Here is a 144,179-nt window from a genome sequence, read left to right as displayed (position 1 = left end):
AGTATGTGGAGGTAGGAGGGTGTAGTGCCAGTGGCTGTCCTGTAAGCAAGCATCAGTGATTTGAACTTGATCCAAGCTTCAACTGGTATTGAATGCAAAAGGATGAAGAGAGGTGTTACATAGACTCTTTTTGGCTCATTGAAGACCAGACGAGCTGCAGTGTTCTGGATCATCTGTAGGGGCTTGAGAGTGCATGATGGGAGACCAGCTAGACAAGCGTTGCTGTAGTTCAGCTTTAAAATGACAAACGCTTGGAGCATATATAAAGAAAAATCTAATTTTCCGAATGTTGAAGAGTGCAAACCTGCAATGTGCTCTTTGAAGGACAACTGATCATCCAGGATAACTCCAAGATTCCTTACTGAACTAACGGTGGATGATCCCAGCTGGATTGAGAAGTCATGTTGTATGTGTGGTGCTGCAGGGAAGATGAGAAGTTCAGTTTTTGCCAAGTTAAGCAGTCAATCAGGGTTAAGAAAATAACCTAGGTGTAACTTTTTATTTACTCCACAATTAACAATGATTTTGGGTACACTAAACAATTTAACAGTCTAACCATTCTATATGTAGTAAAACTGTAACTATAAATGGTAATAAGTACACCAAAAACTTTCAAGCCAAAAACATGGCTACTTCAGACCTACTACAATTCTAGTTAATTTCCATAAGGGAACATACGAGAGTGAATTCATCAATGTTTCTTCTTTTGTACCTCACAGAAGAAACATATACTGGATCAAAATGACTTGACGGTGAAGATATAAAAACAGATTTTCATTTTCAAGTGAACAACATTCAGCCTGCACAACAAGAGTTCTGTAGGGATTTTAGTTTTTAACTTTGTCCTTGTTTATCATGTTTTTTGAGAAGTCCAAAACAACCTCTGAATGGCGAATAGCCAAGTAGAATGTACAGTATAAGCTGAATGCACACCTTTATCTGAAAAAACCTTGTACATCTATGAGGAGCTCCTGGAGATGTAACAAAATGAAGTATTGACTGCTTGTCAGAAAAAAGAACACAATCATTTGTCTCCACTGAGAGGCAGGAACCAATCTTGAAGAACGCAGGCCAAACAAATAATGGTGTGTTTGTTTGAAATAACCCAATGTCTGCCACGGCGAGCTGAATAGCGCAAGGCTGAGGTGAAAAACTGTCTGCAAACCATCTCTGGCATGAGAAACTTCTATTGAATCATCAAGAAGCAACAGAAGCATCTTCATTTTGCGCTGAATGTATTTCCCCACATCTCTATAAATAACTGTTTATTGATCCTTTGAAGGAACTGTGATTTATGAAACTGCTAGCCTAGACAAAACCCTCCATCATTGAGTCGCTATGATCAGTATTTCAGAGCAGGGTGAAAATGCTGTGCCACGCCTGGCAAGAAATGTAATCATTTTCTGTCATTTACTCCACACATGATTTAAGAGACTGCTGCAAGAAGATCCTTGACTGCTTTATGCTGGAACTCTGTTAGGGAGGAAGTCAGAACTTTAATAAAGATAGCACATATAGACATTTAAAGGGATAGCTCACGTACCTAAACTGTTGGAAGACCATTTCAGGTGACTATCTATTGAAGCTTATGAAGAGAATGCCAAGAATGTGAAAAGCAGTAATCAAAGCAAAAGGTGGCTACATTGAAGAACCTAGAATATGACATATTTTCAGTTGTTTCAAGGCAAGGCAAGTTTATTTATATAGCACATTTCATACACAGTGGCAATTCAAAGTGCTTTACATAAACAAGAATAAAAGAAACAAGTATAAGAAAAATAAAAACAAATAAGAAAAATTATTTAAAAAACTGATAAAATGTGATATGAAAGAATGAAAAAGAAGAGAAAAACATAATAGTGCAATCTGTCGGACGTAGCACAGTGCTCATTCAGGAAAGGCACAGCTAAACAGATGTGTTTTCAGTCTTGATTTGAATGTGCCTAATGTTGGAGCACATCTGATCATTTCTGAAAGCTGATTCCAGCAGCGAGGGGCGTAGTGGCTGAAAGCTGATTCCCCCTGCTTTAACTGAACACTTTTTTTTGTAATGTATATAATTCCACATGTGTTAATTCATAGTTTGGATGCCTTCAGTGTGAATCTACAAATTTCATAGTCATGAAAAAAAAGAAAACTCTTTGAATGAGAAGGTGTGTACAAACGTTTGGTCTGTTTATATATATATGATAAATACTCAGGTAAGCCGTGTTCACAATGCTCTCTTTGCCAGTTGAGTACACTTAGATGGTATTAAGTTTATCTTAACATATTCTTAATACTATCTTTTAGTACATTAAGTACAAAATTAGTGTGTGAAAAATAGAGCACTATAAGTACATTGCTGAAAAGTGTACTAAGTATACTTGTGCATTTTAGTGCACTTTTTTTTTTTTACCGGGTAGCCAGTGTCTAAGGACAAAAATATTTTGACAGCCAATAATGACATAAAATGACGTTCATATTTGGTTGATTTTAGGTTGTGTTGGAAAGTGACCAAAACCCAATGTTGAGCCAACATCTTACACCAACGCTATATTGACGTCACATACTTACAGGTACTTACTTAATTACTCCCAGGGCCATGTATATTGAAGTTGATATTTAGCCGCACAATGTTGGTGTTTCATAACATCAAATTTTTACTAGGTGGGTCGTTTGCTCAACACTCCACTCCCAACCTGGAGGACTTACAGTACGGACACTTTGGCTTACCCAATTTGCATGTCTTTGGACTTGTAGGGGAAAATGGAGCACCTGGAAGAAACCCACGAGAACATGCAAACTCCACACAGAAATGTCAATTGACCCAGCCGGAGCTTGAATCAGTGACGTTAGATTTTCATATTTTGTTTGATTTTAGGTTGGAAGTTGGACATTGATGTCGGCCTGATTCTGATGTCAACCCGATTTTAATCTCTAAACAAAATGCCATGTCCCCATGATGTTGGGGTACAATGTCAATCTAACACCATGTTGACATCTCTCTACCAACATGAAAAAATGGAGAAACTGCTTGTTTTAGCTGTGTATCTTTTATTTTGCTTGAGAAAGAGAGAGAGAAAATGCTTCTACAAGTAATTTAGATTTTATTCACTAGGGTTCAGGTGTTTTCAGAAGAGATGGGTTTTAGGTTGTTGTTTGAAGAATACCAGTGAATCCGCAGTGGGAATAGGAAGATCATTCTACAAGTGTGAGGCATTAAATGAAAAGGTTTTGGAAAGTGACTTATAGCCTCTCTGGGATGGCACCACAAGCTGGTGCTCACTCCCCAACCGGAGGCTCCAGGAAGAGATCGCTTCAGGAGCAGGTGGAGGTAAGACGGAGCAGTCCCAGTGGCCTGTAAGCAAGCATTAGGGATTTGAACATGATCCAAGCTTCAACCGGTAATCAATGTAGTGAGATAAAAAGAGGTGTTACATGGGCTCTTTTTGGCTCATTGAAGACCAGACGAGTGCATTCGGGATCATCTGTAATTGATATTTTGCTTGATTTTAGATTGGAAGTTGGACATTGATGTCAGCCTGTCGTTGGGTTCTGACGTCAACCCGATTTTCATTTACAAACAAACTGCAACGTCCCCACGATGTTGGTGTACAATGACAATCTGACATTATGTTGACAGCCTGTGCCTGCTGGGGAAGATCAAAGCATGACCAAAATGTAAAAAAAAAAGGAGGAACTGCTTATTTTAGCTGTGGATGTTTTATCCTGCTCCTACTTGCAGCACCGTGCTAACAAATTTAGCATGTCTAGTCCAATCAAAGTGACTGTTTCAAAGAATAGTAATGTCATGTGCATGTTTTGTTTGTTCAGTATTTAAGTATGTTCAAGTACTTGACAAGCAAAATAATCATAATTATATTCCAGTCCAGATGTAAAGCATTTTTGTTTTTTTAAGTGACACCACCAACTACTGACCTGGCAAGCATATTGCAAAAGTTTTAGTTGAACTTTTTCCTTTCTAATATGTTATTTCATTGTTAGTCCATTGGTTTTAGGTTTTGACTGAGATCTTCGCTGCCATTCAGACTAAACAAAGTCTTATCAAGAAAGATGTTTCATAAGGCAGAATAGTATTTGTATTGACATGACTCAAATGTGGCTAATTCAATTTTCCAGCCTTATCAGCTGTGAAAAGGAAGCAGAGATAAAGCATAAGTCAGTGATTAGAGTGGTCATGTCGACTCTGATCTGCTATAAATAAAAGAGCAAAACAGACTTTGATTATTTCTGCAGCACTGCGCAATTATTGAATGCCACATACAAAGGTTCATGTTACCTTTTAATACTAGTTGAACTTTTGAATTTGTTCAAAACCTATGAACATGTACAGCATTAATTCACAAGTAGTTTTTTTTTGTCATGAGTTGCTATTTCTCTTGTACTCAATTTAGATTTTATAAGCTTAGTGAAAGATCAAATTTATTGATTCAGCTATAAATAAAGGAGCAAACACATTTTTTCTGCATTAGTTTGTTATTCTTAATACAAGCTTATATAGACAAAAAAAACATCTTTTTTGTCTACATAAGTTCAGCATAAAAAAAGAGCTAAATGTGTAATGGTTTTAGTCATGCACTGATGTCTTTTGTTTAAGTTTCATCTGCAGCATCTGATTGGACAAAAAAATGTGTGGTGCAGGATAAGTTGGTGATATTTTTCAGTGTGTTCTTCTGAAGAGAATGTCTGAACATTTTAATATGCGCATGTCCTAAAATGTAATGCTTAGGAGTAAAATAGCAAATATAAATATATACATTTTTTTATTTTACTTTTTTTTAAATAGCCAATAGTTACAATATAAAGGTGATAGACTTTTATTTTGCAGCATCTGCTTGGATTAGGGCTTGTTGCTATATCAGATATGGTTGCAGCCGGAAGTTGACGGAAATGATTTATATCACTGGTGTCAAACTCAGTTCCAAAAGGGCCGCAGCCCTGCACAGTTTAGTTCCAACCCTAATTAAACACACCTGATCAAACTAATTGAGTCCTTCAGGCTTGTTTGAAACCTACAGGTAAGTGTGTTGGAGCAGGGTTGGAACTAAACTGTGCAGGACTTCGGCCCTCCAGGAATTGAGTTTGACACCCCTGATTTATATTATTTATTACATTTCACATTTATTGTGTTTTATTAATGTCTACTCCCACACAAACCCTAAAACTAATGATCACAGTAACATAAAACAGTCGTTGCACCGAGTATTATGTTATCTGTTAAATTTCCCAATAAATTGTATTTTTTTAATGTCTACTCCTACCCCACCCTTAACAGTACTTTAAAATGCTGCTATATTGATGTGCATATCACACTTCCGGCCGGCCATGTATCCTATCTAGACTTTACCTGGTTTAGGAGTACAGTTGCAAATATGGCTTTGTTTTGATCTGTATTTCCTTCTTTGGTTCTTAATAGTTACGGTGCGAATTGTGCGACTTGTTAGAGCATCTGACTTTACAAGAAAAAATGTGTAGGGCAAGATGAGTCATCTATATTACTTGTTGTGTTTCCTTGAGGATAATCCCTATTGAGTACACTACCTGACAAAAGCCTTGTTGTTGATCCCAGTTGTAAGAGCAACAAATAACTTGACTTCTAGTTGATCATTTGGAAAAGTGGCAGAAGGTAGATTTTCCATTGAATCATCTGTTGAACTGCATCCCAATCATTACAAATACTGCAGAAGACCTATTGGAACCCGCATGGACCCAAGATACTCACAGAAATCAGTGAAGTTTGGTGACTGAAAAATTTTGGTTTGGGGCTACTTTCAGTATGAGGGCATGTGGCAGATCTGCACAGTGGATGGCAACATCAACAGTCTGAGGTATCAAAACATTTGTGCTGCCCATTACATTATGAACCATATTAGAGGGCAAATTCTTCAGCAGGATAGCACTCCTTCTCATACTTCAGCCTCCACATCATAGTTTCTGAAATCAAAGAAGGTCAAGGTGCTCCAGGATTGGCCAGCCCAGTCACCAGACATAAACATTATTAAGCATGTCTGGGGTAAGATAAAGAAGGAGGCATTGAAGATGAATCCAAAGTATCTTGATGAACTATATAACACAATGTTAATTATTTTTCCATGCACTGCACCATGACTTTATATCCTATACTGTACATTACTTCAATTAAGTGACAAGACATTTGTTTCAGCAAAGTCAGAGCTTACCGTTCTTATCAAATAATTAAAAATCAAGACATGATCATATATATTATGGTAAAATAAGCGTAATCTAGAAGCCTTTGCCTTTTACATAAGCCACTTCTGATGGTAAATGATCAACTAGAAGTCAAGTTACTTGATATACACTACCTGACTTTTGTCAGGTAGTGTATATCCTAAAATATAATGTTTAGGAGAACACTAGCATATATGGTTTCATCTTGATTTTCTGAGCTTGGTTCTGAGAGGTTTTGATTTTTATAAACTTTGTTGTTTTATTGTTTACTCTCAAATGCATCAAATGGTGAAAAAGACCTGATACAAAGAGTATAAATTAAAATGATCCACCATGCATTTTCAGAAATAAACAAACATTGCATAAGCCACCACAGCAGAAGAAAAAAACTAAGTATTAGCCTGGGGGCAGCAAGGAAAGTGGAAACTGGCTACAGGGTCATTTGTCATCTATGAAACAAAGCAAAAGCCCACAGGACCTTCACAGTGAGACACACTCATATATAAGGACTTACTCACAGCCAGAGGATCCTGCAAGCAATACAGCAGCTCTCATTCAGACAATGCAAGAGATTGCAGCCTATTAATCATGTTAGGCCTGGACAGAGAACAACAGCCTTCATTTGAGCATGTCTCCTATCGTCAGCCTTTTTATAGGATTTGGAGGAAATGGGTCATGACTTCCTGCACTCATTTTATAGCTGAATGATCTCACCTCCAAAGGTGAGGTTTAACAAGAACTTATGAGCCTGTGTGTGGGGAACATAAAGTTTAAAGGAGAATTGGGTAGGTATACTGCCATTCAGGCCCTAAATAAGTCAGGTGTTGGGTTTTGGTGGCACCTCCAACTTTAATCTGAGCATAACAGTCAAGTTATGTTTATTCTGGAGAATATTTGCATGTTTGACTTTAAGTCATGTCTTTATTTGTTTAATGCAGGCTACATATGCGCAGAGGAAATTTCAAACCCAGTTTCACTCGCCATTAGTTTTCTCAGATATTTGAATTTGTGACCACTAATCTAAATGGAAAAAGTTAACTACATCTGTAGGATTATGGGGGCAGCACGGTGGCTCAGTGGTTAGCACTGTTGCCTCATAGCAAAAAGGTCGCTGGATCGAGTCTCGCCTGGGCCAGTGGGCATTTCTGTGTGGAGTTTGCGTGGTGCTCCGGTTTCCCTATAATGATACAGATGAATAGGGATAACTAAATCGTTGAGGTGTATGAGTGCGTGTGTGAATGTGATAGTGTATGGGTGCTTCCCAGTACTGGGCTGCAGCTGAAAGGGCATCCACTGCCTAAAACATATTCTGGAATAGTTGTTGGTTCATTCCACTGTGGTGAACCCTGATAAATAAGGGACTAAGCCGAAGGAAATGAATGAATGTAGGATTACGGTGTTGCAAAGAGGATTAGCTGGCATATTCTTGCATATTAGATGCAACTTGTGGATAGGATGAACCATCAGGAAACTAGATAAACTAAACAGAACAATTACTAGGGCTGTATCCAAAACACACCATTAATCAGGGCGCTATTGGAGGGCGCAACCATTTGTAGTGGTGTCCAAAACCATAGTAAATGTTTTGAAGTGAACTTGATCAATACCACAATGCATTGCAATAATGGGCATATAACCATAATGCACAAGATGGCATAGACAGCATTCTATTGGTATCAGTTTTTAAATAATTTATTATCTAATTGTTAAATGAGCATTTGTATACATGATTGAAATCAAAATACTTTGTTTCATTACTAATAGACAGCCCAGCAAGCATTTTTTTGTTTTTAAAGATATCTAATAGACATCTAAATATAGTCGTCTTGGCTAAAACATGGCTAAATTTGGGCTGTCAGTGAAAATCTAATAGACGTCTAACAACAGGCCAAAACTAGACTAGTCATCAAATAAACAGAAATGAATAACTACACATATATAGTCTGTCTAACCTGTCTACTTGACGACTAGTCTAGTTTTGGGAAACATTTGAAGACATGAAGAGGTGAGCTGAGCAAAGAGACAACAATACCTTCATAGACAAAAGAGCAGGTAAACATTGAATTATTATTTTCTCCTTCTTATAGTATTCTATTTATGACTTATTTGTCATGTGATCAACCTTTTGGGCTAGTTGTAGATGTGTTTGGAAGCAATTTGTTACATTTTAATAATATTTTGGCAAATTGAACCAAATGAACGAAATGACTCGAAAAAAAATTTGTTCATCTCGATGTCAGTAAAATTATCCGAACTTCCCATTGTCACCGGCTCGGTCCCAGCTATTCCCCCCACTAACCAGCAGAGGTCATCATCACCGGACTATTGACATTACGTCATCCATCTACACTGATTGCAGACACACCTGACACACATCTACTATCACCTTCCACACACACATAAGCAGCACAAACACGCTGCTTCAGTGCGAAGTCTTGTTTTGCCCTGCAGACATTTCTGAGCGTTTTCTCCTGATCCTGATTACTTCTTGTTGCCAACCCGGACTGTTTCTCGACCCTGTATTTATATCGCCGCCTGCCCTGAACCTTGCCTGCTTTAGGACTCTGAATCTCTGCCGCCAGCCCTGATCCCAGCCTGTTATCCGATGCCGATTGCTAGCCGCCTGTCTACTAACCTGTACTCTCCTGCTGTACACTTGAGTATACACTTTTTCCTGTTTAATCTCATTTGTATAATAAACGTACTGCACATGGATCCATCTGTCTGAGCATTCGTTACACCCATCACTAGTCAGTTGGACAGTCAGTCGACAGCGGCTTCTGGTGGATCTAAGTGAGAACAGCAGGTGAGAATGGCTCATTTTTTTTTGGCTCACAAATTTGAGATCTCAAAAAGCGAACACAGCGACCTCTGCCGAATTTAAAAAAAAAAAAAAAAAACGTAGCTCCTGGGATGTATTTTGATCTCTCCAGAAATGTATATAAATGTACATAATCAGAATGAGCCTGGATTGAACTAAACAGATGACCAAGGAACTCTTAAGGAATGTTTACACAACAACAATGTAATAGCTTTAAGTACAGACTATGTTGTCACACAAAAATGCTGCATTATTCTGCATATAAGGCTATTTTGAAATGGCTGTCAATAATAAAATGTTGCTTTTTTATACAGTGTTGTAGTTACATCATCGTACTAGCAAAACTGAGCAGATAAACTCTGACATCTAGATTACAATAGGCTAGATCCATATTTCATACATATTTTCCATTCAACTTCAATAGTGGCGTCTTTTAACCAAAAGATCTGATTAAATGCATTCGGAGAGTGTTGCCGAAACTCAACGAGATGCATCTGACAGCCCGAGGACTGGGAAATGATGAATGTCTGAAGTTTTCTGCTCGGCGAGAACTGCAAGCCTTGAGGCAATCTGAACAGAGCAACAACAGACAAAGAAAAGTTCCACACTGCATATCAGAGATCATCTCCTGCAATCTATTATTAATCAACATCACTGATAGCTCACTAAAGCATGCCAGTGTTTTCTCATTCACCCGTTTGTCTTGCGCTCTCCGGTTTCATCAAAGTGCAAACAAACACTGCCGAAATGAGCATAAGTTGGACTTGGTTTTGTGTTTTTCCATTTCTTTTTGATGTTTGTAAGGGAGTGCAAACTACCCATACAGTATCCCATGAGGACACTAGGGTGCAAGCGAAACCCCTAGTGAGCCAATTAAACTTTACAGAGCAACAAAAACCTAACGTAGCATGTGTAACACTCTCCACATGGAGTGTATCACTTCAGAAAACTAATAAATCTTTTATCAAACCATTTACGCTGTCCGTCTCTGTTGAGACTAGCGCTCTGCTGAACTTTGCATTGTTTTTCTGTTTACTATTCTGTCTGTGTATGCTCTGCAAATATTGCTTTGAACATCTGAGCCACTAATCTTGGAGTTGATCGTGAAGAGTATTGCGTGGTTTCTTATCTTATATATTAACTTTATAAAAGGGGAGTCAAACAGGCTTTTTCCACCTTATCCTTCAGTATACGCAAAATATGAAAGTAAGTCATAAAACCTTGGTATATGCTACATGCTAAACAAAGTCTCTCTAGACAGCCCAAATAGCCAATCAGATCACCGCACGGCCTTGTTGCTATCCTCCATTTGATGTGTCAAGCTTTGAAATTCATCATACTCAGCTGAACTGTTGCACACATACTTTTTGAAAGTGATTAAAAGGTTTAGTTAAACTCAGTAAAAGCCAAACAACTAATTAAATCACTGTACAAAGAATATTTGTTGCTATTCGCTGTTTTGTCTGTCAAATTCTTGAGTATTTTCAGATATATGCAAACCTCAGATATACAAAAGCTGCACTGAAAAAATTATTAATTGGATTTACACATTTTTTAAGGTAAGTGGTTGCAATCAATTTATATGGACTTAATTTAAACAAACAAATTAAATTTAGTTATATTACACTTGTTTGGAACCACTTACCTTAAAAAGTTTTAGTAAATTCAATGAATTCAATGAATCGTTTTTTTTCAGTGTGCTTATAAACTAGCTAAATAGCCAATCAAATTGCTTCAGTGAGAATTCAGTGAGTTGCCATTTGTCTGCCAGTGTGTGAAGGTTGCAATGCTTTACCGAATTGTCAGACATGTACACACCTTAGTTTTTGGGCAAATTCCTTTAAGAAAGTTGCTTGTTCGAGCCCCAGCAGGGTCAGTTGGCATTTCTGTGTGGAGCTTGCATGTTCTTGTGTTCGCGTGGGTTTCCTCCGGGTGCTCCGGTTTCCCCCACAGACCAAAGACATGGTCTAATGGTGAATTGAATAAGCTAAATTGGCCATAGTGTAAGTCTGGGTGTGAATGCAAGAGTGTTTGGGTATTTCCCAGTGCTGGGCTGTGGCTGGAATGGCATCTGCTGCGTAAAACACATGCTGGATAAGTTGGTGGTTCATTCCGCTGTGGCAACTTCTGATTAATAAAGGGTTTAAGTTGAAAAGAAAGTGAATGAATGAATAACATGAATGACAGCCCGAATAGCCATTTTACCATACAATCTTTGCAGCTTGACCTGATTTACTGAATGGTCAAATACTGCAAACTACCTTTTCTGGCACAAAAAAAAGACTTAACTGTGGCTAATAAACTGTGACAGTCCAAATAGCCATTATAATTGCCGCAATTTTTGCCATCTGCCAGATTCTTATATAGTTGAAAGATATTGTTGTGGCATGTATAATTTGAAGATTAAGAGCGTTTGATTTGTTCCATTACCAAAATCTGCCGGTAATCTACAAAAATACAGACACTAGATCAGGCTTGTTCTTTTATTTGATATGGTGAGTGATTTATTTATAAATTTTGTTGATTTGACTGTGTAATGCTGTCGCCACACAGCAAGAAGGTCGCTGGTTCGAGCCTCGGCTGGGTCAGTTGGCGTTTGAGTTGTCATGTTCACCAGCGAACAACCACCAGATGTCGCTGGTAAACACTCACTCATAAAACTACATATCTGCCTACTTCTGGACTACATATGCATACATGCACTTCTCCTAGACACTCACGCCTGCTCACTCATCTAGCTTGATTACATTTGCACACCTGAGGACTTTCAGAGACTGATTAACACACACTATTTAAGCCACACATTCACCCCTTCAGTTTGCAGAGTCTTGTTTATCTGTAAGGTGACATTACAACGCGTTATCCTGGTCTTGTTTCTCTGTGTTTTGAACCTAGCCTTGTTTATTTAGTTTTCCTTGTCTGCCGCCTGCCTTTCTGACTTCTAGCCTGTATTCGACTGTGATTCTGGACTGTCTCCAAATACCTGTTTGCACCTGTGTTGACCATCGCTTGCCTGACTTTGAATAAACCTGCATTTGGATCCTACCTTCTGTTGTCAGTGTCACTCCCCGGCATTACAGGAGTTTGCATGTTCCCCCTGCATTTGCGTTGGTTTCCTCTGGGTGCTCTGGTTTCCTTCACAGTCCAAATTGTCGAGACTGTATTTTTAAGGCTTGGTTGTGTTTATGGAGTGCAAAACAATGTGTGCTCATGTTTCATTTGTAGAAAATCAGGTCATTCATATCATTCACATATCTTACTTTAATTATATACAGCTATTCAGCTAACATGAAAATGACCATCATATTTCCTAGTTCTCCAAATGCAAGCCCTCAAGAGACTCTGATTGGTCAGCTTACATAATGTGCTGTGATTCGCGGATTGGCTCCATGTCACCAGGAAGCGGCTCTGCTATAACATTACAATGCATCTGGCCACACCCCTTTACTGGGTGTATGCTCGTAACATGAAGGGTTTATGACATCATTATATCAGATGTATTTTTGTAGTCCTAACACTTTGTTCGCTGTAGGCTTTGCTAAGCTAACTCTGTAAAAGCTAATGTCTCTCTTTGCATTGAACTATGAGCATCTTACATTCAGAGATGTTGTTTATGTTCACACAGCTACATTACACATCAACTAAAGTTTAAAATATGATATTGTAGTGGACCACCTCTTTAAATTCAGCCCATATTAATTGTTTGCAACCACTTACCTTTAAAAACTTGTATTTTTTTATATGGATGAATGAGTGGCTGATTTAAATGAGTTCTTACATTATGAGATTGACTTCCGGTAAGTTGGCGATGTAAGAAGTCGCAAGTTTCTGCTCCAAATATTACTTTCAATGAGTTTGATTAATCTGAGTTCTCTATACACATTACTAATAATACTAATAATAGGACTAATAATACATCATGAAAGCGTGCTTAACGTAATATGCTGAGAGTTAATACATAAAAGAATACTGAAATAACTGAGGAGCATAACGTGCAAGCAGCGGGCATGGCGGCTTCGATACACAGGAAGACGACATCCACAAGCTTCTCGGGGTCATCAGATCAGAGATGCAGTGGTGGATTTAGGCATGGGCATTATGGGCGATCACTCATCTTGCTGGGGGACAGCATAGGGAGACGGTGACAGGGAGAAAAAAAACAAGCCCCAGTAAAAGCTTTGAGATACCATTTACGCAGGTATATTGATTCAGAGTGTTAATCTCAGAGTAATAGTGTAACTTTTGTGCAGAGATGTCTGCACGCAGCAAGGTTTGCAAATCAACAAAACTAAAGTTTATATGATCATAAGCTTATTTTGACTGAGCATGGCTATGAAGCAGAAAGGAGCGATATTGAGTCAGCGAGGGTTTACATTTTAGTATTGATTTCTGTCATTTATGTAGAATAATAATTGCATTTTAAAAATAATATCGGGCTGATTTTGGCCAGTACTGGGTTGCGGCTGGATGGGCAACCGTATGGGTTGGTTCACCCAGGGTGTTATTTAAACTAGAACCGCCACTGCAGAGGTCAGAGTTTGCATTCTTTCCGAGCTAAACCTCCATTTCAGCTATGAAAACATCGCTGCAAACCCAGGGAAGAAAACTGAAAGATGTCTTTGAAGAATTATTAACTGACATAGATGCCTGCGTCACTTCTTTGTAAACTGAATGAGCAAAAACAACGAATGAAAATGAAAGTCGATGACATCAAAAATGGCTCAAGAAGGAACAACGTGAGAATAATTGGCATTCGAGCACTATTGAAGGACTTCTCACAATATGAGATTATACAATTAAATTAAAAAGCAAGCCAGAAAGGCTATCTTTAACCCCACTCCCCCCTAAAAACATCACCAGAGAGCAAGCAGATTTTACAAAATATACAAATAAGGTTATGTGGACTGAAGGCAGAGTTAAAGGGACATTTCACACAAAAATTACAATTTACTCACAAGTTACTAACCCTAGAATGGTTCCGAAGCTTTATGAGCTCTTTTCTTTCTGTTGAACACAAAAGACAAGATATTGAAAATGTTGGAAACTGGTAACTTCACATTGTGCCGGAAAATATGGCGTTTGTATTGGAAGACCAAATTTGGGCTGTTTTGTGATGACTTTTCATATTTTGCAAGTTCATCCTTACCCAGTTAAATGTCAAAGGCAAATGTAAGAAAACCTACAGCAGCAATAAAAGCCTGAGAATGTCCTTGATCTCAGGTTATGGATAATTCACATATTTCACACTGCTCATTCTTTCCATGTTTAAGATTCATAGTGAGAGAGAGAGAGAGAGAGAGAGAGAGAGAGATCTCCTCAAGTGACACCCGAAATCACATCTTTACAGTTCACACAGGCCTACATGGAAGAAAATCCTGAAATTCATTTGATCATAAAGCATAGATTCATGTCGGCCAAAAAGTGGAAACAGACATCGTTCTTTATAGGCCAAATTGTTCAGTGTGTGTGTGTTGGATGGATGAATCTGCAAAAACAGGGCTTCAGAGAAGTGTTATGTTTAATGTGAAGTTTGATGTTTCGTGAGGATTGGAGAACATTCAAAAGAATCTGTGATCAAAGGGCAAGAGAAAGAGATGTTTCAGAAGCATAAAGGCTGATCTTTGTGTCTGCTTCAGACAAGCAGGCCAGATTCTGCTTTCTTGTGTACAGTAAGTAGTGCAAGACTATATTTCTTCTAAAAACTGAAAAAGATATAATTGGATCTCTGCAGCGGAATAAAAAACAATAATTTTTACATTAGTCTGTGGTAATACAAATATTATCACAAATAATGAATGTCTTAAAGTACAATAGAATCAGCATACTGTGAAGGAGACTGTAGATCCTGCAGTGACTATGATCTTTGGCTGATTAGTATCCATGGTAACGCATGGGTATAGTTCTTCAATGTAAACTTAATCTTATTTTGAATAACTTTGTGGTAAACATTGCTGTTCTGAATACTAGTCAAATATTACGTTAAAAAAACATTTAGTACCCTCGAATCGAACATCAGACAGGAATTTATTCCATCTTTTTGCTTAACTTTGGAGAACATGCAACCTCCACACAGAAACGCCAAGGCTAGAACCTTCTTGCTGTGAGGCGACAGCACTACCTACTGCACCACTGCATCGCCTATGTCCATTTAGATTTGTATAAAAAATAGAGTTGACTATTTTTAAAAGTAATACAAGCACTTTTTGATAAGAATTTTTCATAGATTTAAATACATTAGATGTCGCCAACCCCGTTGTTCTCTATTGGAAGGAATGCATCAATAGAGCCGCCATTTTAGTACAGGGTAGTGCTCCTTTGAAATGAATGCGGTACCAAGGTGCAGTGGAGGACAGTGGCCATCCAGAGCCAGAGATATATGAGCACTATCACACGAATTGCAGTGCAATATGGCTGTATATCAGCACTGATGGGAGGCGTGCGGCCTCGTGCCTTAGCGTCCCACCAGTGCTGATATACAGCCATATTGCGTTTATACAACTGTTCAACGGCACAATCGTGTATATAAATAAGAAAATCAAACACGGAGAGTCTAAAAACCCCTTTTTATTAGGAACTACTTTCTTTCACCATTCATTCACATCTGCAGCTGGCATCAAAACAACAGAAGCCGTTACTAATTCACAACGTCACTTTAGAGCTAGTGTTTGAATGACTATGTCTAAAGTGATGACAAAACTGCTGATTTTTGCTCGCACTTTAAGATTATAAGGCTGAACATTACATGAAATGCCATCCATCTACAGATATACATTTTTACAGTGTTGCAGTCTACAGTATTTCTCTGTTGCAATCAGGATTTCACAATAATTAACCCGAAAATAAAAACCGAATTCACTACCAGCATGCTGTTGTGTTTGCGATAAGGAAAAACCCTAAACACATACGGACTTTGCTTATTTCAATCTGCCAACACAACACACATTCTTGATATGAAAGCAAATCAGCATAAATACAGCACTACAACATACGAAAGAGATAGATTGACTTATAATATCACTTACAAACATACCTACAAACATACCTGCCAACATGTCTCTGAAAATCCGGGAGACCAGGCGGGAGATGGTGTTCAGGGGTGAGGTTGAGAAACGGGATTGGATGCAGCGGGTTTTGGGCAGCCTTTTCGATCGAGTACTGTAGCATACCAAAGTTGGCAACCCCGGGGTGTTTACAGACTGTACCAAAAAGGGGGGTGGCTGAAATTACTGGAGTTTTTTAGGAAGAAATAAAACGGGATGGTTGCGAGAGACTGGTCTGAAATACGGGATACTCCAATGAAAAACGGAAGTGTTGGCAGGTGTGCTTACCAGTTTAATATTGATTTGATCTGCTGTAGTTAGAAATCAGACTGTTATATCTTCTAAGCGTAAGGGCTTATTATGCGGTTTTGTCACCACCTTGTGGATAGAAAACATCAACCGTTGCTGACGAGCTCTCTCAGAAATTGTAAATATTTCAAAATAGGCACTATTCTTGCAAATCAACTGCATAGTTGTGATCTAAACAACTACATTCTCGACTATAAAAGCCTCAAAAGTATATTTTGTTGTCTAACAACTGTAATATTTGTAAAACTGTAGTGTCTCTGCTTGTTGCTGGCTATATGTGGGTAGAGTAATACACAAAGGGTAAAGAGGCTGTACGGGTGCTGATATTACTTAAATATATCACGGCTATCAGCCAATCAGACAGAACTGTTGTATAAACACATATATGCATATATCTATGATGGGGAGTTTTTCAAGTGGTCAGTATGCACTAATAAAGTTCGTAAATTATAATTTTACATCACTTTTCTACATCGATGGATAAGTGACCACACGGTCATTGCCGGCAAAAAGCATGTGTTTATGTTCATGGAAATGTATTATTTCCCTCCCTGTTAAATTTGGGTTAATCCTTGTCCTGAAACACATTCCCTGCTTTCACTTCTAAATCTAACGGAGGGAGCGAATCATTTATAAATGAATCTCTATTATAAACGACTCCTTCCCTAAGCCAACATAATACAAGTTTCTAGCACCGCAGCCTCTTGTCAAATTTCATTTACACTGTTTGCTTATTTTATTCAACAAAACTAGCATAAGCTGAGTGATTAGTGCGAGTTGGTGCTGCTCTGCGTCATTGTAAATGCAGTAAATGACTGTATTATCATCAATACTTGACACTCAACAAACCCCACACAGACAGACTCTTCCATACCCCTCACTGCACACCATCAATATGTAGCATGTTGCACTTTAACCAATCCATACTTGAAACAATACTGCATACAACTATGTGGACACCTATTCATTGTAAATATCGCTGTCGATTTTACATTGTCCTTTTTTTTTTTTTTTTGAGGAGTATGCCATTGTATTTTGCACTGTTGTTGTTTGCACTGTCTTTATCTTGCACTCTCTGTATTTTGCACTGTCATTTTATTTGCACTGTCTGTATTTTACACTGTCGTTGTGTTTGCACTACTGTATCTGTATTTTGTACTGTCTGGAGCCAGCACCTGAGCTTTTCACACGTGCCGCTGATGTTTTGACAATAAAAGTGATTTGATTTGATTTGATAAATTCAAGTTACTGGAAATACACCTCAGAGATTTTGGTCCATATTGGCCTGTTATCTTGCATCAGAATATGGGTACACTGTAGTCACTGTGGCAATCCCAGGTGGGTCCCACATGGGCCATCCCAGGTCAGTCCCACATAGGCCATCCTAGGTGGGTTCCACATGGGCCATCCTAGATAGGTCCAACATGGGCCATCCCCTCTTGGTGAATTCAGGGCATGTACCCCAGTAAAAATCGCCAGGGCCCCAGAAAATGCTTTTAGGTATGATTTACTTTGTATGCAAGTGTATTTATTAAGAGTGGTAATCATAGAATAAATATGTTATTCTCTCTTTTTATTCTTTTCTGCTCTGCTCCCGGTGTAAAGTCCCGGTGTAAGTCAGCCACTTTAAACATAGTAAATAGTTTGAACAATAACAGACTTAAAGGTAAAAAATAAAGATAAATAAAACGTCAATATTTAAATTAAAATGTGATTTTAAAAGGTAATTTAAAATGGCTCTATTCTTAAAACGTTAAAAGAAACCTTTTGCTGTACTTAAATATAAAGTATTATCATGAAGTAGCCTATTCATCAAAACCTGCAAATGTTTCTTGGACCTTATAAATATTGGGTATATACGTATCAATTTTAAAATATATTTTGCATTTATATATGACTTATTTATATCTCTTTTAAATGTAAACATTAGCTTGTATTTTAAATATATGAATTGGATTTACATATTTAAATTAGAAACTAGATCTGCTTACTGCTCGTTAGAGTAGGCTATGTGTGCCAGAGAAGCAAGTGATTAAACTATACCTGTCAGTCTTTTGTGTAATTCTAAAAAGTATTAATGCCTTTCTGTTACTGTTCAAGCATTGTTAATAAAAAAATAAATAAAAAATAATAATAATAAAAAACTATACCTGTCAACATTGGGATAAAAATGTACAAGATATGCCCCCAACAACCATACAAGTATGGAGAGGAAAATAAGCTCAAATGATAGAATACATAACAAACATTAAAAAAAATTTAAATAAAATAAAAAGTTTAACCTATTAAAATCAAAAGTGTGTTAATTTTTTTACTTAAATTATTCCTCTGTGTACCACTAGAAGGAAGCCTGCGTACCACTTGTGCTACATGTACCACTGTTTGAGAACCACTGGTCTAGCATAGTCACATTGGCACACTGTTTTGACCAGTGCGGTTGAACATTTGTTCTGTTGTTTTGGGAGTTCTGTACAAATATTTCAGCGCTTTTGACGCATGCTCAGGGTCCGTATGCAATATCTAGTGTATATATCTATGAGAACTTTTAATTATAACATTGATAATGAACAGTTACATTCTTTTAAACAATCACAGTTCGTGTACTTACTCTTTTTAACTTGTGAAATTAACACATTTGTGAAAATGACAACAATTATAGCACTATTGGAATGTATTGCTACAAAAAAAAAAAATCAATTATACATGTTAACAAATATGAGTAAATTAACAGTCATGAAAAACAATGAGAGTTAGCTATTTACTCTACTGAGTGAAGCCTGCAGCCACTTTTTTTAAAGCTAAAAGTAGCCAAATTAATGTTAAAAAAAATGCTAGATTTGTTGTCAGGTGCTTTTAGAAAAAAAACGTTGCTAGGGTAGTATGAAAAGTTGGTAAATCTAGCAACAAAATTGCTAAGTTGGCCACACAGCAAGCGTCAATTAACAGGCGGTGTCCTCGTTTTCACTTTTCCTATTGGTGCATTCGCTTGTCAAAATGAGGATTCGTCCGCTTTTGTTAGTCCCGCCCACAATGTTAATTTACGAGGAAAGCATGGATGTGAAAACTGTCTGTGAAACGATAAAATTCAGTTGATTTTTCAAGAGGATTAACATTTAATTTCTGTTGAAAGTATTTTGTAGTGATGAATCAGGACCGTCGACAACTGAAACCAGAACATGGATACAGGTGATGGATTTGCAAGATGGAAATGTCTGAGGTGAGCAAAGGTAACGTTAGGCCACAATGTTCATCATAAGCTAAAAGCATTATCTATGAGCTAAAAGAAGCTAGAAAATAAAGCTATATAAAAGTTGCTTTGTTAGCATAAAATGTATTCGAGCATGCTCTCCGCTGGATGTGAACTTTACTGTTTGATTATGAAAATGAAACAAATTAACTTTCGTCATAACTGAATCACACAGGTGACGTTACGATAACTCATTAGGTGCGTTCGACATGAAGCTCAGCTGCAGCCGGTGATGAACGAGATTAGCCGAGCGCAGGCGGGGGCGGAGTTGAAAACCGAGCCGTCAAGACGGACAGCTGGACACTTCGGGACTCAAAGTTGCTGCAGTCATGATGACCGATTACATAGCGTCATCATATATTTTTTTATAACAACAAAACATTTACAAAAAAAAAACAGAATACAGTCTTTACAAACTGTAGTTCCCTTTTAAACAATAAGGGAGAATTATGAATAAAATATATAACAAATGCATGAGAGAAATAAGAGGAAATGAGAGGTTAATATAAACATAAAAACGAACAGGTCTATTAAATACAAAGCAATAAGCATAAATTCTAGGAGTTAAACATCAATCTTTAGGCTAATAATTCTTGTTTGAATATGCTAAAAAAGGGTTTACATATTTAATTTATACAAATTAAAAGCAGAAGGGGCTTTCATAAGGTCAAGGCAAAGGTGGCTTGAATATGGTGAACAAATGTCTTTTTTTCAAGCTTGAAAAAAATAGGTCTAAACATAACTCTATTTGTCAATTAAAAATTGGAGAGCTTGTCTCTAAAAATCCCAAAGAAATTTCCCAACATTGTTATAAGTTTTATTCCAATTTGTATAAATCAAAATTTAATCTAGCTGATCTGGATACCTTTACAACATTTCTTGATGATATCAATTCTATTAGTAATGATGAACAAACTATGTGTGACTCACCAATTACTATTAGTGAGGTTAAGGAAGCAATTTTGCATTTAAAAAATAACAAGTCACCTGGTAGTGATGGGATAACAGCCGAATTTTATAAACTATATTCTGAATTAGTATCTCTGTTCCTCCTCCAAGTGTTTATAGAAGGTTTAAACTGCTCTGAGCTCCCTGTTAGTATGAAACAAGGTGTCATTTGTTTGATACCTAAACCTAAAAAGGACACGCTTCTTTTAGATAACTGGAGACCCATCAGTTTACTTAATAACGATTATAAATTGTTTGCCCTTATTTTTTCAAAGCGTTTTAAGTTGGTTTTACACTCCATTATTGATGAAAATCAGTCAGGTTTTAGGAAAAATCGTCACATTTTAATAACATTAGACTTGTTTTTGACCTTATTGATTATTCAGATTTTATTCAAGATTTTAGTTTAATTTTGTTTTTGGATTTCTTTAAAGCTTTTGATACCATTTAGCATCCTTTCATCTCTTTTTGTTTAGAAAAATTCGGTTTTGGACCCTTCTTTTGTAATGCAATGAGTACAATGTATGCTGGGGGAAATAGCTCAGTGAAATTAGGACATGGAACTACACAGAGATTTCTATTAGAAAGAGGAATTCGGCAGGGCTGTCCAGCTTCTGTTTACTTGTTTCTTATAGTAGCCCAAACCTTCTGTCACTTTATTAAGGCAAGTAAGCTAGATGGAATTCAAATTGATGGACGTAATATTTTAATTAGTCAGTTAGCTGACGATACAGTCTTATTTTTAAAAGACTCAAACCAGGTTCATCAGGCTATCAAATCCATTCAGTTGTTCTCTAAAGCCTCGGGTTTGCACCTTAATCTTAAAAAATGTGAAATATTAGCTTTAAAAAACTCTCCCCTATTATCTGTAGAAGGTATACCAGTTAAAGAAGCTGTTAATTATTTAGCTGTTGTCATTTCAAAAAAAGAACAAGACAGAGTTTCCTTAAACTTTAACCCTGTTTTCGAAAGGATAAAAAGTAAATTCAATTTTTGGTTATTAAGGGATTTGTCCTTAAGGGGCAGAGTTCTTCTTTCAAAAGCAGAAGGAATTTCTAGATTAACCTATTTTGCTTCAACCTTATATCTAGATAATAAAACAGTCAAGTCTATTGATACGATTTTATTTAATTTCTTATGGAAGAATCGTGTACACTACATGCGCAAATCTGTTGTTTTAAATTCCCTTAAAAATGGGGTTCTTGACTTTTTGGATTTCTCTTCTCTAAATAATACTCTTAAATTAATTGGTTAAAGTTTTGTCTAAATAAACCTTCTTTCTAGAAATTTAATTCCCAATTTTATTTTTGACCAACTTGGAGGTCTTTCCTTTTTATTATTATGCGATTATAAAATTGAGAAATTACCAGTGAAGCTCTCTGCTTTTCATGCTCAAGTCTTGTTGGCGTGGAAACTGATCTACAAGCACAATTTTTCACCACAACGTTATTTTATTTGGAACAATAGATGTATTTTGTATAAATGCAAGAGTATCTTTTTGGAGAGGTGGTTTGAAAAGGGTATTGTTTTAGTTTGTCAATTGTTTAACACTCAAGGGTATCTTATGACATATGACGAGTTTCTTGTACATTTTAACTTTCCTGTAACTCGCAAGGAATTTTCTCTTGTTTTCTCTGCAGTTAATTCTAATATTGTTTCCTTATTTAGAGGTGTAACTTGGATTCATAAGCCTATAATCAATCTAGTTGATACAGTGTGTGGTAAAATTTGTTTCTCACAGTCTAAAAATAACAAATCTATTCGCTCTCTATTTGTAAATCAAGTTGTATCTAAACCTTGCTCTATTACCTATTGGAATATTTTTGTAAGAATTCCTAAAGTATTTGGTCATTGCCTCACAAATTTTTGGTTACAAATAGGATAAAAGAAATATCTTTTAAACTAATTCATAAATTCTATCCGGTTAAACATTTCCTAAGTAAATTTAAAAAGGATATTGATATAAATTGCTCTTTTTGTTCTTTGCATTTGGAAACCGTACCCACCTTTTTTGGCACTGTGGTTATGTTAAAAAGCTCTGGTATGATGCTTCTGTTTTTATAAAGAAAAGGGTGCTCTTTAACTTTAGTCTGCATTATGAAAATGTAATTTTTGGATATTTTAATTATGATAATTTGAATAATGAAGCTTTTGTTATTAACCTATTTATTTTGTTAATTAAGTTTCATATTCATAAGTGTAAATTTTCCAACAAAAAACCTTGTTTTACTGTGTTTTTTAAGGAAATGAAAAATTACTTTTGCACTATTCAGCATATATAGTGCTAATCGAAAGGCCGTTAAAACTGTCCAACTGTGCTCTAGTTTCAATATTTTTGATTAATGTAAAGGTCCTGCTTATTTATATTTGTGAGAATTTTAGTTAAGTATTTATACTCTTATTTTTGTTTGTTTTATTTTATTTTATGTATTGTTGTTATAATTTACTTTCTATCACCCTGGCATAGTTTTGTTTACTATATTGTCATGTATATGTTGTTTAAAGCATAATGAAAAATAAATTAAAAACATTTTATGCGCTATAACTTCGCTAGACATTTCATGCACAATGTTTTTCTGTGCGGTGTCACGGTGCTCAGGCTGACGCACAGAGATTAAATCGACCACTGTAACGTGGTTTTTCCCTTGTGTGTTCTGTGACTACATTAATAATTTTGTGCTTCGATGTCAACAATAATAGTGTTTACTGTGTGCCAGGCTGCTTTGAAGAATTGATTTTGATTTTTGTTAAAATATCTTCCTCATTCCTTTTAGAAATCTATTTTAGACTGATGGTAAAACAATAGTTCCTCTCAAGACCTACAGGCCACAAATGTCCTCACTGCAGTCCATTTCATCCAAGTGCCATTTACTGTAAGCAAAAAGCCTTTCGTTCTTTGTTAACAGGCTTCCATTTTGTTGGCAAGGCTTCCAAATAGTAACTATTTTATATAAAAATATTAAATTTGTAGTAGTTTTATAAAAATAAAAACATATAAACATTTTAAGTACGTAATAAGAAAGAAACTATGAAAAATTTACCGTTACAAACAAAAATACTTATAAAATAACAGCTGTAGTCTATACGTTTGTTTTTTAAATAAATACTGAAATGCAAGTATTTTTAAAGAAATAATGTAATAGAAAATAATGAAATAATAAATGTATTCATGAAATGATCAATATATGAATGCATCTAAATGTTTCAATAAATAAATGTATTTAGCAAAATTCCTTGAAAACAAAACATTTTATTAATATGCAATTAAATTTCCATTATATTTCAACATTTAATACTTCTCAATATCCCATGTAATGTCTCAATATCCCATTAACAATCTATGTCTTCTTTATGCAATATTATTTATATATTATACCATATTTATACTTATATTTACCTTTTCCGTTTGATCACGTTACTTAAAATAGCAAACACCATATGCAAAGTTTGTGTTGAGATGGTTTAGACAGTAATTCTTTGTTATACAACACAATTTTTTTTACCTGACAATTTGGTAAACATACCTTTCCTATCATCAACACTAGGCTTTTTAAATTCCTCTCCATGGAAATGACGAAACAGCGCCATACAATCTACGCGTGGCCAAAAGTATATTGCATTGGTTTTGTTAAGCACTACCATAGAGAATGAATGGGAAATGTTAAGAAAGATAAGCTTAACTAGTTGGGACTGTAAAGAGACTAAGCCGAAAAAAAAGAATTAATGATTTTAACACTGCTGTGTGGAAGACCGGGATTCAATTCCCTGGCAGGGAGAAACTTTTTTTTTTGGTCTTCAGGTGGAGATACTTTTCACTATACTAACAAGGGAGCAAATAAACATTTTGCCTCTTTGTCAAGCCATGAAAGTCTAACCTTTTTTTTTTTTAGTAAAATGTCTTCATGGTAGCACTGTAGAGTACCATGAAATTCCCATTTGGCACAATAATTATCAGTTGCTTCCTCGTTAGTATAGTGGACAGTATCTCCGCCTGTCACGCGGAAGACCGGGGTTCGATTCCCCGACGGGGAGAAACTTTTTTTTTTATCCTCAAAAAGTGTAATATATGTAAAGAAATTTATATTTTTGTTACTTCCTCTTTAGCACAGTGAACAATATCACTGTCACTTTTTTGTCTTTGGTAAATGTAATTTAGCTAAAAGAAATGTAAATGTTTTTTTTTTTGGTAACTTATTCAAACCTCAGTCTTCTACGGGGTTGTTTATGAAGTAAAAAAAAAAATTTTTTTTTTGCTCTCTTCCTCATAACTATAACTATACTAACAAGGAGGCAAAACAAACTTTCGTTTAATCTTTAATTTTCTTTTCAGCTAAGTCAAAAAAACTTTTTTTTCTCTGTTCCTGATTCTACTCATGTGCCACAAGATTTGGTGGCTACTTCCTCGTTAGTATAGTGGACAGTATCTCCGCCTGTCACGCGGAAGACCGGGGTTCGATTCCCCGACGGGGAGGAACTTTTTTTTTCTTATTTGGTCTTAAAAAAAAAAAAAAAGTGTAATGTAGCTAAAAAAGGAACCCCTCTCAAAAAATTACTAATTAAGGATTATTTATTATTAAATTACTTTTAGTTATAGTATTTTTGGTCCTCAAAAAGTGTAATATAGGTAAAGAAATGTAGTTTATATATATATATATATATATATATATATATATATATATATATATATATATATATATATATATATATATATATATATATATATATATATATATATATAAATCCTCCCAGGCAGGGATCGAACCTTAGTCTTCCACGTAACAGGTGGAGATACTTTTCACTGTACTAAATTACTTATAGCTGTAGTCTTTAAGTTTTTAAATAAATACTGAAATGCAAGTATTTTTAAATAAATAATGTAATAGAAAATAATTAAATATTAAATGTATTAATTAAATTATGAATATATGAATGCATCTAAATGTTTCAATAAATACATGTATTTAGCAAAATTCCTTGAAAACAAATCATTTTATTAATATGCAATTAAATTTCCATTATATTTCAACATTTAATACTTCTCAATATCCCATGTAATGTCTCAATATCCCATTAACAATCTATGTCTTCATTATGCAATATTATTTATATAATATACCATATTTATACTTATATATTTACCTTTTCCGTTTGATCACGTGACTTAAAACAGCAAACACCATATGCAAAGTTTGTGTTGAGATGGTTTAGAAAGTAAATATTTGTTATACAACACAAAACTTTTTTTTTTTACCTGACAATTTGGTAAACATACCTTTCCTATCATCAACACTAGGCTTTTTAAATTCCTGTCCATGGAAATGACGAAACAGCGCCATAAAATCTACGCGTGGCCAAAAGTATATTGCATCGGTAGTGTTAAAGGGTCACGAAACACCAAAACACATTTTTTGAGCGGTTGACAGTCGTATATGTGTCCCACACTGCTAAAAACACTATTAGGACACCTATATTTCACTAAAAAGTGTAAATTGGTTGTTTTTGCGTTTTTTCAAGCAAATTTGTACTTCCTGTTTGAAACGAATTTTTGAAGCTGCGTCACGGCCATGACATAATAGCGTGTATTCCAGCGTGCAGACTGGGCGTCTGTGCCTGAGTGAGTCTTATTACGTCTTACAGTGTGATGCATTAATGCATGAGTAAGGCTTGGGTCAAACCAATCAGCGCACTTTTTTGTGCAACTTCATTAATATTCATTATTGTCACCGTGTTTACACCACAAAGACGCCACGTTGTGTTGGCAAAACAAGCATGAAGTGTTGCTTTTATAGTTTGCTGCTTGTGAGGGACCGAGCCAGCACGTACAGTAAGGGGCATACAAAAAAGAAGATTTTCAAAAATAATTATTTTTTTAATAAAGTCAAAAAGGTTCACAAAAAGTTCAAAAATAAATTAATTAAATAATTAAATCAATTGAAAGAACAATAAACTAAACAAGGAAAACAAACTGAGTTCAAACCAAACAAATCATGTCTAAACCAAAAACAGAACTCCATGAAATGACAAGACAGACCACATTTATAGCACAGGGACTAGTCCACATTAAACAAGAAGGGGGAGACAAAAACATACAATTTACAAATACAATAAACTAAGCCAAACATCTAAATACAAATCTAAATATAAAGTTAAATAAACTATAAATAAGGCAAAACTAAATATAAATCTGAATAAACAAACATTGCAAATCATTATTGAACCTAAACTAAACATGAGCTCTCCCTCCAAGCCATTAAGCCAATGGTATCGGCAGGCGGAACCAAAAAACGGCATCTTGCGGCACGTCGGACCTTTAGTTGGGCGGACCACACCCGGAAACTCTGTTCCTCGTCGGCACTGCAGCACGGTAACTTAAACTCAAAAGAAAACTAAAATTAACAAAACATACAGTACAGATAACTGATTTTGTGTGCACCCAAAATAGTAATAAATGTACTGTGAATAATAAAGAAAGGTAATGAGAAACTGAAAGTGTATGAGTCTTATTTAAATCAGATATGAATGAAACGAAAATGTATAAACACAATAACTGAACTGTGACCAAAAAATAATCTTAAATGAATAAGTATAACGTGTGTGTGTGTGTGTGTGTGTGTGTGTGTGTGTGTATGTGTGCGTGCATGCCTCACTCTCAATGTGTGGCCACCACACTGGCCATCACATACTCCCTCCCTTCGGGAATGTCACTGGCACATCGGGACAAGTAGTCAGCCGTAAGGTTTTCTTTGCCAGGGACATGTCTGATAATAAACCGGAAGGGCTGCATGGCCAGGTACCAGCGGGTAATACGACTGTTGGTATCTTTCATTTCTTGAAGCCATTGTAGAGCTTTATGATCAGTCTCCAGTATAAACTCCCGGCCTAGCAGATAATACTTTAAAGAGTCCAATGCCCACTTCACAGCCAAGCATTCCTTTTCCACAATGGAATAGCGAACTTCCCTGGGGAAGAGCTTTCGACTCAAGAAGGCCACGGGGCGTCGAGTGTCAGTACAGCTCCCAGGCCTCGATCTGAAGCATCAGTTTGCAAAACAAAGGGTTGGTGGAAATCAGGGTTATGCAAGACAGAATCTTTACTCAAGGCCTTTCTGAGATCTTGGAAAGCTGCAACAGTTTCTTGGGTCCACTTCAGCTGATTGGGACTCCTTGAACCAACCATGTCAGTCAATACTGCAGCCCGCCCAGAAAAGTTGGGAATAAATCTGTGATAAAACCCAGCCATACCCAAAAAGGACCTTAACTCCTTACGAGTTTGTGGCTGTGGACACTTTTCAATGGCCCGTACCTTCTCCACCTGGGGTCGGAGCACCCCTTTACCGATAACAAACCCCAAGTACTCTGTCTCTGCCTTTGCAATGGTACACTTTTGGGGGTTAACTGTCAGGCCGGCTGCCTGAAGGCGTTGCAGAACTTCCTGGAGATGCTGCAGATGTTGCTGCCATGTGTCACTGTACACCACAATATCATCCAGATAAGCAGCTGTAAATGGTAGTCCTCGCAGTACCTGGTCCATTAGTCTTTGGAAGCTGGCCGGTGCCTCATGCAGTCCAAAGGCTAGAACCTTAAAATGGAATAGGCCCCAGGGTGTTTTAAACGCAGTGAGTTCTCTGGACTGTGGAGTCAACGGAATCTGCCAATAACCTTTTGAAAGATCAATGGTGGTTAGAAACTTTGAGGTGCCCAGTCGATCAGTGAGATCACTGATTCGTGGAGTAGGGTAAGCATCAAACTTGGTCACAGAGTTGAGGTAACGAAAGTCTATACAAAACCTTATAGACCCATCCTTTTTTGGAACAAGGACCACAGGGTGGCACCATTCGCTTTTAGAGGGTTCTATAATTCCCAGCCTCAGCATCAGATCCACCTCCTCTTTCAGCGCTTCTTGGAGACGTTCAGGGACCCTGTAACTCATTCTTCGAACTACAGCATCGGGTTTCAACTCAATATTATGTTCAATCAAGGTGGTAAAGCCAGGGTATTCTGAGAAGACTTCTGGTAAACAAATTACTCTCACCTCATGCTGTTGCTGTGGGGACAGGTGACTCAGATCCACATCTCCTAGAGCTGACTGAGGCAGAAAAACTTCAGAATCATCCTCTTCTTTGACTTGCCGGATCATCAAGCTGTGGCTAGATTCAGGAGGACGAGGAAACCATTCTTTAAGCAGATTTATATGCAGAGTACGTGTAGAATGAGAATGGTCAGATAGAGCAACTTCATAGGTGGTAGGACCTAGTTTCCTTTTAATTTCATACGGCCCCTGCCATTTTGCAAGCAGCTTACTTTCATGACTGGGCAACATCACGAGTACCTTCTGACCGGGCTTAAACTGCCGCTCCCGAGCGGATTGATCGTACCAGGTTTTCTGTCGTGTTTGAGCTTCTGCCAAATGAGACTGAGCTAGTGCAGACATCTTTTGCAAACGTTCCCTCATCTGAATCACATAGGATGCCACATTAGTTTCATCATTTCTCTGTGGGTTTCCCTCCCAAACTTCTCGGAGTAATGCTAAGGGACCTTTGACTTCATGACCATAAAGCAACTCAAACGGGGAAAATCCAGTGGAGGCTTGTGGCACTTCCCTGTAGGCAAACAGAAGATATGGGAGCCATTGATCCCAATCAGTGCCAGACTCACCAACAAACTTGCGTAGCATCTGCTTTAACGTCTGGTTAAATCTTTCGGTTAACCCATCTGTCTGGGGATGATAAGGAGTGGTTCTCAAACTCTTGATGCCCAGCAACCTATAGACCTGCTTCAGAAGATTCGACATAAAATTAGTCCCTTGATCGGTTAAAATTTCACTTGGAAAGCCAACTCTGGAGAACAGTTGCACTAGACAGGTAGCCACGTACTTGGCCTTAACTGACCTTAAGGGAAACACTTCAGGATACCTAGTGGCATAGTCAGTCACTACAAGCATAAATCGGTTACCCGAACGACTTTTCTCCACTGGTCCAACTATGTCCATTCCCAGTCTTTCGAATGGAGTGCCTATGAGTGGCAGTGGTTGGAGAGGGACCCGCCTTGGGCAGTCAGAGGACACTTTTTGACATTCAGAGCAGGTTTTACAGTACTGGGCTACTACTGAGTTCAGACCAGGCCAATAGAAGTGTTTTCTGATCCGGGCGATGGTTTTACGTTTTCCCAGGTGGCCAGCCCAAGGAATCGAGTGACCCAGAGTAAGGATAACTTCACGGACACACTGTGGTACCACCAGTTGTGTCACTTGTCCCATCTGACGATATAGTAGACCCTGGTACATACAAAATCTTTCCTTTGTCTCTCCATCAACAGTTTTTCCATCGTCCTGCTTTGCTCTCTCCAGATAAGGAACAAGACTGGCATCCTCTTGTTGCATCTGCATAATGTTGACAGGCAGCTTAAACTTGGGTGAGAATTCAGCAAACTTATCAACAGGCATTACGGAAGCATTATATTGGATTTTCTCAAACCGTTTCTGTCGTCTGGATTTCCTAGGTTTAGTTGAGCCATCGATTTCTGCATCAAAGAATGGTAGCATAGCAAGCAACTCTTTACTTTCGTCTCTCTTATGGCTCTGGGCTCGAGTAACAACCATGTTACAGGTGGATGGTGGCTGCAATAAGTCCCACAGTACTGGCAGGTCATGCCCCAAGACTACAGGGAAAGGTAGGTTGTCAGCTACACCGACCTCCAAGAAGTAAGTCTGACCTCTCACCTTCAGATAGACCTCTGCGGTGGGTAGCAGCTTTTCATCACCATGCACACAGCGGACAGCCTTCAGGTTGGTGTAGCGAAGGAGGGCTGGAGAAATGCACTTCATGTGTACCAAAGTCTGATCACTCCCGGTATCAACCAAAGCAATCATTTCCTTTCCATTAATCTCAACAGTGGTGCTTGCTGGTGAGCGTTCAGCTTTAGGGGCTGGCTTTGCAAGATGCCTGGGCACATAACACAGGTGAGTATTCTTGATTACATTTCTAGGGCACATGGGCTTGGTATGACCTTCTTGATTACATAGGTAACATATTGGCATTTTCCTATAATTCTTAGGAGCATTGACAAATGCAGGCCCTCCTCCAGGAGGCTTACCAGCACCAGGGAAGTTTCTCATAGACTGCTGGGGGGGATTTGCTCTCCGGTCATCTCGGCTGGATTTCCACCACCAGGACTGATTTCTCTGACGTGCTGCCACAAACACATCTGCCAGTGTTGCCGCTTGTGAAGCCGACTGTGGATCATGTTCTCGTACCCACACCTGTAGCTCTGGAGACAACATTCTCAAGTATTGTTCAAGAATGATCACTTCACCAACTTCTTCAATAGACTTACTTTTTGGCTGCATCCATTTCCCATACAGTTCTTTTAACCTCACATATAGTTCTTTAGGGCTTTCAAGGTGTTCTACTTCAAGAGACCGAAACCTCTGCCTGTAGGTTTCTCGACTGATGTCATATTTCCTTAATACTGCAGATTCAAGTTCATCATAATTCAAAGATTCATCAACATCCATGTGAACATAAGCAGCCCGGGCCTTACCCGTCAGAAGGGGAATCAGATGAAATACCCACTCCTCTTTTGGCCATCGGCAAACTGCTGCCATTCTCTCAAAGGTAATTAGGAAATGCTCAACATCATCACCATCAGACAACTTTTCCAATTTAGGCTCTTTGAGTGGGCACTGACCTGTATCACGGGCTTCAGCTCCCTCTCTCTGACAGGTACTTGACTGAGATAATGGCCTACTTGGACCAGCACCCTCATCTGGGTGATCCAAATCATCTTGAGGTGTTACCAAAGTATTTGGAACAGGAGTTGTGCGAGCCTGCACCTCCAGCTGCAACAGGCCAAACTGATGATGGAGAGCTTTGAATCGGCGTTCCTGCTGGGCCAGCTCTGCCATCCTTTGTGCTTCCTGAGCCTCCATTTTTACCATGTGAGCTCTCAACAAGCCTGTCAAGTCAGCTATTGTTGGTTCAGTGCATTCAGTCTCCACATCAAATTCTCTCACCTCCTGTAATTCTTCATCCCCCAGCTCTTGTGCAACTTCATCCAGTTGCTCCACTGAAACAGCCTTTGGGGCTCCTCTTCGTCCTCCTCGGTTCATGGCCCAGAAAGTTCACCAAGGAAAAAAAAACTCTGCCCCCTACTGGCAAATCCCACTTCTGACACCACTTGTGAGGGACCGAGCCAGCACGTACAGTAAGGGGCATACAAAAAAGAAGATTTTCAAAAATAATTATTTTTTTAATAAAGTCAAAAAGGTTCACAAAAAGTTCAAAAATAAATTAATTAAATAATTAAATCAATTGAAAGAACAATAAACTAAACAAGGAAAACAAACTGAGTTCAAACCAAACAAATCATGTCTAAACCAAAAACAGAACTCCATGAAATGACAAGACAGACCACATTTATAGCACAGGGACTAGTCCACATTAAACAAGAAGGGGGAGACAAAAACATACAATTTACAAATACAATAAACTAAGCCAAACATCTAAATACAAATCTAAATATAAAGTTAAATAAACTATAAATAAGGCAAAACTAAATATAAATCTGAATAAACAAACATTGCAAATCATTATTGAACCTAAACTAAACATGAGCTCTCCCTCCAAGCCATTAAGCCAATGGTATCGGCAGGCGGAACCAAAAAACGGCATCTTGCGGCACGTCGGACCTTTAGTTGGGCGGACCACACCCGGAAACTCTGTTCCTCGTCGGCACTGCAGCACGGTAACTTAAACTCAAAAGAAAACTAAAATTAACAAAACATACAGTACAGATAACTGATTTTGTGTGCACCCAAAATAGTAATAAATGTACTGTGAATAATAAAGAAAGGTAATGAGAAACTGAAAGTGTATGAGTCTTATTTAAATCAGATATGAATGAAACGAAAATGTATAAACACAATAACTGAACTGTGACCAAAAAATAATCTTAAATGAATAAGTATAACGTGTGTGTGTGTGTGTGTGTGTGTGTGTGTGTATGTGTGCGTGCATGCCTCACTCTCAATGTGTGGCCACCACACTGGCCATCACACTGCTGTTAAGTTTCGTTTTCATTTTCTCTCTGTGAGAGCTTATCTGGATCACGTGTGGATTAACAGTGTACGCGACGCGCGACAACAATAACGTGTCTAAGGAGGATTATTGTTTACCTGAGAGCTGTTCTCATCTGCAAACGCTGAAATCTGGATTTGCTTGTAGTATTCTCTTCATAAAGACGCGGCTCTAGTTGCTGGTAATTGTTCTGTCTCTACAGATTTGGTAAGTGAGCGACCAGTGCTCTTTGTTTATTCAGTTTGTTCGTATCGATTTAAGTTAACTATTGCACTGAGTGCAGAAATGTTAGCACCGCATTTTGTGACCGGAATAACACACGCTGCTTTCTGACACTACCTGCCGTGTGCATCTAAGTTTCCGGGAAATGCAGAGTTTTTTTTTCTCTCGTTCGCCGTGCGGTATCAAACATGGCATGAAAAATACACGCTTGCAGCAGTTCCTCGAATCAAATATCGCGTTTGTCGCGAGAGGCATGAATGAATTTCCTGAATGAAAGAGCCAAACTGCTGTTAAAGTCCAACATTTAATAATTTGGCAAATAATTCGACTAAAGATGTCCATGTAGGTTAAACACCATCACTTTCTCCTGTCTGTGTGGGTGTGTATTTTGACTCTGAAACTCGCGCGTGCACAAATAGACACTCCCACACCATCCCACTTTAGTTCCTCTGACACTCCCCCCTAAACAGAGCTGGACACGCCTACTTTTCTGACTTTTTCCAAAGTAGAGGTGTGAAAACACCCTGCTAAAACGAGGGGGTTTCATGGCCCTTTAAGCACTACCATAGAGAATGAATGGGAAAAGTTAAGAAAGATAAGCTTAACTATTTGGGACTGTAAAGGGACTAAGCCGACAAGAAAATGAATTAATGATTTTAACACTGCTGTGTGGAAGACCGGGGTTTAATTCCCTGACGGGGAGAAACTTTTTTTTTTTGGTCTTCAGGTGGAGATACTTTTCACTATACTAACAACGGAGCAAATAAACATTTTGACTCTTTGTCAAGCCATGAAAGTCCAACCTTTCTTTTAAGTAAACTGTCTTCATAGTAACACTGTAGAGTACCATAAAACTCCCATTTGGCACTTTATTTTGCAGTTGCTTCCTCGTTAGTATAGTGGACAGTATCTCCGCCTGTCACGCGGAAGACCGGGGTTCGATTCCCCGACGGGGAGAGACTTTTTTTTGTCTTCCACAAAAAGTGTTATAAGTTTTGTTACTTTCTCTTTAGCACAGTGAACAATATCACTGTCACTTTTTTGCCTTTGGTAAATGTAATTTAGCTAAAAGAAATGTAAATGTTTTTTTCGGTAACTTATTGTTAATGTAAGATTTTGTTGCTATGATGATAAAAAAAACATATCAACAATCTCTTTTCAGTAGAAAATTAAACCTCGCTCATCTACGTGGTTGTTTACCAAGTCAAAAAAAATGTTTTTTTTTTTGCTCTCTTCCTTATTCAACCTATGTGCCACAAGCAGTGCATGACTACATCCTCGTTAGTATAGTGGACAGTATCTCCGCCTGTCACGCGGAAGACCGGGGTTCGATTCCCCGACGGGGAGAAACACTTTTTTTTATTTAGTCAAAAAAAAAAGTGTCATATAGCTAAAAAAAAGGTACCACTCTCAAAGAATTACTAATTAAGGATTATTTATTTTTTAAACTCTTTTAAGTTATATTATTTTTTCATCCTCAAAAAGTGTAATATATGTAAAGAAATGTAATTTAGTAATTTTTTTATTAAAAAAACTCCCAGGCAGGGAATCAAACCTTGGTCTTCCATGTGACAGGTGGAGATCCTTTTCACTGTACTAACATGTATAGTGGTCAGCGTTTCTGCCTGTCACGTGGAAAATAAGGGTTCAATTCCCCAACAAGGAGAAAAATAATTTTTTGGCCTTCAAAATATAAAAATGTAATTAAGCTAAAGAAATCTATTATTATTTCATTTAAAAAAGGTACCCCTCTCAAGGAATTGTTAATTAAGAATTATTTATTATTATATTCTCTCATTCATTCACTTATATGAATAAATAATGACACAAGCACAAGATTTATTATATCTTTATACAAAATTATCATTTATTTTATGTTAATTGTACTTAAACTGTGTCTAGATGAAAAGCAAATACATATTTGTTTTCTACTATTTGTGGCCAAGACAGGATTTAAACCCATGATTTTGTGTATTTTACTTGTCCCGCCTTGCCTTCTTTCCTATTGGCTAGACAGCGCTCTACACCTACGTGATAGGCCTCCAAGTGATAGGCATAGATACTGTCCAATATACTAACGAGGAAGTACTGCAGAGCATGACTGCCAAATTAGAGTTTCATGTTACTTTGCAGCGTGATGAAGCAAATTTGATAATAAATAATTGTTAGTACCCTTTTTTTTAAGACCAAAAAAAGTTTATCTCCATCAGCGAATTGGATCCCAGTTTTCCACATGACAGGCAAAGATACTGTCCCCTATACTAACAAGGAAGTAGCCAACAGTAAAGGGCAAAATGGGACTTTTATATCACACTAGTCTACAGTGTCACCATGAAGACAGTTCACAAAAAAAGGTTGGACTTCATGGCTTGACAAAGAGGCAAAAAGTTTATTTACTCTCTTGTTAGTATAGTGAAAAGTATCTCCACCTGAAGGCCAAAAACAAAACGTTTCTCCCTGTCATGGAATTGAACCCCGGTCTCAGGCGAGCGAGCATACTCCACTATACTAACAAGGAGTGAGAATGGGTTATTTTTAGCTCTCTGAATACTGTAACTGTGCATTCCAAAAATAAAAGCTGGACAATTTTGAAATAGAAAGCGTAAATGTTTTTTTGATCTAGATCAAAAGTCTAAAATCCGTAAATATACACCATTGCGTACAAAAAAAAATGAAATCACGCAGCCTTTTTTAGCAAAAGTAATACAACAGCACCCTCTGTTGGTGGTTCTTTATGGTCATTTAAGCGCCAGCATTAAAGAGATATCAATCATTTCTAAAGTCCATTATTTTCTTAAATTTTTTATTGGTATTGTACTGTTTTTGTTAAATATTTTATTTTAAAAAATGGTAAATAATACATAATATTACAAAATAACCCCACAGCACTTAAACTTCCAAAAAAGCACTAGTAAATAAAAAACTTTTATTAAAAACTGCTTTTTTAATAAGAATGTTTATTCTCTTTTTGGCCCAAATCGACATCAAGTTGTGTCATGGGTAGGGCCAGATGGAATCTGCAAACATTTTTTGCTATTTCTGCGCAGAATTTTATTAAAAATCTCCAGATTTATGCGTAATGATTTTGGAAGTATTATAACTAATACCCCTAATACATGAACTAAAAAGTAATACATTTTAAACTTGTCTTTAATGTTTACAATGCAAATCTAATTAGATTTATTTATTTATTTGGTAAACAAAGCAAGTTTCTCATATAATATCTCTACTAAAAAACTGAAAATATTACTTTACAAACTATTGTAAATAAATCATATGAACATTTTCATATCAGTCAAAACATTATACTGAAATTAATTTAAAAGCTGAATAAATATAAATGTACACACATTTACACAAGTAAATAAACAGAATCAATGATGAGCTAAAAATCTGCACAGATTCTGTGTGGGCCTAGTCATGGGGATTAAAAACAACATAATTCAAAGAGTATTGATCATGGTCCACTTTATTTGAGCTTTTTTTTTCATTTTACAGAGAGATGGCTTTACATAAGGCCATATGTAAAACATGATGTAATGAACAACAAATAGACTCCGACTGTATGGGAATGCAGAGGATAAACCAAATATCCTAAATGCAGAGAATAGATAAAATCGTAATTTTTTTCTTCCACAAAAAGTGTAATATATGTAAAGAAATTTATAAGTTTTGTTACTTCCTCTTTAGCACAGTGAACAATATCTCTGTCACTTTTTTGTCTTTGGTAAATGTAATTTAGCTAAAAGAAATGTAAATGTTTTTTTCGGTAACTTATTGTTAATGTAAGATTTTGTTGCTATGATGATAAAAAAACATATCAACAATCTCTTTTCAGTAGAAAATCAAACCTCGGTCAACTACGTGGTCGTTTACCAAGTCAAAAAAAAAATGTTTTTTTGCTCCCTACCTCATTCGACCTATGTGCCACAAGCAGTGCATGGTTACATCGTCGTTAGTATAGTGGACAGTATCTCCGCCTGTCACGCGGAAGACCGGGGTTCGATTCCCCGACGGGGAGAAACACTTTTATTTTTATTTAGTCAAATAAAAAAGTGTAATATAGCTAAAAAAAAAGGTACCACTCTCAAAGAATTACTAATTAAGGATTATTTATTTTTAAATTTTATTAAAAATCTGCAGATTCATGCATAATGATTTTGGAAGTATAACTTCCAAAATACCCCTAATACATGAACTAAAAAGTAATACATTTTAAACTTGTCATTAATGTTTACAATGCAAATCCAATTAGATTTATTTATTTATTTATTTATTTATTTATTTATTTATTTGGTAAACAAAGCAAGTTTCTCATATAATATCTCTACTAAAAAACTGAAAATATTACTTTACAAACTATTGTAAATAAATCATATGAACATTTTCATATCAGTCAAAACATTATACTGAAATTAATTTAAAAGCTGAATAAATATAAATGTACACACATTTACACAAAAAAATAAACTGAATCAATGATGAGCTAAAAATCTGCACAGATTCTGTGTGGGCCTAGTCATGGGGATTAAAAACAACATAATTCAAAGAGTATTGATCATGGTCCACTTTATTTGAGCATTTTTTTTCATTTTACAGAGAGATGGCTTGCATTTACATAAGGCCATATGTAAAACATGAGGTAATGAACAACAAATAGACTCCGACTGTATGGGAATGCAGAGGATAAACCAAATATCCAAAATGCAGAGAATAGATAAAATCGTAATACAAAAAACAATACTCATTTACAGTACGTCATGAGAAGATCTTTTTATAGATTAAAAGCTCCTAATAATAAACATCCAGGGCTTGGTGCACGGTTCTGTACAAATAGTTTAGGTTGACGCTTAATTCGTAACGTATCGACTCAAAGCGCCTGAACATAAAGCACTTCACGTAGCATAAAAATAAAGCACACTGAAGTCCCTCATGTCTGTAGTAGTTGGAATACATTAAAATCTGAACAAAGCGTCTACTATAGGTTGAGCTGAGATCTCCAGTCTGTTGTGTAGTATCTTTTCAGACTCACTTGTAACCGTTTACATCAGCTTCCTGTCTGGATGCTCAGATCGGCCCGTCCTCTGATGCCTCACTTCCAAGTGTTTGCTCTGGACTCGGTCAAAATGCTGGAGGAGTTCGCTGTAGTCGATGTGCGGCTGGGCTAAATGTTTGTCTTTGACGGCCACCTTTTGGTCTTCCCTGAAAAAGTTTTCAGTTTTTAGTCATTTTGAAGATGTCAAACTGTTTGCAGTTTGTTTTGTAGGGCTGTCATGATTATGAAATTAACCAGATGAATTATTGTGTGAGTGTTAAGGCCCAATCCCAATTCGGTTTTTGTACCCCCACCCCTTCCCTTTGACCCTTGAAACAGAGAGTGAAGGGGAAGAGCTTCAAAATTTACCCCTAAGAAATGTGACAGCAGTACAACACCTGCACACATCATCATATGTCATCGCGATCTCTTACTATATATGAGATTAATGATGGCGACCGCTGTAGTTATTCTAGTTGGATTATTGTTTGGTATTTATCTTCAGGAAGTCACTGAAGGCAACAATATCATGTTATCATAAGGATAATGTGGCTATAAGATTGTAGCTGTACTGTACATTTACACCGTGCTCATACTTTTCTATGTAAACACACAAAAATAACAATAACATTAAAGCAGACACTGTAAAAGCCCCTCATTTTGTGCATTCACGTGAAGGGGTGTCCTAATTCTCTTTAGCTTGAAAGCGTAAGGCTCAGGGGAAGGGGTAGATACCCCTTAGAACTGATATTTTTCAGGACCACCCTCGATACTTTTTGCGGTTGGGTCTGTTTTAGTTTGGCTCATATTCTCACCACAAACGAACCGCTTCAGGGTTCGTTTGAAAGCTTACCAAGACCACCTTTTTAAGGAGGTCTCGGTACGCTTTTTTGGTCCACGTTTGGTGCGCACTCGATTACGATTGCTACATTCACACCTGCCCAAACGAACCGCACCAAGAGGGAAAACAAACTTTACTGCGATTCAACCAAACTAAACAAGGCAGGTGTGAAAGCACCCATTGTCATTTCTGTTGACCACATAAACACAGTGATCAAATGTTAGCAGAAACTGGACTTTTTTTTAAATTCCAGTACCGAACTCAATACTTTTCCAATACCGAACTCAATTCAAGAAAGAAACTCATGAAGGTTTAAAAACGAATAAGTGAGAGTAAATAATGAGCTAATTTAATTTTTTTGGGTAAACTATCCCTTTAAAATAGGTGTGCGCTAACTCAGTCCTAGAGTGCTGGGGTTCTGCAGAGTTTAGCTCCAACTTGCCTCAACACACCTACCTAAAAGCTAGTTTATGGGTGTTCAATCCTGTTCCTGGAGCGCTACTTTCCTGCAGAGTTCAGCTGCAACCTTGATCAAACGCACCTGTCTGTAAGTACTTAGTTGGTTTAGTTGTTTTTAATCAGGGTTGGAGCTAGTCTTTGCAGGAATTGGGAACCCCTGTTCTAGTATGACTAGTAAAAGATCGATTAGCTGGTTCAGGTGTGACTAATTTGGGTTGGAGCTAAACTCCGGCCCTCCAGGGTATCCTTTTAAAGTAAATTTAATAAACACAATTGAATTTTAAGAAATGGTGTTTGTGGGAATGTGCAGTTACTGTAAATTGTACCTGGTCTGTGTAAGTGGAATATCAATATTGTACGTGTTAAGTTAGGGATAAAGTACATCCAGGAGGTTGTTATTGCGGAGTAATGCTACGGTCACACAAGAGTTTGAGCATGCAAAATTCTGTAGTATGGTGCTGCCAAAAGGAGCGGGATTAAACAAGATGATTAGACATTTTAAAACGTGAGCGATTAGTCCATATTTTACATTTCTGTACAGAGAGGTCATGTTTTGATTCTCGATTGGTCAGAGTTCACCAAGCTTGAACTTTGCAACGCAGCGAACTGCGAAACTTGTCGCATGAGCTTGCGTTTCCGGTCTGACGCATTTGTATGCATATTAATTCAAGTCTATGGGGAGAAAAGTCCAGTGTGACCGCAGCTTTAAGCCTGAAAGTCTTATCAGCAGCCCAACGCAAAGCAGAAATGCACCATACACAGTTGTTTTACTCATGATCTCATCTCATGTCACTTTGCCATGTTTTGGTTTTATTTGTCAGCTTATGCCTTCAACTTTGTAGTGGTGAAACTTATAGACTGCATCTTTAATGATGTCTACAGGCCTACTTACAGCGTCCGCATGAGCTCAGGGTTTGGCACGCAGCTGAGGCGATGCGAGAGCAGCTGAAATGCCTGACTCTGAGGAAGCAGCATCAGCAGGCCGTACAGAGCCTTGATGAGGTACGGGTTATGCTCAACATCCAGCAGCTGCAGGCGAAGGTCTGCCAAGAGAACCAATGTCAGTGTGGAGAGTTGAAAACCAGAATTATTGATGTGGTGGGGGAATGCGACTCACAGGTGAAGATGGGGCTCTCTATTAGCTGGACCAGTTTATCCACCTCCATGAGGAAGTCCACAGTCACCTCTAGATCTCCACTGATCAGATCAAGTCAAGGTTTTTTTTTTCAGAACAAAGGATTTGAAATTTTAGTCCAATATACAGATAGATAGATTGACAGACAGACAGATACACAGATAGTCTTCTATGTGAGCCTGGCACAGCGCTGCACAATTACAAACTATTCTCGGCCTAAAATTCTAGGTTTACTGGTTTCCAATTTCTCCATAACAGCCTAAGTGGAAGCACACTATTTATTTATTTATTTATTTATTTATTGTTATTAACAAAGAAAATATCAGAAAAAAGATTGCCAAAACTTAAAATATCTGGGGCCTCATGTACGAAGACTTGCGTGGAAATCCTACTAAAACATTGCGTACGCACAAAGCTGTAAATGTGCGTACGCAGAAAAAAATTCAGATGTATGAAACACTGCGTACGCCGAATCTCACGCATATTTTTTTGTACATCTGAATGAACGTGAAACTGAGCGCAACATGCACGAGCACAAAACCCCTCCCTGCCTCCTCCCCCGTATGAATATGCTAATGACTATGCTAATGGCAAAACCCAAAGAAAAAGCAATGGTAAAAGCAAGCAAAAAGAGAAACTTTGAACAGAATGTGAATTGGAGGTGCTGCTTTCGGAGGTAGACCGGAGAAAAGCGGTGTTGTTTGCAAGTTTGTTCTCCGGAATTAACAACAAAAGAAAAAAATAGAGTGGGAGAGTTTAGCTGATGCGGTTAACACAGTTGGGTCTGAACATCGCACTGAGTGCATTTAAAAAAGAAATAGTGTGGTTTATAACTGAAAAATGTTGCAGTACCCTTAGCAGTCTCAGTGGCGCACCTCAGAAGACGCATGTGATCATGTACTGACATGTTCGAGCATAAACTCGGCTCGAATCCAGCGTCTAATGAATTCTTTCTTTTTTTTCCCCGCTACATATCAGATTTTGCCCACTATCACGAGAAAGACAAGTAGGAATCATCAATAAGTTTGTGCATCATATTTTATTTGCACATTTATTGAATGGAAATGTTTCTGATTCACGCATACAAATTCATCTTCAGATAGTGTCTCTATAGCAATGTGCGTGCGGTAGATAGCTCAGATTACATTGGGAAAACAGGCGACCGCTGCAAATTGTGCTTTAATGTTTAGCTGGTCAAATGTATGGTATGGAAATCTTACATACCTACTATATGAACCCGTCTCATACAGCTGCCATTGCAAGGATCAGACACTTTGTAGAGAAGAATTTAACACAACTGCCTCTAGGAGTCGCCAATGGAAATAAAACAGACACGCACAAAAAATGTGCGTACGCCTGCCAGAAAGCTGCCGTGAACCTGCGCACATTCCCACGTTCAGTTCATTGTTAGTAAATCCAAACGTGAGCGATTCTGAGCTTGAAACCTGGCGTACGCAAAGTTTTTGTGCGTACGCAGCGTTGATACATGAGGCCCCAGATCATCATTACACTTGTGCTACAGAGGCAACTACTGACACATTTATATTACATTCTAGAGAGCTTCGTTTTCCACCAGTGTGGAAAATGAAACTGTATCTTTGCTAACTAGCCCAGATCGCCACGGAGTGAAATGGTCAACAAAAAGAACCAGTCACCCAGATAGTGAAAATTAGCTATGTGCACTTTTAAAACATTAAAACATTTTAATTGGATTGAACAATTATATGATAAATTGTGCATCATGACTGCAAGGATACAATTTCTGGATGAGGTCGTAGGCATGCCGGTAGTTCTGGGTGAGGAAGCAGAGGGACACAGTGGCCACTGGATTGTGACACCAAGAGCGATAGAGACAACAGAAGAGAGCACAGCTTTCCTGAAGAGTGAAAAGAAGAAAAGATGAACAATGATCAGCAAGGACTACAATGCATTGCAATGACTTTCTGAATGAATCCCTGAATGAATCATGTTTATTCTCAATCTGTTGCATGTTAGCGTTCACACTTATCAAATCCAACCTACCAAGGAACCAGTAAGCGTGTGTTACCTGTGTGCGCAAGTCCTTGAGCTGGTTCCGCAGCTGGAAGAGTTCGGCTGAAGTAAGCAGAATAGTGTTCAGCGTCTGCACCATTGTGGAGGCAAACTTCAGATCCTCTTCCTTGAGTAAAATATCTGCCATCGAGTGAAATATATTCTCGGCGTGCAGGAGGAGACAGAGCTGCCTGTTGGAAAGCAAAGCAAACTTGCTCAAGAACATTTCACTTTAGCTTATTTTAGCTGTATAAACAGTCAGTTGTATGGCCTTGATATTGTAAACTGGTGTTGCTCATGATATTATAATCATAAACTCTAGTTTGTAGCACATGTAGTGACACTTTATTCTCTGTCATTTACTCTTAGTGTCACGCATTTGCAAAAATATCAATCATATTACAAAACATGTTGGATTGAAGTTCATGTTCCGGGAGCCTTGCTGGGTTACGCTTATCTTGAATAATATGACTATAGGCCACCAGTAGATCATTCATTCAAAAGATTCAATCATTGAATCATTCATTCAAATGATTCACTCAAAACCGCTGATTTATTTTGAAACAATGCGAGTGACCATCTTTAAGTGTGAATCATTGAACTATTGAATCATATGATTTAATAGAAACAGATTAATTATGCAAGGAAACACCAAGACAAGAGATCTATTTGGAATTATATTTAGTCTAAACAAAAAACAACATAATGTTGCGTTATTTACTAAACTTTCTCATTTGTTGAACTGTTGTATTAAGGTCAATATTACACATTTCAGCAAACGACATCCTAGCCTTCTGTTTATTTATAGGATGATTTTTACCTGATGATGAAGGCCCCTCTCATTTCTAGAAGTTTTCTCTCCAAACTGAAGCGCTTGAGCAAGTTAATCATGAACTTGTAGAAGTATGAATTCATGCTGGGAGTTGAGGGCGATAAATCTGTCATCTTAGAACCTGTCGAAAACATATAGGCGCAGTTTTACAAACAGAGCTTAGATTAAGCCAGGACTAGGCCTTAGTTAAATTAGACTATTTAAGCCAAATTTATAAAAAAATGGCCTTAGAAAAATGTATTACTGGTGTGCACCTGGAGAAAGAAAAAGACATCTCACTGCAAGGCATTTTGAGTTGAGACAGCTTAAACATGCAATTTAATCTTCACTAGCCCTAAACCTTGTTTGTGAAACCGGGGCATAGTGTTTAAAAATTACAATGTTTAATTTATTTTTCTTGTACAAGTAATTGTCATAACTAGTGAAAAAGATGTTCTTCAACCAGTGCTCAAGAGAAGTAAAAATACCTTATCAGTCACCTTTTATTTTATTCATTTTATGATATTATAATGTGTAAAATGTTTATCTAAATTGGCCGTAGAGTATGTGTGAATTATTATAATTGTGCAAGAGTATATTGGTGTTTCCTAGTGTTGGGTTGTGGCTGGAAGGGCATCCGCTACATAAAACATAAGCTGGATAAGTTGGCATTTCATTAATAAAGGGACTAAGCCCAAAAAAAGACGAATGAATGAGTCCTTATGGATTTTATTTTTACAATTTCTATGGTGTTTTTCTTATTTATTTTTGTAGTTTTTATTTATTTATTTATTTTATGTGTGCTTTTTGGTTACACTCTAGGTTTCATTGGTTAATATATTTACTAAGTGAACTAATTATGAACATTACTTGTACAGAATATATTAATCATAGTTCAACATTTACTAATGCATTATTAACATCCAAATGTATGCTTGTAAATAATAATTTAATGAATCAATTATTGACTTAATTAACATGAATAAATACTGCAATAAATGTATTGTTCATTGTTTGTTCATGTTAATAAAAGCATTAACTAATACAACCTTATTCTAAATTTTATCATTTTTGTGCTTTAAAATTGAAAACTACAATAAAAAAAGTGTTTGACTTTACATTCACAATTGTGCTTTCCTGATATTTAACAGATATAAAAAAGATCAGGAATTGATTACCCACCGACCACCACTGGCTGCCCATCTCTAACCCCACCTGGAATATGCAGCTCAGTTTTACTATCCGAGATATCGCACGACCCAGAGGTGTCCGTCTGACCAGCAGGTGATGATGCAATCTCTGCTAAAACCTCCAAGTCTTTTAAAATCACCTGTAGACATCAAATTTCTTTAATATGCTATAAAAAGCTTGATTAGTTTGACTGTAAATGATGACTTACTTCATCCGACTCATCTGATAGTGTCTTCAATAACATGGGGAACAAACTATCTGTGTGCTTGAACATCTGCCAAGAGAAAAAAATAGATTGAACAACTCCTGTTTTAGCTTAAGCTGAACGTCTGCACTTAAAATGGTATTGAAAGAAACCTTGCGAGGGGTCTTGATGTATAAATGGTAGAGCCACTTCAACACAGCGATGCGCGTCATCATTCCGGTGGATGAATCGTGTAAATGTCTGTCCAGCACTTGCACGATGCCATCCAGATCCAGAGTAACCGCAGACCTGTCAGAACTAAACATCATACGCAGTCTTACAGTGGTTTCTGATCTTTTAACAAACACACACTAAGTAAGTTGTGATCATTTATTTTGAATAGTGGATCACTTTCTTAAATGCACAGTTTGTGTTTATTGGTTTATCATTCACCTGAAAGACAAAAAAAAGTTTGTGCTTTTTGTCAGTGGCTATCAAATATTACCTTGCTGGAGTGAAGAAAGAGATGTTACTGAAGCCTACGGACTCCTGAGACTCATTTAGGGAATCTAAAAATCAAAAACAGGTATGAATTAAAAGCAGACTGTGATTTATTTAGTTTAACAGTGTGTTACATTTTACTCATTTATATATCAGCTCCTAAATAATAATTGCAATGAGAGATTACTTTAAAATATCATTGATATATTTTATATTAAATATGTAAAATCTCCTGTTTAAATGTTCTATGATGGCTAGACTTTCAACTGTTTTTCGAAATAAGAAGCATACAAAGTGTGACAGCATTTACTAGGATTTTTATATTTTGAAATATAAATTTTAATATAGTGAACACCTTTGTAGTATATTTTAAAATATAATTATTTCCTGCAATGGCATTATTATTTCTGTCTTTATAGTCAATAACCTACAGAAATCATTCTGAAAAGCTAGTTTGGTGCTCATCTTTTGTATTATTGTCAATGTTTCTGTCAATTTACTGTCACACTTTTGTCACATATCATCATTCTTTTACACAAATGTAAAAGTAAACATGTAGAAATGACAAGTATACATGAACAATTAAATGTGTACATAACACAAAAATGGCTTATTCAATCTTAAGCTGGGTGCAAAAAAGAAGAAGCGCCACAAGAGCATTAGTGACCAAAAGTATATTGCATCAGTAGGCTTTAGCACTACCATTTGAGAATGAATGGAGAATGGTCCGGGTTTGATTCTTGGCTAATGCATTCATGTCCTTTAACATGATCTTCTTTGTACTATCTAATTATGTAACTTATTTACACTGCAGTTTTTATGTCTGGTTTATCCAATCTAAGCTGGGTTCAAAAAGTCGGAAGAGCGCCACATGAGCGTTAGTGGCCGCAATTATATTGCATCCGTAGTGTTTAGCACTACCATAGAGCATAGATATATACTGTACACTAGATCAGTGGCGCCCCCAGAAATTTTTCTTAGGGGTGGCCAGAAGAGGCCGCACCAAATCTTGGGGTGGCACACAAAAAAAATAATGAATTCAGTGTAATGTTATATTTTTGTTTCTGGTAAATGAAATAATGTAGTTTTTATTCATTTAATTAATTCTTCTTGAAATATTGCAATTTATTCTTTGAAATGATTCAGCAAGTACATGTGCAAACCAAATAAAAATCTATGTTTAGTTTAAAACCCTTTTTCATATACTGTATAAATAACTTCTTTTTTTACGTGCCTTTATTGTACATCAAACGGTATATGCCATGTCTAAAATTAATTAAGATCAATAAGTTTATTATTCCCAGTGATGGGTTGCAGCTGGAAGGGCATCCGCTGTGTAAAAATGTGCTAGATAAGTTGGCGGTTCATTCTGCTGTGGTGACCCTGGATTAATAAAGGGACTAAGCCGAAAAGAAAATGAATGAAAGAATAATGAGTTTATTAATTACCCAAACAAATGAACAAACTAAACAAAAGGCATTACTATATACACACTCACTATACCTAATAATATCATTTATCCATATTGCTTTTTGAGCCATTTTATTAATGCAGCTTCTTCTATTGATATAGGCTACTGTAGCTTAAGGTAAATATTAAACAGCCATTGCTGTCTATTGAAGGTGTGTGCATGTTGTATACGACGATCGGGAAGGGTAGTGGTGGTTCTAGTTTAAATGACACCCTGGGCGAACCACCCTATACACCCCCACCTCTCTTGAATTGTTAGATTTGTTATTCAATAAATATAACAATTTATTTATATTTATTCTAAATAAATACAATTAATATTAATATACAATTATTATTCTAAATAAATAACAGAAATCAGTCCTAAACATTACTGGAAAACAACAACTGGAGTGATATGCCAACATCACTTAAGAAACCTTTTGCATGAAAATTAATTATGACAATTCTAAAGAATACAAAAAATGTATTATAGAATTATCTGTGGTCTTAAACCAGATCATGGCTGAGAGATCATGTAATAAAGTCTTACCTCCCTGACTCATTATCCCTCCTTTCTGCTTTAAAGGCATGCTTAGTGAAAGTAACATCATCATCATCATCATCATATTATATAAACTTTAGTCGACTTTCAAAACTCGCTGCGTGCCGACACCTCTGCACAAAAGACTGTTACTCCGGTTTCACAGCGCATGAGCGGTGCCTGTTTTGTCGGCATGCATGCAAACAACCAACCGGGATTCATACAGGAGTGCGTGAGACAGTTTGCTTTCACCAGCATTGAACCAGAGGGGGAGAGCTACGTCAGTAACACCAACAATAATTTAGTGACTGCATTTTATTTATTTATTTATTTATTTAAATATTGGGAATTTATAAGTACATTTAAATCAATAATGTCAACCGCAAAATTATATTGGGGTGGCCAAAGGGTTGGCCAGAGTTTACCGAGGGGTGGCCGTGGCCACCCCTGGCCACCCCTTGGGGGCGCCCCTGCACTAGATATCGCATAGGGACCCTGAGCATGCGTCAATTGCGCCGCCATATTTGTACAGTGCTCCCAGGACAAATGTCATTCAACCGCACTAGTCAAGACATTGTTATTACGTGAAGATGTTGGAGTTTACGGGTGTAGTAACGAGCAACCAAAGAAAACAAAGCACAAAGGCAGAACATTTCATAGGTAAGATTAAGATTTTTACGTTTTTGCATGTTATGAACTTTTGTGCTAATCAGATAACTTTATTGATGATAATACAGTCGCTTACTGCATTCACCATAAGGCAAAGCAGCACCAACTCACACTAAACACTCGGCTCATGCTAGTTTCCTAAATAAAATCAGCAAACAATGCAAAAGAAATATGACAACAAGATGCTGTGGTGCCAGAAACTTGTATTATTGTTGGCTAGTGAAGGAGTCGTTCATAATGGGGATTCATTCAAAAACTAATCGCTCCCTCCATCAGTATAAGAAGTGAAAGCAGGAGAGGGGTGTGTTTCAGGACATGATTAGATCAAATTTAACAGGGAGAGCGGATAGTACTTCCATACACACAAACACAATCATTTTGTCAGGAATGCCTTTGTGATCCATTATCCATCAATGTAGAAAAGTGATGTAAAATTATAAGTTTCATAATTAAAAATTGCATACTGACCTCCGGGAAACTCCCGATCATAGATATATGTGTATATGTGTAATTCTCTGGCTCTGAATGGCCACAGTCCTCCACTGCAGCTTGGTCCCGCATTCATTTTAAAGGAGCGCTACCCTGTACTAAAAAGGCGGCTCTATTGACGCATTTCTTGTAATAGACAACAACAGGGTAGGCGGCATCTAATGTATATATCTATGACCATTGAGAATGAATAGTTTAGGCCCGTTTAGCTAAATTTTTATTTAATCTATTCAACTGTTTAAATACTTAATTATTTACACCTTAATTTTTGTGCACATTATTTATTACACCTTCATCTGAACCTTGCCGTTTAATTCATAAAGTGTAACTTTAACAAAAGGATCTTGTATTTTTTACTGTTTACATGTAAATCGACATTATATTTTGAATTCTAAATTTAAATAATACAATTTGCAACAAAAACTAATATTAAATAAGCAGTTGCCTATATTTTTATTACACAAATACTTTATATTCATCTATCACTCATTTGAGGAATAGATGGCTGTATTTTGTGCAATATTCCAAATGGAGAAAGTAAACATAAATAAAGTAGTTTAGCTGGAATATACTGTGCTTTAACTGCTTACATGTAAAATAATTATATATATATATATATATATATATATATATATATATATATATATATATATATATATATACAAAAACATTTTGTGCATTATTTTATTTTGTTATTTTGTTGTGTAATACCACAAATATTCATATATCTGTCATTTGATGCTAAAACCAGTTGTTCTTAAAATTAATTTGTTTTGCATTTTAAGTGTTTGAGGAACAGTTCAAAAGCACACTTATTTAGAATAAGCATCTGCTAACTAAAACACCCTACTGAAACTTTTGTCACACATTAAATTAAATGAAACTTATACAAAACCTATAGAAAAATGGAGAAATCAAGAGCGTTAGTGGCCGAAATTATATTGCATCCGTAGTGTTTAGCACCATTGAAAATGAATGGAGAAGAGTTTAGGGCCGTTTAGGTAATTTTTTATTTAATCTATTCAACAGTTTTAATACTTAATTATTTACACCTTAATTTTATTTCGCATTATTTATTACACATTCATCTGAACCTTGCAGTTTCATTCATAAAGTGCAACTTTAACTGAAAAATTGAGCTTTTTACAGCTTACATGTAAATGAACCTTTTATTTTGAATTCTAAATTTAAAATGATGTAATTATCAACAAAACACATTTTACATTACATTGTTCATACTGCAAATATTCATATTTCTGACATTTGTTGCTGAAACCAGTTGTGGTTCGTTTAGTTTTTAAAATTATTTTCTTGTTAATTATTTGAGGAACAGTCTAAACAAACAGCATTTATTTTCAGCATTTATATTCAGCATTTTCTCCAACAATTTAAACACTGTTACTTTTAATTTATTGAATAAATTCGTTTTGCATCACAAAACTAACATCAAACTGTAGTGTAATTAAGTAACAAATATAAAATACAAGATACAAATACAAAAGATGTGGATGCATTGGCCGGGAATCGAACCCGGGCCTCCCGCGTGGCAGGCGAGAATTCTACCACTGAACCACCAATGCGTTCCTGTCAATTGTCTGCCGCCCCCTGGCTTCCAAAGTGAGGCCATCGTCAAAGCTCACTACCATATATGGTCACTAGGTGGCATATTTCAATTTGTCCCAAAACCCTTAGACATATGCCTTTATGAAACGGCAGGGGGCGACGTTATTTCCTCCTGTTGATAGTCAGGGGGCGACAATTTCATCTCAGAAATGCATTGGTGGTTCAGTGGTAGAATTCTCGCCTGCCACGCGGGAGGCCCGGGTTCGATTCCCGGCCAATGCAATCTCCTTTTTTTTCTGCAAACTAATATTTTTCTTCCACATATACACGTTTATCATTTTAATACACGATGAAGTATAATATTGAGAAAAACTTGCCATTCAGATCTCCCTCTTTTTTAGATGGAGCCTCATCGCTTGGAGGGGAAGATTTTGTCTGTGATTCTTCATCATCTTCATCATCCTCTGGAGTCACAAGCTTCATCAGGCTGTGGTTACACGCACTGGCTGCTTCTTTAGTACCTGAAGGTGATTTATTAAGGAAATTGATTTAAATGGTGACAACAGAACCACAACAAGAGCCCCAAAACTGCCAAAGATATAAACATGTGGATATATATATATATATATATATATATATATATATATATATATATATATATATATATATATATATATATATATATATATATATATATAGTCAATAACTATTTATTAAATGCTGTACAATTTGTTGTTCATTATATAGTAACCAAGATATTCTAATGAATATTCTTATTGTAAAGTGCGACCAAAATCTTTCTCAATTTAAAAGAACAGCTGAAAATAAAAATTGCACATAGTAAGCAGGGCTTAACTGATAAAAATGTCATGTTCTTAAACACTTTGAAATGCATCATTGAGAGTGTACGGCAGTGTAGGATACTCTTTTTGCGGTCATCGTAGGACAGGCAAGGCAGCACTGCTGTCAATATGCCAGAAGAATATGGCAGCACAACTCTCCCAGCAAGCTGAATAAACTCTCTCATCCATGTCATAGACGTCAGCTGGATAAGATCGTTAGCTGTAGAAAGACAAACACAAGACAATTACTGCATCCTAATTCACATATTACCTGTCCTAAATATTCGAAAATAGAATTAGCATGTCCCAAACTGTAGTATGTTGAAAAGGGTATGCCAAAGGTTCCTGGATGGTCTACTATTTATAGTAAAAATTTGTGTAAAATTGTAATACTTTGCATGTTGGAAATTAATTCGATTAGAACTACAATCTCAAGTAAAAAGTGTAATGTAGAAACGTAAAGAGTAAAGAGTGTAACTAGAAACGTGGTGGATGTGCGAGAGTAACTGTCAAATTGAGAGGCTTCGGTAAAGATGTTTGAAGGACTATTAAATTAATATTTAGCCAACTGGAAAAGAATTAAATCACTTTTTCTGTGTTATATTTCATCTGCAACAACAATGCAAACTTATATAAGGATATGTTTGGACATTAAATTATGAATGCATAGTTATCCAAAGACCTGAGGAGATTTCTCAGCATAAAATATTAGCAAACGGCAAATTAACATGCTGCTGAATCTCCAATAAGGTAGGTAATTAAATAAAAGACATATGCATGACGTGTAAAGATGATTGACGGGGGGGTTTAAATAAGCAACATATCAGACTGTTAATGAGGAAGTAGTATGTCCCAAAGATTGGATACTCCTCTGGTAAACACTCAAAAAGTATCTACTTTTTCTTCCTAAAAGTGTGTTTTTTTTTTGTTTTTTTTGGATGTAGTATAAGCATGTGAACTAGGACGCAGAATTACACTCACTCATGTAAAACAGGATTTATACAGATTTAAAGACGTGACTCACTGGACTTTGATTCATCAGACACTTGACAGTGGATGACCAAGATGTTGGCCATTTCTGCAAATTTGACACTGGAAGGATTCTTCTTAATCTCTTTCAGGAATTCCCCCAAAACCAGCTCACACCTATTGAATTACAATTTTAAAAAAAGCTGAGAATATGAAACAGAGAAAAGAGGAAGAGGGACAAATGGGGTCAGGTAAAGGGGAAGATGAGGAGACGCACATCCGCCTGATCTCTTTGCTGCTGTCTCCAAGAATCTGGAAGAGTCCGTCTAGTATTTCCGGCAGGTAATCCAGGAGGTTGATATCAGGAACAGACTCCAACACATGAATCTGCAGCAGAGTCAAAGCATCACAGGAATTCACAATGATGTCATTGGAACGATTATCATTGTTGCAACTGTCAAATCACCAAAATTCCTCTGGTCATCTTTGAAAGACAAATGATGATATTTCAATGAAACTTGTGAGATTTCTGTGCTTCAACTGATTCTCTGTTGACTGAAACGCACTTTAAAAAAAGCAAAAACGTTTCAATGTAATAAAGCAATGTGACAAAACAAGTCTGAATAAATTGACCCATTGCTAAGCTTCACCCTCCTTAGTTACTGTTGCTACACCTGTCAAGCTTTCGTGCCTGGCACGCCTATTACAATATGTATGCGCCAGTGTCAGACATTCCCAGGGATATAACTAGTAATTGTTGGCAAATAGGTAAGATATTTGAGAAAGCCAGACAAAAAAAGGACTGCGTTATGCATTACAGGGGTATATTCACAACTTAATACGCAACCGATTAGAAAATAATTGAATCAAAATTGAAGCTAAAGCCTAGCCGACTCATAACATTCAACAGCTTAATGTAAGAAAGGTGAAAATTACAAATAATCTAATAATAACAAATTAAACAGTGATTTCCCTTTTTAGCCAAAAAGCCTGATAGACTAATTGTAGTGCCACTTTGCAATAAAATATAGCGTTACTAACCGACGAAGAAACATGCATGGACAGTGCTTCTACATAATTCATTCATAGAAAGGACAGCCAAAAAGGCGAAACTCATAGATTTGTGCCAAATGTTAGCATCACTGACCCATAAAGCCTTTTTCACAAGGGGCGTCAGAGTCAACGCTGCCCATTCACTTTAAATGGGTGACGTCAGGCGTTGCCGAACTGCATTGTGGATCCGTCGGCGCCGCTTCAGAGGCATTGCTCGCTGCAAAAGTTGGGACTTGCTCAACTTTTCAAGCGGCGACGGAAGCATCAGCCAATCAGATCGCTGTATGCAAATACACCAGCTCAGACTGTGGCCTATTGCTGACTAATTTCATTGGCTAACACTGCTATGACGATCACGTCAGCCTCAACTTGAGACAAGTGTTGACGCTGAAGCCCCTCGTGAATGGGGCATATTTTATTCTTACTTAAGAAGCCATTTACTTCACACTGTGAAGAAAAGTGTCTCACAACTTTAATGCCATACTGACTTTGAATGTTGCAGACAGGTGAAAGTGCTCAACTCACCCAGGAGATAATGAATTGACGAGCATATTGGTTATTGGAGTAAATCCTCTCACGCAACAGGGGGACAAAAGCCACCAGGTCAAACTTGTTGCTCTCTGTTACGATGTCCTTAAAAAACACGAATCAAAGTCAAAGGATGCCATTATGTCATTTAGTACATTCTTGTTTTTAGTCAAACTCACCTTAAGCAGGCGGTCAAGGAGCTCAGAGCCACTCTTTACATTGGGATCAGGATCTGCTGCAAGCTATAAAGAGCAGATTGGGTCATAATAAGTTATAATAGGGATAAATGTGGACCTCCATTGGAATGTATGAAATTTTAATTATCAATAACACATTAATAATGTTGCCTGCTGTTTTTCTGCATCATTTTACTAATGTACAATTGTCTTAAAAATGAACACATAAAACATTTTATCTGTTCTTTTAAAATGTATGTAATAGTATTTAATATTTTATTAATGGCCTTTATTTTATCATTTCATTTTAAATGTTTATTTGCGGTTTATTTAGGAAATTTGTTTTGCAAGTTTTGTTGGATTAATAATTTAGTTTTGTGTGCTGAATTTTTCATTTTTATGTGTTTTATGTTAATAGTTAACATTTAATTCAGTTTAGCCTCAATTGATTTATTTATTTAGTTTCCGTAACTTTACACCAACATAAACATTTCATCTAAGCAACATGTTATCAATTATTCCATATATTCTATTTCAGTTCCATATTATGTTTTAGTTATGGTAATTTGGTTTGTTGTATTTTTAAAGGATATTATTTTTAGAAATTTTAGTAAATCAGTAAAAATGCTTAATTTTCAAAACATCATTATCCATTTATTTAACAGACATTAATGAAACATTCTTAACCCTTTATCAAAGGAAGAAACCAAATAAGGTGAATTCATTGACATCAATTCCAACATAAATCTTTTTAAGTAAGCAAAGCTCAAAAGTCTTGTAACAACCCTAGTAACTCCCATGAAAAGGTTAGTTGCGGTAAAAATGAGGTAACAAAATAGAAAAATATGCTTACTATTTAAGTCATGATAACAAACTGTTAATTCATTGACCGTATTATTTATGTACAAGTGGGTACAGCCAATGGAATCTTTTTGGTTAGAGACTTTCATTAATTTCCATTGATTTGTAAATGTTAAAAACAGCTTGTTATTCTGCTTGATGTTGCAAACTGATATTTTGTTATGATATTATTCTCCTTTTTATGTAAATTAATGAACACACTTGTTTGTAAAACAAGCAGTTTAACCATTTTCTGGCGTTTATTATTCCGAATAATTTCTTCCATAGACAACTGAATCTAAAGTTCTAAAACAATCGCAAAAATTAATGCATTTACATATTGTAGTATTTATTTATTTATTTATTTTAATCAAGCATATATTGCTTGGTGTTCCATACAATCCTACAATGTGGATCTTCTGCCAATAGCCTCAACAATGTGATAAGGATTCTGCTATTCTGTATCTATACTATTTAAAATGATTTTAGAACCATATCAGTATCATGGAAAACCATGTGTGATTCATTCCTAGTCATAAAGTGTCTTTAGCTTACCTTACTAAGCCCATCAAACAGCACATTGAAATGGGGCAGAACTGCTCCTCGGGCGACTTTCACTATGTTATACAGGGCCTCACAGGCGTAGTAGCGCAGACGGCTGTCAGAGTCATTGAAACATGTCAGAACAGGATCAATGAGCTCCTTCAGGTACAATCCCGAATCCTGAGAAGCACAATAGGTCAAATTATAGTCAAGCAAAGAAAAAGCCACCAGAATTTGCTTTTCAAGGAGTAACAAAACATCATATTTAGCTCAACTTACTTTTCCCAAGGCAATGGAGCAGGCCGCCAGCCCAATGAGGCCTCCTTTTCTGCTGTGAGGGTGCTGGGACAGAGCAAACTCTGTGGCCAGTATCTGGATGACATGTCTGATCTGAGCAGAGTTGTTTTGAGCCACAAATTCACGCACAAGCCTGGTGAAAGAATGGGAAGAAGCAGATAACTGGGTTATAATACCATTTTAATATTTCAGTCAACACTGGCTGGACTTTTAGAGTACTTTTATGCAGTAGAAGCCGTTTGGACTATGGACTATTGATCATATGCTTAAATAATGAGATCATGTGACTGGTCAGATGACCGGACATCTCAAAATAACCAAGTACACAAACTCTAAAATCTAAAACACAAACTCTATTAGTGTTTTAGAGAAGGCAATCGTTCAACGCGCCCATGATTCATTAAAATGAGTGTATGAATTAGTTCAGTGCGGCTATAGTTTAACTAAAAGCAGAGAGTTAATCACAAAATAACTGAATGCCTTTGATCATAGCGGCCATGGTTTAACTCAAGGGTGTCCAAACTCGGTCCTGGAGGGCGGGTGTCCTGCAGATTTTAGCTCCAACTTACCTCAACACACCTGCTAGGATGTTTCTACAAACCCTAGTTGATTAGCTAGGCCAGGTGTGTCTGATTGGGGTTGGAACTAAACTTTGCAGGACACTGGCCCTCAAGGGCTGGGTTTGGAAATGCCTGATTCAACTGAAACGAGTGAACACATTTGTTCAACTTATTCAACGTGTGAACAAATAACAAAAATAAAGGAACAAATTATTTTAATGTGGCCACAATTTAAAACATGTTGTTTGAAGATGCTGTGACTGAGTGTGAATTTAAATTGTGAAAAGAATATGATTCGGAGCACTGAGATGCATGAACAGGATTGCTGGGACAGAGCAAACTCTGTGGCCAGTATCTGGATGACATGTCTGATCTGAGCAGAGTTGTTTTGAGCCACAAATTCACGCACAAGCCTGGTGAAAGAATGGGAAGAAGCAGATAACTGGGTTATAATACCATTTTAATATTTCAGTCAACACTGGCTGGACTTTTAGAGTACTTTTATGCAGTAGAAGCCGTTTGGACTATGGACTATTGATCATATGCTTAAATAATGAGATCATGTGACTGGTCAGATGACCGGACATCTCAAAATAACCAAGTACACAAACTCTAAAATGGATCAAAGATGAGACTTCTCGTTTTGGTGTCTGAATCTAAACCAACTTACAAAAGGGATTTTATATACATGGCATATTAAAGGTCCCGTGAAATTAAAATTTAGCATTTTAGATGTTAGGTTCAGTCTGTTAGTTTTAGGGATATCTATTAGCTAGTTTGTTCCAAAACAGCAACAAAAATTACATTTGGAAAATATAAAACAGATATAAACATCCAAAGCTTGCTGCTTGTCAATTCTGACCTATATCGATTAAAGATTTTTTTCACACCACCTCATACCTTAGTTTATCATCAAATCTTGACCAATTAAATGCTCTCTGGTATTTATCATGCTCCGCCCCCTTAAAACGCTTCTCATGTGCTTTTTATTCTATGTGCTTGAACTCAACAACTATCACTGGCAGAGCTGTGATAAAAACGAAACACTATTGGCTGTTTTTTTAAAGGGGAGGAGCTACTCTGTGTCCTGTCTAGTCTTCATGTTTCAGTTGAGATTACATCAAACATATAAGGGTGAATGACATACTGTAAAACAAAATGGCAACAAATTAACTTATTAGTGGGCCCACACGGAATCTGCACAAGCAGAAAACCGCAGATTTCTAGCCCATCATTGAGTCTGTTTATTGACTTGTGTGAATTTGTATTATTAAGGCTTGAAACTATTTTCAGTAACATTACTGACTAATGTTACAACGGTTATATGATTTAATTACAATGTAGTTTGTAAAGTCATATTTTCTGTCTTTTAGTAGATACATTATGTGAGAGACTTGCTCTGTGGATCTGATTGAATTTGCATTGTAAACATTTGGATTGTTAAAAAGGTATTATTATTATTTAATATAAAATATTAAGTTTTCAGGTACATTACTCCCAAAATCATTACAGATAAATCCACAGATTTTTTTTACAAAATTCTGTGCAGAAATAGCAAAAAAAAAAAATGTCTGCAGATTTCTTCTGGCCCTATTTATTAGTGTTTTAGAGAAGGCAATCGTTCAACGCGCCCATGATTCATTAAAATGAGTGTATGAATTAGTTCAGTGCGGCTATAGTTTAACTAAAAGCAGAGAGTTAATCACAAAATAACTGAATGCCTTTGATCATAGCGGCCATGGTTTAACTCAAGGGTGTCCAAACTCGGTCCTGGAGGGCGGGTGTCCTGCAGATTTTAGCTCCAACTTACCTCAACACACCTGCTAGGATGTTTCTACAAACCCTAGTTGATTAGCTAGGCCAGGTGTGTCTGATTGGGGTTGGAACTAAACTTTGCAGGACACTGGCCCTCAAGGGCTGGGTTTGGAAATGCCTGATTCAACTGAAACGAGTGAACACATTTGTTCAACTTATTCAACGTGTGAACAAATAACAAAAATAAAGGAACAAATTATTTTAATGTGGCCACAATTTAAAACATGTTGTTTGAAGATGCTGTGACTGAGTGTGAATTTAAATTGTGAAAAGAATATGATTCGGAGCACTGAGATGCATGAACAGGATTTTAATGTTGTCAATTGTTTCTTGCTATAAAAAAAGACTTTGCATATAAACTGTTGTTTGTTACACTGAATAAGAATATAGTATATGTCTTCTGTATAGCATGTTAAAATAAACAATAAAGAAAGAAATATAAAGACAAAATAGTCATTTTGATTTAAACAGGAGACTTTATAAAATACACTTATTGTTTTAATCCGTGAAACTCTCAGTAGACTCTTTGTCTCTCACTCTCGTCCAACATCAACGTACAGTATGACAAAATAACATGTTTTCAAATTAAAATCCTGTTTTCTTGTTTATGATCATTTACCCTATTAAAAAACATATTTTAACTCACTTTTCAATCTCGAGAGCTGCAACCTTCCTCTTCTCGTACAGCTTGTCGTTGAGAGCCCTCACAATATTTGGTGTCAGTGGAGAAAAATCCTTTTCTGTATTCATTTTGACTAAATATTTGAGAAAACACCCTTATATGACGCATAGAACAGAAGTGTGTGCTGTTAAAACGAATACCTCAGTGAATGCACAGGATGACAGATCGGTTAACCTACGACTGAATGAATAAATGAAATCGAGATTTTCCTCATCACGCGCTTATTATAATACAAACAAGACGACGCCCTAAAACGTGTTTCCTCTCGGGCATCACTTATTAAATGACAGGAGCTGCTGTCTGCGACGTTAGACTGAAACGGAGGATGAGAACAGTTACGTACAGACGAAGCTAAATAAAAGCCTGAACTACGATATGAGCTTAACGAGCATAGAAGACTGTCCGACAAAACGCGACTACGCCGTACACAACATAAGCCAGATAGTTATTCCTCCTCGGGTGATGACAGTCGTAAATAACAGTGCTTTTCAATGTAAGGGATAGACCATAACCGCCATATACCCCGGCTCACATGACTTCCTACAAACATCAGGGCCTGGTGAATCGAGCGCCGATCAATGGATTTGTTTTGATTACGTCAGAAGAGTCACATGCTCTCTGGAAATGTTTGACGGGGTAAAAGAAGTTTCATTTAGAATTATTCATTGTACATACATAGTCAATACTCTTTTAGTAAGATATAAAAAAAATAATAATACTAATTGTTAATTTTGTGGGCAGCACCCTGAGTCTGGTTCACTTGTTTTGGCAATGCAGGTATTCTAGTTTGCTTTGGAAGAATTTTTCTCTTTTTGTAATAGAAAATGTTGATAAAGACTTTTCCTTACTATGGGATAATGTTTTGTTTAGTTTTGTTAACTATAAAACAGTAGCTTTACATAAAAAGAAAATATATTTTCTTAACCTTCTTATCTTATTAACAACATTTTTTATACATAAATGTAAATAAAGAAATTGGCAAATTATATAATCTTTTTCTTTAATGTGTATTATATAATGTGCTTGTTTTTCTTTTTCTTTTTTTTTTGTTGTTGTTGTGTTTCTTTTTCCAAAAATGTTTTCTTTTTGTCTTTCCATTTTCTTTATAATGCACAGTGATTGTACGTTCTCATTTTTCGAATAAAAAAAAAATGTTTGACGGGGTTTAACTTCTTGAAGAAAAGATTTAGATCAGACTTTGATACAAATTGCTCCTTTTGTCAGAATAACTGAAACTCTTCCTTACTTGTTTTGTTTATGCAACTTTGTGTTCCCATTTTGGCAAGATGTAAGTTTATTTATCTCAAATATTACTTCAAAGAATTTTTCTGTGACTCCAAAATTAACTTAATTGTTTTTGGGGGGTTTATAAAAAAATTTAAAAGCTGATTTATAATAAACCTTATTCTTTTTGTATGCAGATTTTATATTCCTAAATGTAAACTTTTAAACTGCAAGCCAGTATAGTACAAGAGCTTAAAAATTACTTACAATTCCAGATTCACTTAACAAGCACTCAAAACATATACACATATTTGCAAGACATTTATTATGAATAAATAGAATCTAATAAATCTCTAATGATGTTATTTTCTTATTATCCCCTCTTCACTTTCAATTTCTTTATCTATTATAAATCTATCCTCAGATCTGACAACCTATTGATATTTCTTTAATTTTTGTTTGATTTCTGTTTTTTTCCCCTATTGTTTCTCTTGTTTTTCAATCTTTATTGGCACCATTGTAAATATCTAATGATTATTATTGTAAATGATGTGTATCAAATGTTTCTTTCTGTAAATGTTAAAAAATGTATAAAAAAAAAGTTTGATGGGGTTTTATTTATTGAGAAAGAAATAGTGTGTTGTTAACATCTTTTTATTTAGTATTATATGAATAAAATGTTTGTTTATTTATTTGTAAACATCCAAACAAATGTAATTTTGGGCTGAGTTTTAGTATTTAGGCCTATCTTTTGGCTAACTTTCCTCCTATATTTAATAATAATAATACATACTTTAAAATATATAGTTAATAATAATTTCAGATTTTGTATTTTTGTGCTTTTGAAATGATTATGCAAATAAATGAAATTTTATACCAGTGTTGCTATATTATTTACATGAATTCATGTATTTATTAATTATAATTTTAGATTTAATAGCCTAAATTTGTGCTTTTTAAGTGATATTTTTTATTTTAAATCAAGTTTTATTCTATATGTTGTTTTGTGCTTTTGTCATTTTTTAAATTAATTTAGCTTTTTTACATTTTCATTTCTTTGTAACTTTATTTTTCATCTAGTATTTGATTTATTTAATTGTTTCAAGCTTTTCACCTAATACTAATATATTTTCATATTTGTATGTATGTATTTCCATATATTTGTGTGTATGTATGTATGTATGTATGTATGTATGTATGTATGTATGTATGTATGTATGTATGTGTGTATGTGTGTATGTATGTGTGATTATTTATTTATTTTGTTGGTTGCCATATAGACAATTTTGAGGAATGTAAACGATAACAATGGTTCTAATGTAGTTCTTGTTTTACATTTTTTAATAGCTTCCGATAATCCAAAAAATTAAGATATTGACAAATAATGTTATGATAGCTGTTTTAACGTGAAAATAGTATGACAACAAGCAGGGCTAATGACATGACCACATTGAAATGGGCTATATTATAGTCTGAAATTAGCCAACCGCTTTAAATACTTTGTCAGTTTACCGAATCAAACAAAGTGTCATTGGTTGTTCAACGCGCTAGTCGGTCAGCAGGTGTCCCTTATCAAATTAATTCAGGTGTTTCCTTTCTTACGTATTTAAAAGATTTTTTCTGCTATGTGAACCATTTGACACGTAGAATAAATATTAGGCTACTTTAAATTATCTAAAACACATTTAAAACTTAAAACCAAAACAAAAGACTACGCAGCGCAAATGGCGCCTTATGTGAAATCAAAGGTGCGAAATCTATTTATTTTATGACTAATTAAAGACAGTGGCAGTAATTTACGTGTAAGATTTGATGTCTCCTACAGGTGTTTCTGCTTCATGCAGTCCTTTACGCGGTCTGGAGTATTTCTGGTAAGAAAAATAGCGCAAATATATCATCTGACTGTGTCTAGTTAGCTTATTAAAATGCAGAGGATAATTTGTAATTGTGCAGTAGTTTACTTTGGAGATCTGTGACCAGTGTGAAGGAGAGTAAACCTTGTTGCTTAAACCAGGTCTGAATTGGTTCAAATCCCCAGCCTGGCTTTTAAGTCAAGTAACTGTGGTTTCACTTCACATAAAATGTTCTAGAGTGAATTTGGGCAATCTGGGACATTGGACACATGGGCACTTGTCAATAAGGAGCTCTTATCAAAATTAGATGACAAAGTCAGTGAGATAGTATTCTGACTAGATTAATGTAAAGGACATAAACTTGCCATAAATAAGACAATGTTCCCAATTATTGTCAAATTATGTTTGTGGTCTATTCAAGTAACAAAATAAGTTTTCAAGCATTGAAAATGTTTTTTTAGATTTTTTTTATTTCAAACATTTTTTGTTGTCCCACATTATCAGATGTAAAATATAAATGTAATATATATTGTATATGTGTGGGTAACCTAGGACAGTCTTCGAATGGGAGAATTATGCATTTAGAGACTTTATAAGTTTAATGAGATGATGTACAATGTTCTGTTCATAAACGCATACACACTCACTTACATGCACACAAACTTGCACACTCACACATACTCTCACACTCACTTACATGCACACACAGACACACTAGGGTTTTAGCGATACCAATAATTCATGTTATGATACTATGCAGCTAAAGTATCACGATACCAAGTAATTAAAGCATTTTTTCCAACATAATTAGGCTGTATGAAGTGGTCAATTTCAATGTCTCCTGTTGCTATTTTGAGTTTTTCATCTATTTTTTTCAGTCTTATCAGGTAACAATCTAAAGTAATTCTAAATGTCTCTTTGTGTGTTGTTCTTTTAGGAGGTTGTCATGGTTGTAGCTCATATTAACTCATATTGACAGGAACAGAAATGAACCGATTCAGATGTGTTCAAAATGTCAGAAAACGTGCAACCTTAAAGAGATCTACTGAGTATTAAAATAAAATGGTCTATTGTTGCACATTAGCATTTTAGTGACTTTTCCATATGCAAGATTATCTGTTGTGGACAGCAGCACCGCCAGTATTTTGGAACCATAGTATCATGATACTACCATACTGGTAAACCGTCCAATCATCCGACACGCACATTCAGTCTCTCTCTCTGATACTTAAAACACACATACACACTTTTTTATGAATTGGTAAAATTTGCATGTGTTTGGGATTCATAAATATGGCAGATATATAGGTTTTCAGCCCAAATACATATGTGCCAGATCAAAAGGCAGTTTTTGGTTTTTTTTGTTTTTTTTAGAAACAAATACTAATAGGTGTGGCATGGCTATTCTCAGTATAATATCTACAGTACATTTTCTTAGGTGGTTACAAAACATCTTGGGGATTTCAGAAAAGTTCAATATGTTGTTCTAATTAGTTAGATAGACACTGTAATAGATAGCCGAAGTCAAAATTGCAAAAAGTTTCCCAGAGTACCCGAATTCAACCTACATGTTTTTAATATTCTTAAAAATGTTTCAAATCTGCATTGGTAAACTGGGTCTGCATTCACAATAATAAGTTTAAGAAAAAAACGTTTTTTAAATGCTAAAAGTATTTTTTAAAAATATTTATAAGAGATATTCTGGCATATTGTAGCAATAGTAAAACAACAATCATTTTAATTTTGAAGATTTAAGCAAAGTTGTAATGTTTTACATAGAGTGATTAAGAAACATTCTAAATGGTCAATTCACACCACTGAACACATTTAGCAAATGTGGACCATGGTTAATTAAGGGTGCTTTCACACTTGGTTTTATTACCTGTTCTATTTGAAGCTCTGACGTCAAACAAACCTGAGTGTGCACTGAAAGTGCTAGTGCGACAATCTCAAACACTGGGTGATCTTTGTGACATGTCATGTTGTCTTAATTGAGCTCCATTTTAAATATGAATCATAATTTGTTTTCCAGTCACAGCAATGAACGTGACGTGTGGCAAAGACTTCATTTCCATCCTAGTGGACGAAGAGTACTTCAAATACTACAATGTTGGAGTAGAAGCTGTTCATTTGCCTAACCCCAGGTGCCGTGCCCACAGAAAAGAGATCTCTGGATCAACCTATTTCACCGTGCACACACCAATGGACCAGTATACAGCCTGTGGTGGCAAACCTCTGAAGGTAATGTGCCATTTTCTTCTCATTTAAACAGTGAATTATGAATGACCTTATCACATCCTACACTTCAAATAAGGCATCTACTCCTAACAGAAGAACATAACGCACGTTACATACTCCTTAACTCTGATGGCTGACCCACCTGTGTATGGAAACATTGTGAGAAATCCGGCTCTGCAGATTGTGTACAAATGCGTCTATCCGTACATTCGCAAACTCAGCCTGTCGTTTCCCATCTTCTCCTTCTCCAGGTAACACACTCATGTTCAGTTACGCTTGATGAAGGATACATGTTTGATCCATTTAATTTGTTTTTGCAGTGAAAGTTTGTTCAAGGTGGATGAAGTGGACGCCAGGGTGGAAATGAGCTTGTTTAAAGATCTGACATACACTGAGGCTTTCACTAGTGCTCCTACTATTAAGCTCGGGGATCAAATCTTCGTCCAGATTCAAGTGATTGAGCCCGAAGATTTCTTCCATTTGAAAGTCAATGATTGTTGGGCGACTACGACTCCTCGAGCTAATGATAAGTCAGGCCTAAGGCATACACTATTGGAGAACGGGTGAGTCAGTATTAGTGTCATACTGTATGTACCTGTAAATATACAATCCAGTTGTCTTATATTAACATAGACATTCAACACGCATAGCAAAAAGTCTTGTGTGCAGGAATTGGTGCAAAGACAGTTCATTGTCCAACATCAACAATGTTATGCATGTAGGAGCACTTAAAGAAATGGTTCATCCAAAATTGAAAATCGATTGCTCACCTTTTCACACTTTTTGTCTGTAGCATATAAAACATGATATCTTGAAAAACTGAAACCTAGCACCCGTTGACATCCATACAGGAACAAAAAATAACTATGGAAGTCAATGGCTGCAGCTTTACAGGATTGGAACGAGTGGAGAATGGGTAAATGATGACAGAAGTAGTTTTTTGGTATAAATTGTCCCTTTTAAAGTTTGGTCAAATAAGCAACATTTTAGGAAACAGATAATTTTTGTTCAGAGTTTGGCTATAGATGAAATCAGATGTGAAATTTACATGGGGAAATATTTTATCACATACGCAGGCCTACCTCATACGAAACGGCATGGAAGTTTTTTTTAATTATGTTTTAGCAAATTAGTGACTCAAACTTAAAATCTTAATAGCAAAACTTTGCAGAGAACAACTGCTTATTGTTAATCAACAGTTATTATCAACAGATGTTTGGACAGATTAGCAATGTTTTGATAAACTTTTGCAGTCAGAAAAGCTCTGTTGTCAATACTGTAGTGATGTCTGAATCACATCTTATGCAGAAGTCACTTTAAAGCAACGGTCTCAAGCTCAAATCCTAGAGGGTCTGCATAGTTTAGCTCCAACCATCTCCAACTTGCACCTGCTTAATAGTCTAGAGCATTGCTTAATTTGTAAATTGCGAGGTCACAGAACAGATTGGGGCAACAAATCCGGCAATCCGGGGGGTTTGGGGGGGTTGTGAGAGTGGGGGTCGGTAAGATGAGGTGCTGGATCAGATTTCAGAGGTGTCAGATCCGGCTTGTTCTGGCACAAGTCAAGCCCTAGTCTCTAGTAGCCTTGATCAGTTGTGTTTGACTAGGGTTGGAGCAAAACTGTGCAGAGCTGCGGCCATCCAGGAATGGGGTTTGATACCTATGATTTCAAGGTTTTTTTATTTTTAGGTTTTGTTTTTGGCCCTCACACAAAGCTCTGAAGTGCAAGTTTTTAACTTTTTTTTTTTTACTTGTCTTTATTGACTGGACAGCAGCTAGTCAGAAAGGAAAGTTAGAGAGAAGGGGGGGGGTTGTGAGAGTGGGGGTCGGTAAGATGAGGTGCTGGATCGGTAAGATGAGGTGCTGGATCAGATTTCAGAGGTGTCAGATCCGGCTTGTTCTGGCACAAGTCAAGCCCTAGTCTCTCGTAGCCTTGATCAGTTGTGTTTGACTAGGGTTGGAGCAAAACTGTGCAGAGCTGCGGCCATCCAGGAATGGGGTTTGATACCTATGATTTCAAGGTTTTTTTATTTTTAGGTTTTGTTTTTGGCCCTCACTCAAAGCTCTGAAGTGCAATTTTTTAACTTTTTTTTTACTTGTCTTTATTGACTGGACAGCAGCTAGTCAGAAAGGAAAGTTAGAGAGAAAGAGGGGAAGGGAACAGTAAAGATCACAGATCTGGGACTGGTGCCATTTGTAGGCGCACTTACCACTGCGAATAGCTACTAAACAGAAACTAAACTGCATGGAATTCTATTGAAATCATAGGTCTCAAACCTGATTCCTAGAGGGTCGCAGCTCTGCACATTTTTGCTCCAACCCGAATCGAACACGGATGATCCAAATAATCAAGGTGTTTAAGACTTCTAGAGACTATTAAGCAGCTGTGAGTTAGAGGTTTTTGGAGGTAAAATATGCAGAGCTGCGGCGATCCCAAGAATTGAGTTTGAGATTGATTTAAATAATATTGCATGTGAAATTTAGCCAAATAAAGGTTACTTTGAAATAAAATTCCTGAACCAAGTAGCTTTAGATTTGAAAACATGACATTCATTAGTTGAAACAAGGAATGGTGACATAGTTGACATCCATAAAGAACGTTCATAAGAATATGCTGCTTTTTTCCCTTTATTATATTTTCCTCTGTTCAGTAAAAGAAAGTTATGAGATGAAAAAAAACAGTTTGAAACCAGTTTAGGGTGAGTAAATGATGGCATAATTTTCATTATGGGTGAACTGTTATGTGATGCGAAATCAACATTGAGGAAATCTATTGTTTCATGCAAAATTCTCTAAATTTGTTAACTGACTGGATTTCCCATGATAATTTATTTAAAAAATGCTAAGGGTGACTAAACCATATTGTATGTATGATCTAATATTGTATGATCTGTTTTGCGTTAAGGTGCACAAGGGATATAACAGCTTCATTTGGTAATGGTACACCACATCCTGCAGGAACCAACGGTGAGGGCTCGACTGTCCGTTACTCGTTTGATATGTTTCGGTTTCTGCAAGAGCCCCACAGTTTCTACCTGCACTGCACTGTCCATCTCTGCACACCTGAGGATCAAAAGTCTTGTATTCCTGTAAGCAATTTTTAACCTGTTAGTTATGGATCGTTTTATGTAATCTGATTTTGACCACAGAAAAACAGTGTTTGTGATTTTTTTTTTTTTTTTCCCTCACAATTCAGTTAGAATAAGAGATTCAAATTTTCAAGAAATGTAGTCAATTATGAGATAAACTCTCCCATTCTAATGGGAAAATGCAATTCTTTACGCTGTTATAACCTGCCCTGCTTTATTTTCAGGAATGTAAAACTATATTCAAAAGAGAGGTTGCTGTGGATGAACAGGCTCAAGCACTTCTGTCTTATGGACCGATCAATGGAATTTTACCAGACAGACCCATGATAAGTAAGTTTATGAGCATTTTCCTTCATAAAGAGCATTGCAATATTTAAACTATTTGCATTTTTCCCCTCTTAGATCTTCTCACACTGGTCCTTCCACTGGGAGTGATTTGGACTCTGGGCATCTTCCTTCTCGTACTGATCATAATAGCTAAATCTGGAAACAGACGACACATGACAAATAGCTAAATAAAACATTTTCATGCACAACACATGGTGATTTATATTGGGTACATCACCTACCGTAACAGCTATTAGCCCTGGGTGAATGCTCCATAATGGACCCTTAATAAAAGTAATTTCTTTTTCTGCAAAATATGACTAAGTTAAAAGTACTTTATAATTAAGTTATAAAATAATTAACTTAATTACTTTAAGTTGCAGCATTCTCTTGGTAAGCACTGGAAATTTCAGTGACCCATATTTCATTTTGTGAGATGATAAAACATTTTTGCCCTTGCACAAAACTGTGAGGGAAAAAAAAGGTAACAACTAAATAAAGCACATTTCCTCCAAACACATTGTGGTTTATACTGGCTCAGCTCCCTTAAACAAACACAGGCTACTATATTAGCATGTTAGCCCTTGAACCCTCAATCGTCGTCGTCTTTGACTTTATTGGTGGTTGACAACCAACTTTAAAGGTGTATTACTGCCTCCTTCAAGACTGGAGTGTGGAATATGACTTAACCAGGAAAGATTTAAAACAAGATTTTTTTTATATCTCATATTTATGATTCAGACCTTTGTTTTTGAGATAATTTATAAGATGTTTAAACATTATGGATTCTTCTTATAGATTTTTTTAATATTAATATTTACATGGTTATTCTATTTGTTGAAACATTTATCTTCTTTCCTATATTTTCTACATTCCAATAATACATGTTACTGATTTCTTTACAGTTTTCACATAAACCTGTTGAATGCTTGCCTATCATGTAAAGTGTCTGGATTCGGTCTATTATGTCCTATTCTAAGATGGGTGAGAAGAACCTTTTCTTTTTGGTTTCTGCTCTTTATTCTGCCTTCACCGACTTTTTCTTGAATATTATATAAATATTGACCCCTATCATTTAGATCCCAGTATTGTTGCCATTTTCCCATAATTTGTGATTTAATAATACTCTTTCCCTCTGTTTTGCTTAATAGGATATTTAAATATTTTGCTTAATGGGGTCTTTTAAATGAAAATTTATCAACAGCTTATCAACAGCTTCATTCACAGCTCTCTCCCCCCCCCCCCCCCAAAAACAAAACAAAACAAAAAACAACTACATTCAAAGGCCTCTCATTTAAACTAAAAATTACCTTATGCATTTCATTAATAATATTGGTCCTTTATGATTTCATAGTTAATACTTAAAAGAGACGATCAGCTGTCTGTTGCAATTACCGCATCATTCCCTCTATTTGCCTGTATCCAATGTAGAGCTGTTAGAATTCTCAGGTTTACTGTACACACTGAAAGTATCTGTTGCTCTTTTAATTATTGGCAACTCAAACTGAGGAATATTGCTATTCCTGTACGTCGACTTTCTCTGGATCTTTAGAGCCATCTGTAAATGCCATGAGTTTTCCTCTAAACTGCTGTTTATATAATAGCATAAATCCCTTTTGTTATCTGTTAAAAATTATCCTTTATTTGTTGTTGAATGATAAGTCTTTTTATTGGTATCCTAAAAAACCAAGGGAGGTACCATGATGGAGTCGTACAGAAGTTACTTTTTCCAAACAAAGCAGATTTCTGTTGGTCGGTAGGCCTATACAATTTTGACTGACATTCATGGGTGAGATAATAAAATCTTTACGTCCTCAAAAACTTACAAACATTGCAGGATGTGTGAAATTTTGCTAAAAGTAACACCTAATCAAAGACATACAGCTCAAGTACTTATCTATGCATCTCAAGTAGGTAACAAGCTAACTTTTTGCATATGAGCCCTGAGCGAGCTTTCCTCTGTCTGTGAAGCAGCTAGTTATTTTAAACGATTTCCTGTGAGGTGTGATTTAGTCTTTACATTTACAGTACTGAATATGAACAACAGGTGGCAGTGAGATGTAACAATGACAAAATTCAGATTTGCTTAACTGTTTTTGTTCTCTAAATAAACCTATCTCTGCACAATTCCCTTCATCCATTTATTTTAAACGTACCAGTCTTACTTATACAACTATGAATATTATACATCATAATATAACAGATAAAAAAAAGTGGGCAGGGAATCGGGTGCGGCTGCATGCAGATCAGCATGAGATCCTTTCATGCACATATTTGGTGTCCTGCAAGCTGATCGAGGATCATTTCGAGGACGCCGCCTGGTCCTCGACACTTCCACTTGGGTTTAGCCAGGCGGCTGTTTATCAAAACAGATGCAAATATAACCAAGTAGTCTTTTTATTTAGTATTTAACGTTAACTTATAGATAGCTGCTGGTCATGCTAATGGTTTAGTTTACAAACGTGCGCGCGCCACTGGAGACCTTTACGAACTGTTTTACGGACACGAGCAAAAACTTGACGGGATTAGAGAAACACGGCGGGTTTGTGATTTCTAGAGGAATATTGGCTATGTTTTGGCGATAAAAACACTTGGTCTCTCAGGTTGCGCTTTAGAGGGTTGTTGGAGAAGGTGTGTTCGTGTGTCGTTTGTGTCCGGGTGTGGAGAGATGTCCGTCTGCAGGAGTCAGTCGCTGAGAGCCGTTTCTGTGATTTTCATCCTGCTGTTTGTCAACATCGCAGAAACATCTGCAGAAGATGAGGATTTCAATGCGGAGGTCAGTCTGTTTGAATGTTGTGTACAAATACTGAAGACGTGAAGCAAACTGGTGTTTATACATGTGGAGTTGTGAAATTCAGTTTGGCTACATTTTTATTTTGGTGTCTCTGGATTGGAAAAATGTGCGTTTTAGTTCCATATTCGAGAGGGAAAGCACACACTTAAACTTTTACCATGAATACATTATAGTCTGTATTTGACAAATCTTTGATTTACCTCATTTCAGTTCATTTACCGATAGTTTGTTTTCAACTTCAACTTTTTCAACAACAACAACAAAAAAAAAACTATTCACATTCACCAAAATCAGTGTTATATTTAACTAATAACTAACTGCAATAGTTATATTTTAGCTAGCTGATTAGCATTTTCCATTTCCATCTAGTTTAACTTTATGTACTTAACTCAAAGTCAAATAAAATGGTTAAAAACTAAAAGCATTTAAATAAAATATAATAAACATGTCAAACACATGAACAGAACAACTGAAACAAACTAAATGACTACAGTAACTTGTCATTAATCTAAACCTATACTGTTGTGTAGAAGTCTCAAAACCATACAGTATTTACAGAAAGCAAAAATAAAATTGTTATTGAAGATGTAAATTATAATTTATTCTACTTATTATTAGATACTATTATTGATTTTTTAATTAATAAAACCTAATGACATTTAACATTATTAGATTATCATTATTGTTAAAATTTTATTAATTGTTATGTTTACTTTATTTAAATCAAAATAAATTATATTTGATTACTATTACAATCCTTTTAAAAGATTTTAAAATGACATTTTTTAAGCATTAATTTGTTTGAAATAAATTCTACATCTTATTTTTCATTTATTTCAATCATCATCAATAATATTACTAACTAATACATTTTTTTTTTAAGTAAGAGCATATTTTTCAAGTGCATCGTAAGGTGTCATTGGGTTACGGTATTGCAGAAATCACAGAACAATAACCTAGACAGGAAGCTTGAGCAATAATGACTCCCCTGCTGGACATCTTCATATCTATCAAGTGTAAAAGATGTGTCTAAAGATGTTTACATCTGTCCTCACTCAACGCCTGGCCATATGGCTGGAGACTTGAGCGGGAACATATTCAGCTTAGTGATATTCAGACATTAACCAAACATAAGGAATGTGTTTCTTGTGCTTATGTTGTCTTTATGTAGTTATATGTAGGTTTATTTTATTACAGCTAACCATAACCGTTCTAATGCATAGTTGGGCAATTATAAAGCAGCTTGCATGATAATGTGAAACAGCAGGGAAAAAAAATTATATTTCACGTTTTATATCATCTTCGAATTTCAAGATTTTTGGCATCCAAAATACACTTTTAACTTTTACTTGTGTTGCGTTTTATTTTAAAGGCTGCTTTCACAATGAGTTTTTTTTCTTTAATAAAAGAATATTATATAAAAATACAACATTATACACAAATAAAGTGCATAAATACACTAAACTTCAGTTCGGTTCTCATGGCTTGACGCGTGTTTTTTTTTTCTATGGGCAATAGGAACAGTAAGAGGTTAAGGAGAAAAAAATAAAAACAATTTATTGCAATACTCGTTTTGTTTTACTTAAAAGCCAAGAAAAGAACACTAGTTCCTAGTGTATTGTATAAAAAAATGAACACTGAAATCTCACAGCTGCTGGTAGCCCATGTACAAACTGGGGAACACATAAATTCCTACACTTTGAAAATAAACACATGTGAAGTTCATAAAGATAAATTGGCCATTTCAAATAAACATATTTGTACTTCAGTAAACATCTTAATTATCTTGGTGCTGAAAAAATGCGAGACTGTAGTCTGTAATGCGGATCGTTATAAGATCGTTATAAATGTGCGATTATAAAATGACAAAAGCCCACTTCTCCAATCACTGAAAACGGCTGCAAATCTTTGGCAATAAACACCCGCACTGCCTTTGTTATTTTATGTGTCTCTCGGAACCAGTTGTGTATGTTTGCTTGAAAGAATCAGTTAGGGATTGTTGCTATTTGTAGGACTTTATAACCTCTGCTATCCTGCCTTTAGACAGTGATATTGCTGGGTGATGGCGCTGCAGATGTGCAGTCATTCTTATATGTGTAAAACAATGGTTGCACACAGTTATTTTTTTTGTTCACCATTTTTTCTTTTATTGGCATTATACTTATCGGCAAAATCGAAATGTCATCACACCGCTGATTTGAATGACGCCAGCGCTTCCTCGTACTGTTGCCTCATTTCGCAGGCACTTCCTTGTACTGTTGCCTTAGCCTCACTTCACCGCCGCTCGCCATGTTAAAGTGTGGAATGATGGTCAAGCGCCGCCTAACTTTAGAGCATAGTGATTGGATATTTACTCACGGTGAGGAGTTTCCTAATGTCAGCTCATGGACTTACAGGCACATAGTCAATTCGGGTAGATATAAAATGCACATAAATTATTTAAACGCAACACCAAGAAAACTCACAAGCTTCACAAGCGCGTATTGAACCATGGAGGTCGTACCGAACGGTTCAATATTATATTGAGAACCGTGGCATCCCTAATAGTATCTATATCTTGAAGCATTTTACCAAGTGATTTGTTCATGCACAGTTTGCCTGGTTATATGTCAAAAAATATGTAAAAAAAAATTAAGCTAGAAATGAATAAAATGAATTTCAAACTTGACCATGTTCATGTTTAAATTTATGTGCTAGAAATGTATGCTTTAATTCAATTGTATCTTTTTCTTGATTGTATTTATGAATTGTTATGCATGAAAAAAATACTTGCAATACACGCAAGTACAGAAATGCACTGCAAATAGCAGAGACCACATCGAAAGTGTGTCGGGGTACCCCAAATAGTTCATGAATTGTTTATTAGATTTCGATACACTCTTACTAAAAATCACCCCAATTGATCTAACGTTATACATTTTTAGATAGAGATAACAGGTCATCTGGTCAACTAGTATTCATATCGCAAAATTTTTAAAAATATTGCAATGTTAGAATTTTCCAATTTCATGCGGCTCTAATAGAAGACGTTATACAAAAAAAAATGTTAAACTAGAGTTAAACATTCAAATTTTACCTTTTAATTCAGCCTTTTTAATTCAATTTTTATATGTTTTCTAGGTCTACGTCTCATGCTAGGAACTACACTCTCATTCTGGCACAATCTGCAACAGGCACAATCATGTTACGCAGCAGCGCTATTAGTTACCTAGCTGGGGACTATTTTCAGGTGCTGCTTACTATCATTGTGCCTGCTCCAATTCAATGATCTATGCCAAGCTAAGGCTAAAAGTGCTGCCGCCAGACCCATATATTGGCTGCATGTATTCGAAAACGGTAAAACTCAACTGTTTAGCACCTATAAAATGAGCCTATTTTCAAAAAAAAAGTGAAGTTTTCCTTAAACGTAATTAATAAACTGGACAAGTACAGTGGTAGCTATTAATGTTAACTCATTTTTAGTGTCTTTTTTGCAATGGGCCTGTCCTTTTTTGTCTTTTGTGTTGTGTAACCCAGTTCTTGTAATGGTAGTTTGAATTGTCTGTGTCTGTTATAGTCTTGGCTGAGGACGTACGGTTACCTGTCTCAGGCCAGCAGACAGATGTCCACTATGCAGTCTTCACAGATCCTCTCAAGTGCCATCAGAGATATGCAGCGCTTCTATGGTCTGCAGGAGACCGGACACATGGACTCAGAAACGCTCAGGTATGATCTCTTCGCATTCAGCTGACCTGAGAGCAAAACCACTCAAAATTGATTGGTTGGACTGGGTCTGAAGTTAACAGTGTAAATGGGAAGATTAGTTACTACATTTTAAATACACTGTAAAAAATGGAGGGTTCCACACAATTCATTCATATTGTCCCAACACAAATTGATTAAGTTAACAACACTTTTACCAGATTTATGTGGATTGAACATAAAAAATTAAGTTGTCACAATGAAGTTTGAACGAGCAAAAAAAACATTTTTTTGAGTGTAGGTCAGATAGCTCTAACAAATATTGCTGAAATGTTAAAATGTTATTACTAAATGAGTATTTTGTACTAGACAGCAATGGCAATGACAACAGTGTTACTGTACTACTCTGTTATAAACTTATAAATACAACTAATTAATAAATAATGAAATAATATTTCTGCTGTATATCTTCTTTATTTTTATTGTTAGATCAATTAAAAAATGTTAAAGAAAATCCCTTTTGTTAAGGGAATTCATGCACAAATAATGTAAATATTAGATGAAAAATCAACTGAAAACAAAATGTCAATAATAATAAAAATTGTAATAAAATGATGCTACATTTTAAATGAGCATAAAAATATGATTCAATTATAATTAATAATAAATAAAAACATAACAGGAATTTTTGTAAACACAAAAATAAATGTTTTTATTTTATTTTATATATAATTTAGCTTGATTTTATATTTTGAAAATTGTCCTTTTATTATAATAATTATATTACTAGAATATTATAAAATGTTAATTTAGTAATAATTTATAGAAAATAAAAATTATTTATTACAGTTTGTAGTAAATAATAACAAAAATTAAAATTAAAAAATCTAAATTGTAAATGTAAATTATTTAGTATAACATTTTTATATATAAATATGTGTGTTTGTAATTCTAAATAGAAATATCAATTATTTTATAAATTGTAATATTACTCAAACAATTTTGCACAGTAAAAAAAAAAAAATATATATATATGTGTGTGTGTGTATATATATATATATATATATATATATATATATATATATATAAAATACTGCATTTCAATTTACTTATTTACTACATTTTTAAAATGAGCACAAAAAACAATAAAAATCGCAACAATTTTAAATGAACACATTGTAAACATCGATGTAAAACATTTGTTTTTTATTTCATATATAATTTTGCTCGATTTTATATTAGATTTTTTTATTATAATACTTCTATAATTATATTATAAATCTTTATTGTACTGCTAAAAATGTGTAGCAGCTAAACTATTAACAGTATATAGTACTAAACACAAAGATATTTTTTAAAATAGCAATGCAAGTTAATTAGTAAAACATTAATATTATTTAAAAAAAATCCTACCAAATATAAATATCAATTATTTATAAAATGTATATTGATTATAAACAATTATAAAAAAATCTGACATGGCGATGTTTAGTTTGTCTGCTATATTTATTGCAATATGAATATAATTTCACAAGATGACTTATAACTCTGTTTATAATTAACTCCTGATTTTACATTGATTGGGATAGTTTTGTAGAGAATTATCTGCATAAAATACATTATAAATGAACGGATGCAGATTTTTATGGTTTTCTGTGAAATCTAACAGTATTGAGGTTCAGAAATTCAAGAATAATCTATAAAATAACACTGTATATTGTAGAGTCTCCATTTTATAAATAATTCAATAAAATTAATTGTGGTTTATATGCTATTATAAACTCTATTTAAGTTTGCCTAAATCTTACACAGTCACAGGTATTAAAAACACATTCAAATGAAAATCTTTCACTTTATTTTAAGGGTAAACTTTGCGATGACCCCAAAAATCACGTTCTGAAACCGTGGTCCTGATCAACTATAATCCTAACTTGACTCTGCTGATCCTGCGATGTGATGTTCACACATTGCAATATCAATGCTGAAACGATTTATTGTGCAGCCCTAATATACACTGTAATTATTTTTCAAGAGCCATGAAAAGGCCTCGTTGTGGAGTGGCTGATCATTTTGAGGAGTCATCAGAGGGAGCTGCTCGGCGGAAGCGCTTTGCACTTACTGGCCACAAGTGGAATCAAAACAACCTGACCTACAGGTAAATTACACCTAGATACAAAACAAGCTCAAATTACATTCAACACATTAACCACAAAAAAACTATTCCTTATTTCCTGAAGCATCCAAAACCACTCGCCCAAAGTTGGCCAGCAGCAAACCTATGAGGCCATTCGTAAAGCCTTCCGTGTCTGGGAGAAAGTTACGCCTTTGCAGTTTGAGGAGGTTCCATATCACAAGATTAAGAATGGCAGTGAAGGGCCCGACATTATACTACTGTTTGCCTCCGGCTATCATGGAGACATGTCTCTCTTTGATGGAGAAGGAGGATCTCTGGCTCATGCTTTCTTCCCAGGGCCTGGAATGGGGGGAGACACACATTTCGACACAGACGAGCCCTGGACCTTGAACCAACAGGAGGGATCAGGTGTGAGCAATTTACTGCAATCTCTTTCCTACTTCAAAGTAAATTCCTGTTTTCTGCTTTATATCAGTATAGCATTTACTTTGTAGTGTGGATGTTAGCAGATTTAGGTGTCTAAAAGTCATTTATTTAGTCAAGCTGAAGTTCCTTTTCATTGATCTTGATTTTTTTCATGGCTGTTTATTGTTGTTTTTTAGGACTGGAAGATTCTGATACTGATTTCTGATATCTAACTCTCTCGTTCTATCTCTCTAACATAGTTTTAGTTAGAAACTATGTGTATACAACACATTTTATTTGCTTTATTATTTTATTTGCTGAACTATTAACACATTTAACCACTTGGGGTTTTTACAAGACTTTTGAAGTTACAGTGTTTAAATGAATATGTTATGCAATGTCACCCTGTTTAAATGAATGTAATGTGATTTTCTTGATTTATGTGTGGTTGTAGGTGTGGATTTGTTTTTGGTGGCAGTTCATGAGTTGGGTCATGCTCTGGGGTTGGAGCACTCCAACAACCCCTCTGCCATCATGGCACCTTTCTACCAGTGGATGGACACTGAAAGCTTCGCACTGGCAGATGATGATATTAATGGAATTCACCAGATCTATGGTAAGCTTGTCTAAGATGTGATTTCAGATCATTTGGCCTAATATCTGCTGTATTTGCAGAAAGAGTCAGTGTTTTTATGTTAATTGATTAAGTCAGGGTCACCAATCTCGGTCCTGGAGGGCCGGTGTCCCTGCAGGGTTTAGCTCCAACTTGCTTAAACACGCCTGTCTGGATGATTTAAGTATACCAAGTAAGAGCTTGATTAGCTTGTTCAGGTGTGTTTGATTAGGGCTGGAGCTAAAATCTGCAGGACACCGGCCCTCCAGGAACAAGTTTGGTGACCACTTTGTTAAGTGAATAATTCAATGATTCATTCATTAAGACAGTCACTTGTTTCATTCCTGAATTAATCAAGTGTTCTTTTGATGAATTGGTTAAGTAAATAATTTTGCCAGGGTCGAGGGTGGGGAAAAGGAGCGAGGACTCAATTTCAGGGAAAAATAGGTTTTCATTCATAATAAAATAAAATGCAAAACAAATCCTCCCGAGGGGGAAAACCTAAACAAAACAAAACTAGACTTATTAACACAAACAGGTGAACATAATTAACTAATAATGGGTTAACAAAGTTAAATTCATTCATTAAGACAGTCACTTGTTTTATTCCCGAATGAATCAAGTGTTCTTTCAATAAATTGGGATTTTTTAATTTTGGGATAAAGTTAATTTTTGGCAAAGTAATTTTTTAGTTTCTTGAATTCTAGAAGTGTTCTTTTAATGAATTATTTTATAATAGTCACTTTCCATTCCTTTTTAATGAACTGCCTACGTGAATAATTCAATGGTTCACTCATTATGTCAGCTGCTTATTTTGTTCCTAAAAGATTCTAATGTTGTCTTAATAAATTTTTCAAGTGAATATTAAAACCATTCACTCATTAGGACAGTCGCTTCCTTAATTTTTGTATGAATCAAGTCTTTTTTTGTGAATGAAGTGGTTAAGTAAATAGTTTATTGATCCACTTGTTTTGTCGTCATACAAATCAATGTTACTAGTAAATCATTTTAGTGAATCATTCACTTGATTCATTCATTCTATCATTCTTTCCTTTTTCTTCGGTTTTGTCACTTATTTATCAGGGGGTCGCTACAGCAGAATAAACCACCAACTATTCCAGCATATGTTTTACGCAGTGGATGCCCTTCCAACCGCAAATTAAATACTGGGAAACACTCATACACACTTATTCACACACACTATGATATGTCTTTGAAAAAGCTGGGACTTAAACCAGCAACCTTTTTGCTGTGAGGCGACCAGTGTTGCCAGATATAGCTGACTTTTCCTAACGCAAAAGCTGTCCAAAACCCGCCCACACGTACAAAAAAATGCCCAAAAGTCACAGAACCACAAGATATCCGGATCACATTGACACACTGCCCTCTCACCCACACAGATTAGTGTAGATTACACTACCTATTAGAGCAGGGGTGTCAAACTCAATTCCTGAAGGGCCGCAGCCCTGCACAGTTTAGTGCCAACCCTGCTTCAACATACTTATCTGTAGGTTTTAAACAAGCCTAAAGGACTCAGTAGCCGCAGTTTCACTATCACGCCTAAAGCGAGCGAGCGAGCCTAGGCCAGTCGCGTTTCCACTGTCACTTCCGGGGCCTAATCGGGCCAAATCGGGGGTTTCTCAGGGCCAGCGGCCGGCCTTTTTCGGCCCGCCGAATACCTTGGGCCAAAGAGGGCCAGCTAGAGCTTCGGGGCGGAGTGAAAGGAGAGGCGGGCACAGTTTTGCGATCGCACATGAGTACATGCGCCAAACAAATAAATAAATAAATAAATAAGGTAAAAAAAACATCTAGCCTTATGGGGTCTTTTTGCGTAAGATCGCCCTTACGTTTCCCTTTTAAATGTAAGGGTGTTGCATAAAATAATAAAGTAGTTTTAATTTATAGTGACATTCTTTGCTGCGTCCTCCTTGATGTTTCAATAACGCATAATAATCTTTACACCATATTAAAGACACAGCAAACAGTAAAGGTAAAGGTGAGTTATTGTCAAGTTTAAAAGGTGTATTTTTGCATGTTTAAATGCCTGTATGTGTGCGAGACTGAGAAAAGAGCGCTCTCTTCACAGCTCTGTTGATGCCGCGAGTGGCTTTTTAAAAATTATTTTGGAGATTATACACAACATGAATACATCAGCAAGACATAAAACTTAACAAATTACGTGCACACTTTAGTAGACTTTAAACTATAGTTTCATATCTTGATAAAATAGCCTAAGCTATATTGAAATAAAATTTAAAGAATAACAAATATTGGATATAATAAAATCGCATTCAATAAATAAACCAATATAAAATAAACAAAAGCTAGCTAGAACAATGTAGGCAGCCTATATACAATACATAAATCAAACCGTTTTAAAGCCACATACAACTTTCATTTTACATAGACCTATCTGAAAAGAAAGATTTTAGATATTTTCAAAAAACAACAAACACCGGAGAAGGTTTAAAATATTATTTATAAAGTATTTGCATACGATGATATTAATCAAATCGTACAAAAAGAGCATTTTTTGGGAAATGAAAAAAGTGAAAGCGGAATCTAGCTTTTTTTTTTCTGTCACCCAGTCCTGCGCAGCGCCGATTTAAATACATTGGGGAAAAGTCCAAACACAAAATGTGTTCTATATCCTCAAGCAAGTGTTTGTTTTTTATGACGTGGTCAAATTTATAAATGAAACTTTAAATGTAGAGCTTTAGTGAATAGCTGCTGAGCGCAACAAATATGACTATATTTTATTAGGCTATTTGCTCTTATGTGCTGAAACGCTTAACACGACGTCTATCAAAACAAGGATGTTATAAAATACATTTCATACCGAGTTTTAACGAAGAATTTCTGTGGCTTTATATTATTTCTGTGGATGGTGCGCTTAATGCGCTGGGTCCCTCCGTGGCGAGAGCACTTCATGCACAATGCCAACAGACATATAATGTACAGACATATTACATTATATAGACATATAATGTACTGCTGTAGAGTAACGTGGCATTTGTCTGTTTCGGTTGTCTTCATTTTAATGGTTTTGTTTCGTGATGATTCCATGGTGTGTTTTATCTGCCTGATTCCCGCTGAAGTGGGCGGGTTGTGTGACGTTTGATTCGGGGGACGTTCTGGGGGCCGTGTTTGCGTGACTCACTGCAAGCTACTAGCCCAACAGTGGCAACGCAGCATGACTTTGGCCTCATTACTCAACCTACCGGGCGATTGGCCCGGCCTGATAAAAGCCCTGGCTCGCACTGGCCCGAAAGTTAGTTTAGAAAGTTAGTTTGATCAGGTGTGTTTAATTAGGCTTGGAACTAAACTGCAGAGTTGCAGCCCTCCAGGAACTGAGTTTGACACCCCTGTATTAGAGTATGATTTACTTTCGAAACGTGGTATAAATTCGTTCTATTTGGTATTAAAGACTCATATTAAAGACTTTTGAACATAATTCTTCCATGTTTGTTCTGGCTGTCAAAAAATGTTCGATAAAAGTGTCTTGATAAACTGCTGTGTCTTAACTGCAGGTGCTGCGTGATGCACATACACGCGTAGGGGAGTCAGAGTTGTGTGGGGAGTCAGATTTTTATACAACTTTCCTTCACCTTCTTTAGTGGTTGGGCCCACACGGTTTGCGCTATGCACTGGTCACTACTAGCTGAATAGAGTAGGACCACACAGTTATGTTTTGTTAAATAAGTTGCATATAAAATTTATGTGTCAAAACCGCCCAAATTTTGTTAACTCGATAGTGCCAACCTACACAATCAAATTAAAAACCGCCCAATTGTGGCAACACTGCTAACCACTGAGCCACCCTGCCGCCCCATTCATTTGATTGTTGTTTGAAAAATGTCACTTGATTTGTTTATGATTGAATCAGCTCGGTGAAGATTCTGTAGCTGTATTATGAAAGACCACCATAAATAATAACATAAAACCAGATGTGATTCAAACATCCTATTGTTGATAGACCTTTGAAATGGCACGTTATTGTTCAGTGAAAGTGTCTCGATTTGATTTAATTGCTTAAGATTGATGCTTTATGCAAAAACCCAAAAGACTCTTTTGCAATCTGATGCAACTATGCATATCAGTCATTATCCGGCTGTTTCTTTAAGTGTTGTCACATTTACGATACATTTGTTATCCTCACTGTGCAGTTGTGTAACTTCCCAGTCTCCAGACCAGCTGCATTGAGATCAGCACCACTGAATTTCTCACTGTGTCTCTTTGTCTGAGTCTGTTTTCTCCATTTGAAAGCCGTCCATTGCTGGCTGAATGAGCCTCATGGGCCTTCTGGTGCTGGATGGAAAAGAGTGACACGTTCTGTGTCTGTGCAGTGTGTGTGGAACAGAGCATGATTAGCTAAGTGTGAAAATGCATTATGGTTTGGTATGTGCAGGATCTCCAGAGACTGTCACCACTCAAGCAGCTCCCACCACCACCCTGTTTACAACCACTGCCAAGCCAGAGCCCACCACCACAGAGGCTCAGCCGAAAACAACCAGACCTTCACTGCAGCCCACCAGGCCTTGGGTGCCTCCTGTCAATCCCACCAGGAGGACCTATAGACCCCAGCCCACCAGCCGCTCCAATCAGGATGCACCTGACATCTGCGAGGGCAACTTCGACACGGTGACCATGCTGAGAGGAGAAATGTTTGTATTCAAGGTTAGAAAGAAGCATCATATATATATATTATCATTATATATGTTATCATTAAGCCTTTCCCCTCCTATGTAGATGACAGGGTTTCTGTGTGGTCTTAAATTTTTAATGTCTTTAATCTTAAAATCTAAATTTTAGGCCTTAAGTTTTACATTTATTGAAATGTTTTGTTGTAGGTTTTAAATCATTTTAAACAGGTCTTATTTTTCCTTTATGTATTGCTACCCAATCTGGCCAAAATCCATACAATCACCAACAATCCATGTCAATAAAACTTTTTTATCCTAAAAGGTAATTTTAACTCTAATTATCATAATTAATTATTTTCCGTACAATAAAATTTGATTAAAAGTGCTTTATGTATTTGCTGCTGAGGACACCGACCTGGACAGATTGTTGTGCATAGATTTAGTTTATTATAGTTTTTAATTTTTATAAAACATTTGTTAATTTTTTTAATTTAATTTTAAAGAAAGTTTTTGTTGTTAAAAAGTATATGGATACAAGTAGAGCTTGCTTGTTTTTACACAATATTTGAAAATATTTTGCTAAGAAGAAATATCTAAAATATTAAAATGTTTTTTTATTATTTATATATAATTGTACTATTAGATATTTTTTCAACTATAATATATTGTTCGGATAGGACAAATCAAACTCTTTCCATCTGGAACATTTGAAAAATTCCTTAGCCTTTAGCCCTTTATGAGTCTAAAATTTCATTCATAATGGTCTTAAAAAGTCTTAAATTTAACTTGGTGAAAACTGCAGAAACCCTGGATGAGCAGATGGTAGTTGCCACAATTGAAGATCCAAAGTTCTTATTAAGCCCCGGTCAGATCACATGACTTTATTGTAAGTTACAAAAGTCATTGTCAGATTATGCATTTTTTTGTTTTTTTTCTTAATAAAATCTTGACTTGATCAAACTTACAATTCCCTTTTAATATGAAGATATTTTCTTTAAAATCTAAATGTACATTTTCCTGCCATGGATTGCTTATTAAACAATCCCTCGCCTGAACTTGTTGCGAGTGAGAGAGAGAAAATGAAATCACACCAGCACCAAGGAAAAATCAGTTGCTCGAGACATAATCTTTAAATTAATGACATATTAAAAAAATTTCAAATATATAACTGAGGTTCGTGATACAATCACAGTGAATCATTGTTTTTTTTTTTCCTCAGAGTGAAAAAAATCATCCACCCGTATAGTTGAGTAGTGGAGGGGCACAAACAAAAATATAATTTGTATATTTTTCATGGAAAAAAAAATACTTTTAAACCAAATTTCGTTTGCTATTATTTTGATATTAATTAATCTTTTATTGGTGAGTTGTCTATAAACAAGGATAACGAATAACATTTGAGTTGAAGCACTTCAAAAACATGTCTGCTCTATGCTTCATCGCCAAAACATGAATTGCCGTGAGATTGTGTTAGCTTGCTAAATAAAATAATAATCTAGCCCGAATAAAATGAAAGTGAAATATACACCGTTTTAGAGAAGCTTTTTATTAATCTATTTTAATGACAAATTTAAATAAGCAGAAAATGCTTTTGCAATGTATTTGCAGCACTGAACATGTTCACCTCAGAAGAACCAATGTTTTTATACAGTCAGAATCTTTTACCGGTCCATGCCTACCCGTGACCCACCCATAAGTAAATATCAAGCCTATTTTTATTACCTGACCAGAGCATTAACGGCATCATCCGCTGAGATAACCGAGAAATGATGTGCTTCTATTGCAAAGTGTCACCCACAAGACAGAACTAAAAAAATTAAATAAAAAATTAAGCATGCTAGATTTTCTGCAATGGTGTCAACAGGCATCGCAGACATTGTATCAGTTGTCATAACCTCTGCCATATTACATAAGGAAACAATTAAATCTTGTGTCACGGTGCCTATTTTTCGCTTACGAATCCTCACAACTGAAATCGTGACAGCGACAGGTCTTCTCCCTTTCAAATTAATCTTATTATTCTTGTTATATTTAAAACATTGGGACAAGGACAATGTCACATTGGCAGCTGTATTTGTAAGGCAATTAACAGTTCTGCTTGTTTGTCTGGTTAGCAACATTAACTATGGTGGGGCGGGGCTTACTGATATATTAAAACAACCCACAACTGCTAAAAACAACAAAGAATGTCTTAGGAGCTGCAGAGTAAAGTGATAAAAATGTGTGTTTATCAGGGTCGCTGGTTCTGGAGGGTTCGGAGAAACCGTGTTCTGGATAATTACCCAATGCCCATCTCCTTCTTCTGGATGGGACTTCCAGAGGACATAGATGCGGCCTATGAACGACATGATGGGAAATTTGTATTCTTTAAAGGTCTTGTGTATATATATATTTTTTTCTTATATATTTTTTATGTTTAAATGTTTTATCTTTTTATTAGTTTGATTACTAAATAATGGTAATTATTAATAGATTTATTATTATTATTATCATCATTATTTTTATTATTATTATTTAAAAATGTCTATTGTTGATTGGATAAAATAGTAAAATATGTGATTTTTGTTTGTTTGATTGTTTGTTTGTTTGTATTGAAGCTGTTTTATGATCCAAAAAAACTGGCATGTGCATCTTGTTCATTTGAGTATGATAGACTATGACATCTTTAAATATGACACAACACGAAAATAATAGAATATTTCCTAGATATCAATCTTCTTCTCCTTTTAAACATCTGTTTCTCTTGCTGTAAGTCAAATTATGTCACTTGTAAAACACTCGGAGGGAAAGAAAGAAAGTCTGGCAGCATCTCAGCACTTCGCCTGTATTGCGTCAGTCTCAGCTCCAGATGCTGACTGCTCTGTTTTCACTTTGACACAAGAAACCTGGAGAATCTGCCTTAGGAAATGTTTAGTAAAAAGAGCTACAGTTATTGTCTTGTTGTTTATGTATACTCATAGTCAAAAAGTTGGGATCGGTTAAATATTTAAAAGTTTTTCTAAAAAAAAAAAAAGAGAAGTATAATCGGCTTATAGGGCTGGGCGATTAATCGGAATGTAATCGAATTCAACATTTAGAAGCTATAGTCGATCTCATTTTTCCTGGACAATATTCTCAATTACTTTCCCTACTGCGTGTAGAGTCATGTGACCCAGCAACATTAAGGCCGATTTATACTTTTGCAGCCACATCTGATCTCTGGCCAAGTAGGACAATGAACCCATCCTTGAGCCTTGCTTTGCACTAGATTGATTAGAAGCTGCGCCAGTGATGGCTTAAGATGGCATATTTTCTGTTAAATTAAAATGATTGTTTACATTTTAAATATTTGTTTACAAAAGATGGAAGAAATGCACCGTTTAAAATATTATTTACAGGATATGCAAGAGTTATCGTTTCCAATTATTTTAAAATCAAGTAATGCTCCCTTTATTCAAACATTTCTCAATTTACAAAACTTGTCAGTGAACTATGAGTGCAAAACAATAAAATAATTCAATGGAATAATCGTTCATTAAGTTAATTTTCAATTAATTAGGATTTTAATTTTAGGCCAAATTGGCTAGCCCTATCTGCTTATCAAGAATGTATTTATTAAATTAAAAATATATAGTAAAAACTACAATTGTGAAATGTTATTACAGTTTAAGTTGCCGGCAGCTATCTCTCTGCAACGCTCACATGTTTACCACTCTTCACCACTGAAGCCTAGCAGGGCTGCGCCTGGTCAGTACTTCACCATACGGAAGTATATGTGACAAATAAAGGCTTTATTGATTGATGGGAGACCACATGGGGAAGCTTGGTTGCTGCCGGAAGTGGTGTAAGTGAGGCCAACAGACCTGTGGTCTGTGTGGGTCCTAATACCCCAGTATATTGATGAACTCTATACTGCTCAGTGAGCGCCATCTCTCGGATGAGATGAGGACCTGATTCTTTGTGGTCGTTAAAACTCCCAGAAAGTTCATCAAAAAAAGAGTAGGGGTCTAACCCAGGCATCCTGGCCAAGTTTGCCCACTGGCCTCTGTCTATCATGGCCTCCTAACCATCCCTATATCATAATTAAGATGTCTCCTCTCCACCAATCAGCTGGTGTGTGGTGTGCGGCCTGGTGCAATATGGCTGTTGTCGCGTCATTTAGGTGGATGCTGCACACTGGTGGTGGATAAGGAGATTCCCCCTATTGTGTAAAGCACTATATAGATGTAAGAAATTATTATTATTATTATTATTATTATTATTATTATTATTATTATTAAGCTAACTACAGTTGAAGTCAGAATAATTAGCCCCCCTGAATTATTCTCCCCCGTTTATTTTTTTACCAACTCATTTCTAATAACTGGTTTATTTTATCTTTGCTATGATGACTGTAAATAATATTTCTCTAGATATTTTTCAAGACACTTCTATACAGCTTAAAGTGACATTTGAAGGCTTAAGTAGGTTAATTAGGTAAACTAGGCAGATTAGGATAATTAGGCAAGTTATTGTATAACAATGGTTTGTTCTGTAGACTATAGAAAAAAATATATAGCTGAAAGGGCTAATAATTTTGACCTTAAATTGACTTTTAATTAAATTTTATTAAATTTAAAATTAAAACTGCTTTAATTCTAGCCAAAATAAAACAAATAAGACTACATAATAGACATACATGATATTATTAGACTTTTTTAGTTAGTGCTGAACAAATTTATTGGATGTAAATCTTGCCCTTGATTAAATTAAGTTCATGCAATGAGTAATTTTTTAAATGCAGTTAGAAAACATAAAAACTGTTTTAACTATGTCAGTTCAAGCGGTCTATTTAAAAACACAAAAAAATCTCACTCAAACTTTTGACTAGTAGTGTAGATTACATTCATTTCTGCTTTCGTGCTGCACAAAACATCTTTTGTGTATGTGAATAATGGAACAGAGAGCGCAATGATATCATCTCTCAGCCATGCAAGTCTTTCCCCACTAATATAGTTTTCTTTGTGTAACTATCACTCCTTCAGGAAGTAAATACTGGCTCTTTAGAGAAGCAGACGTGGAGCCCGGGTACCCTCAGGACTTGTTTCGTTATGGTCAAGGCATGCCTGAAAGAGTGGACACGGCCGTGTGGTGGGAGCCATCTGGATATACGTACTTCTTCAGAGGAGACAGGTAAACAATACTGGGGCCCTCGCTGAAAAGACCAGATGTGTGAAGTGCTTGAGAATTTGCCATCAGAACAACATAAACAACGAGGGTTACTTGGATCTGGGAATTAAAATTGAAGAAAATTTGTGTCAGTAGGTCATTTGTCTATGAGACACAAATGAAGTGATTGTTTTAATGAGTGAATTATTGAACTATTCATCTAACGAGTTCATTAAAATAACACTTGACTCTTTTGGGAACGAAACAAGTGACTGACTTAATGAGGGAATCATTGAATTATTCACTTAACCAATTTCATTTAAAGACCACTTGATTCATTTAGGACTATAAAAAGGCTACGTTCACACTGCAGGCTAATGTAGCCAAAATCTTTTTTTTTTTGCCCACATGTGACTGTTTTTTTTTCTTGACAGTGTGAACGGTCCAAACCGCATGGAATCTGATCTTTTCAGTTCAGATTTGTGCCACTTCATATGTAGTATTAAATCAGACACAGATCTGATATTTTGCAAGGCGACCGCAATGTTAACGGTTATGTAGAATTTCATGTGACTTTAACATAATCTTTGAGCGACATGTGTCATCATTCTGTGCTGCAAACATCATCTACTCCTCAGCAACATAGTAGAATGGGACACAGGGTGATTACTTTACTTTGCCGTAATGAGTGAATCATTGAATTATTCACTTAACCAATTCAGTAAAAGAACTCTCAATTCATTTAGGCACTAAATAAGTGACTTTCTTAGTGCAAATCATTGAATTATTAAATATGTTTAATTATTGGATTACTTTATAATTGTCTAAATGATAATTGCAATAATATCTATAACTTTTTCCCTTCCTAATTTTGTCTTCGTTTCACATAAAACGTAACTTTTTAACATCAGAAATCAGAGAAAATGTAAGAAATATTGTTTAAGTTTATCTTTTTTATATTTTTGTAATGTGAGTTTCTTGTTTTTATAGAATTGTCAGTCTCAGAGTTTATAGTGTCTCAGAATTCAGATTTTACATCTTGCAATTCTAACAGTCTTTAGCTTAGAAAATGAGATATAAACTCAAGATCCAAGTCAAAATGGATTCATACAAAGTTGAAAATATTTAGAAATTGGAACTTCATTTAATGTAATTATAATGAATCACAATTTACAGAAAAAGATTTGCAAGATGTAAATTTTGAGGAAAAAACAGTTCTAATTGGATATTAAGATACTATCTTGGATACTATCTTATTTAATCTCAATAGTTTTTGATGCAAAATTTTGAGATCAATATCAATATATTACACCTAAAAATCTGATTTTAATGTTGAATTTAAGTACCAGAGGTATCCCATTAAATACTATATTCTCCATTACTTTATTATTTTTATTTTGTAATGAAGTTTTAGTTTTATTTCATACAAACTTTTAGTTATTTAGTATGCTTATCTATAATAAAATAGACTTTTACTTTTGCACTTTAAGAACAAAATGAATGGGATAATGTGAATGTCAATTACACAAAAGCACAATTAAAAAAAATTATAATAATTATAACTTAATTGTAATTTAGCATAAGGAAAGTATATCATACGTTATATATTATATATGGAAAAATATGTAAGTAGCTATTTTGTACACTAAATGACACGTTATTTGTCAAATAAAGCCAGTTTGTGTTGGCATTAGGTGAAAACTAAAATTATGCTTTTTTTTTTCCATAACTGCTTTCTTTTGAAGATATTGGCGGTTTAGTGAAGAATCTCGTGCCATGGATAAAGATTATCCTAAACCAGTGAGTGTGTGGGGCTCCATTCCTGTTTCCCCAAAAGGGGCCTTCCTCAGCGATGATGGAGGTGAGTCAAGCTGCCTGAGAAAATTACTAGAAAAAAAGAGAGTCAAGTCCATTAATCCAAAACTGGTTGGGAAAATGTGACCTCACTGCTAAAAAACTGGAGCGCAATCAGACCTTTGACTTGAAAATGTTCTGCTCTCACTTCTAATTTCACGCCATTGTTCACAGTTGTCTCTGGCACGTCTTTTTATAGCCGTGGAATTCAGAGACCGCCTGTGATTGGCTAGAACCTCTTTTGATCAAAGATTTGGCGACGATGACATGGAATCTTACTCATATTAGTCACTGCTGTGTTTTCATTTACACTCACTGGCATTTGAACTCTTTCCCACACAGCTTACACGTACTTCTACAAAGGCACCAAATACTGGAGGTTTGACAACAAGCGAATGAAGGTTGACTCTGGATACCCGAGATCCATTTTAAATGACTTCATGGGATGCCGAGTACACTTTGATGTAGAACCGGAGATCTATCCTGACCACCAATCGCCTGATATGACTGACAACAATCCAGACCCCGAGGACTACAAAAATGGCGTAGACGAAGAAGACCCAGAAGATGATGACGTGGATGAGAAAAAGGAAGTAGACGTTATTCTGAGAGTGAATGACAATGATAAACACATCATGACACTCATCTTGGTGATTGTGCCTTTGGTTTTGGTTCTGTGCATTCTGGGAGTGATCTATGTCATTATCACCACACTACAGAGAAAAGAGACACCCAAAGTGTTAGTTCACTGCAAAAGGTCTTTGCAGCAGTGGGTCTGACAGCAGTCACACTCCTAAATATTTCCGCACATACGTTTTCTACGAGACACACACCTTGTCGTTTGATTGTTCCTGGTGCTCATTCAATCAATCTCCCTGTTCCCAAAGTAGAAATTGCACTTTTTATAGTTTTACAATTGTTTGCTTGTGATGTTGCGAGTGATTTGTCTGTCTGTGAGGTTTTTATGTTTTCCTTTTGAGCCTGGTCACTGACCCTGTGTCCAAATAGACCTACTTCTAGACTATGTAGTAGGTGAAACTTCACGTGAGCCAAGTAGTATTTCCAAATTCATAGTACAAGTAGGTGAAAAGAAGGAGGACAACCAACTGCTTCCGATAATATTTTGACCTGCACATCCACTGGTCACTTCAATGAGGCCTTGCTGTAGGTGACATGACAGTGACACGTCTCATACTACACTTTTATCAGGTACACTAGTTCAACTGCTTGTGAACTAATATCTCATTACTACAATCTCTACTACATTGCTGCATTTAGGCATGGCTAAGATGATTTGCTGAAGAATCAAGAGAATGACTTCACCCGAGGCATGATTGTTGGTGTCAGATGGGCTGATTTGAGTATTCGGAAACTGCTGATTTACTACCATTTTAACACAGAACCATCTCTATGGGTTAATGGGGATGGTCTTGTCTGAAAAAGAGATTTTATCCGCTTAATAGCAGTTCTGTTGGTACAAATGCCAAAGTTTAGGGGAGAATGGCTAGACAGGTTGCAGAAAAGCATCTCTGAATGTATAACACATTTAAATGTGAAGCAGATGAGCTACAGGATAAGAAGAGCACACCGGTAACAGTTCTGTCAGCTTAGAGCAGCAAGCTTGAGCTACAATTAAAACGGACTAATCAAAGTTGGTCAATAGAAGATTGGAGCCTTGTCTCCATTTCTGCTGCAACATTTGGTTGGTATGAACAGAATGTGGTGTAAACAACATCTGAGCAAGAATCCATCCTGCTTTTTAAATGTTTGGCAAAAGAAGGATACTTCCTGCAGGACAAACACCATGTCATAGAGCTCAGATGATTTCAAACTGGTTTCTTAAACAAATGGCCTTCACGATCACCTGAGAACAGCTCAACAAAGCAGCTTTGGTATGTGCTGGAACAGGAGATTCATAACATGGATGTGCTGCTGACAAATCTGCTGAAACTGTGTGAAGGATTTCATGTCAATATGGACCAAAATCTCTTAAGAAATTTCCAGTTTCTAAGACTTAAAGCCTTGTGCACCTTGGGATTTTTATTGCTCTCACTTATTGTTTCAAGATCGCTAATGCCCAAGCAATTTTTACTGGTGATGAGCCAAGCAAAAGTTCAAATTCACTCCCTGACCTTAGATGGAGGTTAAAGGTGCAGTATGTACAATTGACACCTAGAAGTTGAACTAGGTATTGCAGTCCAGATTAAAAAAGATGCATAGTGTTTCTTTTTCACTCCGCCTGCCAACAACGACTTGCACACATAGGTTGCCAGACTGACAACACCAACAGTAGCAAGTGCGTCTAATAATCTAGCATTACACTGTAAACTGATTAGCAAATGTGTACATGTGTGATATTTGTATTGCAAATTAATAACCACCACATGTGGATTTTTAAATCTGAATCAGTGTCTCTTATCAGAGGTTGCTGCTGTCCTCTGGAGGTCACATTATCGGCTGTGACTGCATATTAAGGCAGCCTTCAAGACTGAAATGAAATACGCTGTTTTCCGCCAAGGCAACACAGGAGGCCGAAATATAATTGGGTAAACTGGCAGTGTACAGAGATAGCAAAACAAAGACAGACGTTCAGACACAGAACACTGATTTTTTTAAGGAAAAGAACTATCTTTAACAATGTTTTTCAGGTAAACAAGCATATTCAGTAGGCATGTTTATTAAATATCTGCAAACATATCATGGTATTGTTATGCTTTAGAGGAGTCAATTACTTACATAATGCACCTTTAATGAAAAAGCAGAAGGACCCCGGTACACAAGGTGACACTGGGTTGAGAATCGGCACCTCCAAGTCTGAGGCCATGGTGCTCCACCGGAAAAAAGGTGGTTTGCCAAAGGTGGCTTGGTGGAGGAGTTTAAATATCTTTGGGTTTTGTTCACAAGTGAGGGAAGGATGGAACGTGAGATTGACAGGCAGATTGGTGCAGCGGCAGCAGTGATGCGATCGATGTACCAGTCCTATGTTGTAAAAAAGGAGCTGAGCCGAAAGGCAATCTACGTTCCTACTCTTATCTATGGTCATCAGCTTTCGGTCATGACCAAAAGGACAAGATCTTGGATACAAGCGGCCAAAATGAGTTTCCTTCGTAGGGTGGCAGGGCGCACCCTTATGGATAGGATGAGGAGCTCTGTCACTCGGGAGGAGCTCAGAGTATAGCCACTGCTCCTCCACACCGAGAGAAGTCAGCTGAGGTGGCTAAGGCATCTGCTTTGGATGCCTCCTGAGCACCTACCTAGGAAGGTGTTTCAGGCATGGCCCACCGGCAGGAGGCAGGAAGAGCCGTAGAAAATAAATGAATGAATGATAGTTGCTATCAAATTCTTTTTGATATGCAATTCCTTTTGTGCTAGGCTAGATCCTTGTGTGCTTTAGTGCCACCAAATTGTGTTTTACCATAATTTCAGTAGCTCAAGGCCTGTGAACAAATGAACCAATCTCATTGTACGGCCAGTTTTTAACGCAGAACGTCAAACCAAAATAAATTAGCCTGAGATGTTTTTTAAAGGACACTTTGATTCCTGGTGTTTTGCGCATAGGTGTGCAGTGCACACTCACATTAGCACCCTTTGTTTACTCACAAGCCATTAAACATCCGCGATAAACTCCTGCAATATTCATCCTGGTGTGCGTGAGCGTTAAGTATTTTTTTATGGCAAAGTGGTCCAATTCGGTACTAACAAAATGTACCTAATAAAGTAGCTGGTGAGAGTATAAAGAGCAGATTTTTGGAACGGTCATCAATGGTGATTTCAGACAATGTGAGGGAAATGTTGGATGTACGAAAACAAGCCCAGATCAGCACATTTCTTTACATCCTTTGCTAACCGGCCTCAATGATAGAGGAAACCACAAACTCCATGTCGAGGTCTTGCTGAGAGTGCAGGGTTAAAAGAAAGTCGGGCTTAATAAATTGTCCTAGGCACATTTAGCTGGGTTTATAGTCTCTTCCCTGTGGAGCCTGGCTTGCATTACACAGATGTTGCTGATTTTGGACTTTATGGAGAGAAACAGAGGGGGAAGGGGGTTTGTAGTCTGCCAGCATTTCCTCTGCCTGAGTTCCACTGAGTGAGCGAGAGGAGGGGGAAGAGTTTTGAGGCGTAGTCGTACTGTCATCGTGACCTACATTAGTGCACCCCCTACTACTTTCTCCCCCCTCATATTTGTCTTCCTGTGGGACTTTGTTTTTCTCGCTGCACTTCCAGTTTTGTTTTTGAGAGCCATTCCTGGCCTCGTCCGTCAGTGCCTTTCAAGACTGAATCTGTGCCTTAATAGTGCAGACCATCACCACTGTGTTGGAAATGTACTTGATTTTCACTTTTTGCAGCATTCGCACGGATTTGAGAGAAACAAGCAAATGTTTGCTGATGTGGCCTTTCGTGATTTAAACCTGTGTCATTTCTGTTTGTATTTTGTGTCAATATGAATGTGCTTTTTGTAGTGCTGATGAAAAACTCATCCTTGAATATTGATGTGTTGATTTGCATTGTTTTATATTAACAATCGAGTAAATCATGCAGGGCATGTATTGCTTTTGTTCACAGATATTATCTGGTATATAGCTTGCTCACAATAAAATGGAGTATCTGAATGTAAGCATCCCTTTAATTTTGAACTTCCTTTGCTGATTCTGCACTTCCTTTGTTTGAGCACAATAACACTTTTAATTATATGACGTGCGCTTTTATTCTAAGCATATCGGTTACTGTATGCTGGTGTTGTGTAAAAGATTTCTTCCTGCTATTGTGCAGAAAATGCCAAGTGCAGTCGACCACCCATTGATTCTTGTCCATAGTCTTTCCATTTGAAGAAAATCATAAAATGCTGACAAATCCTGTGTACTTTGTATATATTCATACTTTATAATTAATATTTTATGCAGAGATAGTCATGCTTGAACTGTTACTGTCATGTTTTAAATGATTTTTTTTAACTTAAATTGATCACAAAGCTGCTACCATTAAGATACCATTTAAGACTACACTTGCTAATGAGCCTGCTAATTAAATGAATGTCCTTTGCAAAATTATATTTTTATGTACAATGTTTTTGCTTGATTTGGCATGAAGCCGTTATCTTAGTTATGCCTTAGTAAACTAGCTTAGCATATGTTAGCTTGTTTGGCAGTTTTCAACTTTATGCTCTTTGCAAATTTTCAAATATGTTTTTAACATGATATTACTTTTTGTGTGATGAGGTACAACAACTACACCAGTTATCCATTTTGTATACTTTAAGGGATGCTCCGATCTGGGTTTTTTCAGCCGATACGGAGTTCTGATTCCTCGTCATGGTGGTCGGCCGATACGGAGTACTGATTCTTTGTCATGGTGATTGGTTGATACCGAGTACTGATTCCTTGTCATGGTGATCGGCGGATACCGAGTACTGATTCCTTGTCATGGTGATCAGCCGATACCAAGTACTGATTCCTTGTCATGGTGTTCGGCCGATACAGAGTACTGATTCCTTGTAATGGTGATCGGCCGACACCGAGTACTGACCCCTTGTCATGGTGATTGGCCGATACCGAGTACTGACCCCTTGTCATGGTGATCGGCCGATACCGAGTACTGACCCCTTGTCATGGTGATTGGCCGATACCGAGTACTGATTCCTTGTCGTGGTGATTGGCCGATACTGTGTACTGTTTCCTTGTCATGGTGATCGGCCGATACCGAGTACTGATTCTTTGTCATGGTGATCGGCCGATACAGAGTACTGATTCCTTCTCATGGTGATCGGCCGATACCGAGTACTGATTCCTTGTCATGGTGATTGGCCGATACCGAGTACTGATTCCTTGCCATGGTGATCGACCGATACCGAATACTTATTCTAATGCTTCAAGCTTTAGAATGTATAATGCACATTTTCTCTCTAAATATGATACTTAAGTGAAAAACTCACCTTACCTAAGTGAATAAATTAAGAATCTTGCATATTATCCCTAAACACATCGCTTTTTACCATTTAGGTAATTTTCGAATGGGTAAGACATACAAATTGATCCGCTCATGTCACAGCAGCTCAAAACAGGGTAAATACAATGGTTGCACTTGCAACAAAGAGACCACCACTCACATGAGTCTCACAAATAAACTGTATAAACAGAGGTCGCACTCAGTGCTTAATTTTTAATCTGTATATATTTTAGCTGTTGTGATGCGAGCACATTGATCATTTACACCCTCATTCATTTACCTCCTCACGAGTAGTGGCTGCTGTAGGCTATTTGTATAATATACAGGAGCACACGTGTGTCTTTCTCTGCTTGTAAGCTCATGAACAATCAGCAATCGGTTCATCAGATTGCCCATATTGGCGAGTACCGATCGAGTCATTAAATGTGATTATTGGCCTATACCGATTTTCGGCCGATCGATCGGAGCATCCCTATTGCTTAGCATTCTATTAACCAGTTAGTCTGTTAGCTTAGCTTATACACAAAATTAATGTATTCATACAACGTGTTAACATTGTTATGATTATCAGTGATCTAGCAAGTGCAGAACGCTAACGGATCCGTTAGCAAAATCCGCCATTTATGGACTACAGGATCCAGTCATGCACAACACACACACAGACACACACACACAGACACACACACACAGAAACAACTTTTTTTTTTTTTTTTGGTTTTCTGGTTTTGTTTGATGCAAAAATACAAATGCGAAAATCTAAGGGTTAGGGTTAGCTACTAATTCAGTAAACTAGCATAGCATTTCACTATCTTATTAGCCAGCAAGCATAGACTATAAAATTTGCACATTATTTAGACATTTTTTTTAATGCGTTAAATATTTCAATTTAATTAGTTGATTATTAACAACTACTCAGCAAGGATTTTATTGAACTAGCTTTACATAATGCTAGTCAATTAGCCTATAGTCTTTGCAAAATTTCTATTGTACATTTTTATATGAACTATTACCAAACATTTGGTTGTTTGATTCTCCCCCTAGTGTCGTAAGTAGATTAATGGCTGGACTTAACCAAAAAAAGATGCTTTTTTTTTAGGTCAGGTGATGTAAATCCAACATCTACCAGCAGTGGCTCACTGGAACAGCAGCCATTTTGGCTCTTTTTACTACACTCATTTGACATCACACCTGTCAAGTGAGGGAAATGCATAATCACCACAGCATACTTAAACATACCAAATTTCTCTGCTTGTATTCAGAATTGAAACGCTTCACAATCCAGAGCAAGCCAGTTACACCCTTTCTCATTTTAATTCCCAAACAAACTCATAGGACCTCCTCTCTTCACTCTCTCCGGCAATATCCTGTTAGAGGATTAGATTAACTCTCTTCTACGCTTCCTCCAATCAAATTCGAGGACTCGATGACGACATGGTAGAGGGTGCTGAAAGAGGCACTCTTCAGGAACTTACCTGAGATCAGTTTATAGTTTACCTGAAAACAGCTGCGGTTTGTGTCTATAAGGCATTAGCTTGCCCTTGATCAGTTGCGTCGGGCCTTCGCTGGTTCAGAGCTTATCCTGCCTTTATCCCATTATTGGATCTGCTGCCGTTTAGCTACTCAGACCTGGCATAGCCATAGCATTGGCTTCTGAAAGCAACAAGTTAGATGCAGTCAATCTCAAAAGTCAATGAATCAATGTAAACTGTCCTACATTTTGTAGGACCTGAATGCAGAGTTCAGGTGCTGTAAGTAGCAAGGCAGTTTAGGTTAATGAATTTAGCATGTAGCGTGAATTAGCGTTCTTTCTGCTGGTTCCTATAACTCTGATTAATTATATCAAACCCAAATCTTACCAGTTGTTGGCAAAACTGTGTTTTCTGTATGATACAAATTCTATCTGAATCTTAGCTAAAGATTTAATCTCACTGCGGGGAACTGAAGATGTAGGCTATCCTGCAATGTGTTTAAATCCCATCTAACACCGCAGTTTAGTCAGCCCTCATACTGGAACTGAGATAATGAACTTTCTATATCATGTGTAGTTCACATGGATCTACTTCCTAATTATTATTAGCTGTATATGCTAATTCGAACTAATTCTTGAACCAGGCCAGTAAGCAAAGCAAGATAATAAAAATGGAAAAAAGTAAATTTTTTGTTAGAGTCAAAACTTTTATGCGTAAATCCTATAAAAACATCTAAACTGAAACTTTACCATTTCCGAATGTAACCATTTTTCTTGACATTAACTGTACCATTCATTGTATCTTGTTAACAGTTCCCATTGTTTTTAAGCATAATCTTCTGAGTGGTAGCACTGTCCTTCAAGATTTAATCCTGTTAGGCCAGTCCTGCCTCAATCCTAATCCTTACAGATTGCTGAAGTCCGCTCTGAATGGTGTCAATCCTCACGGAATGCCCAGCCACTGCTAAGCATTCAGGTAGGAAATTTGTTATTATAATATTTGTTTACCGAGTCAACAGTTTTGCAACATTAGGATGATGGTTTAGCAGTAATTTAAATCCGACAAGTGTTTTAGGATATGACTTGTAGTGGTGTTGTATAGTAATTCTTTCAGCCCTAAACAAATTAAAATTTCTAAAGTTTCTGCGAGTGGACTTGATATACGTAATCAAATACTTTACATTATGGCGATTTAGATGGAGAGGACACATAAAAATATACAGTTTTTCACCATTATTTGACAAAAATAATGTACAAAGGAACAACATTTGTGTCGAATAGTAAAGAATAATGATGTTATAAAATATTTGTCAATTTAGAACTGTTTAATAAAACAATATAGCTGAACCTTTTCAGAATCAGCTATATGTTACATAAGCTTAGCCTAGGCCATAAGCATGTGTTGAGTCCTTGCAAATATTTAAAAAATTTCAAGTTTTAATTGTATTACAAATATGTTGAAAATTCAAAACTATTTTTGTATGGTCACAAGGATTACACAAATCACATTAATTCTATTATATTTTTATTTGAGTCAAATGTTGAATAGTTTGTATTGGCAACTGACTGTTGTTTAACCTTCTTATAGTAAACCAACAGTCGTATATTAGGGGCATTCTACCAGAAACGTACATGATCTCTTCCTGAAATAAAAACGGAAATACAGTGAATAAAACGTATTTCGTCCCAAAACTGGGACTAATGGAGGATTTCTGTGAGTTGTTCTGTAAAGGAATTTGGTTCTGAGAGTTTTGTTCTTTATTAAAAACACTTTACAAATGTACAAACCCTGTCATTGTCCTTGTCCTCAGCCCTATTGAATCTACAGCTTTAATAGTAATGCTAAATACTTTTTAGAAAAAAAATTGTTCAGAAATAGCAGTTTTAAGTTGTTTTTAATCAATTAATGTAAATGATAACATGAAATTCTAAATAAATTCTACAAATAAATACTACAAAAATATATAATACAAATAAATTTATAATTGTGCCCATGCTTCTGTCAGTCCTGTCACATTTGCATTAAATTGAACATAAAATGCGTGCAATACACCTTTAAGGCTATGACTCGAAAGTGACATGAGTGAATTGTATGATTTTATGCTTGTTTATGTATGATTTTTGAGGAAGACTAGCTTAAGTCAGGCCCTGTCACGTTTTTCATAAGTGTAAATGTACGTTTCAGGTAGAATGTCGTTTTAAATTTTTTGCTAATTCCATCTCATCTCGCTTTCAGTAAAAAGATCCTTTACATTCACGTTAGAATTTTCACTCTGCTTCTGTCAATTGTAAACCCCGCCTACTTTAAAATGATTGGCCACGTCAATCATTTTGACATTGACCCATTTAGAAAATTGAGGCAAGCAAGACACATTAAACATTTTTTGTTATTCTAACAACAGATGTCATTTTGTGCCATTTTAAATGCTAACACAAATGTTAGCATCATGCTAACAACACCATGCTAACATTTTTTTCTTAAAACAAAAAATTATTTGGTTTCTTAAAAAAATAACTGAACAGGAACCTAAAACTAGTGTTTTGTTGCAATGTTTGTTTTTGCTGGGCCTGGAGTGTTCATTTTGCTTTATAACACAAGATTGAATCCATTCACCACTTGCTAATCATTGCTAATTATAAATGGCTTTCATAACAGACCTTAAAAATCCTTCAAAACTTATTAGCAATAGTGTGACATTTGCCTCCAGACATGTCTGACAATTTTACAGCAAGCAGTCATGAGAACTAATCCTAAACCTATGTTCATTGTTCTCCAACATGCTTATCAAGCCCCTGTTTGCTAAAGGATGTGGCAAAAAATGACTTCATTCTATTACTGAATCTCTTGTGGGGTTTCCCTGGAAACATGCCCTCAAATTTGGACAACTTCAACTTCAGCTTTCCCAAAGATGAAATATTAGCAACAAGAGCTTTTAAATATTGTTGACTCAAGCAAATAAGACTAGCATTAGCACCGAGGCAGGGTCCATGGGTGTTAAGCTAAGCTTGACAAGGATGAAACATAATCAGTTGTAACTCATTTCAAGTTAAGACCTCCATTCTTACTCCATTTTTTATTTAAACAGTAGGATTTTATTCATCGTTACCAACACTGTATGTGTATTTAAGAGATATATATATCCTATTTTCCACTCAGGATGTTTAACTGGGTGGCGAAGGTTGTGCCACATGCTCCTAATACACAGGATGATCTGGGGGACGAGGCTATCACTGCGGTAAACCCACATGTCCATTAACATGCACAGGTTTTTGTAGCATGGCATTAGTGTGTTTTAGCACATTATTACCAAACAAACCTCATCATGCTGTACCTGAATGTAATTTTTGTCTAAATTCAACATAATATGTTGATTGATACCAAATGTATCTCAGACTTTGTAAATAAACTGTAGCAAGCAAAATTGTATTGCTATCTTGTGGCAGTTCATAACTTTTTAATTTAGTGGCTAATTTGTTCAAAATTGTCTGATCTCATTCGTACAATTTAGTATGACTTGCTTATTCCCTAATGACAGTTGTGTTTAGGTGTGGGGTTTGGTGCCACGCCTTCTTTTAAAAACGTACATTTTCACACAACTGAATTTGTATGAAAAAGCCACTAAAGTGACAAAATGTAAAATAGTTACGTTTCCTCGTGAGATTAGGCTGGATAATTCATGATATATTCAGCTATTGTGTTATAATGCTATATGTGAGTAATGCTAGCACATTTCAAGGAGAAAGATGTTTTTTGCTAGCTTGTCTTGCCCTGTTGCTAAGGATGCCGAATTACTATGTTTTTAACACTTTTTAAACTTTTTTTAACTTGGCTAAGATATTCTGACATGTTGTTAGTACTGTATGTTTTTAGTACTACAATATTAGCATGTCCAAGCTGCATGCATAGTTAACATGATTTAGCAAGCCGCTAGCATGTTTGCACATTAAATATTTCACTATCCACTTCAATACTGCTATATTGTTTCAGACAGTTAAAAACTCATTAAAACCTGCATATAATATGACTGTTTCTTAGCTTTCTCTTTTATAATGTTAAAGTATTTTGTATTCATGTATTTTGTGTTTAACTCTGATTAAACCAGTGTTTATTCTTTCATAAACCCATATAAGAAACAGTTAATCATAAAGAGCAAGAGTTATTAATGTTCACATAAACTGTCTTCTGATTTGTTCATTTTCTTAAACTGTGTCTCTTGTTTTTTTTCTTTTATAAAGAATGGAAAAGCATCAAATCGAGGTACATTTACAACATATAACACAACAGCATAACTTTTTTAGATATTATTGTAGCAGGATTATTTTTTTACAGTACTACTGTAGTTTTTACATTGTAGTTAGAATTAGTTGTTATTTTAATTTATGTAGTTTATATTTTAATATACAGCTATGAGGTGTACATAACCTTCCTAGGCATGTGTTTAAGTAAAATTATCATTTTCATACTCTATAAAAGTCTGATAATATATCATTTTCATTATAGTATATTTTATATACCGTATATATATATATATATATATATATATATATATATATATATATATATATATATATATATATATATATATATATATATATATATATATATATATATATATATATAGATAGATAGATATATATATATGTATATTTCATTATATTATTTCATTATTACAACCAAATATTGCTTTCTTATTATAATGTTTGTTGTGTTAAAGTTGTGTCCTGCAACATGGTTTCTTTTTTACTCATTTAAACCTAAAATTTGGAAGGAAATTACTGTAGTGGTTTGTAGAATAAGACACCAATCTTGATTTTTATTTTTTTTTATTAATAAAAACAAAAAAAAGTTGGTAAGTGTAGTCAAAGTCAAAGACAGCTTTATTGTGAATTCTAACCACATGCACAGGACATACAGAGAATCAAAACTGTGTTACTTTCAGACCCTAGGAGCCTAACATATAATATTAATACAAAAAGCAGAGCTTTAAATTATAATAAATACAATTATGTCTAAAATGTAATCTAAAAATATAAGTACAAAAATAAAAATTTGTAAACAATACAATTACACTTAAGGGCACATGGCAAGGAGTGCAAACCAGAGTTGTGCAGATGTAAAACAGTATATAATGCAAAGAAATACAGTATAATGTACAACAGTATATTGCAAAAGGCTTGTAAACATAATGTTTATCTTTAGGATTATGGTTTAAGATAATAATAATTAACACATTATTACAATAAAAATACTAACCCATAATCTCTAATTGACATGCAGAAAAGGTCAACTCATCCAGACCAGGCAGAGAGGATGACCAATCATCTCAAACCTCACAGGGCAGGTGAGTCTTAACCTGTGTCATCTATAAAATACACAAACATAATCTGTGTATGTTTGAATCTGAATATCGCCAATATCTGTGTCTGTTTCAGTGTCCAGGCTGGAATGTTAAATTGGCTATCCAATGGTTTTGCGAGTGCACTCCCTCAGCCAGCAGGAAGCCCACTTCTCCCAAGAGCCAGCTCTGATGCTAAAGTACATGATTATACCTCTTCATATTATTAAAGCTAAACTATGCAGGTGAACAGGGTAAAACAAAATTCACCTAACAGTCTCAACACAGTTGATTGCATTAAAATTGATTGCATTAAAAAAGTTTTTTCAAATATTAAAATATGAAATTCATGCAATATTTATTTACTTACAAAAGTTAAAACACTGGTGTTATCTTGTTAATAAAAGATATTCTGTATTATTTAATCAACTATGCTCCTTTCATGCATCAGATTGAGAAAATACTGTTAGCAGCCATAAAATATATCAAACATCTCCTTTTTTTCTGTGCAAATTATTCAAAAATAACAAACTCACAGAATACAGATATAAAAAAACTGTGAATTTTGTGCCAGTACTATACATGCTCTTATTAGATAGTTTCAATTAATTAAATTGTTAATATTTTCTAACATGTTGCTGCAATTTTTAGAAAAGTTGTATGTTACTATCGTATTTTATCAGATATTGGCACATCCTAACATGATTTAGCAAGCTGCTAGCTTGTTTTAATATATGACTATATTTTTTATTTAAAACATGCACATTTTATGACCCAAAATGTTAATAAGTCCCGTTTTTTTATGTGTTTTTTTATAAATCCCTATAAGAAACCATTAGTTACAGAAAATGAGAAATATTAATGTCAACATAATTTACAGATTATTTGATTCATTTAGATAATTTTAATATTAAATTATTTAATTAATAAATAATGTAATATTTACTTTAAAAGGCCTTATTATCACTCCATAATTAAGAAAATAATTAAAAAATCTCCCTTCTCTATATATTTTTAAACAAATTATGTATGAAGAAATCCATCCATAAAAACCAGCAGAATGCAGATATAAATGAAAATTTAAATATTGATTTATGTTAGTCTTTATGGCTCAATGCAAGGGAAAATAATACTTGTTATCCAGAAAATTAGTTGCAATTGAAATCTACAGGAAAAAGATGACATTTAAAAGGGAATTTTAGATATTGTCTTTTACATTAGTCTAAAAAACACTTTAGGAAAAGCCAAAAATTGACCTAAAATTGGCAGATGAGTGCTGAGACTGTTCTTGTGTGCAATATCTTGGATTAATATGCTCTTTTTTAAAAGTTTTTAAAATTTCTTTCATTCATCTTTCAGGCGCTGCAGGATGAAGGATCTGGAGAAAAGTAAGCCAATAACATTACTCTTTCTTTTATCAAGCACACCAGAATCATTTCAGCCATTTGACTTGGATATGTTTGACAGGACTGGTGTTATTGGCTGGATCTCACAGGGAATTGGAAAGGTCGTCCCGCAGCCGGATGAGAAATACATGCGGGAAGAGTCTCCAGATTCAGAAGAAGTCACAGAGGTTAACAAACAAAATGTGCAAGACTTGATTTTCAACAGGAATTATTTAACCGAGTGTTAGAAATAACTAAAACAGATAAACATCTTTTATCCATTATATTGAATGTTAATTTAGAGAAATTAAAATATATATATATATATATATATATATATATATATATATATATATATATATATATATATATATATATATATATATATATTATCTATTTAAATGGTTATAAATTAATAGAAATCACACACACACACACACACACACACACACACACACACACACACACACACACACAAATAAATATATATTATTAATATATTATTAAAATATATAATATATATATATAAAAATTATTTTATATACATTTCTCATTTCTGTCCTTTTTTAGGTTATATTTATTTCAGGTGAATATTTATTTTTAAATCATTATTAACTTGATTCAATTATTATTATTCATTTGTAAACAACAACTGTTTAATTTATTTATTAATATAATATTATATATATATATATATATATATATATATATATATATATATATATATATATATATATATATATATATATATATATATATATATATATATATATTTCAAACTATACATGTCACTATTAGATAGTTTCAATGAATTATAATTATAAATAACAATATTTTATCATACATATAAAAAAAATACAGATAAAACCAGATGGAAAATTTTCTGCACTTTCATTTGTCTTATGTTTTGTTTTTGTTGTGCTTTTCTGTTGACTTCAGGTTTATGATGCTAAGGACCTTCCAGGTGTGAATCAGTCAGGTTGCATTTTAAAATATAGCAAAATTATGAGCTGAACAATTGAGCTATTTAGCATTTTAACTTCATGGATGTACTGTGTGTCTTTTTTTACCCCAGACATGGAGCCCTTGCCACACATACCAGTAGTAGAACTGGTATCAGAAGATGAGGGGCCTGAGATGGAAATGTCTGCTCAGTTCCCTCCAAAGTGAGTGAAATTCTGTGAAAAGATCAGAAAAAACTATATAGAGTTGTAATCAGAATTATTAGCCCCCTGAATTATTAGCCACGCTGTTTATTTTTTCCCCCAATTTCTGTTAAATGGAGAGCAGATTTTTTTTAGCATATTTCTAAACATAATAGTTTTACTAACTCATTTCTAATAACTGATTTATTTTATCTTTGCCATGATGACAGTAATTAATATTTGACCAGATATTTTTCAAGACACCTCTCTACAGCTTAAAGTGACATTTAAAGGCTTAACTAGGTTAATTAGGTTAACTTGGCAGGTTAGAGTTTTAGGCAAGTTATTGTATATCAATGGTTTGTTCTGTAGACAAACGGAAAAAAATATAGCTTAAAGGGGCTAATCATTTTGACCTAATAATGGGTTAAAAAAATTAAAAACCGCTTTTACTCTAGCCGAAATAAAACAAATAAGACTTTCTCCAGAAAAAAAAATAATAATTTGACAGACATACTGTGAAAATTTCCTTGCTTTGTTAAACATCATTTGGGAAATATTTAAAGTAAAAAAATTAAAAAGGGGGCTAATAACTCTGACTCCAACTGTACATCCACTCAGACTCTACTCCAAAGAAATTGGTCAAAGTAGACAAAAAAGATAGATTAAAACCATACACTGATTAAAACACCTGGAGTAAAAGGAAATGTGTCTCGTTTGTCTATTTGTGATCCAATTGACCAAAATGCCTTCTAAAGAAACACCTTATTTTTGGAATTAGGACATTATAGGACAATAGGTAAGTCTCCTACAGTTAAACAGTTGAGTTTTAAAATTTATTGTCTATTCAGCCAATCTCCGGGTCTGGCAGGAGCACATTTAGCTTAGCTTAGCATAAATCATTGAATCAGATTTGACCATTAGCATCTCACTCAAAAAATGTAAAAAAACATTTTTGGTAATTTTTCTATTTAAAGATTGACTCTAATTCTGTATTTACTGTTGGAAATGAAAAGTTGCCATTTTCTAAGCTGTTATGGCAGGGAGCTGTACTCTGTTCCAGCGTAATAATCGAGGGCCATGGCTTTTGTTGTGGATAGCTTTGTTGCTGATGGCTTTGTTGCTGATCTTGATAACAACACTGTATTACATAATCATGCCTGCTGCTGCAAAGGTCCCTTCATTATTATGCCAGAATGAGAGAATAGTTCCTAGCCATATCACTCTAGAAAATAGCAACTTTTCATTTTCCACTGGTCTTAGTACGCAATGTATCTACAGAAGACTTGAGCTTTAAATGGGAAAATGATCAAAATTCTATTTGGAATTTTTTGAGTGAGATGCTAATGGTCTAATCCGATTCAGTGTTTTATGCTAAGCTAAGCTAAACATGCTCCCGCCAGACCCGGAAATTGGCTGAATGGATTCAGAACTCTAAGTGACTTGTAAAATGAATCTTGTTCCAAAAAAGTGGAGTGTTCCATTAATACCATGTGTAAACAGGTTGATCTAAGTGACATTATTTTTTTTTTTCAATGTGTGAACAGGGTAATAAACTGGATAAAGAACGCTATACCACATCATGTGGCCAGACACCCAAACTCCAGCTCTTCTTCACAGCGGTCCTCACAGTGCTCAAACAAAGGTATTGTTCAAACCATACATTCTTAAAAATAAAGGCTTTAGTCTTATATACAGGGTCACTTCTGGCCGGCATGGGCCCTCGGACAACCTTTCGGGGAGGGAGGGAGGTTATAGAAGTTGATGTTGATAATATCTTCCTAGCTTTCTCCCCAGCGGCACCTCTGCTTGTATATATTAGATACATTTTTAAAAATTCAAAAGTGCTGCATTATATCAGTCATCTGTGATTGGTCTAAAGCTTATAGTATGTGTCAGAAACCAAACACACAATAGTAGTACCTGAATTGTTGCTCTAGAAGCTTCCTCAGTGCCTTGATATGAATAGCAATGATATTTTATATTGATAATTGATCATTTCACCCTATCCGTTTAAGCAAGTCCTTACAGTGTTATTTTGTTGACCAAAATGTTTCATCACAATTTTTGTGAAGAACAAGTTTCTACTGGCGAAAACTAAATGATTTAAATAATAAAGTGATAATGCATTTTTTTTGGATGGAAACTATTTTTTTTTGGATGGCTATTGTTTGTGAATACAGAGTGAGCAATATATGCCACCATTATGCAAATTATTTTAAAACCTATGTAGGTTTATGCATGAAATAACACTGGAATGATGAGAATAACTGCACTTTGATCTTTGCAGACCGTTAACATTCACAAAGAGCTTTATGACACACTATACACTTAAAAAGTGAATATTTTACTTAAAAACTGAATGTGACAAATTGACTTTACTTAAAGAGATAGTTTACGGAAAAATGAAAACTACCTCATCATTTATTCCAGTTTCTTTCTCCTGTTGCACACAAAACAAGATATTTTAAAACATGCTGGTTGCTGGAACCAATAGACTTCCATAGTACCTACAGAATACACAAGACATGACACTCCTATAGTATTAAATGGGAAAAGTGTAACGCTCAATATGGCGAAGGAAGCCCTGCCTACTAGTACAGGAGCCAGTCATAGTTCACTGTAGACTGACGATTCTTTGGGGTAGCAGTTCGGACCAGACGTGTGCTTTTACGACGGTTTGGTGGTCAACAAACGCACTGGAATCTCAGCAAATACTTGCTTCACAGACCTAAGAAAAAGTACTTTTAAATGAACCAAGACATTTCTGGAGGAGATTCGCCATCAAGACCAAGTTGTGAATTACTTCTGAAGAGCAGCACGATCTGACGAAGCATTATCTAGCAGATGATAATATGTAGAATGGCCATAAATGAGGTTGGTGTTGTTATCTCGTTCCATTTGAGTGCGCAGCCTGAAAATATGTTGATTTTATTTGATTTGGATGTTAGAAATGAAACTTAGACGGTTGTTGTTTAACTTTATTGGTGATTCCAAATATGTAATGTAACCATAAGCTTGGCAAACAGTTTTGGAAAATTTCCCCATTAAGACCAAATGCAAGCACACTGCCTGAGAGACGTTTCAAAGATGGCTGCAGAGTGAAAAGATTTGCCTTGAAGGAACTTTGATAGTACTAAAAAAATACAAAGTCAATGGATCTAAGCAACCAGCGTTTTTCAAAACATCTTCTTTTGTGTTCAACAGGAGAATTTCAAATAGCTTTTGAACAAGTGAAGGATGAGTAAATGATGACAGAATCTCATTTTATTGGTGAACTATCCCTTTAAGTACCCTGATAGCATCACTGTAAAAACCCAATTTGGAACCATTTTCATTGACAAAAGCTACATTTTAAAAGATAGTGACTGTCTAGCTTCATATTAATACAAACACAAAACCATATTTCTTAAATTCAACAGTTTATTCACCTCCTCCTGAATCAATAGCCAGCGTGACGGAGATGGATTCAATAACTCCCAGGTGAGCTCATGTCAGGTTTGATTCTTGTGCATTTGCACACAGACATATTGGCTGTAATGTCCAAACAACATTTTTTTGCCCCATCTTGTTTGCAGTGTGGTGGGCAGGATTGTCCAAGGCCTGGGTCTCTCAATGCCGGTGCTAAAAGGCAAAGAAGGATGCTTGGTAAGTATTTTGAGATGATTGCCTCAGGTTTATAAGAGTTCTTTCCTCAAACTGACTCCATTTCTTTCCTTTATATGTAAGCAGGAAGACGGCAGGATTGTGCAAAATGGTGAGTAAGACATTCCACTTTCAACACTGTTTACTCAGTTACTCATAACAAACTCTTTGAAGACTCAAATGTGGTTTTGCTAGAAACCGAGAACACGTAAAGATCATTGCATGCGTAGCAACATGACCCACTCTGAGAGACACATCAAAATTTGCGTAGAAAGACTGGAGGGTGAGCCATTCTCATAACTCAGTCCATCTTCTCCTTCTGTTACAGGGGGGAGGACTCAGTGAACCCCTGTCAACAAAAGGAGAGAGAGAGAGAGAGAGAGAGAGAGAGCGCAAAACAACATTACACAAAGTCACAGTGGAGACAGTGAAAATCATTTGAAGGCGAATGGTGACTTTGTATCGCTCTCGAATGACAAGGCAGCTATGAAAATCTACTCGGTGTAATGTTTGACCTTCTCTGTACTGTATAACTAAGTGAAATCATATATACTTTGAATAATTGATCTTTGCAAATAATGACTAGCTGGCATCTTTCAGATGGGTGTTTGTTGTTACTGCTGTGATCTTTATGAACTGACGTTCAGGTTGGCATGGATGTGCATGTCTTAAAATGTTTATGGGCCTCATGAGAGGTAATTATTGTTGATTTTACTGTGATTTTCCTTAGTCGACTAAAATGTTTTAGAAAAAAATGTACACAAATGGAATGAGCAGAAAGAACCCATTATTTCCAAAAATATGTATTGCCTTGACTACTTCAGAACATATGGCTGCTTTAATGACATGTACACTCCTGTTCAAAGTTCTGGCGGTGTTAATATTTGATAAAAAGTTTTGACCTTAATATTTTTAAATATTACAGTTTTCTATTTTAATAAATTTCACATGCTCACATTTTCACATGATCCTTCAGAAATAGTCCTAATGTGATGCTCAAGAAACATTTCTTCTTGTGATGTTTACTTGTTTATTTATTGTAGAAATCATTTTCAGTATTGTCTGAATAGAAAAATGTAAATAATTTTTTTGTTTTTTAATTTATTTCTTTATTGTGGAAGTCCTTTTCAGTAATAACATGAAAAATTGAAATAATCCAACTGAAAAAAAGAATTTCATACATAAAATAATTACATTTTAAACTTAATCCCTGAATGAAAGGACTAATACTTATAAATCAATCCATCAACAATAAAGAAATGTTAAAGAAATCAGACAGCAAACTTTTAAACAGTATTGTAAACTGCTCTTATTACCTGTAATCAATCTTTGTGTATTTAATGTATATTAATATTTAATATACTGTACTTAATGTAAAATATATATGAGATCACTGCATTGCACAAATAAAGAAACATATATTGTTGTACTTGTGTAAATGATTGAATTTCTTCAAATTAAATTCCTTGATGCTTAAAGAGCACATGCAGATCTTTCTTCTCGACCCCAATAGGTAAACATAATAAAATAAATCAAATCTCTTGTGATTTAATTTGAACACTAAATTAACCTTTATATGTTCTCATTTCTAATGCCTAATCACTCAAACGTCATTGTGTTCTGGTGTTTGAAATGTGCATTTTATAATAACTCATAATAATGTATTGTACTATTAGAATACACTCACCTGCTACTTTAGTACACCTTACTAGTAACGGGTTGGACCCCCTTTTGCCTTAAGAATTGCCTTAATCCTAGATTCAACAAGGTACTGGAAATGGAGATTTTGTCCATATGAGGCTGCTGCTGATTTGTCGGCTGCACATCCATGATACAAGTCTCCCATTCAACAACATCGCAAAGGTGCTCTATTGGACTGAGATCTGGTGACAGTAGAGGGCATTTGAGTACAGTGAACTCATTTACATGTTCAAGAAAGCAGTCTGAGATGATTCATGCTTTATAACATGGCACATTATCCTGCTGGAAGTAGCCATCAGAAGATGAGTACACTGTGGTCATAAAGGGATGGACATGGTCACCAACAACACTCAGGTAGGCTGTGGTGTTGGCACGATGCTCAATTGGTACTAATGGGCTTAAAGTGTGCCAAGAAAATATCCCCCACACCATTACCACCACTGCCAGCCTGAACTGTTGATACAAAGCAGGATGGATCCATGCTTTCATGGTGTTAATGTCAAATTCTGACCCTACCATCCGAATATCGCAACAGAAATCGAGACTCATCAGACCAGGCAACGTTTTTCCAATCTTTTATTGTCCAATTTTGGTGAGCCTGTGTGAATTGTATTCTCAGTTTCTCTGTTCTTAGCTGACAGGAGTGACACCCACTGTGATCTTCTGCTGCTGTAGCCCATCCACCTCAAGGTTGGACGTGTTGTGCATTCAGAGATGCTCTTCTGCATGCCTCAGTTGTAACCAGAGGAGATTTGAGTTACTGTTGCCTTTCTATCAGTTCAAACTAGTCTGGCCATTCTCCTCTGACTCCTGGCATCAGCAAGGCATTTGCGCTCACAGAACTGCTGCTCACTGAATATTGTCTCTTTTTCGGAACATTCTCTGTAAACCCTAGTGATGGTTGTGCGTGAAAATCCCAGTAGATCACCAGTTTCTGAAATACTCAGACCAGTCTATTTGGCACCAACAACCATGCCACATTCAAAGTCACTTAAATCAACTTTTTCCCCATTCTGATTCTCGATTTGAACTGCAGCAGATCATCTTAATCATACCTAAATGCATTGTGTTGCTGCCATGTGATTGGCTGATTAGAAATTTGTGTTAATAAAGTGTGCTGATGAGTGTATAATTATAATACTACAGTATATTTTTTGATAAATGTTAGGTGCTTTAGATTCAAAAGGATGCTGCTTTGATACTCTTTGACAACAATATATGGATAATTTTTGGTTAAAACTGGTAAATACCTGTTACATATCAAACAATATGTTACAAACAAACTAACAGAGACACACTATAAACACTTTTACATAAGTTCCTTACTTAATTGAGATCTTGTATAGTCAGCCCTGCAAATATGCTGTTTCATGAAACAAATAGTTTCTTACCGTACTAACGTTACACTGGAGACAAATAAGGAAACAGAACTAACTATAATCAGAGATTCTTTCTACACTGTAAAAATGCAGGGTTCCACACATTTCATTCAGGTCTTTCCAACACAAATTGATTAACTTAACAAATATAAGTGGATTGAACATAAAACATATAAGTTGCCCCCTCAAAAAATCTCAAGAATTGTGTTCTTTATCCCTTGGGTATTGTGTAACAGAAAAGCTTACAAATTTGACCTATTCCCAACAAGGAAAACCAGCAACAATCAGGAATGCATGATAATATGGTGTCATGGCTTTGCAATCAAAAAATATTTCAAAGCAAATATGTGTCTAAATAAGGTTTGTCACCAAAAATCATGGCTAAATTAAGACTCAAAATCACCTCAGAAAGGATGAAAACATCCCCAACAGCACAAAAGGGTTAGGATAATTTTACAGAAGTGGTTTGAACAAGCAGCAGAATATTTTTTTGTGTAAATTTGATTCAGCACAAATCTGTCATTACACTAATGTAGTGTTCTGATCAAAACAGGCTTAATTTTCTACTTATGGTGCATTTCCCAAAACCATTTTTGGCCAACTACTATCATGAGTTTCAACATTACCAAAGTTTCCCGAATCCATTGTTCTAATAAACATTCGCAAACAGCATCGCAAACTTGTGGGATTGGAACTACACCTCTGGGCCTGTAGTCAGAAGCAGTTTCTGGCTGTGCTCTTTTCTGAGTTATCCTCACTATTGCTTATTCCATTTAAACACTTCAACATCCACTTTGAATGATTATGAAAGCCTAAAGTTGCCTTGCTTACATTTTATGGCCTCAAAGTAATTTTTAATACAGTTGAGTTTAAAGAATTTTCAATCTGACAATTATACTTCCTACTGCACATGATTCGTGATAAAAGGTGACTTTTTTATTTATCAGCAAAAAACAAAACACATACAGAATGTTAGTAGTTTTAATTTATTTTAAGAGTATGCCGTTCTGTAATGTACTTACTGTATATCCAACATTTTTACAGGGTTTTGATTATAATGTCAAAAACTTAAAAGTAACTAAAATAAAAAAAACATTTTTTTAATTTACTTTTCAAAGCCAAGTATAATTTTATAGACAATGAATGAATATGTAGATTTTAGATTTTTTTTCATGTCATTTTATGGCAATATATTTGATTTGAATATGAGATTAGGCTATGTGTTGTTGCAAGAAAAACATGAAATATTCTCAATAATATTTGTAAAAGAAAGGAAATGACTTGTTTCAATTAAGTATGGAGGAAAAAAAGATATAAAGCAAGGCAAGTAAACAAGCTAGTTGTTTATTACTATAACTCCTATAACTCATGTTGAATTACATTTTTGTTTAAATAAATAAATAAATAATATTTAAATCTGTAAACATATAATTATTAGCCCCCCTGTTTATTTTCTTATCCAATTTCTTTTTAACGTCGAGAAGATTTTTTCAACACGTTTCTAAATATAACAGTTTTATTAATTCATTTCTAATAACTGATTTATTTTATCTTTGCCATGATGACAGTAAATAATATTTGACTGGATATTTTTTCAAGACACTTCTATACAGCTTACAGTGACATTTAAAGGCTTAACTAAGTAGCTTAACTAGACAGGTTAGAGTAATTAGGCAAGTTATAATTGTATAACTATGGTTTGTTCTGAAGACTATCGAAAAAATTGTAGCTTAAAGAGGTAAATTTTGACCCTTTAAAGTATTTTTGAAAATTAAAAACTGCTTTTATTCTAGCCGAAATAAAACAAATAAGACTTTTTCCAGAAGAAACAATACTATCAGACATAATATAAAAATGTCCTTGCTCTGTTAAACATCATTTGTGAAATATTTAAAAAGGGAAAAAAATCACAGGGGCTAATAATTCTGACTTTTACTATCAATTATATATATGTATGTGTATATATATATATAATCAATTATATCTGTCACTGACAGAATTCCTAAATGATGGGTCAAACGTTGATAGTTCAACAGTGAGTTACATCAATTTTTGGAAAACAAACTAAATTTAAAAACTCTAAATCAAGCACTGTGATGCAAATTAGAGAAAGACACTGCAGGTTAATAAAGAAGAACAATTAACTAAAATAGTTATCAGCATACTTCACTAGTTGACTTATTACAGTAGGATGTTTAAAAAATAAAACCAAAAAAAAAATGTATTATTAGCAATTTTAAATATGGAAAAGAGACATAGTTTAATTAAATATGCACTAATTTGTATTCATTTTACAGTACAGCACGAAAACATGAACATTGGATGAAGTCTGGTTTAAGCATTGGTTAATAACTGGTTTCAAGGTTTACCGTGGTTTAAAAACATCAAGGTTTTAAACCGCTAACATTTTCTGTTATACCGTTCCAACGATATATGTATGTGTTTTTGTTTGTTCTTTTTTTATGTCTTTTTGTGACAATTTTATTTAGTTTGTTAGGGCAACAGAATCAGTCAATGATTTATTTTCATTGTTTAATCATATTTACTGTTCCAAATTATTTGAAATGTTTCTAAAAAATAAAATATATTGTGTTAAATGGGTAAAACAAATAATTGTTTTGTTACCCACATATTTTAAAGCAGTAATCACAATATCGTCAGAATCTTATACTGGCTCATGCCTTGTCAGGTTGAAAATTCTTTCTTTCTTTCTTTCTTTATTTTAGACGCACTATTAGAATCAAAGTTTTACAGAGGATATTTTGGGAATATCTTTTATCACTTTTATCACACAGAAAACAATGTGAACAGCCAGAAATAAATCATTTTCATATTAAAAAAATAATGATAAACAAAAACAAAGAAATGTTGTAGATGATTAAGAAAAATATATTGTTTAGGATGTTTGTAAAATAAACAGTGTTTAACTGTAATATGAACTGAAATTCACTCTAGGACACTTATGCAGTTTGTTACCGTTTTTTTAAAGCATTGTAAATACTGTATATTTTACATTAAATATATACAATATTGTAAATGCATATACAGCAAGTTAATCGGTGCTGCAAATGCTGTAATATTTTTGCTGTAATTGGCTCATACAGTAAATTACTGGCGAACTGCTGCCAGTAAGTAACTTTAGATTCTACAAGGAATTGTTAACAGTGTATACATGAACAAATCTCTTAAAAAAACCTTTAGAATACAGATTGAATAAAATGAAGTGGTGATGTATGACTCAATACAGGGGGAGAAAACTTATTTTGAGAAAATATCAATCCAAATCTAAAGGGTGACAACAGAAAAACTAATTATATTTCGCATATTCTTTTTCCATCAATTATAAATTGACAGGTGTATAAAAACCTGTGTTTTACCGCACATTTTACCAAACCCAGAATTTTAAGTGTTCTTACAAGCTTCAAGCATGGCTGTATCTTTAGCAGGTGTTGGATCAGATCTCATTCTGGAGGAGGTTGATTCTGAAGATGAAGCCCTGGCGAAGGACACGTCGTCACAACCTCAATCCCAACCGCAGACACCGTGGTCCCCAGAACAGTCACTTCCAGCAAGCGTGGCCACACTGTCACAGGCACACATTGAGCTGGAGGATGCGGAGACGCAGACCGCACGTTGGACACCGATGATCGAGAGCATCCGGAGGGAAGCCGAGGACACCGCCATACTGATCATGGAGGAACGGTAAGAGCTGGAGACCCACAGCGGACACCTGAAGATTTAACCATTGAAGTAAGTGTAAAAAAAAGGTTTTTTCCCTGTTTACAGATTGATACAGGAGCGTTTAGCAATGGCCCGGATGGCTGAAGAAGTGGCGCGGCACACGGCGGAGTTGGCTGTGAGAGAGCTGGCACAGGCCCGCTTCTGCATTCAGACCATTGCGGAGGAACCCGAAGATGTTGATCAAGAGTAATTCATGCAAAATCAGACAAACAACAAAAAACATTTTAAAAACTAATTCTAGTTCTTTGGAAAAATATTAAGAGAGCATTTGTAGATTTCCATTATTTTTCTGGATTTATGATTTATAGTTATTAAAATATTAAATTCTATAAATTCATCTTTATTTTATAGCGCTTCTACAATGTAGATTGTGTCAAAGCAGCTAAACATTCTGGTAAATTAAAACTGCTTCAGTCCAGTTTTCAGAGTTAAAGTTCAATTTAGTTCAGTTCAGTGTGCTTTTATTTCACTCCTGAAAGTCTAAACACTGAAGAAACAATTCAAAATATTATTTTGGTTTTTCTCTCTTCTTTAGTACTGACAATAATTCTTCCAGATTTGAAATACAAATTTCATTTTGTTTAAATTACTGAAAGTTTTTTTTTTTTTTTTTGTAAAAAACTTGTTTTAGACAACACAATGCCATGGTCTTAACTTCACAAGAGTATTTGGTCGAATAATCCTCATTTTAAATCACAGCAAAAGAAAGCATTTGTATTTTCTGGCTAATTGAAACATTTCCATAAACATTTCTAAATAATTGTCATTTTAACAGTTTGAAATTTGCATGAAATTTTTAGAATAAATTGTGTATCAACATTTTACTCAAGCTTAATGAATCCAGTAAGTCTGAGAATCTGAGAGGAACAAAAAATAATAATAATAATTTTCAGAAATTTACAGAAACTTTCAAGTGGTCTCTTTTTTTCCCATTCTGTGCCAAGAAATATTAAGGCCCACTATTTTAATAATAAGATATTTTTATAAGATTATATTTTATATATTATAAAAATATTGTTATAATATTATTAATATATTCATGTTTCTAGAATAGTGTACATTTACTTATATGTATATAATGTTACAAATAATCATTTGATAATTTGTTTATTATTAAATTATTATTATTATTGATTAAATATTTTTAAAATATATTATAAGATTTATTGAGAATTTATTTTATCATTATGTATTATCATTATATAATAATGTATTCAAATATTTGTAAAATATAAGATTATTATATATGTATACACATATAAAATATTTAGTTGAAATCAGAATGGTTAGCCCCCCTTTGAATTTATTTTTCTTTAATGTTTAACAGAGCAAGGAAAATTTCACAGTATGTCTGATAATATTTTTTATTCTGGAGAAAGTCTTATTTGTTTTATTTTGGCTAGAATAAAAGCAGTTTTTATTTTTTTTTTTAATAAACATTTAAGGGTCAAAATGATTAGCCCCTTTAAGCTATATTTTTTTCGATAGTCTACAGAACAAACCATCGATATACAATAACTTGCCTAAAACCCTAACCTGCCTAGTTAACCTAATTACCCTAGTTAAGCCTTTAAATGTCACTTTAAGCTGTATAGAAGTGTCTTTAAAAATATCTAATAAAATATTATTTACTGTCATCATAGCAAAGATAAAATAAATCGGTTATTAAAGATGAGTTATTAAAACTATTATGTTTAGAAATGTGTTGAAAAAAATCTCTGTTAAACAGAAATTGGGGAAAATATAAATGGGGGCTAATTATTCAGGGGGCTGATAATTCTGACTTCAACTGTGTATATATATGCAATTTCTAAGCAACATTTGTTAGGATTTAAAATATATATATATAAAAATAATATTTCTAATTATAAGTTGTTGTTTTTTTTTTAGTGTTTAGATATTTTGTTTCTATATGCAGTGAAATGTATATATATATTACTTCCTAGAGGCCCTCTCAGTCCATCTTTATCATTTCCAGTGACCAATATTTCACCCCACTATTAATTGTTTGATAGTATCCTTGATTTACAAACAAAAATTTTGTTAACTTTTTTGCCACAGACTGCAAGTGCTCCAGGAAGAGGAGAGTGAAGTCGAAGCCATACAGAATCAAATTAAAGAGTAAGACATCTGACAATATTAAATATGATTACAAATAAACCAGCAATAACTAGCAAATGTAAATTTAAGCTGATCGCAGTAGTCTAAAATACCAAATGACACTTCAAGTATAGTGTCTAGTCTCTGTGTTTGTAGATCTGCGTTTGTTTATACAACCACACATAACTACAATACCCACAATCCATGCCCACTGCTTAATATTTAAATTGTTTTCAATTTCCTAGCAAACGCATTATGGCAAGCCAATTTAACATTTCAACTGTTGTTAAAATGTACTTTAAGTTACTAGACTTACTTTTTTTTTTAAATACTAGTGTCTTTTCCATTGAGTATTATTGTTATTTGTTGGATACTAGAACTTATTTATTGGGAAGTAGCTTCTTTTTAAAATATACTAGGCTACATATTCGTCTTTATATACTAGTTCCTATTTATAAAATACTAGTACTCATTCTTTATATTTTATTATATATATATATATATATATATATATATATATATATATATATATATATATATATATATATATATTATTGGCACTTTTCGTAAAGAAGAGTAGGGGTGTAACCCCGGTGTGCTGGCCAAAGTCCGTCAATCGGCTCTTACCCATCATGGCCTTCCAATCTCCCCCATCCACCGAATTGGCTCTATCACTGTCTCTCCACTCCCCCAATAGCTGGTGTGTGGTGAGTGCGCTGGCGCCATTGTCCTGTGGCTGCCGTCGCATCATCCAAGTGGATGCTGCACAGTGGTGGTGGTGGTGTGGACAGACCACCCCTCATGATTGTGACACGCTTTGGGTGTATGGCCATACACAATAAAAAATGCCCTATATAAATACACATTACATAACATATACTAGTACTTATTTATGACATACATACTACCATTATTTTGGATGCTATGTTTATAAGATGCTAGTACTTCTCCATTAAATAGTATTTATTGCACTAATGACTATTATTCTACTGTTACTAGAAACAAATGTTTACCAAGTTTTGACAGTGTATGTTCATATTGTTCCTACACTGTCAAAAAATCCTTGCTGCCTAAATCTATTAGTTGAATCAATGAACTTTCAGATCAGAACTGACTAAAAATATAAAGTTAAGCTTTGTATTACTTAAAAAATGTAGTTAAAACCTGTTTATCATTTTAAAATAAGTTAAAGCAACAAAAAAATAATTGTTGACATTTTTTTTACAGTCTATTGCTTATTTTTATATATTAGTAGGTATTCTTCAGGCACTAGTGTATTTGTTATTAATGCAGGACTTATTATTACATACTAGTGGTAATTACAGTCATTAGTCTTTATCTTATAGTCTTTATTCATTAAATAAATATTAGTTCTCAAATGTAGCTTCTAGTATGTATCGATTAGCTGCTAGTACTTATTAATATATTGTAGCAAATTCCCTTTCAGTTTTTAAAGATTAGTCAAGTACTTGTATCATTTTAAGTTTTGCTGATCTGCTGATTATTCACCATTATTGCCTTTAATCACTTTATGAAAATATTTGTGGAAAATTCCTCCCTCCTGTGGTTTCTTAACAATCATGCATTTAGCATACAGTAAGAACATTATTGGTCATGTAAAAATACTCACTTGTATTATGTGGTGTATGAGTTGTTTTGTCATTATACCCTTAGGTGCTTTTTTTTTCTTTTACCTTCTCACCAACGGAAATAACAACATCACAAGATTCAGTGTAAATAATATGCACTGTCCAAGAACATATGACAGTAGGAACATGTGATATTTGGGTAAAAGGTTAACTGTAAAAACACATATATTCATGAATCGATAAAATACACATCAAATTTATTACAGTTAGATTTTTATATAAAATCTCTGACTCTGGAAACAAACCCTTGTTTAATGTTGCATGGATGAACTTGTGGGAGAAGCCAAAAAATACATTGTATGAGTCAAAATGATAGATTTTAATGTTAAACCAAAAATCATTTGAATGTTAAGTAAAGATCATGCTCTGTGAAGACATTCAGTAAAATTTCTACCGTAAATACATTAAAACTTGATTTTTGAATAGTAATATGCAAAGAGGGTATTTTAACAAAAATACAATGGTTATTATTTTGTTAGCGCACATTGTTATACTTTAGATGAACTAATCCGTGCAAAAATGTTTGTTTTTGGTAATCTTTGATCAAACTGTTCATTTGCTTCCATGTTTGGAGTGGAGCTCCTTCTCTGTTGACATAAGCGTGTTGTGCACCAGCCTTTACATGTTTGTCATTGCAATGTTGTCTATACATTACCAAAATTTGGATTTCACATGGACTTTAAAGTCGGCATGAAATCAAAATGCACGCTTTTTCTTATTTTTCTATGCACATAGTTGTGCTATTTATAAACAATGTATCTGTGCACGTCATTATTTTGTTTCAATTAATTTACCCTCATAATCTTTAATTAAATAATTTTAACCATCCCTTACCTCTCAAAAGGATTTTTTTGCGTGTCGTATCTGCCCTACTTTTGTCCATTTATCAATCTTCCTCTATTTGATTAGCTCGGCCTATCTCCCGCTAATCCAATCAGTTCTAAACAGTTAAATCGTGCACCACTCCACATATTCTTTTTTTAATTTCCAGGAGTTTAAACTGGATGTACACAGGGGTGTTGCTAGACATAAAGCTATACTGTGGCAAAATCTGTCTTATAGGCAGGGGCGGACTGGCCATAGGGAGTACCGGGACATTTCCATCTGGCCTGCCATCGTGATTCTGGCTTGCCGTTCTGGACCATTCACTTTTCCCGGTTGAAAATGCTGTCCCAATCCGCCCCTGCTTACAGGTGCCATCCTTAATGTTAGTCAAAATAAAATCACCGTCATATTATTTTAACTTTAGTTTTACCTGTGCCGACACCTGCACAAAAGGCTGTTACATTGGTTTCACAATGTATGAGCGGCGTGTGACCAGCACGCTGTTCTCGGCGTGCGTGGATGTTCATCACAATTGACTGAGTGGGAGTAAGACAAATCATTTTGTTTTACAATCCTATTTGCTGAAATAACAAATTAAAAACTTAACAATTGCATTATTAAGACTTTCAGTAAAAATGGAAAAAATGTGTGAGAGTGATGACGGTAGCCAGAGCAGAGAATAACGTCAAATTTACTCTCAGTCCCATAGACGCTGCATTAGAAACACCTTGCATAAGCGGTAATTATTTTTTTTGTAATTTGATGCCAAGATGATATAATACATTCATAAATGTATATAAATGTTCATACGTTTTAAAAAAAATCAAAATATTACAAACTCTCAAGGATTTAAGATTATGATGATAGTTAAACGCCCATAACAGGTTTGTGAAAATGGTCTACACTCTGCATGGTTATATGGACAACCTTAACCTCCCTTTCATACGACTTTAAACGTTAAACTGGCTTGCCACACAGGTACAGCATCTCATCCCATCGCTATAGTAACTAATCGCGCCTCAGATGCTTGTTTTCTGTCTCGTCTCTATGAACGGTGGCGCAGATTCTTCACTTCTAAAATGCACGTGTATTTCCTTATAATTAATCGCCTCGAATACATCATGAACTTTATATCGCATTAATGTATGAACAAGCGACACAAATATGGATGGATAAGGACGCTGAACCACCTGTTGCGCTAAGAAAACGCGACTGACGTTGAAGTAAGTTACTATAATAACACGATGACAACGCTAGCGTGTAGCTTTCGTTTAGTGGTATCTTCAAATGCATATACTGAATGACCACGCAATTTCTAGGAGATATAAGAAATGAAAACAAGCATATGCTAATTGTTGTTCCACGAAGCGAGAATTCTGCTTATGCGTTTGTATTAATAGCTGACACAGATGTGCTAGTTGCGATTAGCCTGTTGTTTATATAACAGCTGATTGTCTGCGTCATGCTGTGTGAATCCACAGGTGTCAGTTACCTTCAGTTAAAGAGTTTGTTCCAGAAGGACCGGAGGAAGAAGCTGTACAGCCTGCTTTCACAACTGAAACCCCTGTGGAGGAGTTCAAACCTGTAGAGGAGGAAGCAGAGGCTGAATCTGAACCTGAAGAGCTTCATGAGGAGGAAGAGGAGCACAGGGACTCCAGCGAGGCTGAAGAAGAACCAGACCCCATCACTAATCAACCTCAGTCTGTTACCTGCAGCTGTGATTTACGAAGTGTATCAGAGGTAGTTTGATTATACTGTCCATCATCTAGCATGCTGACGATTCTGCAGGATGTCATTGAAAGGATAGTTCAGCCAAAAATTAAAATTCAGTTATAATTTACTTGCTCTTGTTTAAAACCTTTCTGAGTAACTTTCGTTTGTTAAACACAAAAGAATATGTTTTGGAAAATGTTGGTAAACAGTCACCGTTGACCTCCATATAGCTGCAAAATTTCATTTTTTGATGACTGTCCATTTAAATTGTGCATAAAACTTCACATTGTTTAACTTATTTAATATTAATTTTAATCCACAGCCTCAGCAAATAGCCCTGAGTTTGTTCATAACAGTCTGAAGCACAAGCTTCTTGGTGCATAATGACATTCAGATTTTTGTGTGTGCTTAATTGGTTCTGAGGATGAATTGTTAGCAGTTTAAATTCTAATAATAACAAATTATTAGCAATTTAACCTTTTTTGGTGAACTATCCCTTTAAAATCTCATGTATCTTCGAATGCACCAAGCACCGAAACTCCCTCTGGAGTTGCACTGAACTAAGTACACTGTGCTCACAAGCATTGAGCAGCAGTCATCATATTTGTCCCTTATGTTTGTGCTGCTTTTTGCTTGTCTGTGGGACAATGTTTGATATAAATATCTTACATTTCGTTTATGTGCGTTATGTAGGTTGAGAGTGCGGCTGATGAAGAGGAAAGTGTTGGTGAGTGTTTATCTCATCTTTCACGTCTTTCAGAAGTGATCATGTAAAGATTTTGATCAGAACACTGTAAAAAGTCGCAACACAACATAACATTTATTCCACATTCTTATTACTTAGTGTGTAAGTGTTTATGAATTTGGTGTCTTGGAGTTTTTCACTTTTAATGCTTAAATATTATGTTAAATATTGTATGTTATAATTGAAACCTTTAAATAAAAAATATAGTCTATAAACAGTCATGTAAAAAATTACACCATATGAAAGCCTGGGTATTTTTTAAGGTTTTTTAATATATGGATATTTAATCAGAATTTTAACAAAACAGATATATTAACGTAACTAAACAATTAAAACAAACTAAAAAAAATTTTTTAAGATTTAAATCTACAAATATGCATATGCTAACTGAGGAAAAAGTTAGGACACCTTAAATTTATTCACACTTAAAATGGCTCAAATTACAGACCGGTGTACCTAAACCTCTGAAATTTATTATTTCAAAATATTTTGAAATGAGTTTTTCCACTGTCCGTAAGATAATCTACAAGGTCTGGTCTATGCTAAAAGAGGTCTTCAAAAACCCTACACTGTCTTTATGGGGCCTACCATAGACTCTGGCTACTGCTTGAGGGACATGTAAGACCATCTGTCTCATGCAATATGACAAAGACCTAAAACATACTAGTAAATCAACCAAGGACTGGCTGAAAACTAAGAAATAGAGAGTCCTGAAATGGCCAAGTCAAAGCCCAGACCTTAAGCCCATTGAGATGCTGTGGGGTGAGTTGAAAGGAGCTGTACTTGCAAGAAACCCCTTGAGCATCTCGCAGCTAAAATAATTCTGCATTGAAGAGTGAGCTACACTTTCCTCAGACCGATGTCAGACTGGTAGATGGCTACAAGAAACGTCTCACTGCAGTTATAACTAACTTTTTCCTCAGTTAGAATATGCAGTTTTATAAAATTGCATTTAGAGAAGATCTGTTTTAGTTGTTTCGTTATGTTCCCTTAATTTTTTAGCTTTGTTAGAACTGAGATTAAACGACCATATATTAAAAAACCTTACAAAATTCCCAGGCTTTCATAGGGTGTCCTCATTTTTTCACATGATTGTATATATACTCAACTTATATATACCCAACTATATATTCAACATTTTTTACAACATGTAAAGCACAACATTAAAAAAATTTTAAGCAAATTTTGATGCATTTTGAAGCAAAAAAATCTATAAATATCAGACAAAAAGACAAAGGTACAAAATTGTGAGTTTAATGGGTTTATTAGGAAAGAGAACAATTTCATGAAGCACTGTGAAATAAATGAAAAATAGAAAACTTTTAGTTTTTGGTTGCATCTGTAGAAACAATACATTTCACATTTATTGCAAAGTGTATACACATGCATTTTGAGAGCAAAGATTAACCAACTTGATTGTGTAATTTGCGGTGCTTCATGAAAAAGCGTGGTGCTATAGATAACTTTTAAATGCTTTCCTTGCTGATTGGTTACATTTTATATACAGCATTATGGATAATGTTGTTTTTATGCATAAATTCTACTTTTAGACATGATTGTTTTAAAAGAAACTGAACTGATTCAATCAGATGGCTTTTTAAAAAAGCAAATACTATTCGCTATTGTTAAAACTCACTTTCCATATGGCAAAAATGAATGGCTCTGTTATTAAGATAGAATTTGATTGACTGTGTACTGTTCTCCACACAGTCCCTTCCAGATGTAATGCGCTGAAGAGCTGTTGCTTGCGTATACCATTTGCGCAACAAGCCCTGGACAACTTCAACCAGTTCCTGATAGACATTGAAGTCACCTTGCCCACAGTGCCTTCCATGCCCAGTCTCCCCCCTGTTGTAACTCAGATAATCGAACAGCTGCCTCCGCTCCCTCCACAGCTAGCACAGCTGCAGCAACAGATCTCTCAGCTGCCTCAACAAATTTCCCAACAATTCTCCAAAATCACCCCAGAATTCCCAAGTAGTGCTTCTCAGATTCCTGGCTTCCCCGTGCAGTTATCCAACCTCTCTCAACAGCTGTCCAACATTCCACAACAAATATCTAACCTTCCACAAAAGTTGTCCAACCTTCCACAAGGACTTCCACAGTTTTCCATCCTTCCCCAACAGATCTCCAATATTCCACAACAACTCTCCAGCATTCCACAGAAAATTTCCAGCATCCCGCAGTACACCCAACAGTGCTACACTAACCTCCGGAGCCGTCTCAACATACTTAAGCCAGATCAAGATGCCGAAGGATCAACCACAGAGCAGTAGGGATCTGGAGTTGGACCATCTTGTCCGGCAGTCCCCACTCTATTCCCCTCGTACCCCTTCACCTTCTTCCCCAAGCTCCATCCTAGACTTGCCCAATGTGCCCACTTACCCCCGTCTGCCACCCATCGCTCCTTCACGCCAGTTATCAAGCGTCTCCAACACAGCCTTCCAAACTGAGGACAATCCCACCTCTGCTAGACCTTCAGGTGATCCACTCTGTTGCCTTTTTCTCTTAGATTAGATAGTGCTATGCTTTGCTGTGCTATGCCTTGCTGCCAATGTGACTTGTAGTATCCTAAGTGACCTCTTAATGTACCAACCAATGACCTCAAACTCTAAGGTTCATTTAACCTGCAAGGTAAGCGTGTAAGAAGGTGTTACTGTCTGCAAGTATTGAGGTTTCTTTGAAGTTGCTTTATCGAGTATCGTCTAATCTCCAGTGAGCTCCAGACTGAGTGTGCATCCAGCAGTGAATGTGGAAGATGTTGATTCCGAGCTAGGAAAAGGAGGAAGAAGGTCTCGCCCCATTCCCCCAATTATAAACCTGCAAGACACCAACCTCAAAACCCTCACTGTGCCTGGTGCCCGTAAAGCCAGTCGGACTAGGTAAATATCGTCTTTGGCTCTTACCAATAGCCTAGTGGTTAAGTGCGCCAACATATAGCACTGATAGCGACCTCAAGATCGATTCCCGGCTTTGTTTACCTTTCTCCTCTCTCTGCTCCCAATGCTTTCTTGTCTGTAACCTCCACTGTCCTATCCCAATTAAAGGTGAGAAACCCCTAAAAAATATAATTATCAGTGCAGTAATGTATAAAGAGCAACTTGCATAAGTAATTTCAAACCAAGCAGTTTCTGTTGGTCAGAATTTACATGACATTTACTTGACCAACCATAGAGCTGTGATGTGGTAAATAATAATAATTCCATACATTTATATAGCACTTTTCTGGACACTTAAAAATGTGGAAAGTGGGAAAATTTGGCCGGGAAAACCAGGTTGAACCCTTACTCTTTTTCGAAGGACATCCTGGGATTTTTAATGACCTCAGAGTCAGGATCTCATTTTAACTTCTCATTCAAAGTAAGGCACTCATTGAGCAGCATAGAGTCGCCTTCACTATACTGGGGCATTAGGACCCACATGGACCACAGGTAGAGCACCCCCTGCTGGGCTCTCTAACACCACTTCTGGCAACAACCTAGCTTCTCATGTCATCTCCCATCCAGGTACTAACCGGGTGCAGCCCTGCTTAGCTTCAGTGGGCGACAATGTGAGAGTTGCAGAGAGCTAGCTGCCATTATGCCTGCTATTATAAACTCTAATACTAATAATAATAATGATGATGATGATAACAATAATAAATACTTAGACATGAAATAGGCACGAGTTTGTATATTAACAGAAAACTTCCATGTAATGGGAGAATCTGTTCAAACCTTGTGTGCTGGACTCATCAAATCAATGTTATTTTAATATATTTATATTAATTATCACTTAAATATGCAAGTCTGATTGTTGCAGTGTGGAAATGAAACAAATTAATTTAGGGTTGGCAGAGAGAGTTAGTGAACGAGCTGAACTACAATCAATATAAAACATTTTAACTTTTTGTTTTGTTTTTTTGGTATGTTGTCTCAGCACACACACAACCTTATGCAGAGACAGAAAACCACAGACAATTTGGACCAAGATGTAAGATACTTTAAATCAGTGCATGTCAGGACTCATCACAAACCAGTCCATCCATATTCTCCACTCCATATTTTACATTTGTGTGCATATTGTAAAGGGGCAATATGTAGAAATCAGAAACCCTTGTTAATTAGTGACACCAGTGGCCATTAATTGAACTGCAGTTAGCAAGTTATTTTGTGCTTTCATGAGCATGTAACACACAACTGAATTTGATTCAGTGACTCACAATACACTCACAGCAAAGAATTTTTAACATTATTTGATTGGACATAAAAAAAAAACTGGTACAAAAAAATTTCTTTAAAAAATGAATCTACAGGCTGTCATAGATAGCCTAGAAATCTGGTAAATGTAATTTTTTTGTAAAGTTTTGTTAAAAGTTTTATTACATATTGACTCCTAAAAAGGTAAGTAACACATGACAGTTCTTGCATATAGTCCCTTTAAATGTGTATGTGAAGAGTTTACTCATTACCTTATATCATTAACTTCATTTTGTAACTTGTGCTACATTTATGATTCCAGTCTTGTAAATCTTTATAATAACTTTCTCTTGTCTTCCTCTTACAGCAAGAGGCTTTACTCACAAGATGATGAGGAAGAGGAAGAGTTAGATACTGCAGTTCGTGCCTGGCCAAGCCAGAGTAGCATCTCAAGCGCAGATGATGGGTAATAAACATTCAGTTTTAATGCAATATAATAACAAAACAGAGCATAATATCAAATGATAGACTTTTTATTTTGCCCATACCATATTTATTGTCATATTGTACAGCCCTATGTAAAATGTGCATGAATGGAAATAAATTAATATTGCTTTATTATATTCTGTGAAATATATATGTATATATAATTATATAATATATATATATATAATTATAGGATTGTTTTGTTTTTGTCTTATTAAGGCTTAATCAGCGGCCAGCATCTTCCGCAAGCCAGGCTAGTACCGTAGTAAACGAGAGGTTACAGGAGCTGGTCAAGCTTTTTAAAGAGAGAACGGAGCGGGTCAAAGAAAAACTAATTGATCCAGACAATTCAGATGATGACACACCACCTGCCAGTAAGTCAAAAAAAAATAAAAAAACACTAACCATTGATTATTGATATCATTAGTGAGCCATAAAATGCAAATCATAAAACTACCAGCACTTGGAGGGGTAAAAATTTTTTTTTACAACTAAAACCAAATTAAAACCTGCTTATGACATTACATAGAGGGCTTATAAAGTAAAACCAGCTGTTCTCTTTAGAATGCAACTGACCGGGTAAGCTCATGTAAGTTGTATTGTACATTACAGTACAATTAACCTCACACTACCTTCTTGAACAAATTGTGTGAGCTCAGTTTGCATCAGCACATACAACATTATGTATACTGTAAATAAGTGAAATTTGATGAGAATCTTTGATGCTTGACAAAAGCACCTGAATTGTCATACTGCTAGCGTGCCCTGGTATGTTCGCATGAATAAGCATTTTACAAGCATGTTTCTAGGATGAATTGGCATGTTGTTATAATTTATTTAAACATGAATTGGCAGATTGGTAACATGTTGGTTACCAATAACAGTGTGGTGGTTGAAGCATAAAATGTTCTATAATTTTATAGAATTTCAGTTTGTTGTTTTTAGTTTCTTAGTTTCTTTTAGCACAGAACAAATTTGCATTACCTATATATGATTTTTTGACTAAATTCCCTTTAGCCATTGACCCAAGTTGATTCAAATAAAAAATAAATAAATAAATTTAAAAAAGTAATAAACAAATGCTAAGATGTTCTGTAGCATCATTTGTTTACAGATACCACCTGTTGTGTATGTATTTTTTATGTCATAAATAATTCAATTAAATTCTTATGTATGCATATTTTAAGAATAACTAAGAATAATATTTTTGAGACTTACTATAATTTCAAAGTTTACATACTTGTTATTTTTATTATTTTTTTCTGAACAGCCCCATCTAAGCAGGCTCCAGCTCCTCCTCCCGAACCTCCAGCAGAGCAGAAAGCAGAGCAGGAGGCGCCCGAGGCCCCAGCCGAGAAAGAAGAGGAGAAAATAAAGTTCCTATGCTTTAAAGTGAAACCTCAGTCTAGAATTGGCCGGCTTCTGCGCTACCGTTTTCCAGCCAGCATCGACCCCTTTACTAGTGAGCATTCCTCCAGTCTCCTCTCTTTTCACTATAATCCTGTAGACTCATTTACCTACAACTCTCTACATTTCAGCTTTCTTGGCATACTCATACTCACACTCATAAATCCCATCAGTTACTCATTTTCCTTCTTTCTTGGTTCTTTTCTTACACTTTTCTTACACTTTTTTCTAAGTGAAAGATAACATTTCTCTCTTTTTTATTTTTGCAATTCTCAGAAAACAGAGTTGAAAGATAGAATTGCAAAGTTGGACGATATACATTTATGGGAAAAACTGAGAAAAAAAAGTTTTGTAACTTCTCCCTCCCATTTCGGGGCTCTCTTACACTGACTACGTTTACATGGACACCGGTAATCAAATTGTTTGCCTTAATCTTAATAAGACAATAATATTTTTAAGGTGTTTACATGAGTTGCTTTTTGAATGTTCCTTTCTGATCCAGTTTTTCATGTTATAGCACATAATTCGATTAACGTCATTGCGTCAGCACACTATCCACGTTTCCTCCATAGTTATATGTAATTTCGGGTGTTTCATTTTTAATTTTTTGACTTTAACAACAGCAGTTCGGCACTTTCACTTTCATTCAGGAATATTTCATGCATGCCCCCCGTGACAAGAAAGATATTGGATGCGAGTATGAACTGCTGGAAGAGTGTAGTTTTAATGGAATTTGATACCGCATGCCGTATGAGAAAAAAAAATTCAGCATTTCACAGTGTATCTATCTGTGGTCTTTAGTGTCAAACAGCCGTGTGCGTATATAAAATCCTGTCGCAAAATGTGGCCAAAATTCTACATGGCGTTAATAGTTTGATTGCTGTGTTTACATGTCTGTACTGTACTTCAATAATGCGACTAAAATCGGCATACTACACGTCTTAATCTGAATTCTGTTTTCGATTATGACCTTAATTAAATAAATTAATCAAAAACCGCTGTTTACATGGTAGACTCTTAATCAGAGTATTATCTTAATCACATTAAAATCAGATTATTTATGTCCCTGTAAACGTATTCAATGTATTGTCTCTCCCAATTGTGACTATTTCTCAAAATCTTACAATTCTGAGTTAATGTCATGTATATAAATCTTTATATCATTAATATTATTTAATATAATTAGGTTAGTGTCAATATCGAGTTAATATCATTTTCCCTCCAAAATGATTTGCTCAGAATTGCAGTTTTTATTCTATGACAATTGTTTTTTTTTTGACACTCACGATTCTGATTGTATATTCAAAATTCAAAAAGAAATGAGAAGTTTGAGATACAAATGGAATTGCAAGAGAATTCTGAGATTATATTTTCTATTTTCCAAATCAGGTCTAGCAATTTTGAATTCTCAAAATTATCAGAATTGAGACTTTGTTTCTTCAGTTAATCTTTATTTCTATAGCGCTTTTACAATGTAGATTGTGTCAAAGCAGCTTAAAATAGAATTTCTGGAAAATTGAAACTGTCAGTCCAGTTTTTAGAGTTCAGTGTGGTTTAATTTTCACTGCTGTAAGTCTAAACACTGAAGAGCTAATCCATCGATGCGCAGCTCCACGAGTCCAAAACCATGCAAGCCAGTGGCGACAGTGGCGTGGAACAAACTTCACCAATTGACAAAAGTGAAGGGAAAAAAACAGAAGAAATCCGGCTTAGTTGGGCACGACCATTTCTCCTCTGGCCAAACTTTTTGTTTAGAGCTGTAGTCTATTCGCAGGAGGCTGAAGAAAGTGTATTCACCTCTCTGAGTTATTGTTTTATTTCTCAGAATTCTGATGTTTTTGTTAGAATACTTTATTTCTTGCAATTGTGAACTTATTGGCTTTCTTGCAATTCTGTTTCTTCTTCTCCTAATTTTTTTCTCACTTAATCATTTTTATTCTGTAGCAGAAGCTAGCTTTCATAGTTCTTTATTAAACATGATTTTAATAAAATAAACAATTACTTTAAAACTCTCTGTAGATCTGTTCTACGTGCTCTGGCTGTTCTGCGTGTCTTTGGCGTTCAACTGGAATGCATGGATGATTCCTGTGCGTTCAACTTTTCCTTATCAAACACCGGAAAACATCCACGTGTGGCTGTTGATAGACTACTTGTGTGATAGCGTCTACATTCTGGACGTCCTGGCCTTTCAACCCCGACTGCAGTTTGTCCAGTATGGGGACATTGTGGTAAATATAGCTTAAAATAATAGAATATTTAAAATAAAACAATTACTTTGTTCACCCAATCTTTTGTGGAATATTTGTTTTTAGAGCGACAAGAAATTGATGAGAGCTAATTACATCAAAACAGCACGTTTTAAGGTAAAGATACATTTATGAAGGTTATTGTTGTTTTATTATATCAATATTATTCAGACTTTTTTTTTGAGGTGCTGAACACATGTAGTCTAAATAGGATCTCATTTCCTGTGTCGCAGCTGGATGTGCTCAGTCTACTTCCTCTGGAGCTTCTCTACTTCAAAACAGGGATTAATCCGCTCCTCCGCTTACCCAGAATCCTGAAGGCAAGCTGATTTTCTATCATCTAACTTGCTTAAGGAATATCTGTCCATGAGAAATGCTGTTAAATGTGTCCTTCTTTTCTACAGTTCATGGCTTTCTTTGAGTTCAACAAGCGTCTGGAAGCTATCTTGACCAATCCTTACATTTACAGGTTAGTTTATAGACATTGAAACTTTGTATTTTATAACTTTGTAGACATTGTTGCATATTTCTGGTTTTGTTTTATCAGAGTCATTCGAACAACCACTTACCTGCTGTTTGCCGTCCACTGCAATGCCTGTCTTTATTACTGGGGCTCTTCATACGAAGGTCTGGGTATTTCAGAATGGACCTATGATGGGGCAGGTAATAGGTAGGTGAATGTGTTGTGGTGTTGACTTTCAGTGTCAAATCACTATTGATGTATTTTTATTTTTCTTATTTTAAAATGTGCAACTTTCTTGTCATTCGGTTTTTTCCCATCAGAAGTGCAAAACAAACTCAAAACTGCAAGATTATAACTTGTATACAAAGTATATAAGAAGTATGAGCAAAAAGGAAGGTCATTGTTTATTTTTTGCTGTTTTCTGAGGTTCACTTCAAAGTTATCATTAACCTAAAGTTATCATTAAAAAGTTTTACAATCAAAAACTAAAAACCTCTGATGTGATTTGCTCAGTTAATATATTAAAGGTGCCATATATTGAAAATCAAGATAATTTCTAGGTGAATAATAAGAGTCAAGTACATGGAAATGACATACCATGAGCCTCAAACACCATTGTTTCTTCATCCTCATGCAAATACTGTGAGTGTAAAATCCAGTTGAAAAACTGGCCAATCAGAATAACAGGATAATTAGTATGCAGGCCACAGGCAGTGTTGGCCACTAAAACACTGTTAATTTTCCTCTTATTTTCAAATTTATCTGAACTTGTATTATACTTACTATGTATGTTGGACTCTTATTATGAAAACTGGACAGGCTTTAAAAAAGATTAAAGGAGCAGTTTTATGAAGCAGGCAGTCTTGCATGACCATGGAATTTTCACAGCTCAATGCAAAATGCTGGATATACAGATTTTGTATTTATTCAATGCCACCCCAAAGATAAATAAGGTCTGTTTAATGCAGGGGTCATCAATCTTGGTCCTGGGGGAAGGTGTTTCTGAAGAGTTTAGCTCTCCTACTTTCCTCAACACACCTGCCTGATTAGCTTGTTAATTGCTAGCTAAACTCTGCAGGACACTGACCCTCCAGGGGCAAGTTTAGTGACCCTTGTTTTAGTGTGTCTTATGTTAGTTTAATGGATATATTGTGAATTTTGCCATGTATGTTTGTAATGAGGCAACAAACACATAAACTGCAATAATGCACGTTTATGCATTGTGTCATATCTCTCAGCTCTTCCTGTGATTTTTCTGGAGTGAAATAAGGCCAATAAACTCCATAGGGTTGATATGAGGTTGATGTTAATTCCTGCCTCTGTGTTCAGATATGTTAAAGCCACAAAATACATCTCTAAAGACAGCTCCGTAGGCTCATTTTATCAATTATAATTTAGCATATATTTTATTCACAACACAAATTAGGAGTAAACTTGGTAACTCTTGTGGCATAAAGATAGCTCAATCTCTCCTTCTAGCCAAAATAAATGTCTACTATTTCAGTTAAAAATATTGCCTTTTAACAAGGAGCCTTCTCAATTTGTTAAAATACTTTTTAACAACTGAAATGTGATCATTTGCACTAATTTTTCATAGTGCATCACATTCCATCAGTCACTGACTTAAGCTGCTTAAGCTTTAGAGTAGATCTCATTAATATTCACAAGCCTTCCAAATATCTTCAAAACCAACCATATTATTTTAGGCCAAAAGTTTTAAAAACATCCGCAACATTTGAGCGCTAATGAGTACATTCCTAAACAGCGCTGATTTGCCGTTGTGTTCACGTGCTCAAAAAAAACTACTTTGATTGCTCGTGAAGGTCATCAGTTCACTGAACTCACCGCTGTTTACTGAGTTTAACCACAGATACAAGGACACTAAAGCATTTTAAAGCTGCCATTCATCAGCAGATCGCTCGTATGTCAGCTTATAGACAAACCAGCTGTTCGACATGACTTTAAAGCATTCCAGTGTACCTGTACCTCTGATTACACTCAGTAAACAGCAGTGAGTTTGGTGAACTGATGACATTCACAACGCTTTTAAAGTAATTTCTGTTGAGCACGTAAACACAATGGCAAATCAGCGCTGTTTAAGAATGTGCTCAGCAGCGCTCAAATGTTAGCGGAAAATGAACGTTTTTTAAACAGTATCGATTAGTACCGATTTCCAGTATCGTGACATCTCTAGTGTGCCCACCGATAAAAACTTCTGCATGCATGCTTGACAGCCTACACCTTTTATACATCTTTTTGTAAATTCTATTTGCTGTAATATACCCTATGCTGAGGTAAGAGTGACTTTAGTTCCTGCAATGTGAAAGCACCAAAATAAAAATAAAAAATTCCACCACTAGTTCTAGGAACTATGAAAAAGTACTTCTGGTGTCAAAGCCCCTAAAAGGAACATCGGACATAGGAACTGAACACTGGAAACAAATGAGGGCAGTAATTGCATTTCAGGGGAAAATAAACAAGGAGAACAAAACCGTTTTATCTTTTAATGCAATAATTTAAAAATAGTAACTTTTAAAACTAAAATTCTGTTTAGAAACAAACAATTTCTTCTGTTTGCTTTGTGAATTTCTAGTTACATTCGCTGTTACTACTTTGCTGTGAGGGCTCTGCTGACCATCGGGGGCCTGGCAGGACCCACCACACTTTTTGAGTTGGTGTTTCAGCTCATCAATTATTTCAGTGGAGTGTTTGTGTTCTCCATCATGATTGGTCAGGTAAGGCCATTATAATGAGGGCATTATTAAGGATCTACAGATGAGTTTCTTTCTATATGACTGACTTAGGCTTGTATTGTTTCAGATGAGAGATGTCGTAGGCGCAGCCACTGCGGCGCAGACAAACTATCGTGCCTGTGTTGATAATACAGTGAAGTATATGGCCTCTTACCGTATCCCTAAAGATGTGCAGAAGAGGGTGAAAACCTGGTACAGCTACACATGGCAGTCCCAAGGCATGCTGGGTAAGACGTCAGTGGCAGTGGGACAGACCGCAACATAAATTTACAAAAGACATTAATGCATAAAACCTTTATCAAATGATGATGAATTTTGACCTTTTGTGTTATTACTTAGATGAACAAGAACTACTAGATCAACTACCTGACAAGATGAAGCTGGATATTGCAGTTGATGTCAGCTACTCCATTATCAGTAAAGTGCCGCTCTTTCAGGTAAGCGCTAAAAGTAAAAAAATAAACAAAACTATGTAAGTAACTAGGGCAGCATAGTGGCTTAGTGGTTAGCATTGTTGCCTCACAGCAAGAAGGTCGCTGGTTCGGGTCCCAGCTGGACCAGTTGACATTTCTGTGTGGAGTTTGCATGTTCTCCCCGTGTTTGTGTGGGTTTCGTGTGGGCTGTAGCATCCGAGTGTATGTGGGAATGTGAGTGTGTATGGGTGCTTCTCAGTACTGGGTTGTGGCAGGAAGGGCATCTGCTGCATAAAACATATGCTGGAATGGTTTTCGGTTCATTCCACTGTGGCGACCGCCGATAAATAAATGATGGAAAATGAATATATGAATGTAAACCTACTGGTTTGATGTGGAAAAAAAGTTTCTTAAATATAATCCACATAGACAGGTGGAATTTTGACAATGTTGTCATCTATTTGTAATCTTATCGTTGTTGTTTTTTTTTTCTTAATTACCAGACGGATATCAGTCGTGACGTTTTGGCTTTTTATTCTTATAACACAAAGCACCAATTTTACAGTGTGTCTTTGCCCTTTAAGCTTTTCTCTCCCATGTGCAATTAGTGGAAAACGGGGTGACAGGAACAAGGGGAACTCGAACAAGATCAAGCTAAAAATGAGTGACAAAACATACCTGATAACACAAAGCACAGATTTTACAGTGTGTCTTCGCTCTTTTAGCTTTTCTGTAAAAGGAAAAGTGCAATGCATGCAATTAAAAACAGAACATAAAAAAAATAAAATATGTCAGCACCAATAGCATAGTGGTTAAGTGCGCCGACATATAGCACCGTGTTGCTCACTGCGACCTGAGTTCGATTCCCAGCTTGAGGTCCTTTGCCAACCCTTCCTTTCTCTCTGCTCCCAATACTTTCCTGTCTGTAACCTCCACTGTCCTTTAAATTTGAAATAATAATAATAATGAAATATATATAAAATGATATGAAAAAATAAACATAAAAAAATAAAAAAATACTTTTAAAGTAACTTTTTAGAGTTGAGAAGATATAAGATTAATAGGAGTTTAGCAGAAACCATACTGCAATCAGTGCAAATAGGGAAGATGTGGAAGCAAAACAGGAAATTAAAATCTAAGCTTCCTTAGAAATTTAAAGGAGAAGGCGCAATGATAAACACATAAGGTATAATTAATAAACATTTTGTGTAATTCTATAAGTGAAATACATGGGAAATGAATACATAGCAAGTGAAATACTACTGTGTTCCATACCTGCTTTGTACCTGGTACATATACAAAACCGTTGATTAGGAAAAATGTCAAAAATATGTAAAATATTTAGTACATCGCTGTCTAAACAGGCCAGTAATGAAGTATTTATATAAAAAAGGTTTGTGCAAATGCAAGCTGTTAAAATCTGTTCACTAGTGTAAAATCTTAAGTATTAAAGGGTAGGTATATGTAAAAAAAAATCCAGCTTTATGGCCAAACAATCTGCAGAAAATTATAATGAAAACAAATAATAAAAAAAAAAACCCACAATATTTTACAGCGTAAAACATATGCTGGATAAGTTGGTGGTTCATACCGCTGTGGCGACCCCTGAGTAATAAGTGACTAAGCCGAAAAGAAAATGAATGAATAATATCTTACAAATGTTACATAAAATATTACAATAAATAATGAATTATATTGTTAGGTAAATATAAACCATATATAATTCTGCATAAAATAATTCATTTGTATCTAAATAAATTATTACATATTGCTTTTTTGTACAAATAATACATAATAAAAACTCATACTTTTTATGTATCAAACTAAATTGTGCAAAAATGTATGCCACAACACAAATGACACATTTTAAAAATCAAAGAATTATAGAATGTTCTATTGTGGTTTACCCCTGCTGTAATTGTATACAACTATTTTTTTCTTATACAAAGAGAACACGTAACTCTTTAACCTGCCAATTTGCCACTGCCGTCTTCATCGTTATCTCTTTTTTATTGTGTGTTTTCAGGGCTGCGACAGACAGATGATCTTCGACATGTTGAAGAGGCTCAAATCAGTGGTGTATCTTCCTGGAGATTATGTCTGCAAGAAGGCAAGAAGCATAAATATGCAGTGTACTGAAGCAGTAAAGGAATAGACAAACTGTAAATCTCTCACTTTAACCTTTCATGATGTTGCAGGATGAAGTGGGTCGTGAGATGTACATCATAAAGGCCGGCGAGGTGCAGGTAGTCGGCGGTCCGGATGGAAAGACGGTATTTGTGACCCTGAAAGCAGGAGCAGTGTTTGGAGAGGTCAGGTGAGGATGTCTGGACTTGGTTCACTCGTCATACAGTGCTCTCCACTGATATTGGTATATTTTAGCAAAGAAGGCTGTGAAAAAATATTTTATTATTAACTGTTTTTTGCTCAAAATATTAACAATTATACTTAAAAGAATTGAAAACAATTGTGTTCTTTGTTAAATATATTTGTGACAATTATTGGCGACCTTATGAATTCATGTGAGAAAATATTTTTTTGTTATATTCCACTGATATTTGACTTTTGTTTAATATACCGAACAGGAAACTGTTTAAACATCACTATAGCGGTGCAAACCGGGACAATTGCTGGTACATATCACCAACATTTAGGCATTTCCACTATCATATTGGGCAGTGTTTTCAGTTATAAATGCACACACTGTGCAATTTGGGATTGAATGTACTGTAATGTATTTTTTTATTTAATGCCACGTCGGCAACCAAGGCTATTGGCATGGAAAGAACATTTCAATAATGAATATACAATTAAAAACAACAAACAAATGAATACATACATTAAATTAATAAAATAAATTAAAGATTTTTAACGTTATAACATGATACAAATTCTCAACTTTTTCCTGGTGTCACTTTGCTAAAAATATCCTTAAAAGAGATTATTTCATTAAAAAAAGTCTTCTGAAAACATTAAATGCAGGACAGTCCAGTAGAATGTGTTTTGGGGTCTGAGTTGGGTCTTCACCTTCATCTTATTCTTGTATGTCCAATACAACATATGGTAAAAATCATCTGATCAAATCTAGTCTTAAATGTCTTAAAACTCTGTTTGAGATTTCAGGTTGTATTTCATTCAATTTATTATTTTCCAGTGCATTATGGGATTAAAAGCGGGATGGAGAAAGCGTTCAGAGTAATTGACAATGCCTGAAAGGTTGGGCATTTCTCCAAATGTCAAGTAAAAAATACAAAAAATGCCAAGCGACAATCACTTGGTGTAAAAGTAAAAAAAAAAAGTATTAAAAGCTGATAAATCAATTATGAGAAAATGAAGGCCCTTAAAAGGTATTAAAAAGTATTTATTGCGTTTTTACGAGGTCTTAAGTTTTGGTCAAGCGTTGTCCAAAGTGTCCAAAATCATGCACCGCCCTACGTTTTTTCCTTATTTCAAAGACCATTTCAAATAGACATATAGTTGAAGTCAGAATTATTAGCCCCCCAGTTTATTTTTCCCCAATTTCTGTTTAACATAGAAAAGTATTTTTTAACACATTTCTAAACATAATAGTTTTAATAACTCATTTCTAATAACTGATTTATTTTATCTTTGCCATGATGACAGTAAATAGTATTTGACTAGATATTTTTCAAGACACTTCTATACAACTTAAAGTGACATTTAAAGGCTTAACTAGGATAATTAGGTTAGCTAGGCAGGTTAGGGTAATTAGGCAAGTTATTGTATAACGATGGTTTGTTCTGTTGACAAACGAAAAAATATATAGCTTAAAGGAGCAAATAATTTTGACCTTAAAATGATTTTTAAAAAATTAAAAACTGCTCTTATTCTAGCCAAACTAAAAAATAAGACTTTCTCCTGAAGAAAAAATATTATCAGACATACTGTGAAAATTTCCTTGCTCTGTTAAACATAATTTGAGAAATATTTAAAAAAGAACAGAAAATTCAAAGGCGGGCTATTAATTCTGACTAACTGTATGTAATATATATATATTTTTTACAATATAAATGTATTATTTAATGCAAGGGTGGAGGAGGTTGTAGGGGGGCTAATAATTCTGACTTCAACTGGACATTGTTAATTTCTGTTTCATGCTGACTTGAAGCTCCATCTAATGCCAGGGAGTGATTTTGCACGTCCACATAAATGTCGAAAACATATTTAGAAAAAAAAAGCTTTTGATAAGTGATTCATTAAACTTCCTGTTGTGCATGAGGCTTTAGGAGGAGCGTTTGAGTGGCCCCAAAATCTCCAATAATCACAGCTGGAGGACTGCAGAAGTTTGATTGTTGTCAAAGTCTCCAAATTTACAATCTGATAACAAAGATGATTTTGATAACATGAATTTCAAAAGACATCTCAAAAAACGCTAGTAATAAGTATAAGCGATAAACGTCCTGGTGTGCACAAGACTTAAGAAGGATTGTTTCAGTGGCCAAAATATCTCCAAGAATTACCATTGGTAAATTGTCAGAAAGTCTCTACAATCTGACGTCACCATCATCACCTCACATTGTTTGAATGCGCTTCAGGAAAAAAAGGCCTCTATTTTCCACTCCACTCTTTTTAACCAAAAGATCAAAACATTACACCACCTTTTCTTGTATTTACCAAGGGTGCCAGTATTAGTGGAGGAATCTGTAGATCACTGACTGTCAAACATAAACTCCTGTGTTTATTTCCCCAAATGAAGCTTGCTTGCTGTGGGTGGAGGGAACAGACGAACCGCTAACGTTGTAGCTCGAGGCTTTGCTAACCTCTTCATCTTAACCAAAAAGGACCTGAATGAGATCATGGTTCACTATCCGGAGTCCCAGAAACTGCTCCGCAAGAAAGCAAAGTGAGTGCAGCTGTTGGAGGGAAAAGCATAAGCCATAAAGATTTCCCCTTTTTATGTGTTTTTTCCAGCGTTATTTCACTAGGTAATTTCCAGCCATAGCTTTTGTTCAAATGACGTGTGACCTGCTGTTTGCCCTGAAGGAAAATGCTGATGAAGGATAAAAAGCCTGCTGAGAAGAAGGGTGAAGAGAAGGAGCCCGTCCCAATTATTCCTCCTCGTGCCGAGACGCCCAAGCTGTTAAAAGCAGCGCTGGAGATGACGGAGAAATCAGGAATAAGAGGAACATGGACCAAACTGAAGGACAGGGCCAACAGATCAAGTGTCTCGCTGCAGGTGCATTCCTTGTATCTTCATATTGTTAATTAATTATGAGAACATACATTAATTCATGTTTATTTTCTGCATTTTTTAAATAATATTTAATATATATAAAGTGGTCCCTTGTTTGTCGCAGGAGTTACGTTCAAAAAATAACCCGCAATAGGCGAAATCCGTAAAATAGTAAGCTTTTTTTTTTTTTACAATTATTATAGATGATTTAAGGCTGTAAAACCCCTCACTATACATTTTATTCGCTTTTCTCAGACAGGCATTAACATTTTAACACTGTTCTCCTCTGTTTAAACACACTCAAAGTTCAAACTTTTGTAGAAAAATAAATCCAGTATTAAATGAAATCAAAGGTCAAAACCATTTGATCTTCCATTTGATATTTATTTATTTATTAGGTTACATCTACCTTCCTTTAGCATGTCCTGAAGTTCAACATTTTGTGCGATGGTTAGCCTCTTCCTTTGCCTTTTGGGTGCTACAGCAGGTGTCTTTGACGGTGCAGAACGTTTTGTCTACATTGTGGAGAGAAAACTTGCAAACATTCAGTACAGCACTTCAGAGTCACACTGCTAGCGATCGTAGATTTGGGTCAATTTGGCTAGCTAAACGCATTCTGTACTATACAGGAGATTGATTGACAGTGCCCTAAAGCCAATCAGGACGCAAAACACAATGTGCTATAGAAAAAAAGAATGTAAAATATGGTCAAATTACACAAACAAAATCCATGAGACTGCGAATTGTGAACCCTGTTAAATCGAGGGATCACTGTAAATGTAAATCTACTGTAAATGTATTGTTTTATGTATACATAGATATAAGTACTGTTTATAAATGAGTACATACTGTACTGTATTATTGTGTGTGAATATAAATTTTGTTTATATAATTCATTATATATAAATAAATATAATTATAATAATGTACAGAAATTTTTCAAAATCATAAGGTAGAAATTATTCAATTTGATTGCACTAATTATTACTATATACACTGTAAATCAAATTTGATTACTATATTTTGAACGAATTTGATTTCATACATAGAATATACAAATACGTAGATGTAATAGTTATTTAAATAGTATTTAGTTATAATTTTTCAGAAGTTTGTTTTCGTATTATTGTTTGTATTATTGTTTGTATAAACATATGAATAATATTATATTAAAATAACATACACTACTGGTAAAACGTTTTGGGTTCAGCAGTTTTAAATCTTATAAAATAAGTTTGTCCTGCTCACCAAGGCTGCATTTATTTTATCAAAAATACAGTACAAATTATTGCACTATAAAATAAAAAATAACTGTTCAAAAGTAGTTTATAACTTAATTTAATCATTTTTTTCAGTAATTTTAAAGATGAATTTTCAGCTTCATTACTCCAGTCTTTAGAGTCACATGATCCTTCAGAAATCACTGTAATATTAATTATTCATTCATTGTCTTTTCGGCTTAGTCTATTTATTAATCTGGTGTCGGCAACTTATCCAGCATCTGTTTTATGCAGCGGATGCCCTTCCAGCCACAATCCTTCACTGGGAAACATCCATACACACTCATACACTACGGACAGTTTAGCTCACCCAATTCACCTGTACCACATGTCTTTGGACTTGTGGGGGAAACCGGAGCACCCGGAGGAAACCCACACGAAAACGGGGAGAACATGCAAACTCTACACAGAAACGCCAACTTACCCAGCCCAGGCTCGAACTAGCGACCTTCTTGCTGTGAGGCATTATTATTATTAATAATCAATAATAATTAATTATTATTAATATTCACATTATTATTAATGGTAATAATATGTAATAATATGGCAATAAAAGCAGTAATGACTGGAGTAATAATTTCATTTGAAACTACATACAATTAGAAAGCAGTTATTTAAAATTTTAATAAATATTTAACAATTTTTAAAAAAATTACATTTAATAAATGCTGCCTTGATGAACAGAATATTCCTAAAAAACATGAAAAAAAATGACCCCAAACTTTTGAACAGTAGTGTATATAACAATAAAATATAGTATTATAATAAATGAAAAGTATGTAATAAAATGTAATCACGTATGTCATTCACTTCTCTTGTTCATGTAGCGCTCCATCTCTTCTTCTGCGGCGCCCAACTCACCAGTCCATGAACCTCATTCAGATCAAGACGCAGACTCCCTGTCTCAGATATCAGACAGCTCCATGCAAATCCCCACCACCCCCACCGGCACTGCAGACGCCAGCATATTCGCTGAAGAGGACCAGATCAAATAGAAAACATATAATCTATCTGTAATGAAATATCCCAGGCAGCTAAGACACCAGAAATATCAGCAGGAAGACAGTGTTGTTCATAGTCGGGTCAAGGGGTCAGGTACAGTCACAAAAACATCTCAGGAATGCATTCAACAGTTTTCTCACCTAAACCTGCACAGTTTCAGTGTAGTAAACTAATCAATATAGTAATAAGCATCCAAACAATTTTCATGCACTGGAGGTGAAAATTACCGAACAATTTGCAAACACTTGATAGAAATAATGTAATGTCTTTGTTTTGGAGGACTTTAAGTTGTGCTATACCAGTGTTTCTCAACCACATTCTTGGATGACCACCGACACAGCATGTGTTGGCTGTCTTCTTTGTCTGTTACACCTTTCAATCTCTACTAATAAGCTGATGATCTGAATCAGGTGTGTTTGGTTTAGGAAACATGGAAAATGTGCAGAGCTGGTCATCCTTCAGGAACATGGCTGGGAAACACTGTGCTATACTATACTTTTAAAAGAGTTTGTTACAAAATAACTAAGACACTTCAACAAAAATCTTTCATTTTTTCGAAACACATGTAAATGACACAGGCATATCTAATAGCTCATGTGTTAGCTATTATTTTGCAAATATTTTAAGCATATTGGCAGGTTTGATGAATCCCCATTGGCTCCCCGTGAAGCACACGTTGGTAATGCTCCAGATTACACAGAAGAATAAAGACCCAGGCTGTCAATGTGTTGCTATGCTTACTACTAATGTTTTAAGGTAGCACATTTTTCAAAAGTGTGACTGGAACTAGCTGTGTGTTAGATGATTTTATTGCACATCTTTCAGCCAATCACAATCAAGAATTTTAGCTGACCATGGCCTAAGTATACTATATGTAACTTATGAACTATGCTCAAAATCTGCTCTTTCGCCTGTTTGGATAACATCAGCAGGACTAAAATCAAAATTTAGGAAATTGTAGGTTGTTCTCTAATTTTAATCTCCATTGTATTTCTCTACGTGGAGTGTTGGGTGCTTCTAGCATTTTTCCAATGTCAATTCTAGTATACCATAGTGATTAAAAGAAAAGGTCATCTATACAGTACAAATAACATACATCACTACAGAAAAACATCATGTTTGTAAATAAAAAATGAACTGAAATCTTCAGGTTTACCTCTCTTTGCTCCTCCTATCCAAGAGATATATGTGCCTTAATAAACCCTGAACACTGTAAAGCACCGTTCACTTCCTTAAAACCCAGATTTTTATCAGTTTGTAGCATTTCTGTAGCATATGACCACACATATCTCATATCATAGTGCCCCTGACGGTTCACGTAAAGGGATAGTTCACCCAAAAGTTCAATTTCAGTTAATCTACTCTCTTCAATACAAGATGTAGGTGACTTTTTCTTTTGAGGAGAACATTAAAGAAGATTTTTAACTGAATTCATGGACCTTATTTGTTCATATAATGCAAGTCATAAACACCTGTTTTTGCGATTAGAAATGAACATGATGTCTTATGAAGCAATAAATTGAACATCGTTTATAATATTATTAGCTGTAATAGTTCTTGGCGTGTGCATGAGTGTAGTATCCGCATCTTGAACAATCACAGGTAAGAACCATTTTGGCAAAAACTGCATCCTCACTGTCGTCACCACGTATCTGTGTGCACACTTATGCATGTGTCACTGCATGTGAAGCCTCTGTTAAAAACCCTCATCTAACACCTACTGGATGCTCAAATCAACAGGCAACTGGATTGTAACGTATGTTGCTGGGTTGAGGTCAAAAACTGTTTAAGGATTGAATATTCACCAAACAAATACCAGGAGTTTCAACAGGAGTTTCAATAAAATGGGAGGGTGGTTGGAGATGGATGTGAATTACGGGAGATTCCCGGGAAAAACAGGAGTGTTGGCAGGTTTGCTGTTTAAGTGTAGTCAGTTAACTGTATTTTTTATTTTTTTGGGTGAACTCTCCCTTAAAAAATGTGATTACTTTGGCTTTGTTTGAAACACTTAATCTCTAAAGCCCAAATTATACTTCAGTTTTTAAATATAAAAGTGCGCTATGAAGAGTTTTTGTTGTTATAATTTTTGGAGAGAAAAGGCAGAGATAGTAGATGAGGCAATGCAATCTCATTGCAATTCGTAACTATGATTTAGTGGCTAATTTGTATTGATTTGTACCATCTTGAGGCGTGGGGTTTGGGAACACGGTGACTTTTAAAATCCTACATTTTGTATAAATTAGCCACTTTTCTGATAAATTAGTTAGGTTTCCTCATGAGATCGGGCTGGATGAGACTGAATCTTTTTAGTGTGCATGTTAGGGTGCAGATGTGCTTGTACACTCCATCAAATGAAGTATACTTTGAAAGACTCTATATTCAACAAAATGATATGCACAGCTACACCATAAGGCATTTTATTTGAATGTCATAAACTGCATTGCTATCTGGTTATTAGATTCTCTGTTAAACATCCGTCTGCTCTTAATTAGAGTATCAAAAAGTCAGATAAGCATCTCTTCCTGATGTAGTTGTAGGCAAAAAATGTATTTTCTTTATTTACGACGTGTAACGGGTTTCCTGCCATTAACAACATTAAGTTAAATGGTTAAAAGCTTTTTTTTAAGACCAATAGGAGATGAGTTGTAAATGTAAATGGCCTCTTTTTTATTATAAATAATATCTGATCATTTGAGCTTCCTTGATGTGTAAGGCTGCAGCAAACACTGGGAAGTTAGACTTGTTGACAATCATATGTATAGTAAAAGAGAATATATACTTAGGGCTACAGCAGCTAGACAATATGTACAGCATGTATGTTTTATTTATTTTTTAGTATAATTCGTTTTTGTAAATGTATGTTAAACTCTGAAACAGTTTGATTGTGAAATATCTTGTATTATATTGCTGTTGCAGAATGTTTAGTGTTTTTTTTCCATTTTAAAGCGCTGCAATGTTTATGGCCTGAGTGACTACTGTGTAAATAATTGAATTACTGTATATAGTGGCACTGTAGGTTATTTTTTTTGACATGGAAGCAGTCTATTGTGTATTAGAATTAAAATAAATTGTTGTATATTTGTGCGTCTTTGAAGCCTCATTGTACAACACGTCCAAATCTTTACTCTTCTTTTAAAAGTTTCTTTTTTATATACAATAATTCTTTCATCTCATGACATAAACGCATATGTCACCTCAACATAAGAGCATTGTAAAAATGTTAGCACACATTTATGCTTTTTTCTTTTGTTTTAAGTTTTTATGGGTGTTTCCCGGTGATGGGTTGCAGCTGGAGGGGCATCCGTTGTGTAAAACATGTGCTGGATATGATGGTGCTTCATTCTGCCGTGGCGACCTCTAAGTGATAAAGGCCGAAAAGAAAATGAAGGAATGAATGAATGGATGTATTTTGTTTTATAAATAAGGGTGTTCGCTTTTATTTTGAAATTAATCAAGTTTCACATTTTACTGTTTTGATTTCTACTTCATAGGTTAATTCATGTCAACCAGAAATTTAAGAAATTTAAACTGTGATGCATTAAAATACTGTAGTAATTCATAGTTAATTCTACAGTGTTTTTGAAACATACGACCTTATATTGTATATATTATAGTATTTACTACCTTCTGTTGACGAATGCTACAGTATACTGTACTAACTGTAGTTAGCTGATATGCATTACGTATATGCTGTAGTAAACTTAAGATTTTACTACAGTATGTGTTTGTGCAGGAGAGAAGGCAAAAAGCAATTCCAGGCAGGGCCAATTCGGTGGCTAGAGCCACTGCCCCTCTGCCCTCAGTGGCTGAGGTGTCCCTCCCTACTGCATATATTGCATATAAGTGAACCCTTTATCTTGTCAGTGTAAAATGAAATACAATAAATTCACAAACAAAATCAAGTTCACAAATACTCTTGATTAGCCATATGTGTAATATTT

The 144,179-nt window shown here is 35.4% G+C and overlaps 4 protein-coding genes, 1 long non-coding RNA gene and 6 other non-coding genes across 40 annotated transcripts; 8 read left to right on the top strand and 3 right to left on the bottom strand.

Moving 5' to 3' along the window:
- The first annotated feature begins 24,517 nt into the window (after nucleotides 1-24,517).
- On the top strand, nucleotides 24,518-24,589 carry trnad-guc (transfer RNA aspartic acid (anticodon GUC)). The gene has a single exon. It is a non-coding gene; the product is annotated as a tRNA-Asp (tRNA).
- Nucleotides 24,590-24,956: 367 nt separating this feature from the next.
- trnad-guc (transfer RNA aspartic acid (anticodon GUC)) lies at nucleotides 24,957-25,028 on the top strand. The gene has a single exon. It is a non-coding gene; the product is annotated as a tRNA-Asp (tRNA).
- An 8,709-nt stretch (nucleotides 25,029-33,737) lies between these two features.
- On the top strand, nucleotides 33,738-33,809 carry trnad-guc (transfer RNA aspartic acid (anticodon GUC)). Its single transcript has one exon. It is a non-coding gene; the product is annotated as a tRNA-Asp (tRNA).
- A 318-nt stretch (nucleotides 33,810-34,127) lies between these two features.
- On the top strand, nucleotides 34,128-34,199 carry trnad-guc (transfer RNA aspartic acid (anticodon GUC)). Its single transcript has one exon. It is a non-coding gene; the product is annotated as a tRNA-Asp (tRNA).
- Nucleotides 34,200-37,404: 3,205 nt separating this feature from the next.
- vac14 (vac14 homolog (S. cerevisiae)) lies at nucleotides 37,405-58,610 on the bottom strand. Of its 3 annotated transcripts, none has more exons than XR_015525698.1 (19): nucleotides 58,024-58,610; nucleotides 54,985-55,135; nucleotides 54,718-54,885; nucleotides 53,326-53,388; nucleotides 53,144-53,251; nucleotides 51,843-51,952; nucleotides 51,621-51,742; nucleotides 50,679-50,816; nucleotides 50,132-50,275; nucleotides 45,045-45,108; nucleotides 44,713-44,857; nucleotides 44,564-44,629; nucleotides 44,380-44,494; nucleotides 43,174-43,306; nucleotides 42,370-42,544; nucleotides 41,816-42,198; nucleotides 40,305-40,675; nucleotides 40,080-40,230; nucleotides 37,405-38,054 (listed from the first exon to the last, which is right to left on the bottom strand). XR_015525698.1 is itself a non-coding variant. In XM_087310698.1 (19 exons), exons 1-19 carry the CDS (start codon nucleotides 58,125-58,127, stop codon nucleotides 37,895-37,897), a joined length of 2,349 nt encoding a protein of 782 aa, XP_087166824.1. In that variant the 5' UTR covers nucleotides 58,128-58,610; the 3' UTR covers nucleotides 37,405-37,894.
- Nucleotides 49,701-49,771, bottom strand: trnag-gcc (transfer RNA glycine (anticodon GCC)). The gene has a single exon. It is a non-coding gene; the product is annotated as a tRNA-Gly (tRNA).
- Nucleotides 49,966-50,036, top strand: trnag-gcc (transfer RNA glycine (anticodon GCC)). Its single transcript has one exon. It is a non-coding gene; the product is annotated as a tRNA-Gly (tRNA).
- A 2,308-nt stretch (nucleotides 58,611-60,918) lies between the features above and the next one.
- Nucleotides 60,919-67,306, top strand: zpd (zona pellucida glycoprotein d). 2 transcript variants are annotated; one of them, XM_087310454.2, is made up of 8 exons: nucleotides 60,919-61,031; nucleotides 61,109-61,154; nucleotides 63,169-63,377; nucleotides 63,468-63,625; nucleotides 63,695-63,937; nucleotides 66,280-66,463; nucleotides 66,688-66,793; nucleotides 66,866-67,306. In XM_087310454.2, exons 1-8 carry the CDS (start codon nucleotides 61,008-61,010, stop codon nucleotides 66,976-66,978), a joined length of 1,083 nt encoding a protein of 360 aa, XP_087166580.1. In that variant the 5' UTR covers nucleotides 60,919-61,007; the 3' UTR covers nucleotides 66,979-67,306.
- Nucleotides 67,307-69,087: 1,781 nt separating this feature from the next.
- On the top strand, nucleotides 69,088-92,656 carry mmp15a (matrix metallopeptidase 15a). 2 transcript variants are annotated; one of them, XR_015526407.1, is made up of 11 exons: nucleotides 69,088-69,566; nucleotides 73,141-73,289; nucleotides 75,298-75,420; nucleotides 75,503-75,807; nucleotides 76,259-76,420; nucleotides 80,826-81,094; nucleotides 83,295-83,433; nucleotides 86,064-86,211; nucleotides 87,933-88,048; nucleotides 88,384-91,344; nucleotides 91,414-92,656. XR_015526407.1 is itself a non-coding variant. In XM_087312054.1 (10 exons), the coding sequence occupies exons 1-10, from the start codon at nucleotides 69,459-69,461 to the stop codon at nucleotides 88,818-88,820; spliced, it is 1,956 nt and encodes a 651-aa protein (XP_087168180.1). In that variant the 5' UTR covers nucleotides 69,088-69,458; the 3' UTR covers nucleotides 88,821-92,656. The 2 variants fall into 2 exon arrangements, 1 of the variants encoding a protein (XP_087168180.1); XM_087312054.1 differs by having other exon boundaries at nucleotides 88,384-92,656.
- A 2,242-nt stretch (nucleotides 92,657-94,898) lies between these two features.
- LOC141380945 (cyclic nucleotide-gated channel beta-1) lies at nucleotides 94,899-143,326 on the top strand. Of its 26 annotated transcripts, none has more exons than XR_015526387.1 (36): nucleotides 94,899-96,428; nucleotides 98,610-98,688; nucleotides 99,689-99,710; nucleotides 100,731-100,794; nucleotides 100,886-100,988; nucleotides 102,148-102,176; nucleotides 102,256-102,361; nucleotides 103,113-103,137; nucleotides 103,249-103,339; nucleotides 104,866-104,963; nucleotides 106,741-106,801; nucleotides 106,897-106,966; nucleotides 107,048-107,075; nucleotides 113,490-113,745; nucleotides 113,830-113,970; nucleotides 115,846-115,905; nucleotides 119,840-120,098; nucleotides 120,765-120,798; nucleotides 122,527-123,450; nucleotides 123,533-123,698; nucleotides 125,362-125,460; nucleotides 125,700-125,854; nucleotides 126,751-126,942; nucleotides 128,907-129,115; nucleotides 129,200-129,250; nucleotides 129,367-129,453; nucleotides 129,538-129,602; nucleotides 129,681-129,803; nucleotides 132,190-132,331; nucleotides 132,417-132,576; nucleotides 132,689-132,786; nucleotides 134,789-134,872; nucleotides 134,961-135,079; nucleotides 137,480-137,626; nucleotides 137,767-137,959; nucleotides 140,064-143,326. XR_015526387.1 is itself a non-coding variant. In XM_087312051.1 (21 exons), exons 4-21 carry the CDS (start codon nucleotides 123,064-123,066, stop codon nucleotides 140,229-140,231), a joined length of 2,487 nt encoding a protein of 828 aa, XP_087168177.1. In that variant the 5' UTR covers nucleotides 119,380-119,581; nucleotides 119,840-120,098; nucleotides 120,765-120,798; nucleotides 122,527-123,063; the 3' UTR covers nucleotides 140,232-143,326. The 26 variants fall into 26 exon arrangements, 2 of the variants coding, with proteins under 2 accessions (XP_087168177.1, XP_087168176.1); XR_015526386.1 differs by having other exon boundaries at nucleotides 96,266-96,428; nucleotides 113,487-113,745; XR_015526397.1 differs by having other exon boundaries at nucleotides 96,308-96,428; nucleotides 106,768-106,801; nucleotides 107,051-107,075.
- LOC147830858 (uncharacterized) lies at nucleotides 112,915-120,091 on the bottom strand. Its single transcript, XR_015526412.1, has 2 exons — nucleotides 119,851-120,091; nucleotides 112,915-113,773 (listed from the first exon to the last, which is right to left on the bottom strand). It is a non-coding gene; the product is annotated as an uncharacterized LOC147830858 (long non-coding RNA).
- Nucleotides 143,327-144,179: the final 853 nt, after the last annotated feature.

The sequence above is a fragment of the Danio rerio genome, chromosome 25 (genome assembly GCF_052040795.2).
Source record: "Danio rerio strain M-AB ecotype USA chromosome 25, GRCz13ab, whole genome shotgun sequence".
NCBI lineage: Eukaryota > Metazoa > Chordata > Actinopteri > Cypriniformes > Danionidae > Danio > Danio rerio.
Note: the sequence above shows the minus strand (reverse complement) of the source record. Positions and strands in the feature narration are given on the sequence as shown.

Bases quoted from the DNA above. Each gene is read 5' to 3' on its own strand.
- vac14 (XM_087310698.1), bottom strand. From the start codon at position 58,127: ATGAATACAGAAAAGGATTTTTCTCCACTGACACCAAATATTGTGAGG. The intron at 53,252-53,325 runs GTGAGTTTGACT...GTGTTTTTTAAG, and splicing joins TCCTTGACCGCCTGCTTAAG to GACATCGTAACAGAGAGCAA. The intron at 40,231-40,304 runs GTGAGTCGCATT...TTCTCTTGGCAG, and splicing joins AGAGAGCCCCATCTTCACCT to ACCTTCGCCTGCAGCTGCTG.
- zpd (XM_087310454.2), top strand. From the start codon at position 61,008: ATGGCGCCTTATGTGAAATCAAAG. The intron at 63,378-63,467 runs GTAATGTGCCAT...TACTCCTAACAG, and splicing joins GTGGTGGCAAACCTCTGAAG to AAGAACATAACGCACGTTAC. The intron at 66,794-66,865 runs GTAAGTTTATGA...TTCCCCTCTTAG, and splicing joins ACCAGACAGACCCATGATAA to ATCTTCTCACACTGGTCCTT.
- mmp15a (XM_087312054.1), top strand. From the start codon at position 69,459: ATGTCCGTCTGCAGGAGTCAGTCGCTGAGAGCCGTTTCTGTGATTTTC. The intron at 75,808-76,258 runs GTGTGAGCAATT...GTGTGGTTGTAG, and splicing joins GAACCAACAGGAGGGATCAG to GTGTGGATTTGTTTTTGGTG. The intron at 83,434-86,063 runs GTCTTGTGTATA...TCACTCCTTCAG, and splicing joins GAAATTTGTATTCTTTAAAG to GAAGTAAATACTGGCTCTTT.
- LOC141380945 (XM_087312050.1), top strand. From the start codon at position 123,064: ATGCCGAAGGATCAACCACAGAGCAGTAGGGATCTGGAGTTGGACCAT. The intron at 132,787-134,788 runs GTAAGCGCTAAA...GTGTGTTTTCAG, and splicing joins GTAAAGTGCCGCTCTTTCAG to GGCTGCGACAGACAGATGAT. The intron at 135,080-137,479 runs GTGAGGATGTCT...CCCCAAATGAAG, and splicing joins GCAGTGTTTGGAGAGGTCAG to CTTGCTTGCTGTGGGTGGAG.